Here is a 129,835-nt window from a genome sequence, read left to right as displayed (position 1 = left end):
TTAAGAGTGCTCCAAACATCAAATCATGCTTTAAAACGGGGTTCCCCAAAGGTGTGGGCAGGACGCAAGATTTGACTGAACTATAGCAATTTTACTCTCACTTTCACAGAGAACAGCAATCCCCCCTCCTACTCTAACCAGCTCTCTGCCCCATCGTGCTCCCTCACCCTCCACCTCATCCTGCTCCCTCACCCTCCACCTCATCTTGCTCCCTCACCCTCCACCTCATTCTGCTCCCTCACCCTCCACCTCATCCTGCTCCCTCACCCTCCACCTCATGTGCTCCCTCACCCTCCACCTCATCCTGCTCCCTCACCCTCCTTCTCATCTTGCTTCCTCACCCTCCACCTCATCCTGCTCCCTCACCCTCCACCTCATCGTGCTCCCTCACCCTCCACCTCATCCTGCTTCCTCACCCTTCGCCTCATCCTCCTCTCACACCCTCCACCTCATCGTGCTCCCTCACCCTCCACCTCATCCTGCTTCCTCACCCTTCGCCTCATCCTCCTCTTACACCCTCCACCTCATCGTGCTCTCATGTCCCTCATTGAACGGTCACAAAAATTTCCAGACCTCGAAATGGGATCACAGTGGGAAAGATTTGGGAAGTGCTGCTTCCGAGTCTTAATGAACGTGTTGAATTCCATTACAAAGGACTGCAGCAATTGTACAACATCCCAATGTGTGAGTCTGTTCAAATTCATCATGGTGAATAATTAAAGGTCTTTGTTTCGATATTGTTTTATTTGACAATGTGTGGGTACAAGGTGCTGCTATTTAGTGCAGTATGGTGGCTCAGTGGTTAGCACTGCTGCCTTGCAGCCCCGGGGACCCACGTTCAATTCCAGCCTTGGGTGACTGTGCAAACTCCACACAGATATTCTCCCTGTGTTGGTGTGGGTTTAGCCTAGTTTCCTCCCACAGTCCAAAGATGGACAGGTTAGGACGGATTGGCCAGGCTAAATTGCCCATAGTGTCCAGGGATGTGTAGGCTAGGTGGATGAGCCATGGGAAATGCAGGGTTACAGAGATTGGGTGGGAGGGTCAGTATGAGCCAAAAGGCCTGCTGCCACGCTGCAGGGATTTTATTTGGCTCCTCTTATTTGCTCTTCTAGACAACAACATTATCTCGCATTTATATAGCACCTTTAATTTGATAAGCTGTCCCAAGGCTCTTCAGAGGAGCATTTTCAAACAAAAAATGATGCCAAGCCACATAAAATGATATGAATGCAAATGACCAAAAACTTGGTTCAAAGTGATAGGTTTTGTAGGAGGAAGTGTCTCTGGGTAGGAGAGGGGGGAGGAAGGGAATTTTGGAACCTCGGGCTTAGACAGCTGAAGGCATGATTAAAATCAGATGCTCAAGAGGCCAGAATTAGGTAAGTGTCGATATCACAAAGGGCTTGCAGGAAGGGTTCTTTTGAGAGTGTCCCTACCTCTAAGCCAGGAGGCCTGGGTTAAAGTGACACCTGCTCCAGAGGTGTATAATAACAATAACATCTCTGAACTGGTTGATTAGAAACTGACCAGAGGGTTGTAGCACTGGAGGAGATTACAGAGTTGGTGCTAAGGAGGGATTTAAAAACAAGGATTAAAATTTAAAAATTGGTGAGAGACAAATAGTATGTGTTTGTGATCCAGCCTGAGGAAATTGGCAGCTGGGATCCACTAACTGGTTAAACTCACCTGAGACTGGTCTCACCATTCATGGATTCAAAGTACTATAATGGCCCACAAGGGGATCCGAAATCTCCACAGATCAAATACTTGTATGTTTGTTTTTCTTGGTGAGGGGGATTTTTTCATCATTAACGACAGTGTGGTGAACACTGGGAAAGGGGACTTCCTTTTAGCTATTGCCAGCGTTTTCACTTTCTGTCATTGGGCCCATGGTCACGTCAACAATGCATTTGATTCTCTTTGACTCCATTGCTCCAAGACTTTGAAAATCAGCCTGGTGCAAATATAGAGGTGGACTTTACTGAGAGACTCTTCATTCCAACAAAGTAACACCTTTACACTCAACATGAAATCTGAGAAATCAGGATCATATTATTGAGGCCACAACCATATATTTAATCTCCATTAAAGAAAGGAAATCCTGATATCCAGGGGAATTGAGTGTAACTACAAATTCACTCAAGAAACCCGTCACCATCCAGGACAAAAGCGCCATCTTGATTGGCATTACACCCCTCCCTTCCACATTCACTCCCTCTACCAATGATGCACAATGTGGGCCATGTACAAGATGCACTGCAGCTACTCATTGAGGTCTCTGTAACAACACCCTCCATACCCGTGGTGTCTGCCTCTCGAAAGCCAAGGGCAGCAGTTGCAGGGAAACACCACCACCTGCAAGTTTCCCTCCAAACCACTCACTATCCTGATGTGAAAACAAATCGCCACTCCTTCACTGTCACTGGGTGCACATCCTAGAATTCCCTCTCTAGGAACATTGTAGGCGTCCCTGGCCTCTTACAATAGTTCATGAAGGCAGCTCACTACTGCCTCCTACAGGGCAATTAGAGACCACAAGAAACACCTCCGTCCCTTGAATGAAACTTTTTAAAAACCAGCATGTCGATGTTCCGTATCTAAAGCTAATACTTTACCTTTCATCTACAGTCAGAATTGATCACTGTCGAAGAATGTTTACTTTGTAGATGGAGTTTGAGACGAAAATAGTGTTTCTGGAATCTCATTTCACTTTTCACAATATTTAAAAATGCAGTTCTTCAGTGTCCTTTTTCAAGGCTCCTCACAGATATGTTACAAAAAAAGATGTTGATCTACATAAGGAAATTTTAAGTCAGATGATCAAAAACTTTGTCAAAGTCATCGGTTTTAAGGAGATTCTTAAAGGGGAAAAGTGAGGTAGGAAGGGTTAAGGGGGATCTCTGAACTGTACGCCTAGGCACATCAGGAGTCAGGAGCAGAGTGACCTTTGTGGAACCCAGACCAAGTGTCACTGTGCAGGTTAGTGTTGAGCAAGTGCTGCTGGAATATTTTTTCCACAGTAACACTGGCTGTGACCAGCTAGTTCTGGGTCAGTCCCCTGCACTGTCTCCTGGTTATATTTTATTTTCTCTCCTAAACTAATCTAGTCCCATTTGCCAGCATTTGGCCCATATCCCTCTAAACCCTTCCAATTGATGTACCCATCCAGATGCGTTTTAAATGTTGTAATTGTACCAGCCTCCACGACTTCCTCTGGCAGCTCATTCCATACCTGCACCACCCTCTGTGTGAATAATTGTCTCTTTTAAATCTTTCCCCTCGCACCTCTCGTTTTGGACTCCTCTACCCTAGGGGAAAAGACCTTTGCTATTCACCCATTCCACGCCCCTCATGATTTTATAAACCTCCATAAGGTCACACCTCAGCCTCCGACGCTCCAAGGGCTGAGGGGTAACCTTTTATCGTGGGGCATCTTTGCTGGAGTTCCTCAGGGGAGTGTTCTAGGTTCAACTATCTTCAGCTGCTTCATCAATGACCTTTCTCTAATCATGAGGTCAAAAGTGAAGATGTTCAGTGATGATTACACAATGTTCAGCACTATTAAAGGACACACGGTGGAAGGATTTGATTCTTTCGCCGAACCACAACAACGAGCACCCGAGCTACAAACCTTCTCACAAACTTTGAACACCTACGGGCGAGAGATGCTAAGACAAGCCAGGAAATGGGAATCCTGTGCCAACCGCCTAAGCGCCACATACAAACAACTCCAGTTCCTGCACGAATGCCGAAAGAATCGAATCCTTCCACCATGTGTCAGATACAGACCACCAGTCAACAACCCACAAGCCAAGGACACAGCCAGGCAGAACGGATTCAGGATGATCCAGGTAATGATTACAGACGCTCACACCAGACTACACAAATACAGACAAGAAATTGCGCGCCAAAAATCGTTAATTTCAAAAAACCACCAATCAGGAATGGACCCGAATCTGAGAACAGGCCGTCACCATAGGACAGAACAGGACCACATACCGCAAAAAAAACGGCACTCAAAGAAAAAATGGTCAAACTAACACACAATGAAGAGGACACCACAACACACACCTGGGTTAAAACCTCTCCCACAGACAGCTCACAGACATGGAAAGAACAATACTGACCAAGGGACTCAACTACAACCACAGGGATGCCAAGACAGCAGACTTCCTAGCAGCACTAGAATGCACACTCAGGAACAATGGACTGACAGAAGAGACACGACAAACAGTGAGACAAAGTATCGTACCTCTGATAACAAGGAAAAACAAACACATAACCTCAACACCAAGGAGAGGGATGCACTACAATCACTAAGAAATGATAAGAACATAATCATACTACCAGCAGACAAAGGCAGAATGACGGTCATCCTGGACAAAGCAGAGTACACCCAAAAAGCGCAACAACTACTTGCAGATACCAACACCTACCAAAAGAGAGAGTTTGACCTCACCCCAGAGCTCACCAACTGGATAAACAACACACTGAGGAATCTACAAAAAAATGGACAGATAACCAGGTTTGACCTACAGAGAATGAAACCTGAAAGCAACAACACCCCCAGATTCTATGGACTACCGAAAGTGCACAAACCAGACATCCCACTCAGACCCATAGTATCACTACCAGGGACACCATCACACAAACTGGCCAAAGAACTACAGCAGAAACTGAAACACCTGATCAGCGGATCCAGACACTCTATACAATCAACACAGGAATTCTTGGACATCATCAGAAATATACGCATAGACAAAGAAACCATGGTCTCATTCGATATAACGGCACTGTTCAACTCTATCGACAAAACCCTAGCCAGAGAAACAATAGCCAACCTGCTGGACATACAGAACTGACAACAGGACGTTGAACCTATCAACAAAGACGGCATACTCAAACTACTGGACCTGTGCCTCACAACACACTTCACATTCAACAACCAAATATATGAACAAATCAATGGCACACCCATGGGCTCACCCATCTCTGGACTCATAGCAGAAGCGGTAATGCAAAGGTTAGAACAAACAGTCTTACCACAACTTCAACCCAAACTCTGGGTCAGATATGTGGATGACACCTTTGTAATCATTAAAAACACAGAAATAGAGAACACACACCGGATCATTAACGCCACACTCGCAGGAATCCGATTCACTAGAGAGGAAGAAAAGGACAACCAACTCCCATTCCTAGACGTGACGGTACAGAGAACACCGAACGGAGAATTCACCACAAAGGTATACAGGAAAGGCACACACAGAGACCTAGTCCTGAACTACGAAAGCAACCACCCCAACACACACAAAAGAAGTTGCATCAAGACACTATTCAAAAGAGCCACAACACACTGCAGTACACCAGAACTGCAAAAAGAGGAAGAAGAACAGCTATACAGTGTATTCGCCAAAAATGGATACCCCCGTAATTTCATCAACAGATGCCTAAGGGAAAGACAACGGAACGAGGACATGCCACAACCCAAAGGACTAGCCACACTACCATACATCAAGAGCATTTCCGAACTGACAGCCAGACTACTGCGACCAATAGGACTCATAACAGCACACAAACCAACAGCCACTCTCAGACAACAACTCACCAGAACGAAGGACCCGATACCCAGCATGAGCAAAACCAATGTAGTGTACTAAATCCCATGCAAGGACTGTACAAAACACTACATAGGACAAACAGGAAGACAGCTAACGATCCGCATCCATGAACACCAACTAGCCACGAAACGACACGACCAGCTATCCTTAGTAGCCACACACTCAGATGACAAGCAACATGAACTCGACTGGGACAACACTACTATTATAGGACAAGCCAAACACAGAACAGCCAGGGAATTCCTAGAGGCATGGCACTCATCCACAGATTCAATCAATAAGCACATCGACCTGGACTCAATATACTGACCACTGCAGCGGACACCTGGAACTGACAACCGGAAGCGGCAGATTCAAACCACTACAAATGCCGGAGGAAAGATCACAGAAGCGCTTCACAGGAGGCTCCCAAGCACTGAGGATGTCACCTAGACAGGGGACGAGCGTCTGCAACACAAATTCCCAGCTCGGCGAACAGAACCACAACAACGAGCACCCGAGCTACAAATCTTCTCACAAACTTTGAACTATTAAAGGAAGCATTCAAAAGGGCATTGAGTGATTACTTGGATTTTAAAAAATCATGCAAGAGTACAGAGAGAAAGCAGGAATTTAGCACTAGGTCATGAAGAGCTCATTTGAAGAGCCCATACAGAATTCAATGGGCCGAACGGCCTCCTTCTGTACCATAACAATGGTGTGACTCTATTCATGCGCTCTCAGATATTCTAGTAGTCTGTGTCCATATGCAGCAAGACTTGAACTCTAGCCAGGTTTGGACCAGCAAGAGATGGGTAACATTTGTGCCAGACAAGTGCCAGGCAATTACTATCTCCAACTAAAGACATTGAACCATTGCCCCCTGATTCAGTGGCATCACCATCACTGAATCCCCTACTATCAACATCCTGGGGTTTATCATTGACCAGAAACTGACCTGGGCCTGCCACACCAATACTATTAGACATTCTGTGATGAGTAATTTGCCTCCTGCCCCCAAAGGTTTGCTACCATTTACAAAGAACCAGTCAGGAATGAGATGGAATACTTTCCACTTGCCTGGACGTGCTATGCCATCTCAGAGAGCAGTTAAGGATCTATGATGTGGCTGTGGGTCTGGGGTCACATGAAGGCCTGACTGGGTAAAGGTGGCAGATCTCCTTCACTGCATGAGTGAAGCAGATGGACTTTTACAACAATCACTGGTTACATTGGCACCATTAAGCTCGATTTTCATTTCATCCAGATTTCTAGTGACTTGAAATTTCATCATCTGCCTTAGTTGAATTTGAGCCCATGTTAGCCAAGACCTCTGGATTAACTTCGTCTGATCCCTTGGCTTGGAAGAAATTACATCCGAGCTGACTCCGACTCTCCCCTCAAAGCACAGAAGGTTCACTTTCTGGCAATAGCCACAGGACAACAGTGAGGGTCAGGAACCGTGGCTTAATATTGCCCTCCCTACCCCAGGGAGCAATCACAGCTGTGGAAGCTGCTAATTCAGTGTTGCCAGAAAGATAACATTAACTCAATTGCTCACTCCACAGATGTTGAGTTTATCCAGCACTTTCAGATTTAATCATAGAGGCAAAGTCTACCAGATACTGGAACCTTAAGCAAACACAGACAATGTTGGAGAAACTGAGCAGGTCTGGCAGCATCTGTGCAGAGAGAAGGAGAGTCAATGGTAATTATAACACGACGAGAGAGGTTGAGTATGAACCTGCAACCTTTAGATCCGTGCCAATGGCAGATGGTAAGAGCAGAGGGTATCGCGTAATAGAAAATCAGAATCTTTCCAGTCATTATCCAGAGCTCCAGACTTCAAACGGTGAAATAGTGCTAGTGAGAGAGAGATTGTGGTTTAATCTGAGGGTTACCATCAAGGAGGTGGGACCTTCATGGTCACATCAACCAGTGCAGGAATTGAACTCACACTGTTGGCATTACTAGCCAGCCAACTGAGCTGACTAACCTTCTCCGGATTACAAGATCCAACAGTTACTGGGCTTCCTGAGTGACCTGTAATTCCAGTGGTGTAATGAATTATACCAGGAGGTGGCAGTGTGCCCACATATATGTGAACATGACCAGCCAGTGCTAACGAGTCAAGTCCGTACAACAGCCAGCAACTTTTGTTGGACTGAGCATATTAAATATTCATAGAAATCAAGGATAGAAACAGCATAGAGCAACATTTGCATTATTACTGTTGCCCTATATCTGAAATTGTGATCATCAACTTAGCAAAGTGAATATGAATGTATTTTGTTGAATTTTCTTGGCCGTGAACATGCTAATATTTACTTATGACTTGGAGATGCCGTTGTTGGATTGTGGTGGACAAAGTTAAAAATCACACAACACCAGGTTATGGTCCACCAGGTTTATTTGGAAGCACTAGCTATCGGAGCACCACTCCTTCATCAGGTGATTGTGATGAAGGAGTGGCGCTCCGAAAGCTAGTGTTCCAAATAAACCTGTTGGACTATAACCTGGTGTTATGTGATTTTTAACATTATTTATTTAAATATTACTGTAGTAAATTAAACATAAAACATGTGGGGGAATACAGGTTTAAAACATGAAGCATTTCTGATTCCAAAAAATCGAAATCTGAGCGACTCATACACTTTGGAGAATGATACATCATTATTCCATAGATGCTGGCAAACTGAATAGAAAAGAGAACTATTGGAAATTACAGGTTGCAACTTTGGAGAGAGAAATGAAGTTAATGCTTTAGGTCAAAGGAGGATGAGCAGAGAATATGCACTATTGTCATAGTCAAATAAAATGAAATTATCTGAAAATAAAAGGGAACTGCCAAATCAGTTCAGTGTTTTTAATGTCACTGATAAAGGAAAGTTGAAGAGCAGTGCAAATTAAGTGACAGTTTGAAAGAATAGGCTCATTAAACCAGTCTAGATATATCAATGGGCATTCCTTATTTGTGATTTTTAAAAAGTCATTAACAGGATATGGATGTCACAGGGCAGGTTAGAATTAATTGCCCATCCCTAATTGCTCAGAGGGTAGTTGAGAGTCAGCCACATTACTGTGGGTCTGGAGTCACATGTAGGCCAGACTGGGTAAGGATGGCAGTTTCCTTCCCTGAAGGGCATTGGTGAACTAGGTGGGTTTTTTCAATAATCGCCAACAGTTTTGCAGTCATCATTAGACTCTTAATCCCAGATTCATTTTTTAATTGACTTCAAACAGCAGGATTTGACCCCAGGTCATTACCAGGGTCCCTGGGTTAATAGTCTAGTGATAATACCACTAGACCATCACAACCCTGCACTATGAGCATTGCCAATGAGTTCTCTACAAATAAAAAACAAAATATTGATATATAAATTTGTTTAATACATCTAAGAGCATCAATCATTAAGAAATGAAACACACTGATGGTTTAACAAATATCATGATTTGAAAACCTCATTAAGTAATGCTTGAACACAACAGAAATCACCCGAAGAAGATGGTTGCAGATAAAACATTAACTTCATTGTTGTTATATCCATAACTGTCAATACTGCATTGGTTTTAATAATTGCTAATATGAAGTTGATATACTGTCGCTACTGGCCATGAAACAATTCTTTAAATTACAGCCATATTAACACAAGGGAAAATTAATGGTCGGAACTGGTTTTGAATTTAACCTAGTGAGTAACCTTGTATTGTACAGAACTTACAAGGTGTAAGTTACCCATTCAGACAATGTCAATGCCCACTATTCAATGATGAGCTGTTTGATCTAGTCCCATCTTCCTGTTGTTTCTCCATACAGCTACCTGTTAATGGGCTTCCAAGTTCAAATGTCTGGTTCCAGTGCTCTGTGCCTGTGACCTTGCTGGAAGTAGATCAATAATAATTTGCAATTGAGAACTGGATAAATACTCATAAGAGAAAATTTTCTGGGACCAATTAGTTAGCTCTTTCAAGGTCCAGTAGAGGCCTGATGGTCTGGATGGCCTTAATGTGCTGCGTCATTCTATGATTTAGTGTTAAATGATATTAAATGTCTGTCTCAATCACTCTTTATGGTCTTCCACCCAGTACTATTCTGAGATTGTGAGCTCAACCAAAGAGCCTGCTTCATTAGAACACTCCTCCCAAACTTTTTCCCAGTCTGACCCCATTTTGAGGTTTGAAAATTATCATGACTTCTCAGTGTTTGAATGATTTGAAGATGCCAGTGTTGGACTGGGGTGCACAAAGTTACAAATCACACAACACCAGGTTATAGTCCAACAGGTTTAATTGGAAGCACTAGCTTTCGGAGCGCCGGTCCTTCATCAGGTGATGAAAGAGCAGTGCTCCGAAAGCTAGTGCTTCCAATTAAACCTGTTGGACTATAACTTGGTATTGTGTGATTTGTAACTCAATATTTAAATGAGGGACTGTTACAATGTGCGCAGGGCTGCAGTAACTTGGTTCAAGCTCCAGGGGGCAGTCACTGCTGCCTTTAGCTTCCAACTCCAACTGGTGTCCTGACCCTCATTTTAGGAAGCCCTGGATTAAAGCACTAATGAGGCATCAAGGTCATCATGTGCTGTGACAGTGCCTGTACGTCCCTGTGAATGGAACGTTGGGCTCTATTTCAAAGGGAAATGGTGTATAAAAGTACAGTGGGTTTTGCTAAAACAATCCAAGGCATTGGCCTGACCACAGCAGGAATACCGTGAACAGTTTTGGGCCCTGTAGCTAGGGAAATGTAGATTGGCAATAAGTAGCAGTTCACACTGATATAAGGTAGAGAGGGACCGTCTAATGGGGAGAGGTTGAGTAGATTGGCCTGTTATGTGAATTGAGAAGAATGTGGTGATCATTTTGAAATGTACAAGATAGGGACTTGATGGGGTTCTTTCCCCTTGTGGGAGAGTCTACCACCAGAAGGTGTAATCTCAGAATAAGCGTCACTCACTTAAGGCAGAGCTGAGGAGGAATTCTGTTCCTCAGAGGGTAGTAAATCTGTGGAATTCTTTATCACAAAGGACTGTCGAGGCTGGGTCTTTTATTTTTAATCGATAAGGGAATCGGGGGGGTACACGATAAAGGCAGGAAAGTGGAGTTGAGGATGATCAGATCAGCCACAATCTCATTGAATAGTAGAGCAGAATTGATGGGCAGATTGGCCTATTTCTGCTTCTATGTCTTATGGTCTGTGCGTTCCGCATCGGTTAAAAAAAGCAGAACAGTATTGCAACCAGAAAATGTATTTTATATTCTCAAGGTTTGCTTGTCTGTGTTCTGGAAGGGGAGGATTTCTCCCGTGCATGATCTGCAGCAAACCTCATAAACATGTTTATGATTTCAGTGTGAGTGGAAAATCTCAACATGGAAAGCTGAACGGCTGTGAAATCGCTTGGACCAGGGGGTAGCAGTGTGACTTTATTAAACAGCTGCTTGTAGAGAGTGCTTTTCATTCCAGGCAGCATCACTACCATCTTTTTTATTGCATAGAGCCTGTTAAATGATATATATCTATATCTAATGTAACAACCAGGAAACAGCAAAGAGAAATATTTACATAATTATCACCATTCCTTCCATTTCAGGAATTGAGATGAAAATATTTATGCAAATGTCCTCTCATGACTTTAACAGCTGTTACTGTGTTTGCTTGTTATTTAACATTTTGCCATGAGTATATAAATATGAAGCTGCAGGGCAGGTAGATAATTATAAAAATAAGTTTTTACTTAGCAGGACAATAAACACGGGAGAAAATGTGCAACAATGCTGTTTTCAATTTGTGTTCAATGGATCGTGAAGAAGGCTACAATATGGGCCAATGGGCCGAGGATTGGCAGACAGAGTTTAATTTAGATAAATGTAAGGTGCTGCATTTTGGAAAGGCAAATCAGGCCAGGACTTATACACTTAATGGCAGAGTCCTGGATAGTGTTGCCGAGCAAAGATTGCAGGTTCATAGTCCAAGCAGAGTCACAGGTAGATACAATAGTGAAGAAAGTGCTTGGTATGCTTGCCTTTATTAGTCAGTGCATTGAGTACAGGAGTTGGCAGGTCATGTTATGGATGTACAGGACATTTGGTTTGAACAATTCTGGGAAAACTCTGTTCATTTCTGGTCTCCCTGCTCTAGGAAGGGTGTTCTGAAAGGATTTACAAGGATATTGCCAGGGTTGGAGGGTTTGAGCTATAGGGAGAGGCTGAACAGGCTGAGGTTATTTTTGCAGGAGCGTTAAAAGCTGAATGGTGACCGTACAGAGGTTTATAAAATCGTGAGGGACATGGATGGGTGAGTAGCCAAAGTCTTTTCCCTGGGGTGGGGAAGCCCATAACTAGAGGTTTAGGGTGAGAGGGGAAAGATTTAAAAATGACCTGGGGGTAACTTTTTCACACAGCTGGTGGTGTATGTGTATGGAATGAGCTACCAGAGGAGGTGGTGGAGGCTGGTACAATTACAACATTTAAAAGGCATCTAGATGGGTATATGGATAGGAAGGTTAAAAGAGATATGGGCCAAATGCTGGCAAATGGGTCTAGATAATTCCTAATGAAAGGCTTATGCCCAAAAAGTTGACTCTCCTCTCCTCAGATGCTGTCTGACCTGCTGTGCTTTTCAAGTGCCACACTTTTCAACTCTGACTGTCCAACATCTGCAGTTCTCACTTTCTCCTAGATCAGTTCAGAAAACTTGGTTGGCATGGAGGCATTGGGCTGAAAGGCCTGTTTCCACACTATATACTTCTATGACTCTAATCTAGTTCAAACCCAAATCAGTTCTGATTTGATTTTGATTTAAGCTTTATTGTCACCTTTATTCAAGTACAGAATTACAGGAGTACAGTGAAAAATGTACAATGTCACCACACATGGCACCTAGCTATGAAGGTACCTCAGCACAAAACTGGGTATATTATTACTGAGTCTGGAATTTACTGTATCAGAGGAAAAATAAGAAGAAAATTGAGGAGTTGATGTTCTTGCAAGATGTAACAAGGTTTGTGCAATCCAATGAAGGAAAAATAGAAATATCTGGGCAATGGTTTTAATATTTAATTGTTTTGAAGAAAGAAGTAAGGACAAGTCTGAAGCTGACGGCATGGTGGCACAGTGGTTAGCACTGCTGCCTCACAGACCTGGGTTCAATTCCCGCCTCAGGCAACTGCCTGTGTGGAGTTTGCACATTCTCCCCGTGGCTGCGTGGGTTTCCTCCGGGTGCTCCGGTTTCCTCCCACAGTCCAAAAGTGTGCAGGTTAAGTGAATTGGCCATGCTAAGTTACCCATAGTGTTAGGTGTAGGTGAATGGGTCTGGGTGGGTTGCTCTTCGGAGGGTTGGTGTGGACTTATTGGGCCGAAAGGCCTGTTTCCACACTGTAAGTGATCTAATCTAATCTGACTGTGTATTAAATGTTAATCATTGTTTGTTTCATCTAAATGAACAATGTTTAGAATTGAACAGTGACTGATTGGAACATGCCAGAAAAGCTCAGCAGGTCAGGCAACATCCCCGGAGAGAAATAGTTTGTTGTTCAGGTCAACGATGCTTTCTCAGTTACTGGTAGGAGTTTGCTCGCTAGTGAATGCTGTCCTTGCCTGGGCTGGCTAGCCCTTAGTGAGGTTGATAGGCAGGTTGTAGCACAGGTGGATGGAGTGTCACATTCCAAGCAGGACCCTGTGTTTATTGTAATACTAATCAGATGCCCAGAACAGAATAACGCGGGCGTTTGGTGTGAAATTACGACCCGTTTAAAGAACAAGAATCTGGACACCATTCTGCTGTGGTTAAAGCACCTAAGGAGTATTTTATCTGCCTGATTATTGGAGACTTTTATTTACTGTTCTGTTGTGCTTAGTCCATGTTTGCCATGCTGAGCACCTTCATTCGGGGCAGTATGGTGCCTCAGTGGTTAGCACTGCTGCCTCATAGCACCAGGGACCCAGGTTCGATTCCAGCCTCAGACAACTGTCTGTGTGGAGTTTGCACTCAGACAACTGTCTGTGTGGAGTTTGCACATTCTCCCTGTGTCTACATGGGTTTCCTCCCACAATCCAAAGATGTGCAGTTTGGTTGAATTGGCCATGCTAAGTTACCCATACTGTCACAGAGATGTGTTAGGTGCATTAGTCGGGGGTAAATGTAGAGTAATAGGATAGGGGAATGGGTCTGGGTGGGATACTGTTTGGGGGATCGGTGTGAACTTGTTGGACCAAATGGCCTGTTTCCACACTGTAGGGATTCTATTGTTCTAACTCGTTCCCCAGCTTTCTTAAAAATGGTGGCCATTGTAACACAGAGAGAGGAATCCCTTTCCTCAATGCTGGTCTGCCCTCAGACTCAAGCAGTGAATAACAACATTGACTTTCATTTGTATGTCAGTGTTGGGATTCTGACAACCCTGTGTCAAACTGTTTAATGATCAAGAACCTCCTGCTTTCAAGTTCATCAAATTCTCCACGAGCTGGCCTGAAAATGATCCACTTCCTCCTTTTCATCTTTCACGTTGCTCCCACAGCCAGCATCTGCTGGCCATCACTTGTCCTTGGGATGGGCTAAGAATCGAGCTGAAAATGTGTTGCTGGAGAAGCGCAGCAGGTCAGACAGCATCCAAGGAGCAGGAGTTTCGGGCATAAGCCCTTCTTCAGGAACCTTCATTTCTCTGTGGGTCTTCAGTCTCACAACGGCCAGAGCAGATAAGGATGGCAGATTACCTTCCCCTATAGGACATTGGTGCACTAAATGGCGTTTTATGATCATTGTAGCAATGGCTTGTGACCAGATTATTAATCCAGAGACCCGGGTTATGTTCTGGGGACCCAGGTTTGAATCTGTTATGGCAGTTGGGGAAATTTGAAATCAATAAAAGGCTGGAATTAAAATTTTAATGATGATCATGGAACCATTGTCAGTTGTCCCTTAGGCAAGGTAACTACTGTCCTTACCTTGTCTGGCCTACACGTGACTCCTGGCTGACAGCAATGTGGATGACTCTTGCCTCTGGGAAAATGGAAATGGGTCATAAATGCTGGTGTAGCCAGTAATGCCCACATCCCGTGAATGAATAAAAAAGAACTGAGATCAACTTTATACTAATTGGATCCTAATGATGGCCACAGTCAGATTAAAACCATGTTTCATGTTTCTTTTTTTCAAAAAAAACTGACAGGCTTCTACACACATAAATCTATTACCCTAGAAACACCTTCCATAGACTGGGCCTACATTTCCATCACAAGAACACATAGCTGAATGATTTTAACCAGGCCATTATTATCTTTTTCAATGCATCTTAGAGGATGATCTCCAGATTTAAATGTCACATTTTATATGGTATTCTTCACAAAATAGAATCTGTTACATATTCCCTCACATAGAAACCCCTGCAGGTTTGTATGCTGAGGTCAGAGATTCCATATTCATTTGTAAGGAATTCCATACCTTAGTGATTTCAGGTTTTCTTGGCTCCTCGTTAGCCAAACATTCCTTTGTTGACAGGTTTAAAACTGTTCCTTCAATTTTGCAGCTGAAAATGTGTTGCTGGAAAAGCACAGCCGGTCAGGCAGCATCCAAGGAGCAGGAGAATCGACATTTCGGGCATGAGCCCCTCCTCTTCAATTTTGCAGTCTTGTACCTCCCCCTTTCAGCCATCCTTCCTCCTTACCTTGCTGCCTCCCCTCTTTCTCTTCCAACCACTATCCCTATAACTTCTGTTCCTCTCTCTCTCTTGCCATTCCATTTCCTGATCCCTGTGGCCTGCAGCACCCATCTCACTTCCCACCAACTCACATTACAGTCAGGATGAGTGGGCTGTTCTGCTTGGTGTGTTGCACTATGGATTAAAGAGGGTTATTCACATTGTATTACGGAAGAATTTTAAGAATGTGTTATTCTCAGTGCTTCACAGTAGGAACTGGTTCTTGGAATATTATTAAGGATTGAGGAAAGATATTGTGCTCAGTATGTTACGGTAGAAATCAAGGGGGTGTTGTGCTGGGTATAATACAGTATGGATTGTGTGGAGTGCTGTGCTCAGTACAGTATGGTAGGGATTGGGGATGTGTTTGTGATATTAAAGTAGAGATGGAGTTGGTGCCAGCTCAGTACATTGCAATATAGACTGTGGTGGGAATTATTCTTAGTCTGTTACAATATGAATTGTGGAGGGTGTACTGCTCAGTGTATTATGGAAGGAATTTAGTTGGGTGTTAGGTTTGGTATACTGTAATGTGGATTGTGGGGTGTGTATTACATTGTGGCCTGTGGATGTTATGCCCTGTGAATTACTGTAGGCATTGATGGGGTATTTCTCTTTAGAAGGATTTGAATTGCGTGTTTTATGTGGTGTATTATATAGAGTTTGATTGAGTGTTATTCTCAGTGTTCATCAACTGTCTAACAGAGTTAGAAGTATTACGGTGGGGATTGAGGGGGGTGTTGTACTCAGAGTGGTATGGTAGGGTACTCTAGTTGAGAGGCGCTGCCTGGCAGCGTTAGATGTATTATAGTAGGGATTGAGGGGGGTATTGTACTTGGGGCAAGACAATAGGAGTACTCTGGCTGGGAGGCGCTGCCTGGTGGGGTTAGATGTATTATGGTAAGGATTGAAGGGGGTCTTGTATTCGGGGTAGTACGGTAGGGGTACTCTAACTGGGAGGTGCTGCCTGGTGGAGTTAGATGTATTACGGTAGGGATTGAGGGGGGTGTTGTACTCGGGGTGGTACGGTAGGGGTACTCTGGCTGGGAGGCGCTGCCTGGCGGAGTTAGATGTATTACGGTAGGGATTGAGGGGGGTGTTGTACTCGGGTGGTACGGTAGGGGTACTCTGGCTGGGAGGCGCTGCCTGGCGGAGTTAGATGTATTACGGTAGGGATTGAGGGGGGTGTTGTACTCGGGGTGGTACGGTAGGGGTACTCTGGCTGGGAGGCGCTGCCTGGCGGAGTTAGATGTATTACGGTAGGGATTGAGGGGGGTGTTGTACTCGGGGTGGTACGGTAGGGGTACTCTGGCTGGGAGGCGCTGCCTGGCGGAGTTAGATGTATTACGGTAGGGATTGAGGGGGGTGTTGTACTCGGGGTGGTACGGTAGGGGTACTCTGGCTGGGAGGCGCTGCCTGGCGGAGTTAGATGTATTACGGTAGGGATTGAGGGGGGTGTTGTACTCGGGGTGGTACGGTAGGGGTACTCTGGCTGGGAGGCGCTGCCTGGCGGAGTTAGATGTATTACGGTAGGGATTGAGGGGGGTGTTGTACTCGGGGTGGTACGGTAGGGGTACTCTGGCTGGGAGGCGCTGCCTGGCGGAGTTAGATGTATTACGGTAGGGATTGAGGGGGGTGTTGTACTCGGGGTGGTACGGTAGGGGTACTCTGGCTGGGAGGCGCTGCCTGGCGGAGTTAGATGTATTACGGTAGGGATTGAGGGGGGTGTTGTACTCGGGGTGGTACGGTAGGGGTACTCTGGCTGGGAGGCGCTGCCTGGCGGAGTTAGATGTATTACGGTAGGGATTGAGGGGGGTGTTGTACTCGGGGTGGTACGGTAGGGGTACTCTGGCTGGGAGGCGCTGCCTGGCGGAGTTAGATGTATTACGGTAGGGATTGAGGGGGGTGTTGTACTCGGGGTGGTACGGTAGGGGTACTCTGGCTGGGAGGCGCTGCCTGGCGGAGTTAGATGTATTACGGTAGGGATTGAGGGGGGTGTTGTACTCGGGGTGGTACGGTAGGGGTACTCTGGCTGGGAGGCGCTGCCTGGCGGAGTTAGATGTATTACGGTAGGGATTGAGGGGGGTGTTGTACTCGGGGTGGTACGGTAGGGGTACTCTGGCTGGGAGGCGCTGCCTGGCGGAGTTAGATGTATTACGGTAGGGATTGAGGGGGGTGTTGTACTCGGGGTGGTACGGTAGGGGTACTCTGGCTGGGAGGCGCTGCCTGGCGGAGTTAGATGTATTACGGTAGGGATTGAGGGGGGTGTTGTACTCGGGGTGGTACGGTAGGGGTACTCTGGCTGGGAGGCGCTGCCTGGCGGAGTTAGATGAAGGCGGATAAAAGCTGGAGAGAGAGGGACTGAGGGAAAGAGAGAGAGAGCGAGAGGGTGATAGTTTACCGCCATAACTGTTAGTTACCATCGGGGCTTTGCTACCGAAAGGGATACTTTGAAGAATAAACCGGGGAAGAAGTTGAGGAAGTTGCACATCTGCCGAGGTAACCATTTCTGGTAATGTATCTCTTCAGGCTGCAACATTGTAACCTTTCAGTCGCGGCGTCAGTGGATACAAAATGTTCAGCTCCCGAGCTCTCCCTTCTCAGGAGCAATAATAATTCTCTTGAAAATGCTGTTTGAAAATATTCTTTTGATGGTGGCGAGCTTATTTTTTTTCTCTGTAATAGATTTTCAACTGTGGAGGCGTTCAGTTCCCTCAGTTTTTTTTTCGTAGTCTTCCATTAGACTTGTATTCAGTTTCTTTTATGTTTAAATGTTTGACTATGAATGCGAGCCAACTTCAGTGTAAAGATAGCTGAACTTGTGACCCGGAATATCGGAGCTGGGTTGTCCTCTTGCTTTTTATGGGGGGGGGAGCTGAGCAAATGCATCGAGGCTTGTTTTGTTTTTGTTGTGTATGTCTGTGTGAGAGAGTTCTGTGGTGGTTTATTTTAGTCACCTGGCAACCGCCTGCCCGCCCAGTGGGGAAGCACTTTTTCTTTCGAAACTGTCTCTCTCTTGTTTTGCGATGGCTTCTGGTGCCCGTTTGGCTGTGAGACTCCCGTCAGGTCTTGCCTAGCCATCTAACTCCTTCAAATTCGGTACCTCCCCAACTCTTGCCCCATTTGAGTCACATCTCTCCGCTGAAATCGTCCTTTGCTGCAGTTGTATTGTTTTTGCAGCTGTTTTATCTTCTAAACATGTAAATCTATCTCCCTGCTGCATCTGAGGCGTGTGTATTTTATTTTTTTTCTTTTGCTATGCAGTTGATCTGTATTTTTGGCAAATATTCCAGAGCTTGGATCTCCTTAAGTGCTTCTAAAAATAGTACAACTGCCGAGGACCATGGGGAGAGCGAAAAGAATGTGGGAAGGCCTTTAAGAGTTGATAGTTCTTACTCTGTTGATGAATGTTCAGGGATGCAAAAATATTTCAGTCTGCGCTATCTAAACACTTGATTTGGCTCAAGTACATGTTCTGTGTGAATTTTTTAGATTGCTTAACTCTGCAGGAGTCAAATGTGTTGAGGATGAGTGAATTATGTTGTTGCTTTCAGGCATATTTTAGGATGGCTGGTTGTGGTAAAAATGCTGCTTGCTAACGTTGTGTTGGATTAGCTCTTGGGTGAATGAATGCATGCGATGCTGGCATTGACATTACAGATCTATTGTACTTTTTATTAACAGCAGATTTGTCATGCTTGAATCCTTGGCACTGGCTCGCTTAGTTTATAACATTGCTAAGCAACTTGCACGACATGCACAAGAGGGAATAATTTGTTACATTGAAACACAACTTGTTGCATTTGTTCTAGTACTTCACAATCTTTTTTTTTATAAATAGTATGTTTCACAAGATTGAGAATCCCCAGTGCTGGTATTAGCTTAATTGGGTGGTAAATCTTCATTGTTACAGCTGCAGTATGATGTAGTTTATGATAATGCCAGAATTGCAGCAATTCTTAAACTGCTGTGTTAACCAGCAGGAATGTTACACTTTTTTTTTACATGATGCATTCCTTGGAAGCTCAAAGTTCCTACAGGAAGTTTCTGATTTTAGGCTGTTGGGATTTTTTTTCATGCAGTATGGTCATTTGCAGGCACCAGCTTCTGAGTTATCAGAAATAATTCACTTTTTTTTTGTTCATGGGATGTGGGTGCTACTGATAGGTTAAGGGATGGGCAACAAACACTAACTGAGTGGTTTCCCAATTCACTTGAGGGCAGCTGAGTTTACAGCCTTACCTTGGGTTGGGGCTCACATCTGTCAGCTAAGGCTGGCAGATTTCCTTCCCTGAAATACCAACTGCCTTTTTAAGATGATCCATTATAGTTTCATGGTCACCATCCCCAAATGTAGCTGTTCAGTTCCAAATTGATGTTGAAACTCCAGCTGCTGTGCCCTTGTCTGCTACTGCACTGGTCAGCTTGGTTTGGAGGTGGGGGAAAAAAGCATTACAGGGTATGAAACTTGTGTATAAGTGAACCTCCAACACCAAGGAATATTGACACCTTCCTTCAGTTTTTAAATATGGAGGATTCAGAGTTCTTTAGTTCTAATCTGTGCATGACTTCTTTTTTTAAAAGACCTTGATTTTGTTCATAGGATGTAGGGTTGCTGGCTATCAATTGCCCAGCAGGTGGTTAAGAGCCAACCACATTGCTGTAGCTCTCAAGGTTTATGTAGACCAGAGCAGCTAAGATGGCAGATTTCTTCATAAAGGATGATAGTTTTCCACATGGGGTTTTGCTACAACTAACAGCGGTTACCTGTTTGGAGCAGAGAGCTTACCTAATGGCAGGTATTGATTTTTGAATTTCACTGTCCGTTTATGGCAGGATTCAAGCTGTTGTCCCCAGAACATTGGCCTGATGTTCTGAATTACTATTCCAGTGACGTAACCACTAAACCTCTGCCTTCCCACTGTCTAAACTCACTAGATATGATGTATGTACGTCATGCAAATCCTCATTTATGTACAGCATTTGGATTCCTTTCTGTGAGCGAATCGTTGGCTTTTTGTCCTTGTGTCTTTTAAGATGAGAATTGTCTATTATTTAGTGACATTAGTTCTTTGGGGCCAAACTGCTTTGGAAATTGAAGACTGTGCTAGCTGAAACCAGGCACAGTCACTTCTTTTCTTTTGACAGTGAATCGCAAAATTGGCTTCAAAGTTGGACACCAGTAGGAAACATCTGCCTGAAATAGGCTTTCTTTTCTATATCTGAAAGTTACTTGGCGGCTGGAACAGTTTGGTTTGAAGAGGATGTGCCGATTTGTCGCGCAGTGAAACAGACAGGGGATTTGGAGGAAACCGTAAACATTAGACTTGTCCCTTTTGCAGATGTTCAGGATTCCTTGCTTCCTTGCAGCACTGGATCTCTTAACCTGTTTTAGTATCACAAACTGGGTAAATAACAATAATCCATGGCAGAAATCACCACTCCAGTTATTGCTTCATCTTTTAGTTCTGGCAGAAGGTACAAATCATGTGCAGAAATGAAGATTTGCATGATCTACATACATTGCATCTCGGTTGGGGGGGGAGGTTTACCAAGGGATATTACACTGATCCATAAAACTTGTGGGTTATCATGCTTAAGTTCAAAGTCTGGGAACTGATGCTTTTTAAAATTAATGCCACATCTTTAAATTGTGGCTCTTCAACCTCTAACATACTGCTTCCTGAGTTCTTTTTTGTGTTATGCCATCTCGGGTTTTAAAAATAGTGATCCCTCTCAGTAGGCAGTGGGGGTCATGTTAGAGGAAGCATACTGTTATAACTCCGGGAGTTCCTTGACTGACATGTCTCAAATTTGAGCTGTTAAGTTGCTTTGGGATGCCAATCCAACTCTGGGAAGCCATTCTGTGTAATATATCAGACAATTACAGTTGGCCCTATTTTAATGTGTAGCAGTTTCTGTTGGGCCACATGTAAACAATGCACTGAGCTGATTGATATTATTCTAATGTATTTTGTTGGAATTATTTGAAATATAGACAAACACTTTTTCCTTGTCAAATATGGAGTTTGGCACTTGCCCTGAAGTGAGTAATTGTGTGTCTGGAAATGCAGTCTGCTGCATTGGATTAGTGAATAAAAAATGAGTGGATGCTATTGTTGGGAATGTGACCTTAATGCTCGTGCGCAGTATTGGTGTTTGGATAAATGATAACTTAAATGAGTTATGATCATTCCTACGCACAAAGCCTAATCAGTCCTTTCCTTTCAAAATACATGTAAATCCTGTCTCTCAGGATTCCCTCTAACAATTTGCCCACCACCAATGTCAGGCTCACTGGTCTGTAGTTGCCTGGCTCTTCCTTACCTCTTTTTATTTCTTACATAGTGATACTACTTTAGCCAACCTTCAGTCTTCCGACACCTCACCTGTGACTATCAATGATACAGATATCTCAGGGGTTCCAGCAATCTCACCCCTAGTTTCCCACAGAGTTCAGGGTACACCTGATCAGGTCCTGGGGGTTTATCCATCTTTATGCATTTCAAGACATCTAGCACCACCTCCCCTGTAATGTGGGCATTTTTCAAGATGTCAGCAACTTGTAGAGGTTTATAAAATCATGAGGGGCGTAGATAGGATAAATAGACAAAGTCTTTTCCCTGGGATGGAGGAGTCCAGAACTAGAGAACATAGGTTTAGGGTGAGAGGGGAAAGATAAGAGATCTAAAGGGCACTTTTTTCAGAGGGTGGTACATGTATGGACTGAGCTGCCAGAGAAAATGGTGGAGGTTAGTAAAATAGCAACATTTAAAAGGCATCTGAATGGGTATATGAATAGGAAGTGTTTGGAGGGATATGGGCCAGATGCTGGCAGGAGGGACTAGATTGGGTTGGGATATCTGGTCTGCATTGATGCATTGGATCAAAGGCTCTGTTTCTGTGCTGTACATCTCTAGGATTTCTACAACTCTGACACTATTTCTCCACATTCTGTCTTCCATGTCTTCTCCTCAGTAAGCGTGGATGCAAAATACTCATCTCTTGTGGCTCCACACAGGCTGACTTTCTGATCTTTGAGGGGCCCTATTCCTTCCCTAGTTGTTCTTTTGTCCTTAATTTGTGTGTAAAAACCCTTAACTCTATTTGCCAAAGCTATCTCACGTCCCCTTTTGTGCTCTCCTGATTTCCCTCTTAAGTATACCCCTACTGCCTTATACTTTTTCTCAGGATTCACTCGATCTATCCTGTCTATACCTGACATATGCTTCCTTCTTTTTCTTAACTAAACCCTCAATTTCTCTAGTCATCCAGCATTCCCGACATCTTCCAGCCTTTCCTTTCACCTGAACAGGAATATACTTTCTCTGGGCTCCTGTTATCTCCTTTGTGAAGGCTTCCCATTTTCCAGCTCTCCCTTTATCTGCAAACATTTGGCCCTAATCAGCTTTTGAAAGTTCTTTCCTAATACCATTAAAATTAGCTTTCCTCCAGTTTAGAACTTCAACTTTTCGATCTGGTCTATCCTTTTCCATCAGTATTTTAAATCTAACAGAATTATGGTCGCTGGCCCCAAAGTGCTCCCCCACTGACACCTCAGTCACCTGCCCTGCCTTATTTCCAAGAGTAGGTCATGGTTTGCACCTTCTCTAGTAGGTACATCCACATGCGGAATCGAATGTTCTTGTATACACTTAACAAATTCCTCTCCATCTAAACCCTTTAAAACAATGGCAGCCCCAGTCTGTTTTGGAAAGTTAAAATCCCCCACCATAAAAACTGTATTATTCTTCCGGATAACTGAAATCCCCATCTCCCATTTCCTGCTGACTATTAAGGATCTATAATATAATCCAGTAAGATGGTTGTCCCTTTCTTATTTCTCAGTTTCACCCAAATAGCTTCCCTGGATGTATTGCCAGGAATATCTTCCCTCAGTACAGCAGTAATGTTATTCTTTATAAAATACCACTTTCCCCCTCCTCTCGCCCCTCTTTCTATCCTTCCTACAGTATTTGTATCCTGAAATATTAAGCTGCCAGTCCTATCCATCCCTGAGCCATGTTTCCATAATTGCTATGATATCCCAGTCCCATGTTCCTAAGCATGCCCTGAGTTAATCTTCCTTCCCTGTTAGGCCTCTTGCATTGAGGTAAATGCAGTTTAATTTCAGTCCTACCTCATTCTCTGCTTTGGTCCTGTCTGCCTTGACTATTTGATTTGCTCCCTTTGTCAGGGTTGGAGGGTTTGAGCTATAGGGAGAGGCTAAATAGGCTGGGGCTGTTTTCCCTGGAGTGTTAGAAAATGAGGGGTGACCTTATAAACCTCTCTAATCATGAAGGTCATGGATAGGATGAATAGCTAAGTCTATTCCCTGGGCTGGGGGAGTCCAGATCTAGAGGGCATAGGTTTAGGGTGAGAGGGGAAAGACAGATATAAAAGGGGCAACTCTTCCACACAAGGTTGTGCATGTATGGAATGAGCTGCCAGAGGAAGTAGTGGAGGATGGTACAATTGCAACAGTTTAAAGGCATCTGGATGTGTATATATGACTAGAAAGGGTTTATGGGCCAAATCCTGGCAAATAGGATGAGATTAGGTTGGGATATCTAGTTGGCATGGAGGAGTTTGACTGAAGGGTCTGTTTCTGTGCTGTATATCTGACTTGGACTAATTTGCTTTTATTTCCTTGGTTACTGATTGGTGTTGAATGTGTACATATTTAACTAATATTCAGTGTAACCCCAATCCTCCTCTTTGGTATTGGCACATGCAGCTGTAACTTTGCCTGTTCCATATATCCAGCCTGTATGACCTTGGGGATATCCCCAAATGCTAAAGTAAAAGGTGCTGCACAATGTTCAGCATAATTTTCAAATCTTCATATACCGAAGCAGTCCATGTGCAGATCTTGTTCCATTTGGAACAATATCCAGGATTGAGCTGACACGTGTCAGGCTATGACCATCTCCAGTAAGAGGCAATCCAACCACTACCTCTTGACATTCAATGGTGTTACCATCACTGAAATTCCACCCCCACTGTCAACATCCTGGGGGTTACCATTGACCTGAAATACAACTGGACTCGTCATATAAATACAGCTTTAAGAGCACTCTGGCTAGGAATACGCCACCTGACTCTCCAAAGCCTGACCACCATTTTCAAGGCGCGCATCAAGGGTGTGATGGAATGCTTACCACTTGCCTGGATGGGTGCAGCTCCAACAACGCTCCAGAAGCTTGACACCATCTGGGACAAAGTAGCTGTTTGGCACTCTGTCCACTGCCAATGCTTGGTAGCTGTACTGCTTGTATTACAAAACAAAACACCAAAGATTCTTGAATAGTGCTGAGTAGAGAAGGCATGTGGAGCAGTCTGCTGGAAGGGAGGAACAGGATGCAAAATGGCAGGTCACTTTCAATTGAATAAATATGGCATCTGCTTGGAACTGAGGAGGAATGGGGGAAAAAATCCAGAAATCAGCCTTCCTCTTTTAGGTATAAAGTTGTTTTTCTTTTTTCAGTATTTCTGGATCCACTTTATACTGTAACAACTTTGAATGAGAAAATGTATTTGAGTACTACATTTTATCTGAAATGCATTTGATGTACTGTGTGCAGCCACTGTGGAAAACATTGTGAAGGGGCACCACCACCAACTGCGAGTTCCCTTAATCACCACCTACCATCCTGACTTGGAAATATATTCCTGTCCTTTTTTTTTTCTCTTTCAGTGTTGCTGGATGGGAATACTGAAACTCTTCCTCTGTCTCTAACAGCATTGTAGGACTGCTGACATCAGATGGACTGTGGTGGGTCAATAAGGCTGCTCCCTATCATCCACTCTGCCCAAGGCAGCAAGGGATGGACCACCAAATGACACCCACGTCACATGAATTGGAGAAAGTTTGTTTTTATTTTTGGAGGGGGAGTTTGGAAGAAATGACTATTGCAAATCATCAATATGCTTTTAAAAGCCATTCTGGCCTTACAGCATTTTTTTTTTCTGCAGGTTATATTTAAACTGAAGCTGCTGGAAACCTTTTGCGTTTTATTTGGCACCAACTAGTTGTACAGAACAGGTTCAAATGAAAGCCAGCCTGTGGATCACATCATATATTCTGGTGCATGTTTGGTAATTAAACGTGCAGGTGACCAGGTCAGTTGAGGCAGTGGCTGGTTAGATCGGAGTGATGCAGCTGTGAATTCCCTGCTTTTGGTGCTTACAGCTTCAAGTTGCTGTCTTTTGGGAGCATGAGGAATTTTTTTGAGTGGGCATCTCCAAGTGTACTGTGACCATGTTCATATGGAGAGCTATCACTGAGAATTGGGCTGCTGTTGGAAGCAAGGCAAATGTCTTTTCACAGTGCGTTCGAACATCTGTGCTGTCTCGAGGCTTGACTCCAAAATGTTATGCCTGAATATTTGGATGAGGCAAGTAACTTTATTACTATGGAAACAAAATAACAACGTTCAAGCATTGTGTCTGTCACACATCTGACGTTTCAGTATTCTTTAAACTACAGCATAGTAACCATGTGTACACAATCTGTGAAAGTTTAAGCTGCTTAACCTCTTACACATCACTTAGACATGAAGTTCAAAGATGGGAAATAATTGCTTTTTTTTGTGTGGGAAAGGCTAAATAGTAGAACTCATCTGGAATAGCATTGAAAATGACCCTTCAACAGGATGGTTGGTAAAATCTTAGTGTTGCAGATTTCTTCTGTTCACCTGCACGAATATTGAAAACTTAAGGAACACTAGAGTAAAGGTAAGAGATTAGCTTAAATTCCATACAGTATAGAAATGCACTCCTTCCACCCAGACCCATTCCTCTACCTCTTTTATATTTACCCCTGACTAATACACCTAACTGTAGGCAATTGAGCACGGCCAATCCGTCCTAACCTGCACATCTTTGGACTGTGGGAGAAAACCAGAGAACCTGAAGGAAATCCGCACAGACACGGAGAATGTGTCGAGTTTGCACAGTCACCCGAGGCAGGAATTGAACCCAGATCCCTGGTGCTGTGAGGCAGCAGAGCTAACAAAGCAGCTGGAATTCTAATTAGCACTTGCAATTTTATGCTGGGAGTTGGTAGCTTTTATAATTTTAAAAACACCTCAAAGACTGGGTGAGCTGGTTGCTTGCGTAACCATTGTAAATGAAATGATGTATCAATTCCACACCTGAGTAACAAGTCTGTACGATCAACTTGACAGCCATCATTATAATGCCTGGCAATGCTAGCTTAAAGGTCAGATCAAGTGGGGTGTCTCTGTGTGCAAGCAAGCTATTGAATTTTTGGTTTCGTTCCCTTCAGCTAAAAGCATACATCATGACATCTGTGGTTTAGATGCCAGCAAATGACTAGCATCATATTTGATCACATACTGGTGAAGCAGGGTCTGAGGAAAGCACTTTCTCATGAAATGTGGTTTCTGTTTAGAACTAGTAATATACTGATGCAGAGTACATTACTAGGGTGTAGTTTTGCAAGGGTGTCTGTCTTCCTTGACTGTGTAAAGCTATTGGGCAATTATGTGAATGTAATTGACTCCACGGGGCTCCAGTATAATGGTTTATGGTATTACTCATGCAGTTGATGTAAATCTTCTTAGCTGTTTGAGTACAGCAGTAAATATTCCTTTTGCCAAAAGGGAATTCTTTTATAAAATCATTTAGTTTTCCTGAATTATTATTAAAACTGTATTTTTCATTCCAGCATTGAATAAATGTTAGTTGTCTTGTGTATTAATCTTGATCTGGTTTATTGATTGTGCTTATGAAAATGATCTTACCTGGGACTTTCTGCATTGGCAAAAATTTCAGTGGACCAGATGTTCTTCTGTGTTCCCACCCATACTCTGTGATGACTCTATCCTATATAAATTGAACTGTGCTGTACATGTGGATTTATTGTGATGATATGTAAATCATGGAAATGTCGTCATCTGATTCCACTGTCAGCAAGGGTCAGAGGGTTTAAAGTTTTTTTTTTTTCGCAAGCTTTACAATGGCAAAAGTGCCAGCAGAGATTATCCATAAAATTCCTCAATGTTTTCTCCAGCCGCTCCCTCTTGAGGGTGCATTTGCAAAGTGCTGTCCCTCCAAATCGTGCCCAATACAAATGGCTGCTTGTCTGAAAAGTTCACTGACTATGCTTTTTTTCATTGATCTCTGTCCGTGAATCTAGCGGCATGATAAATGGCTACAAGTTGTTTCATGCACGTTGTGGGACCAAGTTTTTCTCTTGTATTAGGGTGTGTAGCAGATTTGAGCCCCATCAGCATTCCCAGAACATTTCATGTGAACAGAACATAAAAAGGCAGAAGCTAATTCTTGTGGAGTGCAAAAAGTAGCAAGTCTGATCATAGCTTACAGTCTGGAACAGGAAAGAAGCAGTGTTACAGAGCTGGAGTAACAGGGCTCAAGCCAACGTGGTCATGCTGCTGTCGAGTCATTGATTTTGGTGCCTTGAGACTGATCAGAGACTGGCTGGCTGGCCGAGTGGGTGGTGAGAATATTGTCTTCAGAAGCTTCCCTAACCACAGGCCTTCTGGGAATCTGGCATGTGGTGGTGCATAGTTTATAGCACATGGATGACATCTTTAAAATGTTTTGGCTGTTCTCCTCCTGTGTTTGTTTACCAGTTCATTTCTGTCTTCAGTCTTGCAAGGTTTGGTTGATTGTTTATCGTAGCAGTTGCTGTTTTAGTGTAGGTTGAGATATTGGATAAGTCAGATACTTTATTTTGAAGGCGCTGACCTTCTGTGATTTTTACAAAACATTAGTAAAAATAATTTCGGTGGCCAAAGCTGTTGAAAGCCGATGTAAGCTGGTATTAATGGTTTAAGGCTAACTGGAGGAAGGAAGGCATTGAATTGGGCATCAACTTGGGACAGGTCAAAGGTATGATTTTTGATTCTTGCAGAAATGTGCTAATGCAAGGAGCAGTTTTTAGTAGTTCCTGATAACTATGTTAAAATGTACAAGAGGTTCATCTTCCCAACAGAATGGGACATGGTGCTGTGTGAGATTGAAATGTGTCGATGCTGTTAAAATGGTATGTTAAATTTTGTGAGCCATGCCATGGATTTATGTATTCTGGCCTGTATAAAAGACTAATGTTTGCCTTTCCTTTGGTAAAAGGAAGCAGTACTGTTTCTTTGAAAGGTGCTATAGTCGATCCTGTAAAATACAGGATTCAATTCTACTCCCCTTAGCTGGTGAGGACAGCCTGGCCTGAACTAATTGAATAGCAGTGTTTGTGAACTGTTACAGAAATGTTTAGGATAACTTATTAATTGCCTCACTGTTGCTCCCCACCTCTTTTGGCATGTGGTCCATTACGTTGAGTGAACAATTGGAAAGATATTGTCAGCGTTCCTAGGGATCTGGAGGAGGGTGAGGCCCAGACTGGGGTAATGCAGTAAAGTAAATTCTTTCAAGCCTGGTACCTGAAAGGGTTAACTGACATCATAAGATAAGGTCCACCCCATCAAGAGAACTCCTCCAGAAGGAGCTAACGTGTGTGTTTGAGTATTCTGTGTTTAAATGCAGCTAAAGGAGTTTAATTTGAGCCTGTTTCCTCCTGAGACCATGTATCCTGGCTGTAATGTGACTAGTCATTGAGCAGAAATCTGTGTTACTTAACTAAGACCAAGCCTTGTGTCTGACTAATAATGTGTCAGGGGGTGAGACTAATTCCATCAAGGGTAGGGGTAGTGATTTGACATTCTGTTTTTCCAGAACGAATCAAATGGGGGGTGGAGCACTAAAAGATTCAATCTCCGTGATTATTGAACCACCACTGCTGTTAAATAGTATGAATTGAATGTTTAAAGTTCCTCCCCAGCTGCTGCAGCACTTGAACCCATACGCCTGAATAATAGCTGGGGCCTCTGAACATTTTGTTTGTCTAGATCCCTGTGCAGACCCATGTTTATTTCTGGATGGCTTGTGTGCCCTGCTGTAGTAAATGAGAGAGGTACTTCATCCAACTCATTTTGATCATTTAGGGAGCTTTCAAAAAATTAAAACTGAAATGGTTCTAGTTTTAGTATGAGTGAATGGCAACAACTTGATTTTAGATTCCCTACAGTGTGGGAAACAGGCCCTTCGGCCCAACAAGTCCACACCCACCCAGACCCACTCCCCTCTGACCAATGCACCTAACACAATTGGCAATTTTTCACATGGCCAGTTCACCCTTTTGGACTATGTGGGAGGAAACCAGGAACATGGAAGAAATTTGTGCACTGGGAGAATGTGCAAACTCAACGCAATTGCCCAAGGCTGGAATCAAACCTGGGTCCCTGGCACTGAGGCAGCAGTGCTAACCACTGTGTACCAACCCTTTTGCATCTTCTATTTTCAGTAGCATGCTGAGGGTCCTAGTTTCTTTAGCAAATCAGTTTTTAAAATTGTGGAGTGTACTTTCCTAGTGCAGCTGTTCATTAAAGATAACCATATCCACTGAGAACAAATACTCTACCATTAAATATGCAGAACTATGATGTGATGCTTTAAATCAGGCATTGTTAAATCCCTACCACAAAGATAGGAAAGTCCCACAGCTAACACAACTCCATTTCATGTTACTTCCCTAAATTTGTTGGTGACTGATCAAAAGATGCTGGTATTGGGGGGGGGGGGGGGTGTAACTTGACTACCTTTTTTTTTGAAGCAAATGTGCTTTCTATGTGTGTAGTGATCAAAGCATAATTTTAAATGAGTAACCACATCCTCCTGGAGCAGACATGTTTAAGATAGAATTCTTGCAAGAATAACATGGCAAATTCTATTTGTTTCCTATTCTTGTGTATGAAGCTTTTTTAAAACAAGTTGTCCCTACTTAAGCCATGACTTAAGGTTTGAAGAAAACATGACTCGAGTTTGTTGGCATGTTTAAACTGTTTTTAAAATTTTCATGATCCTTTTTCAGCAGTCTTGTTTGGTAATATTGATTCTGAAAATGGTACTTTTTAATGCTACAGTTTGGTAAGATCTAGCAGTCACTAGCTGGGTCAGTGTTTATTGCCTATTTTGCAGTGAACTGCTGGTTCAGTGAATTTGGTGTTGTACCCTCCAGCACTGCTATTGAGAAGGGTTTTATCAATGAACAGTCACTAAAATGATTGTTACCACTTGCTCTTTGGTTCAAGCTAAAGCTAAAAAAATTGACATTTTAATGGCTTTTGACAGTTTTTTTATGTTAGATACATTGAAATATCTCAAATCAAATTTGAAACTGTTCACAAAATAACATTTTTTTTTAAACAAAGGAACATTGCACAGCCCAATCTGCATTCAGGTCTGAAACCACCCCTGTCTACCCCTGTGTTGGAATTGCCACTCCAGAAGATATGCTGGTTCTTGGCATGTTTCCTCTTTGCTTAGCTTCTCCAGGTAAACCTGCTTTCAGGTGGCTTGCATGCCAGACGTTGCCAGCAGGAGTCAGTGACCACCAGAAGTAGGAATCTTTTCCTTTTTAAAAAAAATAAAATGTTGTCACGCTACTGAAGGCATGTGGTGTGCCTGAATAGTACAGCTGACTTTACCGTGCACCGTGTACTTGGCTGTGAGTCATCAGACAGGAGGAAATGAATATTTCTTCAATATTGGCTGATGCAATTTCCTCATCTGACTCTGCTTTTTTTTGACTGCCTTTTGGGGGAAAAAAATGCAATTCTGGCTGTTTTTCATCTATTTTTGAAGTAGAACTATAAGCTGGCTACAAACTCCAGTATTGATCGTCTGTAATATCCACTATTTAGCCACTATTCTATCTAACATGTATTGGCTTTTTCCAAGCTGAGCAATGAGCATGGGTCAGCTTTCATGCCTGTATAGAAAGTGATGAAATCGAACCTGTAGGTTAATTTTTAGAATGGCTTTCATTGCTTGGTCATTACATTTCAGAATAAAGACTCGTCACTTTCCTGTATGTCTCAATTATGCAACTAAACATGAGTGAGTTGGTACGTCTGTCTGCCTATCTTGCACAAGAGTTAGCTCTCACTCCTTTTTTCTTTTCCCTCTGTTTTAATCCACTTTACTGAAAATTGTGTAAAACACTTTGCATAACTTGCCGTCACAGATTTTGGAAATAGTGGTATGGGGATGAATTAGCATTCCTCTCAAAGGTTTCATGTGTTTTTTTTAGACCTAGACTGACTTTATGGAATGGCTGTATAATCATAATCATTTTGGTTGGTTGAAGCACCAAGAATAAAGCCCACTCGATGCTCATTTGTTTGACCGACCAGTTCAGTGGTGGTTGGTTTTTGATTTTATCTCAAACAGGTTAAACTAAGAACTGTCTCATTGTAAAACTTTTTTTTTACAGTCCATAGATTTTAAGGCATTTTAATGAGGAACTTTTTTAAAAAAAGCAAGAATTCGCCATGACTGCTGCATAATTTTTAATCCAGACATCCACAAGATGAGGGTGTTGCTGGTTAGGCCAGTGTTTTTATTGTCCAAAGACCAGTAGAATCGGGAAGATGTTGTGAAACTTGAAAGGGTTCAGAAAAGATTTGAGGATGTTGCCAGGGTTGGGGGATTTGAGCTATAGGGAGAGGCTGAACAGGCTGGGGCTGTTTTCTCTGGAGCGTCAGAGGCTGAGGGGTGACCTTATAGAGGTTTATAAAATCATGAGGGGCATGGATAGGATAAATAGGCAAAGTCTTTTCCCTGGGGTCAGGGAGTCCAGAACCAGAGGGCATAGGTTTAGGGTGAGAGGGGAAAGATATAAAAGAGACCTAAGGGGCAACTTTTTCATGCAGAGGGTGGTATATGTATGGAATGAGGTGCCAGGGGATGTGGTGGAGGCTGGTACAATTGCAACATTTAACAGGCATTTGGATGGGTGTATGAATAGGAAGGGTTTGGAGGGATATGGGTCGGGTGCTGGCAGGTGGGACTAGATTGGGTTGGGCTAGCTGGTTGGCATGGATGAGTTGGACTGAGGGGTCTGTTTCTGTGCTGTACATCTGACTCTAGGAGTCAATCACACTTGTTCTGGGTCTGGAATCACAGGTAGGCCTGACAAGTAAGGATGGCACATTCCTTCCCTTAAGGGCATTAGTGAATCAGAAGCCGTATGGTCCACTTCTGGCTCCAATTCTGCTGTACTCCCCTCCGATTTCCATTTGAATTCAGAGTGTAGAATTGTTTTCCTGGGTTCTGTTTCCCTTTACTTTGTTCAAATTGGGTTCAAACTTTTTTTTTATTTTCATCTACACTTCTCTTCTCTTTTTTTTTTTGTTCATCTTTTTTGTTAACTGTTCGCATTCTTGTACCCTGACGCTTGTTTTCTAGATCTTCCTCCTTCTGTCCCTACCTGTGTCTCCATCGCAGACCTGTTTCATTTTCTCTTTCCCTCCCCCTTTTTCCCCCACCCCCACCCCCATCTTTCACTCACTGGCTGAATAACTGCTCCCATTTCAATGCTGATCTGTTCTGACGGAGGGCCGTGAACCTGACACACAAACTCTCTCTTTCTCACCACCCACTGCTTGACCTGTGGTTCATTTTAATTTTAGATTTGACTAAAGTATTCTGCTTTTGAAAACCTCGTGCTGTAGTGAAACTCTCTGGGCAATGTTGTCAAAACGATATCTTAAGTGGGCCAATGAATGTGTGTTTACACACATTATTTTAAAAAGTGCTTTTAAGTGTTCTGACTTTTTCCCTTTCTGCCTAACTTTAAATTCAGTGGTGTATCATATGTTTTGAGATGTGTGGAGTTTGGTGCTAAGGGGAAGTAGGATCAAAGATGACAAGCAAGTAGTGTACAAACTGAGTTTGAAAGTTTGAAGGTTTGAACACCGCACTTTGGCATGAAGGGGAGGTTTGTGCTGATGTTTCTCTGCTCATCTGCTGCAGAAATTAACGAAGGATGGGGTTTGGTAAAAAGGCAAAACATGACCTGGATCAGATTAATTGCCCTAGAATTAACAGCACAAGGTTTTTTTAAACCCAACTTGTAATCCAAAACTTTGAGAGTTCTGTAATAATCTCTTTTAATCTAATTGATGTGATTTTTAACATTTATGGATGGAATTTTTAAAAGATTAATTATAACTCAACTCAAGGTAGAATGACTGACTAAATGACATGCTACACATGTTGTTGAGCTGATTTTTAGCTTTAAAGCTAATCTGAACCTGTTTCTTTCAAATCCACCTATCAATAAACTGGCTGACTTTGTTTTGTTTTTCCAGTCTCTGCTTAATGGGGCCCAGACTTCCAGAAAAAGTTGTCATGGAAGCAGGCCATTCAGCTCCAGTCTGCACTGACCCTTCAAGCATCCCATCCCATCCCATCCCATCTTATCCCTGTAACCCTGCATTTCCCATGGCTAACCCACCTAGCCTGGACACTATGGACAATTTTAAGGTGGCACAGTGGCTCAGTGGTTTGCACTACTGTCTCTCAGCACCAGGGTCCTGGGTTCAATTCCTGCCTGTCTGTGTGGAGTTTGCACATTCTCCTTGTGTCTGCATGGGTTTCCTCCCACAATCCAAAGATGTGCAGGTCAGGTGAATTGGCCATGCTAACTGCCCACAGTGTTAGTCAGGGGTAAATATAGGGTAGAGGAATGGGCTTGGGTGGGTTTCTGTTTGGAGGGGCGGCATGGACTTGTTGGGCCGAAGGGCCTGTTTCCACAGTGTAGAGAATCTAATCTAACATGGCCAATCGGTCAAATCTGCACGTCTTTTTGGACTGTGTTTGAGGAAACCGGAGCACCCAGAGGAAACCTGCACAGATACAGGGAGAACTCCACATAGGAATCAAACCCCCTGGATCTCTAGCTCTGTGGTAGCAGTGGTGACCACTGAGCCATTGTCTCCCTCTACTTTAAGACCATAGCAATACTGAAACCAGTAAATGGGTTATTCTCTCTGGGGTCTGTTGGTAAAGGAAGAAATACTTAATATTGATATGCTTGCAAACATACTCCAATTTGAATTGGAATGGATAGGAATTATTTGACTAGCAGCCGCTTTAAAATAAATCAAAGGTTTATAACTCTCGGATGGAGTCCAACACTAGTTTAGTTTCTAATTTCTTTTTGTGAGAGTGGTTTCCTAGCCAGCTAGTTAGAGTTGTAGACAGTTTATTCAGTTTTCATGAATCTCTTCAAAGGTTTCTGGAGGATTTTATGCTGAATGTAACTTCTGATCCATGGTTTTTATTTGCAGAGAGTACAAATACAATATATTGGTGGCTTTTTACTTTGTTTTAATAAGGCAGAAGTCACAGTTGGATCATCAGTACTGTTGGCTGGAGCAGTGTTGAACCACCTTCCCCCCACCAACAATCTTTATCTTTAAAAGTACTTGAGTTCAGCCTTTTGGAAGTCCTGAGACCTAGATAAAGAAAGGGGAAACTATTAGCATTGAAACAGTGGCTTTAGTAGCAGAAAATCAATTTCCTAAAGGCCCATCTCAAAGGTTAAGTCCTTAACACTTCCTATAGGATAGGACTAATTTAGAAATTGTTTTCTTGGAAACTGCTTTATCTCTGGCATGTAACACGAGATGCTGTCAGTGCAGAAAGGTCCCCAGACAACTTGATGAATGAACAGACAGACATTTTAACGTGAGTAGCCTGAAATTGATAGTCTGTTTTCAACTTTTAAAAATATATCAAAGTTAATATATCACCAATTAGAACAAATTCGCTGACTAGTATGTGGGCAATTAGTTTGAAACCCTTGGATTTCTATAAGTTTTTTTTTAGTCTTTTTGAAACCACCTCGGAGGGGGACAGGAGATCTAAAACACCAACACCACATTGCTGGTGTTTGGGTGTGCCATCAGCACAGCAAATGTGGTGCTTTTAACGTGAAAATGAATGTGCATTTTGTATGCAACTGATAAAAGGAAAATTTAAGGTTTGGTTTTGCAAGCTTTGAGTCATAAAGACGTACAGCACAGAAACAGACCCTTTGATTGGCATGGATGAGTAGGACCAGATATCCAAACATAATCTAAGCCCATTGTCAGCACCTGGCCCATATCCCTCCAGACCCTTCCTGTCATATACCCATCCAAATGCCTTTTTAAGTGCTGTAATTGTACCAGCCTCCTCCACTTCCATTGACAGCTCATTCCATATACATATACCACCCTCTGTGAAAAAGTTGCCCCTTAGGTCTCTTTTTTATATCTTCCCCTCTTACCCTAAAACCTATGCCCTTTCATTCTGGACTCTCCCAACACAGGGCGAAGATGTTGTCTATCTACCCTATCCATGCCCCTCATGACTTTATAAACCTCCATAAGGTCACCCCTCAACCTCTGCTCCAGGGAAAACAGCCCTAGCATATTCAGCCTCTCCCTAGAGATCAAATCCTCCAACCCTGGCATTGTCCTTTTAAATCTTTTTCTGAACCCTTTCAGGTTTCACAACATCCTCCTGATAGGTTTTTGTTTAGTGGTGGGTGACTGTGTGGCAGTTGAACTTTCTCAGAACTTGTGTATCTGTACACGTACACTCCCAACACACTCGTATTTTTGAAGCAAAATATTGGCGTGTAGCAGAGTCTGAAGGAGGGGAAATGAGGAAACTGGAGAAATCTGCGTTCATCCCTTGTGATTGGAGGGTTCCTAGGTGGAAGATGAGGCACTCTTCCTCCAACTGTCATGTCGCTATGGTCTGGCAATGGAGGAGTCAAAGGGCCTGCATGTCCTTGGGGGAGGGGGAGTTGCAGTGTTGAGCCACGGGGGGGGGTTGGGTTGGTTGGTCCAGGTGTCCCAGAGGTGTTCTCTGAAACGTTCCGCAAGTAGGCGGCCTGTCTCTCCAATATAGAGGAGGCCACATCAGGTGCAGCGGATGCAGTAAATGGTGTGTGTGGAAGTGCAGGTGAATTTGTGGTGGATATGGAAGGATCCCTTGGGGCCTTGGAGGGAAGTAAGGGGGGAGGTGTGGGCGCAAGTTTTGCATTTCTTGCAGTTTCAGGGGAAGGTGCTGGGAGTGGAGGTTGGGTTGGTGGAGGGTATGGACCTGACAAGGGAATCACGGAGGGAGTGGTCTTTTCGGAACGCTGATAGGGGAGGGAAATACATCATATCATCCGTCGTCATTTCTGCCACCTCCAAATGGACACCACCACCAGGATTTATATTTCCCTCCCCTCTCCTATCAGTGTTCCGAGTGGAGGTTGGGTTGGACCTGACAAGGGAGTCATGGAGGGAGTGGTCTTTTTGGAACACTCCCTCTGTGACTCCCTCGTCAGATCCATACCTCCCCTAACCTGCAATCTTCTTCCTGATCTCTCTGCCCCTGCCCCACTCCGGCCTATCACCCTCACCTTAACCTCCTTCCACCTATCTCATTTCCAACAGCCCTCCTCCTACCTTTTATCTTAGTCTGCTGGACACACTTTCCTCATTCCTGAAGGACTCATGCCTGAAACGTCGATTCTCCTGCTCCTTGGATGCTGCCTGACCTGCTGCACTTTTCCAGCAACACATTTTCAGCTCTGATCTCCAGCATCTGCAGTCCTCACTTTCTCCTCTTCAGTGTCCACTGCACCTCAATTTTGGTGTCATCTGCAAACTTACTAACTGTACCTCTTTTATGTAAATGATTTGGATGCGAGCATAAATGACAAAGTAGAGGGCCCAACACCGATCCTATCATTGATAGTCACAGGTGAGAAGGCCAGAGGACCGGAGGTTGGCAAATGTGGTGCCACTGTTTAAGAAGGGCAGTAAAGACAAGCCAGGGAACTATTGACCGGTGAGCCTGACCTCTGTGGTGGGCAAGTTGTTGGAGAGAATCCTGAGGGACAGGATATATGTGCCTGATTGTTCAGCCCTTTGTTCCATTAACACTTCCACAGTGTGTTAAGGTCAAGAAACTTGCAGTCTGAAATGAAAGGTACCACAAGTAACAATTACAAAAAGGAGACTGGATTAATGTTTACTGATTCACAACCTGATTGTAGATGGTCAGAGGGGTTTTTAAAAACGTTGGAAGAGAACAAAAGCTTCAATAAAAAAAATCAATATTTTAAAAAAATGATAAAGGCAGGTTAAAAATGGGCAACATAGCAGATTGAAGTTTGTGGGAGCATTTGGCTATTCACTTCAGTAAACTAAAACAAAAAAAAACACGCAAGTGATGTTCAGACGGACTTGGGTAGGCTTGTTAAAAAGACAAAAACCACATTTGCATGTACTCACTTGGGAAGGCAAATAGCATTGCAGCCTTGAGGGCCATATCAGGAATACTGTTTGTAATTTTGATCTTCATCGTTTTAGGAAAAGAAAGATACATTTGCCTTAGAGACCAGTGAAAGGTTCACTCGAAACTGGCTCTTGGGATCCAAGAGTTGGCACATGATTGAGAACCCAAATAAGCTGGCTCTTCCGAAAAAACACTTGGGGTTTAGAAGAGTGAGATGTTCTCATTGTCAGGTCCCTTCAGAATGTCTAAGGTAAACAAGAGAAGTGTTCCCTTTTGATGCAGAATCTGGAGCATGTGGTCAGCCATTCAAGACTGGGAAGAAATTTCTACAGTTGGGGAACAGAGTTTTTTTTCTAGACTCCACACCAGACTATTCCAGAAGGTCCAACATGGAGAACGCTCAAGGTTGGCCCAGACTGTGGGATCTCGGAATACAAAGCAAAAGTGGTGTTTGCAGGGTCACGTTGAAAGAGAAAATCAGCCTATCAATCTATTGAGTGGCAGCACAGGTTTGAAGGTGCCATGAGATATACATCAGCACTGCTTAAAAATGGGGCACTTGCATTCTCCACTCCCAAGAGACTTCATACACATTTTAAAAACACTAGACCTAACCACATTCTCAAAAAAAAACAACTACAAACAAGTCTTTAATGGTGGTCGTTTTTTTTATATAAAAATCCGTGCTCTTGTTCAATTACTGACAAGCTTCCAATTAGTCCTGAGCTCGTACAGACATGCATCACCTTGATCTCTGCTGTGTTGAGAGGTCAGGCTTGAAGTTCTGGTTTGTTGCTTTGCCCCTCCTGCTTGTAAAAAATCAAAGAACAAAAGGCAGGGATGTGGAAAATTATGCACCTAGGAGATTGTCACTCTGAAACCAGAGCATAATTAGAAAGATTCCAATACTTGATCTCCATTACTTTGATTAGTTGCTAATTGGAAATGTCAGATGTACAGCAGTGAAACAGACCCTTCGGTCCAACTCATCCACGCTGACCAGATATCTCAACCCAATCTCGTCCCATTTGTCAGCATCTGGCCCATATCTCTTCAAAACCTTCCTATTCATATACCCATTTCAAAAAGGAAATAGAGCTGGATCTTAATTTTCATTCTTTATATCACTTAATAAAAGCAACTTTTATTAACATCTACACTATTTAATACAAGAAAAGTGAAAACACAGCACATGGTGTGGAGGGAGAATAAAAATGCTGGATGTTTCAGTTAGCAATTATTCAGAATGGGAACAAAATGTTACATAAAAGACACGTGCAACAGGTTTCAAATAATTGGGCCAGAAAGAGAAAAGGACAGAAGAGGAAAATCTGGGACAGCATGCAAAGCAGGAAGGATGGTGGAGATGGTAATGGGATTGTTAAAAAGAGGAGAAAAAAAAGGAGTGGTCCACACAAGGAACATTCCGAACACCTGTCTGAAAAAGTGGGAGCTGTGAACTCTGACTCTGAAAACGTTTAAGTCCAAACGATAAAATAAGGTGGAGGTACAAAGCCATGCCGGAACAGTGTAAGTAACCGCTTGTGGGGAAAAAAAAGTCAAAGTGGGAGCAAGCTAGGAAAATTACAAGGATAAAAGGTAAGAAGTTTTCGCTCCATGTGTGTGGCCTCAAATGAAAAACAAGTGTTCAGCAAAGCAATCACTTGTTCCTATAGTGAGTCACAAGCAGAAAATTGAAAGCTGAAAGTTAAAAGCTAAATAGTTGTTTCTTGTGGGTGGAGTGTAAAATCAATCCTGGATAGTGTGGAGAGAGGAGGGTGAAGACTGGACTGTAGTGTCGTGTATACATTTAAATGTAGCAGAACACTGAAAGGTAGAGGTGAGGAGCTTAGCAAGAGTACCACAAATGAAAGGTTAAGGGGTCCCTATCAAACTCTGGGTGAAGGAAGGGCAAGGGGACATGCAAGACTGGTGCTAAATGGTGGTATTGTCCAAAAACCAGAAACAAGAGACAGAAACTGGGGGGGAATGCAATTTTAAAAAAAAAATGTTGAGGCATCAAGCTAGGATCAGGAAAATCCGCTTGTGGTAATGGTTAACATCGCGACAAATGGAGGCCAGGGAAAAGCCAAGGATTTAAAAAGCTATCATCTGAACATAACAGGTAAGGAGTTCTCCATTTTAGAAGCAAGAAAGAAAAACCATTTGTACAAACAAAAATTAGAAGAGATTAGGGGTGGGAATGGAGAGTTTTGTTCCACATCAAAAAAGGTGGGAACCAAATGGGTCCAAGAAGGAACACTTCAACACTTGAGAGGCACACAGAGACAATGCGGTGTACCTGAAAGGAAACTAGCAGAAATAGGAGTCAAACTGGCTTGGTCTGCCTTTCTTGTGGGAAAAGGTGAAACGTTTGTTCCAGTTCAATACAGGTCTCCTCCCTCACTTATTTTTCTGTTATATTGTTCATAAACATAACCCAGTCATGAAGGGTCTCTGGCCTGTAAACATTAACTCTAACTCTACTTCAGCTGCACAGATGCTGCCAGACCAGCCGAGTTTCTCCAGACTGCACTTTTTGGTCAGACCCAGTTGGCGCAAAACAAAATCTTGGCAACTTTGCTGCACATTTCCCCATTTCCTGACAAAATGTCATGGATTAAAAGCTGGAAATGTTTCTCTGCACAGATGCAGAGTATTTCCAGTGTTTTTCTGTCTGCATTTCTAATTTCCAACTTATGGAATATTTTGCCTCAATTATTCAATAGACTTGGACTGAGTCACTCAGTTGACTTGAGCATAAACCTTATTAGCCTTTCTTCCTCACTCCTGTACAAGAAGGAGTCAGAGGAAGACAAGTGTTTTGATTTTTGAGTTGTGACCAAAAAAGTTTATTACAGCACTAACCAATACCAAATAGAACATTTTGAATTTAGAAATGAGAATTAAAAACTAACATACTGTAAATAAACATGTTCCTGGACACTGCTTACCCAAACTCACTTCTGAGACACTGAACATAAAAACAAGAATGAGGCCACCCATGATGGCACTGAAAATTCTTTACAATTCAAGCAAACATACCACCAACCACAACTACTTCTGCTTCACCTTGCCAACTTCCTTCTCCACTCCAAATCATTCTCTTTAAAAACAACTGTTTAGGGTGTTCTGCTCATGGGGGGGGGGGGAAAAACAAATTTGTCACAAGGCAAGCCACACATGCAATTAAACCACACCCAAAACAACAGAGATTACAAATCAGTTTAATCCAACTCCTGAAAAGTTTTTCACTTTGACAGGATGTCACTACACAGGAGAAGGGGAGACAAACTCTCCAGTATCTTCTCCACATCACCAATCTTCACACCATGATTGATCGTTGCTGTATAGGATTTGTTAAAAAAAACTTACAGGGAGTCAGACTCCCAAAACTGGGTCAGCATGCAAGTCACTGCTTCACACAAGACAAACTTTAAATCAGTGAAGGTTTCATATTCCTCTGAAAGGAAACTGGCATCTCAAATCTGATCTGCAGACGTCCAGACTTCCTCCGTGAAACCCACAAGTAGAGATCAAACGCCACAACTGCACAGCTGGCAGTCGGTCCCATGCAGATTCCTGTACGGTTGACTACTCAATTACTTACTGCCCATCCCAAGTTATTTTTGTAGCAGGTTCTGCATTAAAAACCTGTCGAGCCACTCTAGGGCATGAAAAGCTAATCACGGGTTAAGGCAGGTGACAGTCTAAAGATCAGTGAGCAAATTGTCTTTAACAAAGGCATTTTTACAACTTGCAGCACATCCAAGATTTAAGCTATCAACTACTGAAATCCTACCTTGTCTCATTACTGACTCAAATTGGGGGTGCATTGAAATAAAAAAAATATGGAATTAAAATCCCGTAAATTGGAAAATTCATGAATTGCTAGATTCTCCAAAGTCTTAAAATCAATAAGGATGAAAGGCAATATTGTTTTGATTTGATTTATTGTAGTATAGTGAAAAACTTTGTTTTGCAAGCAGAACAGGCAACTACAGGTTAGGCAGCTCACCATCTGTCATTGGAAAAATGTTGGAGTTTTATTACAAAAAAAAGGATACAATAGACTAGTTAGGAACACATGAACTTCAAATCAAGCAGAGCGAGATTGACTTCATGAAGTGAAAATTATGCCGGATATGATTAGCACCAGGATAGATAAAAGGAAATTTTTTAAAAAATCAGTACATGTAAATATTTTGAAAATGAAATTGATAAAAAGGTGGCACACAGCTGTTTAGTTGGAAAGAAAAAGCCCATGTCAGAGGGGTAATGTTTTTTTAAAATAAAGCAAGCAAGGATAAGTGGACTGGCTAATGAACAAAGTTGAGGAAGAGATTAATTGCATTTTCAGAATAGCAATCTGTAATGGTGGAGTGTCACAATACAGGGGACAGTGTTATTTTTATAACTAACTTAACTCTCATGAGTGAAATGAATGTGTGTAGGCAAGTGTGCAGACGACTAAGAGGCAAGTACATGTCTGTATCTTGCTGCAGACCATCATACATGTTAAAGTAAGTGGACAAAAACCTCATTAAATCGGGTGGAATTATCAGAGGGAGATTACACATTTTGGCTGGAAGACGACAGAGCTGATGATTCAAAACAGAGGAAGCTGATGCACCCAGATCGCTAAAAGCTGTTGGTGTTAGTGGGGAGGTCATATGGCATGCTATCCTTTTGAATTAAATGAAATGGAGTATTTAACATATTTATGTAAGTGTGAAATCCTGCTGAAACTATACAAGGCACTAGGTCAGATGAGCATGAATGGCTTTCAGCTCCTTATCTAAAAAAAATAATTGGAGGAAGTCCAGGAGGTGGACGATGTTAATCCTGGGTATGGAGGATTTGTCTTTAACAAGGAGAGGTGGAGAAGGGTGCACCTGTACTTATTGAAGTTTAGAACAATATGGGACAACAATTCTTGAAAGCAAACATTCACCTGCAAGGGGAAATAATTCTCACCTACCCAGTCAAACCCTCAATAGGACCAGAAGGCATATCTCAAAAAGGCAGTTAAAGACAGGAGGAGCAGTTTCTGCTGAGGGTAGATAATCTACAAAAATTCTTTACTGCAGAAAGCTATCAAGGCTTGTTCAAGCCCAAAAGGCAGATTTGTAAAATCAGTAAGAGAATCAGGGATTAGTATGGATCTGGCAAAGGGGAGTTGAGAATCCAGATCAGCCATGATCTCACTGAAACATAGTGGAGCAGACTCCAAGAGCTAAGTGGTTTACTTCTGGTCTTATGCTGAAGTTGACTGGAAAGCATAGATACGTCCATAAACCCATTCTTTTGGCTGATGGTAATGTGGTACTTCATTTGTCCCACCAGGTCATACTTAGCTCCAAGTCCTTTCAATCTTTACAATTGTCATGCTGAAATCTCAGCTCTCCAGTGATTGATCCCTGCCCCTGTATTCACTGTTGCAACTATCCACTTCCTGGGGATCCCAAACCAAAAAACAATTTTGGCAAAATAAAAGAATATGGAACATTTGAGGTGTTGCTGGCAAGATCACCCCATTTGCATAAAATAATGTAATCCACGTGCAAAAGTACTCCCACAAATGTGGTTTTGACAAAAGGAACAGAATACCATTTGACTCAGGTGATGCTGCCGTGCACGGCTACCCTGGTTATTCCTGGTGAAGATACCAGTTTCTGGAGGGTTGCAGCAAAACATCTTGTAGATGACACAGCTGAGAGGAGTCACCCAAGATACTAAATTTTAGAATACTGACTGAACGCATCTTGAACTTTGTGTAAGGAACACCATCTGCAGCAATAAATGTTGCGTCTTTTCCTAAGAACACCAGCTGCTTGACTGGAGACAGTCCTTAATATCGGAGGTCAAAGCTGGAGTTGGGAAACAGGTGTAAAAAATCTGACAAAGATATTGGTGAATCAAGTAATTTTTTTTTTAAAAAAGGGTCTGAAATTTACTCCAGGTTTTAAAAAAAAAATCAGCCAGCCATATTTGATGCAGGAAGAAATCCTAGTGCCAGCTTACTCATGCAAAAGGTGACTTTAGGCAGTGAGAAAATTTTTTCCCCTCTTCTGATTGACTGCTACTCGGCCAAAATGCACTCAAGATAACGTTTTGCAGGCTATTTTTTGCAGATCTTGGGAGGTTATTTTTCCTTTAAGGTAACTGCTTGTTGTTGTTTAAAAACGTGCAGTTTAACTTTTTTGCTTGAAGACATTTTGATTACAAGATATTAGTTCTTCCCAGGTGACTTAAGGAACCGGAGAGTCTTAAATAACTGGCCTGCCCATAATGAATCAGCAAGATCAGTGCACGTTTTAAAATTCCAGTTTTGTGGAATCTAGCAAGATGGTTGGTGGGAAGGAATCAGTCCACTCCCTTTAACCCCAGTCTACATCCACAGAAGTCACGTGGGAGGAGATGCTGATCAAGCAAGTTGCTCTGATTCAAAGGAAAACTGGCTTTTGCCAGAAACGTCAAATTTTTCCTGCTCCTCGGAAACTGCCCAACCTGTTGTGCTTTTCCTTCATCAGGACTTGTCCATTCTACATCAGGACGGTGTCAATTCTCACACGTTCACATTGATGGCAACCTCCTCAAAGCATTCCACTGCTTCCTTCCTTTCACTGTTGGTGTCTCAGTCCCAACCCTCAAACTCAGCACCACCTTTTCTAACCTGCAATCTTCTTCCTGACCTCTCCGGCCTATCACCCTCACCTTAACCACCTTCCACCTATCTCCTTTCCAATACCCCTCCCCCAAGTCCCCCCTCCTACCTTTTTTTAATCTTAGCCTGCTGGGCACACTTCCTCATTCCTGAAGAAGGGCTCATGCCCGAAACGTTGATTCTCCTGCTGCTTGGATGCTGTGCAGTGAAGAGAGTTACCTCCGATTACAACAGGATCTGGACCAGATGGGCCAATGGGCTGAGAAGTGGCAGATGGAGTTTAATTCAGATAAATGTGAGGTGCTGCATTTTGGGAAAGCCAATCTTAGCAGGACTCATACACCTTTTAATGGTAAGGTCCGAGGGAGTGTTGCTGAACAAAGAGACCTTGGAGTGCAGGTTCATAGCTCCTTTGAAAGTGGAGTCGCAGGTAGATAGGATAGTGAAGAAGGCGTTTGGTATGCTTTCCTTTATTGGTCAGAGTATTGAGTACAGAAGTTAGGAGGTCATGTTGCAGCTGTACAGGACATTGGTTAGGCCACTGTTGGAATATTGCGTGCAGTTCTGGTCTCCTTTCTGTTGGAAAGATGTTGTGAAACTTTGGAAGGATTCAGAAAAGATTTACAAGGATGTTGCCAGGGTTGAAGGATCTGAGCTATAGGGAGAGGCTGAACAGGCTGGGGCTGTTTTCCCTGGAGTGTTGGAGGCTGACAGGTGACCTTAGAGGTTTACAAAATTGAGGGGCATGGATAGGGTAAACGGACCAAGTCTTTTCCCTGGGGTGGGGGAGTCCAGAACTAGAGGGCATAGATTTAGGGTGAGAGGGGAAAGATATAAAAGAGACTTAAGGGGCAACTTTTTCACGCAGAGGGTGGTACGTGTATGGAATGAGCTGCCAGAGGAAGTGGTGGAGGCTGGTACAATTGCAACATTTAAGAGGCATCTGGATGGGTATATGAATAGGAAGGGTTTGGAGGGATATGGGCCGGGTACTGGCAGGTGGGACTAGATTGGGTTGGGATATCTGGCCGGCATGGACTGGTTGGACCGAAGGGTCTGTTTCCATGCTGTACATCACTGACACTATATGGTTAGTGAGTGAGAGATTGTTCTAGGATTGCAGGATGCCTAATGTGATGAAGGATATGCAGCAACTCCTGTCTAAGGATGGGGAAGCTTCATATAGCACTGAGCTCAAGAAACTGAACAGCTACTGGCAAGTAAAGGATGTGCAATCGGTGGGTGGCAAACTGCAGCCCCTGCTGACCGTTTAGTGATGCATGCCAGACCATGAGTCACATGACCATACTCCATCTCCACCTTCAACCTCTTGTCCAGGTTTAATAAGAAGTCTTATTTGGACACCACCTTTTTTCATGGAACATTTTACGTTTTATATTGTTCTTCTAACATGGCTTGGCTTGGGTTCTGACTTTGTGTTATTAATTTGATGCCCAGGTTTCATGTCCCTTGCTTCCACAGATTAACTTCAGCAGCCTTTGGGGAGCATGTGTTTTGATCATTCTGGCCCCAATTGAAGCTTGGAAAATGAATTTTGGAACTTTTGTGTTCAGTCTGTCTCTCGCATGAGATGTTGTACGTGCAACACCTACCCTTCGTCAATTCCCACCTTGCATTGCAACATGCAAGCCGAGATGTTCTGAGTGGGATAGGCAATTTAAAATATTTGGAGCACTTTTATTCTGAATTTGAACTTTGGCTTGTTTCATGGTTGAGTTTCAGCAGTAACTGGACAGACTAATTGGAGCAAAACATTTCCTGGATAATATCTTTTTTTGGGATTAGGAGCAGTGGTGTGGTCCTGATGTTATAAGATTACCTGTTCTTGCCTCCAAATGATAGTAAACATTTTTTTCCCATGGGTTATGGAATTTTAAATTAATGTTTAGCTCCTACAAAATTCCTGAATTTTTTTTTTTGAGTAGAGGATTGTGGAAAGCTGCCCAAGTTGTCATGCCTTGTGATGGAATTCCAACTCCAGTATGTTCCAGGAATTGTTGTTCTGTCATACATGTGTAAGCTTTATTTTAAGAGTTCATTTTCTTTTTGAAAGCGTTCTGAAGTTAACTATTTCAAGTCTTTATAGCAATTGCATTAATTAGAAGTTAGTTTTTTTTCACAAAAAATCTCCAGCTACAGCGATGGATCATAGGACTCTGTCATTGTACCATGAATTACCCACAGTGGAAAAACTTCTTTCTTTGCATCCTTGTGAATTTTTGTGCTGTGGCTGCTCTGCATTCATACTTGAATATTTCACAGTTAACTCAAATTTTTCAATATTTACATTTAGTTTGCTGTTGAGCATGCTGAGGACAGACTAATATAGGTCACCACCACCACCACCTGTTTTATTGAGTTTTACCATTATCATTCTTATTCTGAAGTTTGTTCTAACTTGTTTTTTAGGTGTGTTGGCATGGGAGATGTTCTGTTTTGCACCATCTTTAACCCTTCAAGAAATGATATGATAGAGGTGCTGGTGTTGGACTGGAGTGGATGGTCAGTAGTCAACTGACACCAGGTTGTAGTCCAACAGCTTGCTTGAAAGCAAGGTGTCAAAGGGACTATATAACTTGGTGCTGTGTGACTTCAAACTCTGTTCAAGACCAGTAACTCTATCTATTTCCAGGTTTCATCCCATCCCTTTGCGTCCCCCCCCATCAAAATTACATCTTTACACCAAATTCCAAAGTCCAACACTATAAGATCATGTTGTGAATTTTGAGAACACTTCGAGTATAGGAGACAGGTTTTAATTTATGCTGAAAAATTTATAGCTGAACCAAAACCTGCACCTAATTCAACTTCAATTTCTGTTGCTATTTCTGCACACCACGTTGCAGTCCATGTGCAATTTGTGGAATCAGCATTGTTCAGAATTCAACCTTGTTTTGAACAATCAAATTTGCAAGTGAATGCAAATGTAGCTGAACTTGACTGGCAACTGTGTTAAGTAATTGGGGTGGTATAAAACTAAATGCATAGTCACACATATCCAGCAATCTGTTTGGACTGGGTTACTGCAGATGAAGTGTAGGTTTGTTTTGGTCTGTACGTTGTGGGGTGTTATGAACGTGGTATTTCCTTTTGTTCTAATGGAGTTATTTTGGTTTTGTTTTAGGAACAGTAATTCGACGGGAAATTTTAGTATAATTGAACTTCAACTCGAACACGTCAACACCACCAGTTTCTAAAGGGGTTTCAAGAAGACACCTGTAGATACTTTTTAAAAAAAGTAAAACCTGGTCAGAATTGATATTTGAGCCAGTGGGAGTCTAACGTGGAGCTTCTGGCCCCAAGGTAAGGGTGCTATCATGGCACAAAACTTTGATTTGATTTATTGTGGTCCCATCTACCTAAGTACAGTGAAAAGCTTTGTTTTGCAAGCAGTACAGGAAGATCATCAAGTGAGGCATTCAAGCTTATGACTGCACAAAAGCAAAACTAACATTAGAAATGTGCTGTTCAAGAGGAGACCTCAAATACTGGCCAGTAATGGCCTCTGCTACAGTGTACAGGCAAAATGTTTCAAAATTTGTGGATGATCCATATGTTGAGGAAGATAATGTAGAACTTGATAAGGTGTAAACATAAACTGATGGAATGATCAAGAAATGGCAGATTAAAATTTTATTGCAGAGAAGTGATTCACTTTGGGAAGAATTTTTCAATGATCTCTTCAAAGGATTGACCTGTTCAGTGATGCCCTTGCACAGGTAGGACTTGAACCCAGGCCACTTGGCTCAGTTGGGGGCTCTGCCACTGCATCATTAAGAGATACTCTAGAATGAGAGTTTTTAAAAGTGAAATTATTCTAGTGGGTGCAGGAATAGAGATTCCTCTATACACAACTAGGAATTGTGACTGGGCAGGCTGAGGTAATTAATGTAGGGATTAATGTTCTGGCACAATGGCCAGAATGTCAGAGTCAAGTCCCACCTTCCCTGAATGTGTATCATATTAACTTGTCCAAGTATCTGTCTGTCTCTCAACTAAGGAATTCATCATCGTGCAAAAAAAAACTTTCATTTGTTCTCACCTGGAATATTGCATAGTTCTGTGTTCTGCAGATTGGGGAGGATGTGGAAGCATTAGAGTGCAGAAAAGATTGGCTGTGCTGAAGAGAAATTTTAGATTGGATAAGCAGGGGCTGTACTTCCTCTATTTTGACACAAATCATGTGGGGCCTTAACCTGAGGTGGAATGAGACTCTCCGGTCCCCTGGGTGGAAGGGTTGAGAACCACCCACCGTTACTCCAGAAGAAGCAATAGTGATTTTGAGGATTTGTAGTGCTTGCATATCTTGACCTTTTTTTTTGGTCTGGTGGAAGTGGGTTCAACTAAGGCTTTCCACAGGAATTGGATAACCTGAAATGAATTTCAAGTCAAAAGGCAGGGGAGTGGCACAAGTTGAAATGCTCCTTCAGAGGGCTATCATTGACAGTGAGGGACTTATCTATAGATAGAAGGAGGCCACTATTATAACCTTTCACGCATTGATCATGACACTAATGGGACACCCATTCTTTGACTGAGACTTTCTTTGTATTCACCCCAAAAGGGTAGACGAGGCCTTTGGTTTATCATCTAATCTCTCAACAATGTCTCTCCAATAGGGCAACAGTACTCTGGAATCGTATCAAAGTCCGCATCAGTGAATTGTGTTGAGGTCTTTGGATTGGAATTCTCACTTAGCTGAAGTTGCTACTTTTTGTAAAGCCTCTCACGTATACTTGTGGCACACCACTCACCACATCCTCAGTCTGAGAGACTTCCTTTTTTTTTTGGACCCTGTCTATGAATATGATAACATTCTCTTCATTTTTAAAAAAATTTTAATCAGCCCTTTTCTGTGGTATCTTTTATCAGATGCTTCCTAAAGTGTACACAAACCCATACCCACTGTACTTGCTATCTAGCTCTGTAGGTTCAGGTTGTAAGTTTGCTCGCTGAGCTGGAAGGTTTGTTTTCAGACACTTTGTCACCATGCATAACATCATTGAGCCTCTGAAGAGTTGGTGTTCTGTCCCGTTTTCTATTTGTCTTGGTCTGCTAAGGTGAGTGATATCACTTCGGTTCTCTTTTTTTGTTTTTCTTTTCCACAATCTGAACCTCAACATTAGCTACGAATCTTTTTCAAATTGCATCCTGCTCTGTTTCTCATTCTTTCATGGAATGGGCCTCATTAACCAAGACCAGTATATGTTACCCACCCGTAATTCTCCTTTTGAGTTGTGGCTTGCTGGAGCATTTTGAGGGCAGTGAAGAGTGAACCATGTCCCACATCGGTCAGTCTGGGCAAAGTTGGCAAATGTCTTTTCCTAAAGACATGGGTGACCCAAACGGGTTGTTACAAAATGTCACCAGACTGAGACCTGTTCTTGTATTCCCAGATTTACTGATTGCTGTGGTTATTAGCTTGAACTTCTTAAACTGATGGTCGAGTAACTCTTCAAACCTGGCCGGGATTGTGGAGAAATATTTGTTGCTCTGAGGAATACTTTGCCCCAAAAATGTTGTAGTGTTAAATAATTCTATTCTCTACAATCTCATGTGTACTAGTAACACTTTTTTTTTTTTTTTTGTTACTTTTGTGTTTGCTTACTGTTCTGATCCCTGCTGATGTTGTTATCACTGGACAATTCTGATCTCAGGCTGAAATGATTTATCAAGCCAAATGTTTGTTTCTTAAGTTGCTGCTGTTTCACTGAAACAATCAATCAATGCTGCGGTTCTGGTTGTTTATACATAAGAAGTGAAGATCAGATAAACTAAATATTTACATAAGCACAATCTGAAAGATTTTTAAATTCACAAAGTAATGCAATCCCATCTACCCCAACGTATTAGTGTTCAGTGAGCATCAGCATGTTTGATCATATCTATAGGTATGACTTAAATGGAAAGAACGAGCTTGGAAATCTCTTGACTATTCACACAACTGAGCTTTTGAAGCTGGAAAGCTAACCCTTCATGGTTCTAAACTAAACACTTCTGGTTTGGAACTTCAAAACAAAAGCCCTTGCACGGAGTTAACCTATTTCTTTCCCCTCTGTTCACTAACTGATTCTTTTCCATAAGATATGTTTCATGCATCAAACTCCAACTACAAACAAATTTTTCCAAGTTATGGGTTTTTCTCTCGGAAATTCTGACTCTTCTAAACAAATGCAAGCTAATACACATTCCTTAATGTTTCTCTCTAAGTAAGACTCCTCCTTCAATGCAAATCAGAGTATCATCCTCTGGACTGGCATACCAGTTTATATAAAATCATGGCTTCAGAAATGCTGACAAATTAATCATTTTAAACCTTGTACACTGACCCAAAACCCACGTCACTGGTTCAGAGTCCAAAGTCTCAAATGATATTTAACAAAAAGTTATACCTTTTTTTTGTATTGCAGAGCCATGGTATGGGATAGGAGGGAGAAACACATGCCTTTATCACATTAATTTATATTTATATTTATATTTTTCAGCATCTTGTCTGATTTTTATTTTTTTCTTGTTTTCCCCCTGGATCCTTGGATATGAACTGGCAGGCCACAGTGGTGGTTTTTTCCCCTAAAGCTAGTCATTTAAACATTTTAACATCTGATTTTTTGGTTTGGCACTTTTATTGTCAAATGTTGGCTAGCCTTAAGATTTGTATTTTTTTTTAATCCAGGTTTACAAAAATTCAAGTTTCTCCCTGCACAATACTAAATATATTTTAGCTTTATTTTCTTTAACCTTATGGTCCCCAAGGAAGGTGTTCAGTTTAGAAAAACTTGCACTCTGAAATTATGTATTATTTTACCAACAAGCCCACAAACCTTTTTTATTTCAATGCTATTTGAAGAGTTGGGTGTGTAGATGTGTCGTAAGACATTAAAAATAAATTAAAAATACCGCTTCAGTTTATTCAATTTACCAGCTGAGATGTTCTTACTTACCTCTGAGTCATGATGCCTAGGTTCTACAATCACCTGCTGTAGAGGTAGGGACACTACCACTGCACCACAAGCCTAATGAAACAGTGGACCCTAGTAAATGAAATTAACCATGGAGGGGAGTCCCTAATTTTGAGGACAATCCTATTCATGGTTGAATTGAATTTATTGTCCCATGTACTAAGGCACAGTGAAAAGCTTTGTCCTGTGAGCAATACAGGCAGATCAGAGTTAAGTAGCATAGATATTTTAAATAATAGATAAACAGTAGCAAAAACAAAAACCCAGGTATAGGCGAATGTTAAGAGTTTGAGTTCAATCAGTATTCTCATCGTAGGGTGGAAACAATTGGAAACCAGCTGGTGCGTGTTGAGGCTTCTGTACCTTCTCCCTGATGGTAGAGGTTGTAGAAAAACATTACCAGGGTGGGATGGATCTTTGAGAATGCTGGCGGCCTTTCCTTGACAGCGGGCCTGGTAGATGGATTCTGTAGATGGATGATTTGGCCTTTGATTGTCCGGGCTGAGTTCATCTCTCTCTCTCTCTCTCTCTCTCTCTCTCTCTCTCTCTCTCTCTCTCTCTCTCTCTCTCTCTCTCTCTCTCTCTCTCTCTCTCTCTCTCTCTCTCTCTCTCTCTCTCTCTCTCACCATCTCCGATATCATATCGGGTAGTTATATACATCCAGACAGAATGCTCTCGATGGTGCACCTATAAAAGTTAGCAAGGGTCTTCACTGTCATGCCCAATTTCCTCAGCTGCTTGAGGAAGAAGAGACGTTGAGCTTTTGTAACCAGTGCGTCCACATGAGTCCAGGAAAGCTTGTTGTGGATGACCACTCCCCAGGAGCCTGACCCCCTCCACTCTTTCCACCTCTGTGCTGTTAATGTGTAGGGGGGCATGAGTAACATCCTGCGGAAAGTCAATAATGAGTTCCTTTGGTTTTGCTGGCATTGAGAGCTGGGTTGTTCTCAGTGCACCATTTTTTTTCCCCAGGTCTTCTACCTACCATCTATAGTCTGTTTCACTGCCATCTGAGATTTGACTGACTATGATGTTGTCATCATTGAACTTGTAAATGGCCTTAGTCTGGTAGTTGACACCAGTCATGGGTATACAGTGAGTACAGTAGGGGACTGAGTACACACCCCTGGGGGGGGGCTCCAGTGTTGAGTGTTCGTGAGGATGAAATATTGGCCCCGATCTTCACTGATTGTAGCCTGTGGGTCAGGAAACTGAGGATCCAGTTGCAGAGAGTGGGGCTTAGTCCAAGATCGCTAAATTTTTAGTAATCCAGTCTCGAGGGGATAATAGTGTTGACTACAGTTCAGCCTTCAATGAGTAGGATTCTTACATAGCTGTTTTTCTATCCATCATTTGGACTGTACAGTGTCTTCAGGTAAAACAAAGGGTGGAAAGGTTTGCTTTTCAATCAAGAACTTGTGCGTGGACATTGCAACCATGGGCAGCCATTGCTCCCTAAACCTTGAAGTCCTCACCATCAAATGCTGCCCTTTCTATCTACCATGGGAAGTTACCACTGCTAAACTAGCTGGTGTACAAATCCCAAGCAAAGGTTGAGGAAGCTCTGGATGTGCTGTACTCCACCACCAACACCCTGGAGATGGAACACCCCTGAGGCCCTGTTTATTGTAACTGGTGACTTCAACCAAGCCAAGCTAAAGGTGGTGCTGCCCAAATACCACCAGAACATTTACCTGCCCAACCAGGGGCCCGAACACTTTAGACCACTGCTACCCCACTGTGAAAGATGCCTACCTCTCCATCCCCCACCCTCCTTTTCGGGAACTCCGACCACAATGTCCTGTTTCTTCTCCCAGCTTACAGGCAATAGCTCAAGCAGGGGACCCCCTCGCAGATACAGGTCCAGTGCTGGTCTGAGGAGGCAGAGGATCAACTCCAGTGCTGTCTGGTATCAGCTGATTGGGTTGTTTTCAAACAGGCCACCGGTACCTTGGACAAGTACACCACCACCGTCACAGACTTTATCAGCAAGTGTGAGGAGGACTGCATACCAAGGAAGGCAATCTGGGTGTTCCCCAACAGGAAATCCTGAATGCATCAGGACATTGGAGAACCTGCTAGAAACCAGGTGTGAGGCCTTCAGATCAGGAGACCCACTCAAATATTAGGAATCCAAGTATGACCTTCACAGAGCCATTAAGACAGCCAAGGACCAATACCGGTCCAAACTAGAGACCCAGACAGACACCCAGTGATTATGGCAAGGACTGAATGATATCACAGATTTTAAAAAAGAGACGATGACCCATCCCTCCCAGATCTTCTCATTGCCTTCTATGCTCACTTTGAACAGCATTTCGGAGGAGAGGTTAAAGCCTATTTTGATAGGTCCTGATGAACCTATCCCAACAGTCACTGCATCAGCGGTCAAATCAGTTTTCCTTCATGAATCCAAGGAAATCTTATTGGACCAGACTGAGTACCAGGCTGTGCACTCGGGGCATGCGCAGAAAAACTGGCAGAGGTCTTCTCAGACATCTTCAACCTCTCCCTGCAGCTGGCCACTGTCCCTGCCTGTTTCAAAAGGGTCAACATCAACATCCCTGTGCCTAACAATGCCCATGCAGCATGTCTCAATGACTACCACCCAGTGGCCCTAACTTCGGTGGTCATGAAGTTCCACTAGTTGTTCTAGTTCTTAAAATAAAACTCTAACTAGGTTTTCCTGTACTTGGTAATGTCTCTTTGTTTTGCCAATTTGGGACTAATTGACTGGTGAACAGAACCTGGGGTTGCCTCTATCTGGATTTCCAATTTGCCGCAACTTGTATCCTATGTCTTTTTAATAGTCGAATCTTTGAATAGGAGAAAATTCCCAATTATTTCTCCGGTGAGTATAGTTATCCAATGTCTATTGGACAGTCCTGTCTGACCGCCAATAATTACATGCCAAGTTTTAGATTATTCCTATCCGCACCGAACCTGCAAATGGTGACTCATGAGAAGAACTGTTCCTGTTGCAAAATGACTTGTAGATGCTGATTGGTCAGTGAAATTTCACTAATTTTCTGAATGTTAAGAATTATGACCAATTTCTGGCAATCTTCTAGTTAAATGACAGGTTGGGGGAAGGATTCTGTCCAAAGCAATGGCAGCAGATTTAAGGGGTTTTTCAAAAATGATGCAGTAATTTTCAACTGAGTACCAGTCTGGACTTGGCAAACGAATAGCCAATCCTCATCAGATTAGCAGTTGGTGGTCTACTCCCATTGTAGGAGAAAGTGAGGACTGCAGATGCTGGAGATAGAGCTGAAAATGTGTTGCTGGAAAAGCGCGGCAGGTCAGGCAGCATCCAAGGAGCAGGAGAATCGACGTTTCGGCCCTGCTTATGCCCAAAACGTTGATTTCTCATGCTACTCCCATTGTAACTCAATGTGCTTTATTTGAACCTTCCTGCATGTCACTGAGTGGAGTATTGCTTTTGGAGAGTCTAGTTTTATGTACTGTAACTATCTAATTTCTCAGTGGCAACTTGGTCAGTCGGACTGGTTTATTTTCTGTTTTATTCCTGAAACCTTTTTTTTCTTCTTCTGCCTCATTTACGTCTTGGCATTCTCTTCTGGAATGTAATTAACACTAACACTATCTATCACAAAATGCTCTAATTAGCATCAATGCTATAATAGCTTCCTTGTAAGTGATACATGGTCACATGACAAACTTAACTCAAAACATCAATTAAAATTTAAGTATGTGTAAAATGATCAGACTAATTGCCTATCGAGCAAGAATTATAAACCAATGTCTGGCTGCTTTTGCAGACCTTCAAAAGGCCTTTTGTTGTTTTCAAACTGTAAAGATGAATAAAATGAGTTTTTGTTGAAATAGTTGATACAAGTCAACGTCAGAGCTCTGATCCGCCCTTGTGCCAGCTGTGTGACCTTCAGATGCTCAAGGTGATTTTTTTTTTTCCCCGGATGCAATCAGCAAAGTATTTGGAGCAATGCAGTTTACATACATAAACTGCAGTTCGTTGACTTGCACTCTGAGTCATGCAGTGTGTGTGCGCTTTTGCTTTATAATCAAAGTGAAGACTTTGATATTGAAGATGATGACCGATTTATTGCAATGGAAAGAACTATATTTGCATCCCATCCTAGTGAAACCAATAAAAATAAGAGCATGATCTTGTATTTTGGGTTTGAGTAATAATTGACAGAGTGCAACGTAAATAATTTAATGTGCAAATAATCCTCCTCTTTGGAGATTTTTAAACCATTTTTGTATGAAAGGGAATTCGAACTGTGGCCTATCTGTCTCCTAGGAGTTGATTTCAGGATTTCCATAAATAACACCTATCCAGTGCAGCCATAAGTCTGTCTCTCCGTGCTGAGTTGTATTCTTTTTGGTAGTGCTTTTTCACATAACTACTGAGGTTGCAGTTGCATCACAACATACCTTTTGGGCTAATTTTTACACCCTGTTTTTTTTAAAAAGCCCTATCTCCGCGAACATGGAAGGTATCGAGCAAATAGATTGATAAAACATTAGAGAAGTAATAAACAGTGTTTTGTGATTTGAGGTAAATATTTTTCTTCTACATTTTTCTAGCTTACACAGGGTGATTTGGCAATTTTAATGTTATGTAATCTGGAAGTGATTTGGCCCCAACCTTTTCTGGACTGAAGAGGTTGCAGTATATTAACGTGGCTGCCAGTGATTTCTGGGGTAATCCTTTTTGAAATCTTTTATAATATAGTCCTTTACCAGAGTTGTGCAATCAACCATGGCCTTGCATCAAAGTCTTGTTGTGACAGTGTCTCTTTCTCAACTTTCCTAGTTTGACTGGTTTTGGCAAGCTAGTGCCATTCTAGTGATTTTTACCTGGTAGTTTTGGCATGGACTAGTTAAGTATAAGGTCTCAATTACTTGGCTTAGTACAGAATGTGCTTCCCACAGAAGATACTTTGAAATATTCTCTGTCACAAAGTGTTCAGTGGGTCTACAGAAGACACCTACCAGACAAGCGAAGTGTTCCTGGCTTATTTTTTTTGCTTTAAAATGCTCCTGATGAAGTGCACTGCACTTTTAAACATCAAACTTCACTGGCTCTCACTATTCTACACATTAGACTACAATCTTCAGATAGCAAACTCTCAAATGATGTGGTAATGACTTGTCTGGTTTTTTTTCGCAAACAGATTAAGAAGATAAACTAATCTGTTTTTCTATGAAGTGCCTGCTCAATTTTGAGGGCAGACGAGTATTTTATTTTATCCAAATACTGGCAAATGGGACTAGGTCAGATTGGAATGTCAGGTTGGTGTGGATGCGTTGTGATTCCACAAATGGGTGATAACTTGCCGCAGCTTAGTGTGATTCTGCGCTGAAGTGTAAAGTTGTTTGGGAATTAGAGTGAAACCCACTTTGTCCTTTTTTATTGGATACGACTGCCACCTGTAGCAGCATTCAAACTTCAAGATGCGTTAAAAAGAATTGTCATTGAGTAATTTTTAATGGGCACTTGAAAGCCATTCTTCAAATGTCACTAATTCAGAGGGCGGTGGTGGGAGGTTGGATGAGTAGGAGACAAAATATCTGTAGTCACGTTGTATGTGACAATGTTGTACACTCCTCCAGAGATGATGACGACACTGCCTGACTCCTGAGATCTGCCTGACAAGAGACTTGTGCACCTGATCGTCCATGGTATTTCGTTAGGAGTAATCATCATGATTATGCAGAATGTGCTTCAACAAAGTAGATACTGAGGAACTCCTATTTGTTGTTAGCTACTTTGGTATTGCCCAGTCTGCACACTTACCTTTTTTTAAAAAAATTTTCATTAACTTTTGGCACCTCCCAGTAAGATGTGTGATTACAATGGTTGTAATCTTGTGGTTCTTGAGAATTTAAAGAGTATCACTAAATCTATTAACTACCCCAAAATTTAAAACTCTCCTTACACCATGTCCTTTTTTGTACTTGACATACTTTGAAAAGTACATGGTTTCAATTTTCTCTTGACTTCAGTGTTTTTTTTCCTCCTGATTCAGTTGTATTTTGTCTCAAATTTCAGTTACAGATTTTTGACTTTTTTTCAAAAAAAGTGGTGAAAATTTACACAAACATATTTGTACATATGTTTCTATTGTAATCCAGTACTTAGGTACACCACATATTGCATCCTGTCCAATTCATAGAATTCCTACAGTGTCAAGACAGGCCATTTGTAGCCCATCAAGTCCTCATCAACCCTTTTTTTTTTAGAGCATGCTACCCAAACCCAATCTCCTATTGCCATAACCCCACTTCTTGTGGCCAATCCATCTGAACCTGCAGATCTTTAGACTGTGTGGGAGGAAACCCGTGAGATGTGGGTTCACACAGACAGTTGTCTAAGGGTGGAATCGAACCCAGGTCCCTGACGCTGTGAAACAGCAATGCTACCAACGGAGCCACTGTGTTGCCCAACATTCAACTTTTCAGAAAGCTTTTCTTTTGGGGGAAACTATTTCAAGTAGGCCCAAGCAACTAGCAGCACCTGTTCCTGTATTACATCATAATTAGGGGGTTCTTCATACAAACTCAGACCAGATCACTCTCTGGTTTCTTTTGGACAGTGTTTATTTGTTTGTTTATTCCCAGTAACTATATAAAGCAGTAGCTAGCACGCTGAGCTGCATTCCTTTTGGAAGACTCCTATCTCGTGGCAACTGCTGAGGTCACAGTTACATCACAACATACCTTGGGCTCATTTTATGAATTCATTTAAACCATATCTCCATTTCAGGAATGGGTGGTACTGTTCAGATGATGAAATTTTTTATTACTGTTTTTTGCTACAGGTAAATATTTATCTGCTACATTTTCTAGTTCAAATATGTGGCTTGGCATTCTAACCTGACTGTATAATCCAGAAGTGACTTGGCCATAAGCATTCTGGACTTTAGAGGAAGCGGTGTAATAACATGGTCATCCAGGAGGTTTTTAGACCGTCCTCTTAAAACAAGTTCAAGTTCTTGAAATTTAGTTGCAAGAAGGTAATTTTTTTTCTTATTTGGGAGGTTTTTGGCAAATTCTTTTTTGCTAAAGATTGCTTTCTGTGCATATTATTTGTTATGGTTTTTATTTGCTAACATCCCAGTTGCTAGTGGAAAGTTTTTTTTTGTTTTAACACTTTTTAAAAAAAAAACCAAGGGAATTTCCAATCTCTGTCTAGGCAGGGAATCTCCAGAGCCAGATTTCTTTTTTTCCTTTTTTTGACCTGTAATTGGAAGTTCAGGTGCAGTATTATAGCTGATTTCAAAATGTCACGGACTGATTGTTGTAATAATAGCATTGTGCTAGTTAGTTGGGGTGAAACACAATGGTTTTTTTTTGTTGTTTGGAATATTTCTTCCCTCATCTACACCCTTTTTTTGTATTCGGGGGTCTTTTGTTTTCAGTTGAGTTATTTTGTCAGGGTGTCGATCTTGTGCATCTGCCTGTCCCCCATCTTGGATATTGCCTCATTAAATTTTTTTTGTTTTTTATTTCAGATTTCCAATATCTGCACTATTGAACAATATTTTTGGATTTTGTATCTGTTTGTTTACTTGGGTTGTTTCCTTGCTTCCAAAAGCCAGGCTGGAACTTTGTTTTTCTTTTTTCTTTTGAATGTTGCCAAGCTGCACTTTTTTTTTATTAAAGTGAGTCTCCGGGTGCATGTCAGAATTACAGTTGATGCCCATAACTGACTCAGTTGGTTTCTTCTCTTTATCTTTTCTCGCCTATTTCACCCCAAGCATCACCTTTTTTTTCCCTTTCCCTTTCCCTAATTTCCCTTTTTTTTTTTTTTTAACCCTTTTCCCGACAAATTTTAAGGCATTCTTGCAGTGTGGAAGCAGACCATTTTGGCCCATCAAGTCCACGTGGACCCTTCTGAAGTGGATCCCACCCAGAGATGAGGAGAAACTACTTCACCCAGAGAGTGGTGGCTGTGTGGAATGCTCTGCCCCAGAGGGCAGTGGAGGCCCAGTTTCTGGATTCATTTAAGAAAGAATTGGATAGAGCTCTTAAAGATAGTGGAGTCAAGGGTTATGGAGATAAGGCTGGAACAGGATACTGATTGGGAATGATCAGCCATGATCATATTGAATGGTGGTGCAGGCTCGAAGGGCTGAATGGCCTACTCCTGCATCTATTGTCTATTGTCTGTTGACCTCCACTCTACCTGTAACCCTGCATTTCCCATGCTGTATCCACCTACTCTGCACATCCTGGACATTATGGGCAATTTTAGCATGGCCAATCTATCCTAACCTGCACATCTTTTGGACTGTGGGAGGAAGCCCTTGCAGACACAGAATGTGGAGTTTGCACAGTCCCCAGAGGGTGGAATCGATTCCCAGGTTCCTGGTGCTGTTAATCTCTATGCCACAACCTCTGCCCCCAAATCTAGACTGACACTGGGGTGTGGTACTGATGGAGTAATGCACTGCTGGCAGTGCTATCTTTTTTTGAGTGTGATGTTAGTTTGAAACCACACCAGCCTGTTTGGCTGGCAGAATGGGTGTTTAACGTCCCATTGTTTCCGTTTTGATGCTTATGGTGGATATATGTATTTTCACAAAAACTCTCTAGGTGGTACTAGTTGCATCCTGTGTGTTTTTGTTTTGCTGTATGTTACAAGACTAACTTTTTTTAAACAAAATAATATTTCTTGAGCTTTGAGACACCCAGTGATGGCAAAAAACTCCATATAAATGCAAAGCTTTTAAGAAACTTGGAATGTGTTTGCATGACTATGGTTCACTTTCAACTTGATTCCTGCTTTCTGTTGGCATTGTATCTGTTTATAGTTCGTGTCAAGACTCGTTTGAATTAGTGATACAGAAAGATAGCTTGGTGTAGCAGGAAGGGGTTCTGTGCAGAGCATGGTGCAAAGCTTTACTGGCAGAAGTGTTACCTCCTTAGTGAATTGTGTAATTAAAGGTGACAGATCTTTATATGGACGGTTTTTTAATGTGTGGACATATTATTTATACTGGAAAATGTCAAAGACATGTTTTTATGTATGGTTTAACCTTTATAAACTTTAATCTTTTTGAAATAAGCTGATTACATATAAATAGCCCTAGTTACATGAAGAGGAATTTTCACTTTTTTGGTTTAAGCCAGCATTGATATAATTATGGATAGACCCTGAAACCTGAACTTAAGGGAATTTTATATTTGCCAGGAATTGGTGTTGGAGAGTCTGTTAGGTCTGAAAGTTGATAAGTCCCCGGGGCCTGATGGTCTACATCCCAGGGTACTGAAGGAGGTGGCTTGAGAAATTGTGGATGCGTTGGTGATTATTTTTCAGAGTTTGATAGATTTGGGATCAGTTCCTGCGGATTGGTGGGTGGCTAATGTTGTACCACTTTAAGAAAGCAGGAAATTATAGACCAGTTAGTCTGACCTCCGTGATGGGCAAGATGCTGGAGTCTATTATAAAGGATGAAATTATGACACATCTGGATAGTAGTAACAGGATAGGTCAGAGTCAGCATGGATTTATGAAGGGGAAATCATGCTTGACTAATCTTCTTCTGGAATGTTTTGAGGATATAACTCTGAAGATGGATGAGGGAGATCCAGTAGATGTAGTGTACCTGGACTTTCAGAAAGTTTTTGATAAAGTCCCACATAGGAGGTTAGGGAGCAAAATTAGGGCGCATGGTATTGGGGGCAAAATACTAACTTGGATTGAAAGTTGGTTGGCTGACAGGAAACAGAGTAGTGATAAACCGCTCCATTTCGGAATGGCAGTGGGGTACCGCAGGGATTAGTGCTGGGACTGCAGCTTTTTACTATATTAATGATACAGAAGATGGTATTAGTGATAACTAGCAAATTTGTTGTTGATACTAAGCTGGATGGCAGGGTGAAATGTGATGAGGATGTTAGGAGATTAGAGTGACCTGGACAGGTTAGGTGAGTGGTCAGATGCATGGCAGATGTAGTTTAATGTGGATAAATGTATGGTTATCCACTTTGGCAAGAACAGGAAGGCAGATTACTACCTAAATGGAATCAATTTAGGTAAAGGGGCAGTACAGAGAGATCTGGGTGTTCTTGTACACCAGTCAATGAAGGTAAGCATGCAGGTTCAGCAGGTAGTGAAGGCTAATAGCATGTTGGCCTACATAACAAAAGGGATTGAGTATAGAAGCAAAGAGCTGTGCAGGGTCTTGGTGAGACCACACCTGGAGTATTGTGTGCAGTTCTGGTCTCCAAATTTGAGGAAAGACATTCTGACTATTGAGGGAGTGTAGCGTAGGTTCACTAGGTCAATTCCTGGAATGGCGGGATTACCTTGCCCTGAAAGACTGGAGCGACTGGGCTTGTATACCCTTGAGTTTAGAAGACTGAGAGAGGGGATCTGATTGAGACATATAAGATTATGAAAGGATTGGACACTCTGGCAGCAGGAAACATGTTTCCGCTGATGGGGGAGTGCCGAACCAGAGGACACAGCTTAAAAATACGGGGTAGACCATTTAGGACAGAGATGAGGAGAAACTACTTCACCCAGAGAGTGGTGGCTGTGTGGAATGCTCTGCTCCAGAGGGCAGTGGAGGCCTAGTCTCTGGATTCATTTAAGAAAGAGAATTGGATAGAGCTCTCCAGGATAGTGGAGTCAAGGGTTATGGAGATAAGGCAGGAACAGGATACTGATTTAAGGATGATCAGCCATGATCATATTGAATGGTGGTGCAGGCTCGAAGGGCAGAATGGCCTACTCCTGCACCTATTGTCTAACCTTCATGATAAGGTAACAATATTATTGCTGTACTGGCAGGGTTAATAGATCTAATTTGCTGTAAAACCAAATCTGCACGAACTATTAATATCCTTTCTAAATGCATCTGAAATTTGTTATTAAAGAATAAACTTGGTATATCCGTTACATTGTCTATTGGGTCACCTATGCCTGTGTGGAAAGTGTTCCACTGTTTTTTAAAAAAAACACTCTTGTATCCTGTCCTCACGTTGACCTCTGTGTTTTCACTGTGGGAATTGTCCTGAAGTAAAGCTGTCATTCTCATTGTGAAATCTAAGAACATCTGTATAAGTACTCTGCAATTTGCAATGTGTTCTGTTACTCAAATGATGTTGCCAAATTCTGCCTAACCCCTGTCTTGTGCCTCACTGGGGTAATGTGTTGGAAATCAAGTCCCACTTTCTACAGTCACCTTTTTTAAAGTTTGAGTATGCAGAATCTCCCAATTTACCTGGGTTGACCAAAGCAAGGACTAGTGATCTGTACTTAGCAAAACTCCGTCTTTATTACAACACAATAGATTCCAGCAACAGCTAAACAACTATGCACCATTGGCAGATAGCACTGTTTGTTAAAACTACCCACCCTCTTAAATGTCGTCGTTTTGGGGGACAAACAAGGAGATATAAGGTGTGGATGAAGGAGAGGACTGGACTGGGCTGACTGACTTTTTTTTCTGAGCTGATTCTTGACACTTTCCCTTGTTTGCATAAGGCTCTTGGTTCATGCTTTTAAGTGTCAGATGTTTTTTAAATTTTTATAAACTTCATAGCTTACAGCAACTGCTGAAGGAAACCTTTTTTCCTTCAGCTTAAGGAGCTCTTGCTCATTGCAGAGAGGAGAGGCTGCTCCTGTTCTTGTGGAGATCCTGATGGCTTCTGTTTCTCCTGTTCACAACCCAAGCTGTGCGGTTACCTGGGAGCCAATCACATACTGGCAACAGACCAATCAGCTGCTTGTTGCTGGCTGAATCTCCGTCTGTTCATCTCATTATTTTAATAACCCACTCGCCTGCAAAATACCTTTCAGCTGAGTAGTTGAATAAACAACTGTGTAAATAACACTTGTAATGAATGTCAGGTTTATTTATTTTCCAAAAAGTTTGGCAATCCCTCCATGATTTTGGTTTTCAAAACTTTTTTTTTCGTGTAAACCATAATTAAAAGTGAAGAAGAATAACGACTTGGTCTTTCCAGCTGCAAGAGTTGGAGAGTTTTGAAGTTGTGAATCATTTGATTAGTCAAACTGATTTTCAATAGTAATTATAGGAGTTGGCATGACAGCAAATAGATTTCACTTTGAATAGAATGGTTGACTTAGGGCAGGTCTGAAGACCTCCTCCTCGTGGGTCTGCTCCTGCGCCTGGCCAAACCAGCCATAAACAGGTCCAGGCAATGGGCCGTGGGGGGGGCGGGGTCATTTGGGCCATGGGGGGGGGATCATTAGGGTCGACCGCCTGCCCCTTTTCAGCAGTTACGCTAGAGCCCGGGTGTCCTTGGAGAAGGAGCACGCGGTGTCCACCAACACCCTGGAGTTGTTCAGGGAGAGGTGGGTGCCGCAGGGAGTGGAGTACATTATTTCCCCCCCTCCAACTCTATTTTGATTTAATCCCTGCCCTCCCTTTCACTGTTTGATCACACGGCATTGCCCTTTGTGAAGGGCCCTGCTTGTCACTGGGCACTCGGGTGTTTCCTTTCTTCCTGGTGGTGGAAACTGAATAGAGATTTGTCCACCTTGTGTCTTTCACTGTCTCACACCTGCACACGCACAACATGGGCCCTGGGGGGGGGGGGAGAAAAAGCACTACCGCAGTTAGGTGGGAGTGTGGGGGTAAGGAAAAAAAATGTCAGACAGTAAAGAACAGAAGGGTCAGGGGTTCTGTTCACTTAAAAAAAATTTTAAAAATAGAATGGTTGACTTGAGCTCATATATAAAGATTTCTACACCTTCTCTTTCTCTGGTGCTGACCCCAGTCTAATAGGTTAAAGTTTTGTCTCTAATGTATGGTGTAGCATTTGGAAATACTGAATACCGGAATGTGTCATCTATGTATCAGGGCTTAAACTGTTTTATTTCTAAGCATATGCTGTGTTCCACATGTAAGATGTTCTGCTCCAGTCTTCATTTGTCACATCTTTGTTATTGATGGTTTTATGTTCCTGATGAATAAACACTTGCAAAATGATCTCCTAAACAAATTGAAATGTCTGAAAGTGATGGTGTAACATCTTAAGAGAAGATTGACACTGTTCCAGGAGTGATTTGTTGTCTTTTGTTTTCTGCACTGTAATGTCTGTTCTGTTTATGTCAAACCACCATTTTTCTTGTAGCTTTCCCTATCTCTTTATTCCTTTTTTTTTGTTATCTGGATTTGGATATTTTGGTAGTGAACCAGAAACCAAAATAACCAGATTTGCTCAGTGGCTATTTCTTTTTGGAGGGCCAACAAAGTTTTGACGTTTTGATTTATTTCAACGTGAATCTGAAGTAAGGTGCATTAACGAGCAATGATGCTACAAATGGAGTTCAACCCTGCCAAGTGTGAGGTTGTCCATTTTGGAAGAACAAATAAGAATGCGGAATACAGGGTTAATGGTAGGGTTCTTGGTCAGGTGGAGGAACAGAGGGATCTTGGGGTCTATGTACATAGATCTTTGAAGGTTGCCACTCAGGTGGATAGAGTTTGTAAGAAGGCCTATGGAGTATTATCGTTCATTAGCAGAGGGATTGAATTCAAGAGTCGTGAGGTGATGTTGCAGCTGTACAGGACTTTGGTTAGGCCACATTTGGAGTACTGTGTGCAGTTCTGGTCGCCTCACTTTAGGAAAGATGTGGAAGCTTTGGAGAGGGTGCAGAGAAGATTTACCAGGATGTTGCCTGGAATGGAGAATAGGTCGTACGAGGATAGGTTGAGAGTTCTCGGCCTTTTCTCGTTGGAACAGCGAAGGATGAGGGGTGACTTGATAGGGGTTTATAAGATGATCAGAGGAATAGATAGAGTAGACAGTCAGAAACTTTTTCCCCGGGTACAACAGAGTGTTACAAGGGGACATAAATTTAAGGTGAAGGGTGGAAGGTATAGGGGAGATGTCAGGGGTGGGTTCTTTACCCAGAGAGTGGTGGGGGCATGGAATGCGCTGCCCGAGGTAGAGTCAGATTCATTGGCGACCTTTAAGCGGCATTTGGATAGGTACATGGATGGGTGCTTAATCTAGGATAGAAGTTCGGCACAACATCGTGGGCCGAAGGGCCTGTTCTGTGCTGTATTGTTCTATGTTCTATGTTCTAAATGTACACTTTAAATACTTTGGAACCCCATCTGTATCCACCTTCCCAAATTGGGGAGGTAGTTAGCTTTCAGCCCCATTCCCCTTCCACATTCCTGATTTAAGGTCTTGTGTTTGGTATTTATCTTCTCCAGGGTAATGGAGATTGGCAATGATGCTGAGCTGACCTCTTGAACCACTGCAGTCCCCATGTTGTAGGTAGACCTTTTAGGGAGGGACTTCTGGATTTTTGACCCAGTGACATTGAAGGAACGGCGATTATATTTGGTGAGTGGCTTGAGGGAAACTTGCAGGTGATGGTGTTCCTGTGTATCCACTGCTCTTGTTTTTCTAGATGAATGTGGCTGACTAAGGATCTTTTGGTGAATTTCTGCAGTTCATCTTGTATGCAATACACAGTACTGCTATCTGGTGGTGGAGTGAATGGATGTGGTGCCAGATCAAGCAGGATGCCTTTGTCAAGGATGGTGTTGAGCTGCACCAATGCAGGCAAGTAGGAAGTATTCTGTTGCACATCTGTACCTTTGTAGATGGTAGGCAGGCTTTGGGGAATCGGGAGGTGAGTTACTTTCCACTGCATTCCTAGGTCCTGATCTGCTCATAGACATTTTGTTTGTTGAGTTGAGTTTCTGGCCAATGTTAACCCCAAAGATGCTGATAGTGAGGGATTAAGTGATGGTAATCCTGTTGTCAAGGGATGGTGGTTAGACTCCTTCTTATTGGAGGTGGTATTACCTGGCATTGGTGTGGAGCAAATGTTGCTTGTCAGCCCAAGCTTGGATACTGTCCAAATCTTGTTGCATTTAAACATGACTGCTTCAGTATGTGAGGAGTCATGAATGGTGCTGAATGGGGAGAAAGCCCGAATGTGGCATTGAGACATTAATCAGACGACGTAGTGAAGCAGGAACGAGTGACCTATAGCTGGGCCTAGTTTCAGTTCCCTTGCTTACTGTGGGTCAAAGTATAAAATCTCATGGGGCAGAGTTATTTTGAGGACTTGGGTGTAGAGAATGGAAGATTTTGGTGGGGTTATCAAGGTTGGTTTGGGGGCAGGAAGGTGACTAAAAAGTGATCTTTGCCTCTGGGATATATTCCTTTTTAGAAGTAGGAGGCTGGAAGAATACAGTAAGCCAGGCAGCTTCAGGAAGTGGGGAAGTGCAATGGCTCTTCGAATCTCCTGCTTGTCTGCTTTGGATTCCAGCATCTGCAGTTTTTTTTGACGGAGTGGTAATTTTGAAGTGAAGAAGCTTCTGCTCCTTGTCCAACCTTGCAGAAGGCTGTGCTGTATGGCTTTGGATAACTGAGGCTGATTTTGTGTGAAATAACAAATGAAGGAGCAAATTACTTTAGATGCTGGAATTTGAACTGGAAACACTAAAATGCTAACTATCACAGCGGGTCAGGCAGCATTTGTGGAGAGAGTGCACACGAACTTTTTAAAGTCTAGATGCCCCCTTTCTTCAGTTGAGGTGAAGTGTGGAGGGGCAGCAGCATTTGTGCAACATTCTTTCACCCCTGCACTCCTCCATCACTTCCTCCACTGTGTAGCATAAATCTCCACAATAGTCCCCTCCACAGTCTTCTCTTCAGCTCCTGGAGAGTCATCTAGGCTTGAAATGTTAGCTTGCTCTCCCTCTATGGATGCTGCCTGAGCTGCTGTGATCTCCAGCATTTGTTTTGAGTTGTGAATAAACTAGCCAAGAATGCAATTGTACTGTAGCCCAAAGCCCTTGCTGCAGCGCAGAGCACTGTACCAAGGAAATGCTTGACTAGGAAGGTGGTCAATAGTATAGAAGGCCAAAATAAGGAAGCTATGGTTGTGTTGAAATGATGGCTAGCAACCTGCTATCAGGAAGGAAGTTCAAGTGGGTTTTAGCCTGTTTTAGACAGAACAATGACCGCTAATGCTTTTATCTGTTGTATAAATCTTAGTCCTTCCCAAGGAGACCCAGGAAAGCAAGAACTAGAATGGTTAATTCTCCCATTGATTCAAAGGTCAAGAGCTACAAATTTAACTCTTAGCCACCAAGTTTGGTACTTAACCTTGGTGCACTAACATAAAAGTAGAACTAGTTAAACCTCCCAATTCATGTCTTTATGCATGTGTGTTTTCAAAAATCAAGCTGTCTGACTTTTTTTTTTTGGCTTATGCCTGGACATTACTTACAATCTAAACTCTCTAGTCATAGCCATAGAGATGTACAGCATGGAAACAGAGACCCTTCAGTCCAACCTGTCCATGCCAAACAGATATCCCAACCCAATCTAGTCCCACCTGCCAGCACCCAGCCCATATCCCTCCAAACCCTTCCTATTCATATACCCATCCAAATGCCTCTTAAATGTTGCAATTGTATCAGCCTCCTCCACTTCCTCTGGCAGCTCATTCCATACACATACCACCCTCTGTGTGGAAAGAGTAGATCTTTAGGTCTCTTTCATATCTTTTTCCCTCACACCCTAAAACCTGTGCCCTCTAGTTCTGGGCTCCCTGACCACAAGGACTTTGTCTGTTTATCCTATCCAGGCCCCTCAATTTTGTAAACCTCTATCAGGTCACTCCTCAGCCTCTGATGCTCCCAGGGAAAACAGCCCCAGCCTGTTCAACCTCTCCCTGTATCTCAAATCCTCCAACCCTGGCAACATCCTTAAATCTTTCCTGAACCCTTTCAAGTTTCACAACATCTTTCCAATAGGAAGGAGACCAAAATTTCACATAATATACCAACAGTGGCCTAAGCAATGTCCTGTACAGCCGCAACATGACCTCCCAACCCCTGTACTCAATACTCTGGCCAATAAAGGAAAGCATACCAAACGTTGCCTTCACTATCCTATCCACCTGCAACTCAATTTTCAAGGAGCTACAAATTTGCACTCCAAGGCCTTTGTTCAGCAGCATTCCCGAGGACCTTACTATTAAGTGTATAAGACCTGCTAAGATTTGCTTTCCCAAAATGAAACCCCTCTCATTTATCTGAATTAAACTCCATCTGCCCATTTGGTCCAGATCCTGTTGTAACCTGAGGTAACCCTCTTCACTGTCCACTACACCTCCAATTTTAGTGTCATCTGCAAACTTACTAGCTGTACCTCCTTAGGCTCACAGCCAAATCATTTATGTAAATGACAAAAAGTAGAGGACCCAGCACCGATCTTTGTAGCACTCCACTGGTCACAGGCCTCCAGTCTGAAAAACAACCCTCCTCCACCACCCTCCCTCTCCTACCTTTTTGACAGTTCTATATCCAAATGGCTAGTTCTCCCTATATTCCATGAGATCTAACCTTGCTAATCAGTCTCCCACGGGGAACCTTGTCAAACGCCTGACTGGAGTCCATATAGATCACATCTACTGCTCTGCCCTCATCAATCTTCTTTGTTACTACTTCAAAAAACTCAATCAAGTTTGTGAGACATGATTTCACACAAACAAAGCCATGTTGACTATCACTAATCAGTCCTTGCCTTTCCAAATACATGTACATCCTGTCCCTCAGGGTTCCCTCCAACAACTAGCCCACCACTGAGGTCAGGCTCACTGGTCTATAGTTCCCTGGCTTGTCCTTACCACCTTAAACAGTCAAGTGTGCGCCTCGAATATTAGAAATTTTGAGAAGTGTTTTGTGCTTGACTTGTTGTTTTTTCACCCTCCATCCTTCCACTGTAGCTTTTGATCTGGGATGGTTAGGTCTTTCCTAGAAATTTAGAAATAGCAACCGCAAACTTTATCTTTATGTTACAGTCTTCTCGTCCCTGTCATGTCTTTCTTCTCCCCCCCCCATTGGTCCACCTTAAGTAAAAGAATTTCAATGTTTCATTGTATTCTAACCTACAGAGATAAGAGGTACTAATTGCCAATCTTCTCTTCAGAAGCTTGCTGAAAGGCTTCTCTCATTTCATCCATTCAACACCAGCTGCAAGTTAACATGGATTAGTAAGACTTTTTTTTTGAATAACTGAATCACTCAAAATAGACTGCTAGCACAATAATAGTTTTGGCAACACTATCAAATGATTGTAGTGGCTAGAGTTGGCTAATCATCTAGAGCTTTGTTCTAGAATCCCTCCACTGCAGAAAGAGGCCACTCAGCCCATTAGAGTCTGACATTCCTAAGAGTTCTGCACCCAGAAATCTCAACAGGTATTTAGGATAGAATTAACAGCTAATTGGTAATAGAGGCAATTAGAGCCAGTGTGTATTTGAGGGGAAAATTGTTTACCTAATTTGCTGGACTTTTTTTTTGAAGAGGGTCCAAAGGTGCAGCGCTGGAAAAGCGCAGCCGGTCAGGCAGCATCTGAGGAGCACGAGAGTCAATGTTTCGAGCATAAGCTCTTCATCCAGAATGCAGCCACACTTTTTTTGACTGACTCTGACTCTGATCTCCAGCATCTGAAGAAGTCAGAGTTAATACTGCTGATGTGATGTGGTTGGACTTTATAAAAGGGACTCACTACAATGCCACACAACTGAATGAGAATCCCCTGCTATAAACGGGATGGTAGCACCATGGATACAAACCGGAGTAGAAAGCTATAACAATTATTGTACTTCAGAGAAGTATGATGGAAAGTTTCTTGTAGTAGAACTTCCCCAGGGTTCAGTTTTGTGACTGACTTCAGAAAAGAGAGAATGTCATCTGTGATGTAATTTTGACATACTGGGAGCAATGAGGACCTTGGGAAAGATCCAGAACTTTGGGAACACTAAACTGAGCATGGTGCAAAACTGCACCAGGATGTTAACAAGTGGTGGCATATGTTCATTCATTAGCAGTCCCTCCCAGACGAAGATTATTCTCTTCCACGCTCTGTCCATAAATAGCCCCACATCAGTCTGTACAGTTGCCACAGACTGTTACACCTGGGGTAGAAGGTGATGGTGGGCTGTTGGTGTAGCAGCACACTCTCTGCACTTTTTTTTTGTCTGGCTTCTGCTTTTTCATGAGAGCACGTTGCTGTACTCCCTGCCTTCCTGGATACTGCTCCTCCACTTTGAACTGCACCGCGAAACCTTTTTAGAACATGGAGAGAGAGTAGAAAAAGGCCTAATCCTGAAGGAGCAGAGAGACCTAGTGCATAAACCAGAAAAGGTAGACTGAACTGCTTTTAAAATTCTTAACTGTATGTTTCCTTGAGTAATAGAGGTGGAAACATACAGGAGCATAAATGCTGTGCTGAACTTGTATAAGATACTAGTTCGATCTTTCACTGTTTGAGTAGGACCTTTTTTCTTCAAACAAAATTTTTATGGAGCTTGACAAGGTCTTGGTCAAAATGCTCCTTCAGAGAGCCAGGCCAAACTGTATAGGCTGAATGGCAGCCCTCTGCAGTATTGGAACAGATCTGTGATTCTTGGGACACTTCAGGATCTGAGATGTGGGGTCTTATCATGAAACAGTAACTTTTTATAAAATGTTTCTCCAAGAGTTTGAATTGTTGCTTCAATTGAATTAAGAATTCTCCTATTTTAGCTTAAAATGTTAGTTTGCACTGAAAAATGTTTTTAATCTGTGTCTGCATCTCTCCCACCTTCCCCACCCCTCAAAGTTGGTTCCACTTGCGCGTGCGCACACACCCCAATTTGCTTGTAAATGTTTGCTGAATTTGCATGTTAATGATTACTTGGCATTAGGACACTTAATCATAGGTGTGATCAAAAATCCTCAGACCATGGAGTATTATGTAAGATGCAAACATTTACAAGTACCTATCTAATTTATATGTACTGCAAGTTGTACAAGAATTTAGCCCAGCAGCTGTCAGCTGGTGCCCGATTTTGTTCAAATTGGCAACAGACTGTGTAATTAGCACATGACATCGCAATATTTAAAAACAATGACTGCAGATGCTGGAAACCAGATTCTGGATTAGTGGTGCTGGAAGAGCACAGCAGTTCAGGCAGCATCCAAGGAGCAGCGAAGTCGACGTTTCGGGCAAAAGCCCTTCATCAGGAATAAAAGCAGAGAGCCTGAAGCGTGGAGATAAGCTAGAGGAGGGTGGGGGTGGGGAGAGAGTAGCATGAAGTACAATATGTGAGTGGGGGAGGGGATGAAGGTGATAGGTCTGGGAGGAGAGAGTGGAGTGGATAGGTGGAAAAGGAGATAGGCAGGTAGGACAAGTTATGGGGACAGTGCTGAGCTGGAAGTTTAGAACTAGGGTGAGGTGGGGGAAGGGGGAATGACGAAACTGTTACAGTCCATATTGATGCCCTGGAATTGAAGTCTTCCGAGGTGGAAGATGAGGTGTTCTTCCTCCCAAGCGTCTGGTGGTGAGGGAGCGGCAGTGAAGGAGGCCCAGGACCTCCATGTCCTCAGCAGAGTGGGAGGGGGGAGTTGAAATGTTGGGCCACGGGACTGTGTGGTTGATTGGTGCGGGTGTCCCGGAGATGTTCCCTAAAGCGCTCTGCTAGGAGGCGCCCAGACTCCCCAATGTAGAGGAGACCGCATCGGGAGCAACGGATACAATAAATGATATTGGTGGATGTGCAAGTAAAACTTTGATGGATGTGGAAGGTTCCTTTAGGGCCTTGGATAGAGGTGAGGGAGGTGGTGTGGGCACAGGTTTTACAGTTCCTGCGGTGGCAGGGGAAGGTGCCAGTATGGGAGGGTGGGTTGTAGGGGAGCGTGGACCTGACCAGGTAGTCACGGAGGGAACGGTCTTTGCGGAAAGCAGAAAGGGGTGGGGAGGGAAATATATCCCTGGTGGTGGGGTCTTTTTGGAGGTGGTGGAAATGTCGGCGGATAATTTGGTTTATGCCAAGGTTGGTAGGGTGGAAGGTGAGCACCAGGGGTGTTCTGTCCTTGTTACGGTTGGATGGGTGGGGTCTGAGGGTGGAGGTGTGGGATGTGGACGAGATGCGTTGGAGGGCATCTTTAACCACGTGGAAAGGGAAATTGCAGTCTCTAAAGGAGGCCATCTGGTGTGTTCTGTGGTGGAACTGGTCCTCCTGGGAGCAGATACGGTGGAGGCGGAGGAATTGGGAATACAGGACATTAAATATTGCTGCCATTGATAATTGTGCAACATTAACAGATTCTGTGCAGCATTTTACATGTCATCTGGCAAAACTTTAATCTTTAGTAACCGATTGGCATAGTTGATTTATAATCTGACATCCAGAGTGTAATCTAACAATTTTTTGTTATAGTTATAAGAGCAGGCAACTAAATGAATTGGGTAGGACTATACATTTTTTTTAATCTACAATCCTCTGGGAAGTTATTCTGTTTAAATAGAACTGATATGCAATCGGTATTTGCATTTCCATAATAGGCCTATGTCTCCCAACCTGTGTGTGCAAGATATAAAAATGATTAGCCTCATCACTGGGTGCACACAATCACTTTTTAAAAAAAAAATTGTTTGTTTTAATTGGCACCTTATTTCAATGAAGTAGATTTACAGAGTAGTTGGTTCCTGTGACTTTTCAAATTTTTGTTTGAAGTGTATGATAGTCCAACTATATTTTAAGTAATTGTTTTGAAAACTAGTGAGATTGCTAATGAAAAAGGGTAACCTTTTTGGAACACTGGTAATATTCAGAGTTCTGAGACTTGTCCAGCGTTCATCTGAGAACTGACTATTGAGTTTAGTGTGTGTGTGTGTGTGTTGAACTGAGACGTCCTGATGAGACTGAAAACAAGAAATGTTGGAAATCTCAATGGGTCAGGTAGTGTCCATGGAAACCGAACAAGCTAATGTTGCAAGTCTAGATGAAGAGTCCTCTAGACAAGCGACGTTAGCTTGCTGTCTCTCCATGGATGCCGTCTGACCCACTGACCTTCAGCATCTTTGTTTTCCGTACAGACTCCAGCATCTGCAGTAATCTGGTCCTAATAAGATTACTTGGAATGTTAACCTTGACTTCTCGCTAAGAATATTACAGACTGGTGGAAATATGAAATTTACACCTGGTTAAACATCAGCAGTTTTGAAACGCAAAACCTCTTGATCCAATTTGGGTAGCTTGCTGGTTGTATCAGGTCTTTAATGTCATGTATGGATTTTGTTTGCATTGTTAAATGGTCTGAGTTTGTTTCAGCAAAGTCTCTACTGTTTTGCCTTTCTGATAAAAGGGAGTGCAATTTCAAATGGTTACATGGAAACCAATGTTTTGTGTGGCATCTATAACATTCCAGGCTTTCCCCCGAACTGTGCAATATTGAAGTGTACAGTCTACAGGTCAAATTCAATGGGGAGGTAATGGGATAATGTAGCAATCCTGAACACCAGCAGACTCTCCCTCCCACAGCAGTAGGTGATAAAGATTTGAATCCAATAACCGTATGGAATTGAAAAAGCTATTAACCTGTAACCACTCACTGACATTAATGAACCAGCTGAGGTTTTTTTAATACCTTTAAAACAAATGAAATTTGTCACTCTCTTACCTGGTCTGACATAAAATGTGACTCCAGACGTGCAGTAATGCATTCTGGGCAATTGGGGATGGGCAGTAAAACATTTTGTTTTAAATGATACTAATAGGTGGCTTGACCTTCTTTTAATAGCAAATTTGAGCAATAAGGCAAGCTTTTTTTAAAAAAAAATTGTGACCTAAGGTGTTTGGTAAAGCAGAGGAGTCTTGCCCTCGACTACCTTTTTTGCTTTTGAATTTTGCCGATTGCTGCCTAATCAGGTTCTCGGGGGTTAACGGTCAAAAGCTAGATCTGCCAGTCTTCCAGGCAGTTCTCCATCTCCTTTTTAAAAGATCAATTTTGTTTGGTGGTTCTGACTGTTGACTATCTTTTGTGGAGGCCGGTGAATAGCTGATCAGGTTTTTGTAGCTGCTATCACCTGATTGGGCGACTCGTGCACACCAGCCAAGCTGTCAGTAATGCAGCAATGAGACCCACCTTGCAAATGGGTTTTATAACTGTTACCCACATTTTAAATACAGAAGTTTTTGGCTGTTAGCTCGTCCTCCCATCTGTGTTGCATTTTAAGCAGTTCATCAAATCCAAGGCATGCTGTGCCTGGCTTAATTGTGCAACTGTAATGGTATTCCATTTTCCAGTAGCTTTTGGAACACGTGAATTTGTGACGTATTTCTAGTGGTGCCTACTTCTGCTTTTATGGCATATGACTCTGACATGGATTGACCCACATTGTTGAGTGAGGCAAGCCTGATTCTATTATTGCCAAGTGTGTGACTTGGGTTGACACTGCACTGTCAAGTGAGTGTTTGAAATATGAGATGCTGTCCTTTCTTTTCTAAAATAAGATTAAATAAGTTATGTAGCTCCTCACAACCCTCCAAGTGGTCAGTGGTGAAGTTAATGTTTTACTGTTTACAGTGCAGATCTGTCTACCTGTCACTTTTTATTTTGGTTAACCTCCCTGGGTTGCAGACTGCACAAGGTCCAAATGACAACTAAACCCTGCACATTGTAAATATCTAAATTAATTGACACTACAGCCTTCCTTTATTCCACTCATTCCTCCATGACCATATTCTCAGCCGTCCTCCAAACCACTTAGTTTCTTTCTTGGTCTGATGAAGTAGATAGACTTTCGGACCTTCCTTTTTTTTTTAAAGTTTACTGAATGCTTTTAAACTACTTTTTTGCTCAATTTGCAAGTCAAAATAAAAAAATCTATCTCTCTGCACTCATTGCAATAATCAGTCCAGAGGTCATTTGGGCTAAAGACCACCTGCTATTATAATCTTTCCATCTATTGAGTTGATTTTAAACAAATATGTAGACTTGTTGAGCCTTTGGATTTTGTGGCAATCACTGAAGCCCAGTACCTTTTTTTTTAAAAATTGCTTTCACAAATAATCCCAAAGCTAAACATTCATTATTAACATGAACTGTGAACTAGCTCTTCAATATACTGCTTCCAACTCCCTAATAAAGTCCATAATAGCTCCCTTGTTTTGCAGTCATAAGCTTTGAATGGCCTGCCAAATGTGCATTCATTCATGCAATTAACAGAAATCGCATTTTGTCATTGAATCAACACTAAAAATAAACTTAATGCGATGACTCCCCTGACTTACTTTCACCTTTTTCCCCACTGGTAATTTTTCTTAAAGTATGGTGCTTTCAAAGTTCTGAATTCATCTAAGCTTCCCATCACTTTTTATTGCTCCCCAGATTAACTGACCTGTGGAAGTGAGTGGATTCACATTTTCAATAAGCCCAACTTCACCCAATTGATCTAAACGCAGTCATGCTTCATTACTTTGTTTTCCAGGCAAAAATGGAAAACCCAGTGTTAAATTGGAAATGTGAAGTGATGCCACTTTGGAGTATTGCTGTTTTTAACCACATGTTCCATTGCCGAGATATCCTAACTGTACTGCAGACAAAAAACTCTGCTGTGCTTGTGATTCTTGTCCATTTACTGATGTTGAAACCTTTTGAATCACTGCATGTCCATCACCAGAATACAGGTCATTCATCTAACTTTTGGGAGTGCTCTCCTTTCCTTCTATTCTGTCCTTTTTCCTCCTTTTTTTTTTCTTTGCAGAAAGATGTTTAGATGCCTTTTGCTACAAATGAATTTCCCTGCCTTTCTTATTTTAAACTAAAGGTAACCAATGAGACTGATCTTGATGCCAGACCTGATCAGCAACAATCAATCTGCCTACTTCAGTTTCTAGACTCGAGCCTGGTCTGACAAACCGCTGTTAGTTGTCTGAGATTCTTTGCAAATGCATAAAATGCAGGTTGCTCCAGATTGGAGCATCTGTCATCCTTGCATCCACTTGTTGCCCACCAGCGCTGCCAATCCTAACCTGTTCCCAGGTACTAGTTAGAACAAGTCGTCATTGTGGTAATGGTCTTATCCTAGCAAAACATATATTTTAAAAAAATGTTTTTAAAGTTGGCTGGAATCTGTTTTGGTTTTTCCAATTTGCAGCCTACCCTTGACCACCCATGCTGGTGGCTTATCCCACACCCATTTCTGCACCCCCACACCCCTTTTTTGTTTCCTCTGCTGCAGTTTAAAGGGGAGGATATGGCAACTTTAAAATAAGCTGAAACTTCTCTGTATTCATCAGATAGCAACCCCATTCAAGTGAATCAAGAAATGCAAGCTGTTAATGTGTTCTTTTTTGTGTGTCCCTATTTCTTAACTTGTACCCTCCATCCTGTTCCTGCCTGCATGTCTCCGATTGGTGTGCAGTTTTCTTGATGCCAGTTGGTGTCTGTTTCATTTTGTGGTTGCACTTCATATCTCCTGAAGTTGGCAATTTGTGGGTTCAACTCTCCCTATGGGACTTGAAAACAGAAATATTGCTGATTTGCTGTATGTAACCTTCCCACAAGCACGTCAGGGCTGCTCACCTTTTCAGCTGAGTCCATGTTTTGGGCATCCTCCTCTAGTTGCCCTTTTTTAAGCTAATGGTGAACTATTTTCTTGAACCACACTGCAGCCCATTTTGTGTTGGTGCACCCACAGTGCTTTTGCGAAAGGGGTGTGAGGATTTTGACTGACTCTGAAGCAGTGGTGGCTTTTATTCTGAGCTGGGATGGTGAATGGCTTGTAGGTGGTGCTGTTCCCACGTAACAGCTGCCCTTTACCTTCTAGATGGTGGTTGTAGGTTGTGATGGTGCTGTCCATGGAGTCTCTGTGAATTTCTGTAATGCGTACCTTTTTGTACAATGGTATTGGAGGCAGTGGATGTAGCATCAGTCATCAGACAAGCCAGTTTCTTCACACTAGAAGATGCCAAGTTGCTTTTGATTATTGGAGTTGAAATCGTCCAGTCACTATTGGATCGCAAGTTACTGCAATCTGAATGTGACTGTATTCCATCCTGTTCATGACTTGTCCCTTTTGATGATGGACAGGCTTTCAGAAATCTGAAAGTGGGTTATTTCAAAATAATTAACCTCTGATCTGCTGTTGTAGCTTTTAATATTTGTATAGCTATTCTAGCTCAGTTTTTTTAGTCATTGGTTACCCCTGGGAATGTTGATGGATGACTGCCCTTTAAGGCAGTTTCATCTCATTTGAACTGTACAATGTAAAAGACCTAATGTAAGGGAGGCACTTGTTCTGACTTGCATTTATTGCTTGAACAGAGCACTGCTAAAACTGACTTTTGAATAGCTTTCCTCTGTGTAAATTGACTACTCTGTATCTTTCCGTTTAGTCATAAGACTGCCACTCAGAAATAATTCTGATTTCAATGGAATCTTAAATCTAAGATGTCATTTGCATAGATGCCTTTTGTTTCTCCACTTTTTTTTCTTCTCCTTTTTCATATAATAAGATCATGCTGCCCTAGTTTAATACTATCGAACACCCTTTAGTATAGAAGTGGAAAATCCCTTGTTAATGTCAGAATCTATTTTGCAGGAGTCACATCCAAAAGCTACACTTTTTTTTCTAAATACCAAGATGATTAAAAAGCTGCCTTTTAAACTCTGGCAACATTATTTCTCCTAATTTTTCAAAAACTCTTAGTTGGTTGAATCTGGGTTTTGATTTTAGCCAGCTTCTGATTTTCGCCCAAAAAAGCAGCAGTTTCTAAACTCTCCACCCATGTGTTTTTTCACATTCTCTTCCTGTGAAATGGTACTTTATGGTGACATGCACTCTCTCAAATCTGAATAAAGATATATTACATAAACCACATTTTTGTTTAAGTTTGCAGTAGCTTGCACTCCAATGTTTTGAATTCTCTGCAGTTTAGTGTAACTGAAAATGAATGTTAATTATCTGGATATCAGCTGCAATAAAAATTATCCACGTGCATTTTAAGTTTGCTGAAGCGAACTTGCGCTGAATGAAGTGCTTTGATTGCTGCTAAACACCTGCCATTTAATCTATCTTTTAGATTTATGCCTTTATTCTAAAGAAATGCAATGATAGTTGTGACTCAATTGTTGGTATTTTAAGTACTCACGTTCTTGCAGGTGGGCAAAGTTGCTATATAAATGCAGTTTATTTTTCACACACTAATGTCACTGGTGTTGCATCCCTCCCATCAGTGTGAACTTGGTCGAGAGTAGGAAATCCTGCTAGCAGCCCTTTATTGTGCATGGAAATGAATTACATTAATCTCAAAGAAATCTTGTTCTGCAAGCGCCTTGGTCGTTTTTCCTTCCAGAGGTTTGCTTAATTTGGAGGCCAGGTTTCATCCCAAGTTGGCTGGGCATGTTCATCAGTCTGAGCAATGAAGCTCTGTTCTGTGCAGATATTTTGAACTGACTTGGTCAGACGTTATGACACAGGCTTTGGTATAGGTGGAACTTGAACCTGGGTTTTCTGTCTCTTCAGAAATGGGGATGTTGACACTGCCTCACAAGAGCCCACTTCAGTCATTCTCATCCAGCAGGGAAACTGAGCCTTTGGTCCAACCAATCCACGCTGGCCATAATCTCCTATCCTTTAGCCCATATTTGTTTGGCCCATATCCTTCAAAACCTTTCTTACTCATGTACTTGCCTAAATGTCTTTCAAATGTTGTAACTGTACCTGCATCCACCATTTCCTCTGGAACTTCATTTCACAAATTAACCACTGTTTTTGAAAAGAAATTGCCCCCATGTCATTTTTAAAAAATTTTTCTTCTCCCCTTTTGAAAATTTGTCTCCTTGTCTCGATCCCCCACCTTGGGGGGGAAAAGACATTGACCATTTAATGCTATGTATATCCCTCCGATTTTATAAACCTCTTATATGGTCACCCCTTAACCTCCTATACTCAGGTGAAAACAGTCCTGCGTATCCAGCCTCTCGTTATAACGCCAATCCTTGGGAGCATTTCCCAAACAGGTTTTTCTTTTTACTGAATTGTTGTGCACACAAAGCCAGACTGAATTCCTACGTGTGAGTTTAATTCCTGAACCCTGATTAGCTGTTGCTCTGAAATTAGTTGTAAAATAATTTCTACTGAACCAAGAGTAGTTGTGATTGGACACTCGTGTATTTGCATCCCAAGATATCTTGTGCATCCTGACTGCTTCAGCAGGATATGATTATGGCAGAAAGCAAGGTGAATGAAGTGTGGATGAAACTTAGCAGGTCTGGCAGTCTCTCTGGAAAGAGAAACAGTTGCTGTTTCAGGTCCAGTATGACTCCCCTTCAGAACCGAGACTAGCAACAGTTACTTCATCTCAATAAACTTCCTACTTGACTTCTGTTCCCACTGGGATGAGAGCTACCACTGCAGTCACCATCTCTGCTAGCACGACACGTGGTTCAACCCAGAGATGTGCAGGTTGTAGTGGGTTGGCCAGGGGAAATGCAGGGTGACTGGGATAGGGTAAGGGGTGGGAGAGATGCTCCGACCAAAGGTTTCTGAGCTCTAAATGTTAGTGCTGCTTCTCTCTACTGATGCTGCCAGTTCTGCTGAGTTTCTCCAGCACTTTTTGTATTTGCTACAGAGTTCCAACATCCACAGTTCTGTTTTTTATTTCCCTATTGTATTAAGAATAGTTTGTTCAAAGTTTGTGAAAAGATTTGTAGCTCAGGTGCTCATTGTTGTGGTTCTGTTCACCGAGCTGGGAATTTGTGTTGCAGACATTTCATCCCCTGTCTAGGTGACACCCTCAGTGCTTGGGAGCCTCCTGTGAAACGCTTCTGTGCTGTTTCCTCCGGCATTTGTAGTGGTTTGTACCTGCTGCTTCCGGTTGTCAGTTCCAGCTGTCCGCTGCGGTGGTCGGTATATTGGGTCCAGGTTGATGTGCTTATTGGTTGAATCTGTGGATGAGTGCCATGCCTCTAGGAATTCCCTGGCTGTTCTCTGTTTGGCTTGACCTACAATAGTAGTGTTGTCCCAGTCGAACCCGGTTGTTTGTCCTCTGCGTGTGTGGCTACTAAGGATAGCTGGTCGTGTCGTTTCGTGGCGAGTTGGTGTTCATGGATGCGGATCATTAGTTGTCTTCCTGTTTGTTCTATGTAGTGTTTTGTGCAGTCCTTGCATGGGATTTTGTACACTACATTGGTTTTGCTCATGCTGGGTAATGTAGTGCACTAAATCCCATGCAAGGACTGTACAAAACACTACATAGGACAAACAGGAAGACCGCTAACGATCCGCATCCATGAACACCAACTAGCCACGAAACGACACGACCAGCTATCCTTAGTAGCCACACACGCAGAGGACAAGCAACATGAACTCGACTGGGACAACACTACTATTATAGGCCAAGCCAAACCGGGAACATCCAGGGAATTCCTCAAGGCATGGCACTCATCCACAGATTCAATCAATAAGCACATTGACCTGGACCCAATATACCGACCACCGCAGCGGACAGCTGGAACTGACAACCGGAAGCGGCAGGTACAAATCACTAAATGCCGGAGGAATGATCACAGAAGCGCTTCACAGGAAGCTCCCAAGCACTGAGGATGTCACCTAGACAGGGGACAAAACATCTGCAACACAAATTCCCAGCTCGGCGAACAGAACCACAACAAGAATTGTTTGTGTTGACATCCTCCGTATAGCTGCATAATTTCCATGGAACCTGTAGCAAGAAGGAAGCGTGTTCTTCCCTGAAGCTTGCACACTGACTTCGACCTGGGGAAACCATTAAATCTGACTTCTGAATGATCTTGATTTATGTACTGAATGTGAAATTTGATTTCCGACTGGAGCCATACTGCACTGAATAGGAGACGCCAAGGCTGCAGACCGGTATCGAGATGGTATTGTGTGGAGCTGGAGTATGATGTGATGCAATATGTGAATTTCCTCTCTCAATTTCTAGAATAGAAAAGCAGGATTTTCTTCAAACTACTTCTAAGTACTGATGTTCAGAGTTGTGTACCTTTATAGAAACATACCCGAAGTTAGATGGAAGGGCAGCAAGCAATTATGCCAACAAATTGTATGTTGGTATCTAATGGAAAGGATTGGAGTACATGAATAATGTGGCTTAGCCACAGTGTTACAAGACTTTGGTGCAACCATACTTGGGGAAAACTCCCTGCACAGAATCTCCCTAGATTCTGAAGGGGCTTGATGACAAGTAGATGCTGAGTGACTGAGAACAGGGGAGCACTGTTTCTGGATAAGGAGCTGATCATTTGGCATAAAGATGAGGTGAGATGCTTTCACTTCAAGGGATCCCAATACTCTACTCCCAGAAGGATGAGAGTGCTTCATTGTTGAATGTATTCAAGGCTATGGTAGGCAGATGCCTGGCCTTCCAGGGAATTTAAGGATATGGGGGTGGGCAGATTTCATGTAAATTCAACTTTCTAAGGGATGCATCTTAAACTACTACCCATCCCATCCACCACAAGGCAGGATGTGATATATAAGCCTGTGTACTGTGTAGATGCTGGAGTACTCTGTCCATAGGTTAGATGTGTTTATGTAGCCTCTCCATTCTCCTTGTCTGTATTTAGTCTTCACAGAAAAAAATCCATATTGTTTTACCAACCCTTGCTACATGATTGATACACTAAAATAAACAGCAGGCAGGAAAGTGCAGTTGAATCCCAACATCTGTCATCATCTGTATGAAATGGGAACAGAAGTGAACTGTCTAGTCTGCTCCATCATTTTAAGATGTCTTCAATGCCTGTGACTTGTACATCTCACTTTATCCTTCTATACTATTGGTAAACCAAAAATGTACCAAAGTCTACAATAAACCTACTCAGACTGAGCTTTGGGCTGGAGGATTCCAAAGATTCACCGTGCTCTGAGTAAAATTTATTTTTATCTTGGACATAAGTAGTGATGTCCTTTTTTTATTTGAAAGGAAAAGCTGTGCCCCGGTTCTAGATGCCCCAACAATGCCACTAATGTGTGGTGTTTTACAGAATTCAATCATCTGCCTTTTAAGCTGTTGCATGTAGCAGTGCCGTTACGTACCAGTTCAACTTGGAGAAATGGTCAAGCATTCGTGCTGGAGAGTGAAATCTGTGCATTTTGATAGTTAGTGACTTCTTTGAGGCAAAATTACAAAACACCTTTTGTTTTTCCTGTATCTACTCATTCTGGATTCCTTCTGTCCTCCTTACCTAAATCCTTTTTAAATTCTGGTTATCCATTTTAGATTGTGATTGTTGTGGTGACTTCTTCATGGTGCCAGAAGAGGAGCTATGGGTGACCCTGTCTACACTTACTATTTGAAAAAATGCACTGTGACTTCTGCCCTTTCCCAATAACTGTGCACATCCAATGATTTTTAATTTGTTTGATATTGAAATATTTGTTTTTATATGGGGAAGAAAGTCAGCGATAATATGCTATTTTAAATGCTGTGGTTGAAGTGAGTTTAAGTATCTTTTTTTGGTAGTTTAATTGAACTTGAGTGTTTTTGTTCTGGACACTTTTTTTTTTTTTACATTTTAAATGCTAGATTTATTTAGTACAGTCCTGGCTAAGCAGCTGCCTCAACTTTGCTTACCCATTCATCTCTTGCATCTCTCACTACCGTGAAACCCCATCTTTTAGCTTTGAATATATTTAAGATGGATAATCCTCCATCTTCTGAACAACCCATTGCAAGTGAAGAAATTTCTTCTCCTGTCCTAAATGCTCAACTCTTTTTTTTTTTTTTTCAAAATCCTAAAACTGCCCCCCTTGTGTCTAATTCGGAGTCCCAAATATTTTGAAGCAATATTTCTCATTATTCCAGGCTCCTTCCTGGGAGTATGGGGAAGGTGAATTCAGTCAAGAGAAGCTGATAATTATCTGAAGCAAATTTGAATGGCTTCAGGGAATGTTTGAGTGAGTGGGACTTGGTGGATTTCAGCAGCAGCATTACTGTGAGCAAAACTGGCCGCCTCTTGTGCAGTGATTCTCTCACCTAAAAAGGCTCAAATTGCTTAGGCTGTGTTCATTGGACAACCCTCTAATCCTAGGGACCAATCCAATGAATCTTTGTGATGCCTACCAGTCAGCTATGTCTGTCCTTTTGGACATGGAGCACATAATGCTCACTGTTATTGGTGTAGATTTGGTTATTGGGTGGTTATTGGTGTATCTGGCATGAGCAGGCAAGGAAAGAGTTACATTTTGAATTTTGTGAAACAAGGTTCAGCTGAGCATGACTCAGATCAGAACTTGCCTCCAGCACCCCATTGTTAACCCATCTCCCTTGCAGTTAACAAGGTGGAAAAGCAATCATTTGTGTGCAACCATTTAACAATATTGGAAGCATTCAGTATGCAAGGTCAGCTAACGATGGTGTGGCGGGGGGGGATAATATTGACTGTATGAATCCAGTTAACAAGGTTAAGAAGATTCATTGTATAACAGTAAAGGGCTTGATCTCTGCCATTGATTTACTTGTTGTTTGATTGTAGCAGTCACCCAATTAATATGTATGTTGCCTTATCTGGACGCTCCTCCCTGTAAAATGACTATATAGTCCACTGTAAAACTGTTCTCGGAGAGACCACCAGGAACCCATGTCCCTGTGCACATGGGCGATCATTCTGTGTCTCAGGACACTAAGCAGTTTCATCAACTCTTCCTTTGTTCTGTTTTCAGTCAGTTTATTCAGAGAATGTTACGACTTGCCTCTGGGACTGCTTTCCCTGGAGCATCAGAGGCTGAGGGGTGATCTTCTAGAGGTTTATACAATCGTGAGGGGCATGGATAGGATAAATAGACAAGGTCTTTCCCCAGGGTGGGGAGTCCAGAACTGGAGGGCATAGGTTTAGGATCAGAGGGGAAAGATTTAAAAGGGATGAGGGGCAACTTCAGACTGGTGTCATGTATGGAATGAGCTGTCAGAGGAAGTGGTGGAGGCTGGTACAATTAAGCATTTAAAAGGCATCTTGATGGGAATATGAATAGGAAGGGTTTAGAGGGATATGGGCCGAGTGCTGGCAAATGGGACTAGATGAGGTTAAGATATCTGGTCAGCGTGGATGAGTTGGACTGAAGGGTCTGTTTCTGTGCTGTGCATCTGACTGAGACTTGGACCCTGACCACCTGGCTCAGAGGTGGGGGCACTGCTGCATCATAAGAGCTGACCCTTTTATTTTTGTTTGTATTCCAAACCCTTTTTAATTGCAAAAGGCCAATGTGCTCTTTGCCTTCATACCTGCTTGTGGCAGATGTATGCATAAATTATTACAACGCTTTAGATTAGCAATCAAGTAATTTAATCCACTTGGAATTTTGTAATGGTAGACACTGATTTGTGAGATTGTTCTGGATTTGTTGTATAGTTATGAATGAGAAATGAAGTGTGTATCTATGTATGATCAATGTATTTGATCTATTAAAACTTGAATTGCTTGTCTGTACAACATTCCAACAAAGACTACTCCACAATTTGGCAGTAAATGCCAGAAGTCAATCTTTCAGTATCTGTCAAAAATATTACCTCCCAGGATGTTCACTACTTTGGGGGGAAAAAATTGAACAAATCAGTCCACTAGGCCTGTAACCAATTTAAATATTTAATTAGTGATTTTAGTTTCTGCTAGTGTTGCATGTTTTCCGTCTTTGACATCTATTGGTTTAAGAACCTTCCTTCTCAATCCTGTGAGATCAATCATTTCGTGGATGGGAGTGGCTGTGAAGTATTGGTGTTTTAAGTGGAATTTGTATAACCTGGTGTATTTGCACAGTCATGCATTTTTGGTTAAAAATCAAACTGGTACATGCTCCCCTACAAGGAATACTTCTCCTGACACAGACAGGAGGAGCCAGTCTCCTTGCTGCCATGTCTGTAATTGTCTCTGTCTCTGAAGCTAATCATCTTGACATCTTTTTGGTCTGAATTGCTATTTTAATTTTGAACCTATTTAACAACATTGGACAACTGCCCAAATCTACCTCTAAGTGCATCTTCAATGTTTTAATTTTGAAAATGGTTGAAACTCTTCTGGATAAGTTATGAATTATGGGCTAAATGTTTTTCTGTCTGTAATAATTTCATGGCATTTTGTCTAATGTTACCTCGATTGTGATCACTAAATGGTTTGTGACCAACAATTTAGTTTTCTCACCTAGTGCGCACTCTCTCTCTTGCAGACTCCTGGAAGAATGTGCTTCACTGAAGGTTAACCTGCAAGAATAAAAGCAATGTGAGGTATGTACAAAACTGCTTTTTGAAGGAGTGTGTTTTCGTAGGAGGTCTAAACAACATAGCCCCACTTGGGAATAAATGGAAAATCTTTTTTGGTTCTTGTTATTTGCTACCATGAAGTTTTGGATTGTTGCTTTAATATTCCCTTTTGAGTGAGTTGGTTTTTTCATTAAATGCTATTTTAGGCTTCAAATTGCTACCGGAGAAGTTAATGTACCAAAGCAAATGAGTAGATCTGGCCACATCTGCGGAGAGAAGTTTATTTTTCACATTTTATTTGACCACCAACCTGTTCTCATTTTAAAATGTACAGCCCATTGTATCCCTGAAAGCAAAAGTAATAGAATTTAAAATTTTCCCAAATCTGACCCAAAACTTTAATCAGCAATTAGGTGGAATCAGAACAGAAACCTGGCATAACTTTGATACTACTATCACTTGTTATGTCATTGTACCAAGCCCATGTTATACCAGTTCAGCAGTAGTCCCACTGGAAAATATCTTCCCACTTTCAGCTTTAGAGGTGGTAAGGGGAGCTATTTTCTAATCGGTGTTCAGAGATGTCCTTACAGACCTGGAGCAGATAGGACTTTAACTTGGAAATGTGTCACATGAAGCTGAAGTCTAACTGTAGAGGGGGAGTTGAGGAAGAGATTGCATCACCTTTATTCCTTAATTCAACCATGAATTGTTGACTGTGGCAATCACCTGAGCAGGATTGGAATCTTATAATGGTGTTCAATTAATGTTGTTGAATTCTTTTGTGTTGTTAATATTGGGTGCTACCAACCTTTTTTTGTTTCTTTTTTAGTCCTACCTGAGTGGGAATGACTCATTCTTGACACTTCCTTTTTCAGAAAATGTGTCGCTTTATAGTCATTCCCACTTAGTAAATGCTGTCCTGTGCACTATTGTGATCTCTGCTCTTGATGAAAATGTCAGCTAGTTCCCATCACCTTGAAGCCCGTCCCTACTGCTAGTAACAATTGAATTTGACCTCATATGCTACTGCAGTTTAGCATAAACTTTCATTGACTGTCACTCCTTTTACAGTGGGACACCTAACAGCAGCTGGCAACAGTGAATGAGGGAAATCAAGCAAGGCAGCTTGACTGGTCAAATGGACCCTCCTTGAAGGGTGTATTTGGCCAAAGGGGAGAAGGATCCACCAAGGAAATTATTTCCTCCACTAAATATAAACCACAAGCATAATTCAACATAACTACTTCTGGATTTAATCCTTTTCTTCCCTCCCCACCCTTGTGTTTGCCATGACCTGTTGCCAGGGGAATAAAACATCTATCCCTCCATGATTTTTGGGTTATCTATGTACTCCCAGCTGATGTTTCTGAATTTGTAGGAACAAGCATGTTCATAGTTTTCTTTATAACCTTTAGCTATCCCTCCACCCAACTGAAGGCCCTGTAATAACAAGCCCAAACCATAATTATTAATATTTTAGCCTTTCGAATATAGGTACAAGGTTTAAATTTGCTTAATTCAATGACACCACCCAGACTTTTTTTTCTTTAATATGTATCTTGAGGCAAGAGTAGAACTGTGTACCACCTCACCCCTTTAATGTGTTCCACCCTCCTCCTCCCTTCTCAAAAACAACAGCAGTACCTCTGTTCCTACATCTGAAGGTAATTGGGAACAAATGACTGTAATGGTGCTATTAGGCATATTCTGTGCAGCTGGGGGCAACAGTTCTCTTTTCTGTTGCCATAGAATCAAAGATGTTTGGGTTTTTTTTTTGTCTAAAGTGGTTGGTGTAACTTTGGTTGGTGGGGGGGGGGGCATCTCCTTGAAGGAACTCCCTACAAAGTGGTGGAGGCAGAGGAGCAAGAATGCCATTGTGTTCATTTGTTGGATTTCAAAGTTAAATTCATTGACACATTTCAACTTATTAATATAACAACACCTCTAATGTAATAAAACATTGCAATGTACTGGGTAGAAGCATTATGACCAGAGTCTTGGACAGATTCACTGCTTTTTGTAAGGAGGCATCAAACCAACAGGCAAAAATAGTCTCTACAGTGTGGAAGCAGGCTATTCGGCCCATTGAGACCACACTGACCCTCCCAAAGAGCATCCTACTCAGACCCACTACTCTACCCTATCTCTGTAACCCTGCACTTTCCATGGTCCATTCACCTAACCTGCATATCTTTGGAGCACCTGGAGGAACCCCCCACAGACACGAGGAGAACATGCAGACTCCACACAGTTGCCTGAGGTTAGAATCGAACCCATCTCCCTGGTACTTGTGAGGCAGCAGAGCGAGCTACTGCCGTTCCAAAATAGTTGGTTAGAAATTCTTGAATCCATTTTATGCAAATCAAAATGAATTCTTGGTGACTTTGAGAAACTGTTTTCAGTAGGGAGTGGTAACCTGTCTTTATTCCTTTTGATTGGAATATGGAGCACTGCATGAGCATTTCTTTTTAGCCTACTGAGAAAATGGGACTAGTCATTTTGGTCTTCTGCTTTTTACTTAGTATGTGGGAGTGGTGTAATTTATATATCACATGTCACTGAAGACCTAAAAGTAATTTTGTATTTTTTTTAAACTGAACTAGGTGTATGCTGTGGGGCGTTGATCTCCTTTTCTATTTTGGCCACCCGTTACTGGTATCCAACACCCTCCTTGATCAGCTCTACCTGCTGTACCTCTGTCTCCTTCATCTGGCTCAGGGCTGAACAGTAGACCATTTAAGGCATTATCTGTGTGACCATGACAAGAAACTGAGACTGGCAGGCTGGTTAATTAGCACTGCTCTATGTAGAGTTTCCGCTGCGTACAAAACTGTTTTTTCCATTCTATTTAGGTTTTTCTTTTAACAATTACACTGTTTAGACATTTAGTTTAGAATCATGTTTATAAATAAATTTTAGATTCTTGGAGTCTGGAAGGCTGTTCCTACTGAAGGTTGGACAAGCTTTCAAACTCCCAGCAGCATCAGCATCTCCTTGGTATCAGTGTCCACCTCGGTCACCATCTCCTGGTCTTAGAGTAGAGACCTCAGGGACACCGTTACCCATCTCACCTGCTCTTCTACCTGCAGTTTGATAAAGATGCCTCTGATAGGTTCATGCTGGATACACTTCATTTAAGTGTGTCATATACCCTGCACGTCTGGAGAAGTTGGGATTTGAACCTAGATCTCATCAAATGCTTCTTATTTCATTCTCCCTTGTGCACTTGGCTTATTTCCTCAACAGCCCCTATTCTATATTCTAACCTGATGGCCCACTCCTGTTACTATGTTACCCATTCAGCCTGACCATGCTATTGAATAAGATCACCAGTGATTCTGTACTCCAGTTCCACTTACCCTTTCTCTCCACTTTGTTTCCCTCCATACCCTTGGCTAGCAAAAGTGACAGTTGGAGGGGTATTTGCCATAAATTCCTTATTAGATTTATGACTGACACTCCCCTGTTATGACCTTTTTTTAATTTGGGTGTTTCTCTTTTATTCTACCACAGTACCTGGGCATCACAGGCAAAGGCTAGCATTTGTTGCCCATCCCTAATCACTTTTTGAATGGAGTTACTTTGCTAAAAGTTGATTTCAGAGGGTAGTTAAAGATCCAACATGTGCTTGGAGGCCAGACCAAATAAGGATGGCAGATTTCTCCTGCTAAAGAGTGGTAATGATCCAGTTGGATTTTTTAAAAAGGAATCTGATAGCTGCTGCCATTGAGACTATGAAATTAGCTTTTGGTTCCAGGTTTATTGCTTACACTCAAATTTCAGAAAATACAGAGGTGGGGTTTGAACTGGGATTTTTCTTTTCCTCAAAAAAAACTCCAGGTTAACGTTTTGAGCTATTAGACCATTGACATTACCAGTAGGAACAAAATGTGTGTTGGTTCACTCTAAAGCCCCTTCTTAAAGACCTATTTGGTGACCTGTCAACCTGAAAGAAAAGAGCCTCCATTTGATTTATTATAATCCCCCAGTTCTGTATTTTGTTTCCTGTTGATAATTTTTGAAGACTAATTCTGTGAAGCTGAATGCAATTGGCTTATTTGACCTGTTTCTTTTGAATAATTGCTCTTGTGTTTCAGAAAATACAGCTAAACCTTCCATCACCTAGTGGCATTTCCCAATCTGAACACATTGGGACAAGCAAATTTGGAAGACGGCATTGAGGAGAGGTGGGGGGGGGAGATTGGATTGTTTACGTATTATCCTGGACGTTTAAATATGGGCCAGAGAGTTACTGTTGGACTGAAGACTGTGGACGTGAGAGATCCTTCTTACAGGTCTCTACGTCATGCACAGCAAGGGCTTGATTATTGTAAACCTGCTCGTCTGGACATGCTCCTGGACATGCCACCTGCTACCTGTGAGGTCCAGCTATTGCACTCTTGGAACAACGACGATCGATCGCTAAATGTGTTTGTGAAAGAAGACGACAAATTAATATTTCATCGCCATCCAGTAGCTCAGAGTACTGATGCCATTAGGGGCAAAGTGGGATATACCAGAGGACTACATGTCTGGGAAATTACTTGGGCAATGAGACAACGGGGAACACATGCAGTGGTTGGTGTCGCAACAATAGATGCTCCTTTGCACTCTGTAGGTTACACGGCACTTGTTGGTAGTAACTGTGAATCCTGGGGCTGGGACCTCGGGCGAAACAAACTTTATTTTGACGGCAAGAATCAACCAAGCCAGACTTATCCAGCTTTCTTGGAGCCCCATGAAACCTTTATAGTACCAGATGTATTCCTGGTGGTTTTGGACATGGACGAAGGAACGCTAAGCTATATTGTGGATGGACATTATCTGGGCATTGCATGTAGAGGACTTAAAGGGAAAAAACTTTATCCAGTTGTAAGTGCTGTTTGGGGTCACTGTGAGATCCGAATGCGCTACATTAATGGACTGGACCGTAAGTAACCAAGATTCTTTCTTTTTTTTTAAATCTAAAGTTTACTTAGCACTGAATGTTCCCCCTCTGTTCTTTTGGCGATGAGAGCTTTTGACCATTAGCAAGTTGACATTTATTATTGGGCTTGCTGCCGCATGGCATGTACAGTCAAAATGCTGATCAGATTCTTCTTGCACCTGCAAAATTAACACTGTCAATGATTGAAATTTTGGTGAAAGGCCTTTAGTGAGTAGGCACCCTGCCTCTGAACCTGAAGGTCTGCCATGAAGTGCCACTCCAGGGCTGTTTGGTTGTGAAGGTGCATATTTAACATGGCCAAATTGTTAGGTTTCTATCTTTTTTTTAAAGCATGCTTCCAGTGCACCCTAGAGTCCAAGGGTCCCTGGGTCAGCCACTCCTCCTCCTTTTGCCCCCTTGAGCTAGAATCTCTTGGGACAGGCAGGTTTTTAAAATTTGTTCATGGGATGGGGGTGTTGCTGGCTAGGCCAGCATTAATTGTTCGGAGGGCTGTGAACAGTTCACTGTAGGCCTAGAGTCACGTGTTAGATCAGGTAAGGATGGCTGTTTTCTTTCCCCAATGGACCAGACCATGGTTTTTCTTTTGACCATGGAGCCATTGGCAATGTTAGACACAATTCCAGATTTTTATTGAATTCCAGTTCTTCCAATTGCCATGGTGGGATTTGGACCTAGGTGTCTCAACATTATCTGGATCTCAGGATTAATAGTTTGGTGACTTAATACAGGTGAGGCCATCCCAGCCCCCTCAGGAGCTAGGGCCAAGAAATATTTATTGGACCAGCTAGGGATCTGCCTGTAGAAATCCCTATCTGTAGAAATGGTTATAAGCAGAAGGTATTTGTTGTACCTCTTGTGTTTCTAGATATGCCAAAAAATTCACTTTTGGTGGCGGGCTTTGAAAAGTCTTTTTTACAACAAATAAAATTGGTGAGTTTGTGAAAATTCTGTAAAATAATGGCCAATATTGCTGCTGAAACAACAATATTTAGCTGTATGTTTACCACACGAGTGAATACAGAGCTGGTTTTACTTGATTATTCCACTGTTGTCTTAAAAACTGCTTCACAAATCTGCTGAATAAGCTTTTTTCATTTTAATGTTCACTGATCAGTCATTGTCAAGAGGGTCACACCCATGCTGTTGAGACATTTCTCCCTTAAGTCAAAAGTGTGTTTAAGTTCTTTTTTCTAGAGAGTTGTAAATGCTAAGCATTACAAAAAGAATTTGCTACCATATACATTAGAGAAAAAGACTTTATATTTGGGAGGTTCACTTTTCATAGGTGAATTTCTGGAGTTCTTTTATCCTCCTACTTGTTTTTCCACTGTTGGGTGTTGGCATGTTCTTGATTTTGAACCACGCATGAGGCTGGTGGTGATTGTATGTATAAAAGCCAAATACCATAGCTGCTTCAAATTTGAGACCAAAACTTAAATGCCAGAAGCATTCGTGGGTTGTATAGAACGAGAGAGCTGATGCTTTAAGTGTGAATCTTTTCATCTGAAAAATGTTTGTTTTGATTTAAACATCTTGTAGAAAGGACAGACATAAGAGACTGCCTCCCCCGAATTCAGCAACATACCTGGGGCTTAAACCAATCTGTAAGATGGACTGGCTGCTTGAAATCACTTTTATTTATGTCTGCAAATATCTACCATTTGCTGTGCTCCTACCACCCTAATCAGAGGAACTAACCCAGAATCAACTTTGTAGTCTTTATATTTACCCCTCATTCCAGTGCCTGCTGACTCTTTCATTTTAGCTTGCAGAGCAATCTCCATCCTCCACTTGAAAATCCTCTGTTAGGATCCACACTCTCTCCTGCTCTTTCACAATGTTCGCTTGTTATCCTACCCTCACCCCTATCTCTAGCTTCTCAATCTCACATGCTCCCCTAGTTTTGATCTTTTTTTTATTTTGGATGGCCCTAGTTTTTTCACCAGTGGTAATGCTATCAAGTCCTCAAGCTCAGGACTTTACTGTAAGTCTGTATCTGTCTCTCCATGTCCCTTTTTAAAACCTTTTTGGCACAATTATATTAAAAAAAATCAAAGGTGTTGTGTGAATGCAGGTTGTTGCATTGCAACCTTTTTGTTTATTTTTTAAAAGGCTTGGTAAAACTCCTCCTTTAAAAAGAATGTGTCATCTAGCCTCTAATCCTGGAGCTGTTATCAGATACTGGACTGCTGTGGATGAATTCAGAACTTAGTGCAGAAAGAATATCCAAAGTTGAGTTTAACAACCACAAAGATGTTTTCTCTCGTTTCTCGCTGACTTCAGTTCAATTAAACTCTAAGTAGGAACCAGCTTAAAATACATTTTTAATCTTTTGTCCGTCTAATGCTTTGAAGTTACTGTGAGCAGTCCATCACCTCCCACCTCTCTCCCCCACAGTGTCAAAGTGCCTACTTAGATTCCTCTGCTTTGTCTTGAACAGGGACTGGGTATTTATCTCGGTTGGAATGCTTCTAATTTTGGTATTAATCAGAAACCACCTGAATTGTAGCATTCTCCTAACTAAATACTGCAGATGCTGAAAGCATAAAATAAGTCGTTCTCAAAATGCTGTTTGGGAAGAGGGGAAAGTAAATTTAATGGTTTTTAGTGTGTGTGTGTGTGTGTCTCTGAACATATTTCCCTTTTTTAAAGTCCTTGTCTCACCCTGTCTCTGTCTCATTCAGTAGATGTCGGAAGCTTGTCGAAACTATCAGATTTTACAAAGACCGCCTCCCTTCCTTGTCTGTGGGAACAGTTGGCCCCTGACGTACCATGTTGCTTAAATAGAATGAACTCTTGGGCTTCCAAACATTTTAAACTTGTTTAAATATGCTAAATACAGTGGGGTTTTTAAATCAGGAGAGTTATGCTATCAGTCTCCTTTTGTTTAAAAAAAACTTGTTTTTTTTTACAAACCGGGGTCTTTCAGTCATTTTCATTGTCTTTTATGTAATAAAATGTAGAAAGTTGGCTTGTATAACCTGGCTCATTTTGAATGAACAAAATATCCAATGCCCACACTTTGCAGATATTATTTGGTATATTTTTTCCTTTTTTTGCTTTCATCCATTAGGGACTATTAAAGGACAGTTTTTCCAAAAAAAGTTTTATATCTAAATTGGAGCAAGCTGTGGGACTACAAGACTGGAAGAAAGCCAGAGTTGTTTTACAATCTACGAGACAAGCAGCCACACACTGCTCAAGCAGTTTGAGAATTGCTCAATGTTTTGGCAGAGGAGGCAGTGAGGGAAGAGAAAGCGATAGAATATATGATCTTGGGTTTCCCCAAATTTTTCTTATGTTGTGATTAATCCTTCCCCAAAACAGGGGAAATGTTTTTTTGCCAACCATCCCTTTTTGTGTTTGAAATTCCAGTTAATTCTCCACATCTGCAGAGTTATGGATAAAATTCCTACTCTGATTTAAATGTATAACGGCTGGGAATGTTTCTTTTTGGCTCTTAAACCGCAGACACTGGTAAATCTGCATCTTGGGCAATGTTTTGTAATGATGACAGAATTGAAGACTTTAGTGTAGGCTGTCTGTCTTCATTGACTTCCTTCACAGCTCCTTTAGTCCTTCCTTTAAAAAGGACTTGGAAAAGAACTTCTATAAAGGGTTTGCCTCCCCCACCCACCCCACTTCACCACCTGACAATGGTTTCCAAAGGACTTCTGACGTTGTCCACCCCATTCCAACACCGGCCCCGTCACTTCAAAAAGTTGATGCCGAAATGTGCATTTTTGATCTTTGAGTGGTCAGTGAACAGCTTGTAGACCGAATATGGCTGTTTTTCCCTTTTGGGATCATTTTTAAATGTACCTAGTTTAACTAACTAGTACTGTTATTTACGTTTTTTGCTTACTCTAAGCTACTTTATAATTTGTCCACGTTTTTAAAAAAAAACGTAGTGTTTGGCTTTTATTCCAGGATTGGTACTCCATAATTTTACCCACGAAGAACCATGTGCATTTTGCTATTCCATGTCCTTTTTGTTGTTTGCTTTAATGGCTGGCTGGAGTGCCCTGACCACAAGCAGATGAAAAGGTTTTAAATGCTGGATGAGTAGTTGTCTTTCATTGATCCAAAGCCATGGGTTTCTTGTTAATAATTGTGCATAAGTAGAATGTGATTGCACCAAGTGACTTTTTTCACTTGCCTACCTGTTTGTGTGTGGACTTCTGGAAGACCTTTCACCAGGTTCCTCAAAAGGGAGGAAGTAAATGTACTATAAATCTGCAGATGCCTGAATAGGTGGGAAGGCAAGTTGTGAGGGGGATACAAACTGATAGATTAAATGTTGATACATGGCACAAAATGTAGAAATGAAGTTTTTCATTTTGGAAAGGAAAGCAAAAGGAACAGCATTTAACTGGAGGAAAGCTGCAATACAAAGGGACTTGGTGATACTTCTGCATGAAACACAAAGCTAGTGCACGGTGCAGCAAGGTTAGTGAAGTGTTGGCCCTTGTTTCATTGGGCTTGGAATATGGGGAGGGAAGTCTTACTGAAGCTGTACACCATATTGGTGAGACCACATCTGGGATACTGGGGGCAGTGTTGCTCTGCTTCCTTAAGGGAAGTAGAGGCAGCTCAGAGGGTTCACCAGGATGGAGGGATGACCGTATTAACCAAGGCTAAACAGGTTGGAGCTCTAATCACTGAAGTTTGGAAGAATGCGGGATGATGTCGCTGAAATATATAGGATCTGTAAATGGTGAGAGGATGTCTCCCCAAATGGGAGAATCTTAAAGCAGAGGGCGTAGCCTCAGAATGAAGGTGTACTAATTGAGGATAGATGAGAAGGAATTTCTTCTGATGTTTGAGTCTTTGGAGCTCCTTTTCCACAGTAGCTGGGGCAGGCTCATTGTGAATATTGAGGCTGAGATAGATTCTTCAGTTGGGGAATCTGGGAATGGTTGATCAGCCATGATCCTATTGAATGGCCAAGCAGGCTCAAAGGGCCAAGCAGACTAGTCCTGTTCCTATTTCTTAAGATCTCACTGTGTAATGAACCTGCTTTTGAAACTCTCTCCAACAGCCAGCCACCAGTGTTTGATAGATTTGAGGCCGTGCACAAGAATCCAACACCATCCAAATCACAAAATAGTCTTGTGGTTAAACCTTTACGATAACAAATAGCGGTGTTAGTGTTGGCTGCTGCTGTTTTTAATCAAGTCAACCATATACTTCAGGTAACAATTGGTGTTTGAATCCAAGCTCAGGCTTGATGCAAATGAATTTGCAGCAATGCTGTACCTTTTTTTTTGGGCTCATATGGTCAGAAGTCACGCAACGTCAGGTTTAATTAAAATAGCAAGGTTTTTGCTCAGTTTGTCAGGTGAAGTCATTAAGCATCCAGCACTCCTGATGAACAAGCAGGGTTCCAAAAGCTTGTGAATTTAAATAAAACTGGTGTCATGTGACTTCTGACTTTGTCCACCCCAGTCCAACACTGGCATCTCCACATCATGGGTTCACATGGAAGTTGGAGAGAATTGGACTTCAGTTACCTTTTTTAAAACTGACTTCGACAACCATTGATTTAAAATGGGCAAACATTTGGAAACCTTGTAAATGGGATTCTCTGCAACCAGAGTGTGGTGTCTTGGAGGGAGTGTATTTTTAAATGGAAATGCCGTTGGCAATAACGGAAAGCATTCCAGACTACTGGCTTTGTCCTGTTGATAATGTCACATTTATTTTCTTCCATGGATCTGAAATTGTTTAAGGTTTGCACTGAATAGATTGAGATATCTATCTTCCCAAGAAAGCTTTTGAACACTTAATTAGCTTTACCAAAAAATTGACAATTCGTTTAGTTCAGCAAATTTCGTATCAACAATGACTATACCTATTTTAACTAACTTTTATCTGTTGCCCAGGAATATCTCTATCGCTAAACCCTGGGCACAACTGTATATCTGCCTGATGCAGTCTTGGCATTCGGAATGTAGACTCCTTGTTGAAACTGAAAGCAAACTAATTCATTTGGTTCAGTGCTTGATTCCCTGAAATTTTCACACTTAATGCAAAATGCCCACAAACGGATGGTGCACTGAATGGGGACACTAATCTCGAACTGTTTTGACAACACTTTGTTTTAGTTTAAAAATAGAATCCCCAGTCGATGGTAGCTGTTTAGATTTTTCTCCCAGCTTGCATTCCTTGGCATGTGCAGTTGGGTTGTGTTGTGGGAGGATACCTGATCTCTGTTGCTGACCTTGACTTGGCTCGCCAGGAAGGAGACAGTACTCCCACCTTTTTTTTATTAATGGTGTCGGCTTGAATGACTCTGGAAGGGGTTTGGGAGTAGGTCTCCACTGCTTCCTGGCAGCTGGGCATTGACTCACTCTGATATTGGGATAAGGTGGGGACGTGGCGGGAGGGCAGTGAATATAGGATCTAGCTGCTGATCTAATATCTAAAAGCAGCATCTGGACTTTGAGTACTGTTTAATCACTGGTTTGCAATCCTAAGAGGTAGCTTTTAATTTGCTCCTGAATGTGGTTTAATGTTATATGTTGGAATGCTATTTGATGAGCACTGCACATGTCATCAACCATCCCAGTTTGGTACATGTTACTTAATGAGGTGATAGTCAGACTCTCATGTACAGACTTTGTTTCATGATTCATGTTAAGTAGAATTGGCTGAACGTCTAGCGATGGTTTGGTGGATACAGTTGATCAGATACCTAGTGATGGAGCAGGGCTGAGCTCCAGGATGAGTAGGAAAAGAGGTTTGCATCTATATAACTGTTTCTGTGATCCCTAGGTCTCTTGCTGCTTTGCTGTAAGTAATGTATAGTTACTGCTGTTGAACAGGACAGACAACTGACTTACAATAAATGCAGAGCACTGTAGGTGCTGGAAACGACACTGAAGAAACTCAGTAGGTCTGGCAACATCTGTAGAGTCTTTAAAATCCTCATTCAGAAGAGGAGTGTTTCTGGCTTCACCAGCATTTTTAATGCTCATCTTTTAGCTACCCAGATGGCAGTTAGGAGCCAACCATATTACTATTCGTCTGGAGCTGCATGTCGGTCACATCAGCTAAGGATGTCAGTTTCTGTTCTTAAACAACACTGGTTCTTTAATATCTTTTAAATGACAATCAAGAATGGTCTCACGGCCATTGAACTCCAGATTTTTGAATTCCGACTCCACCATCTGCCTTGGGTTTCAAACCTGGGTCTCGTTAAATAGTCTAGTGATGATAATATCAGTCAGCTCCTTACTAACACTTCGAGGTTGGTATGACTGTTCAGACCTGGAAGCCAATTCCCAAACTCCTAGAAACAACAATGTCCCTGAAATAAGGTGTTAATTTTCTGAATTCCCTTGTGTAAATACCCGAGTACATCTGCTTTTAAGCATGTATCTCTGTGCTATTTGGTTACTTTGCAACTTTTTAACAGAAAAATGCTCCCAAAGGTTAATGGCTCATCCAGCAGTCAGTTACTGATATCTTGAATTTGCTTTTGGCCTTGTCAGCTTAGAGTCCCTAAAGGGTGTCTCTGTTGATTTCCTTCATGTCTTGGTACCATACCTCACCAGAAAGAAGGAAGAGTTGTTATTTTCTGTACCTCCATTCACTCATCAACCAGCTCCTCCTTTGGGCATTGCCCCCAGACTGAGGGTTCCTTTTCTTCCTACAGTTGTGTGACTGCTGAATGGGCTAGATGGGTCCACAGACACTGTCTCATGGGTGGTGTCCACACCGTGGTAAAGGGTTCTGTACTCTCCTTCCACAGTTTGTCCCTTCACCTCCACTGGGCCCAGATAAGTGCCAAACATTGTGGATTATTTTTGGTATGTATTTTTCATTTTTGCCTTTTGACTTGTGGGAATCTCCAGCTCATTGTGGATATTGCATCTCTCAGGAAATCTTTGAGAGCATTCTAGAAGTATGTCCTCTGCTGTCCTGGTAACCATTGCCATGACTTAGTTTGAGGCAGACAGCTTGTTTTGGAAGTTTTGTCAGGCATTGGGCATTCCTTTTTACACTCTTTAAACTAAAAGTAAATGGAAGTAGAGTTCCCTTGATGCTTTCCCCATCTCACTCCCAGGACATGGACAACAAAGGGTTAAACAAAGCACTGTTTATCTTAAACTGAAAGTAATGTTCCCTTGATACTATCCCCATCTAATACGAATTGTTGTCTGTGCTGGGGATGTTGATCTGAGAGGACACTGGTATTGGGCTGTGTATCCTGCCAGGGAATTTGCATGATTCTTGTGGAGGCGTTCCTGGGGAAATTTTGAGGGGATTTTAGGTGGCTGTTGTACATTGTCTATGTCTCCAACCTGGACAGGAGGCCCAATAACACTGTGGCTTTGTGGTCCATGAGCTTTGCTGTTGAGTTCAAAGTCTTGTTGTTCTGACTCCAGTTGCTGTCTCAGCATTTGGAAGGACAATGTCAATCTTGTACCTCAGCCAACTGTTGCTGAGAGGAGGGTCCCAACGTATTGGAATTGATCCATGTAACCCAGGAGATCACTGTGGATCTGGGTCTGGGGGGGTGTGTGGTGTGAGCTGGCTGTAGAGGACTTTTTGTCTTATGGATGTTAACCCAAGGCCCATTCACTTGTATGTTTTTATGAATGTATTGCTGGTCAATTTTGGAGCTTTACCAGTTGCCTGTGCACAGAGGGGCATCGATATTATATTGCATGGTGGCCAAAGGCTGAGATGGTCTTGATTCTGGACTGCAGGTCACGTAGGTTACAGTTTCCTACTAGTCTTGTGGATTAGCTTCATCTACCAGCAAGCTTTACCTTTTGGCAGGGACAACAAAAGAACATTTGTCATTGAAATTGGGGGGGGGAGAACTGCAGGAAGTTGCAACACAAGGACTCTGGATTTGGAGGAGGGGGGGGGGGGGTGTTACTCGTATGAAACACCAAAAACTGAGCACACCGGTTGTGTAAGTCTTGCATAAGTAAATCTATTCAGCACTAACCGGTCATGCTGAAAAAACTGAATTGATGTTTCCGTGACAGCAATGACATCATAGCTCCATGCTTCAGCATGCCCTCAATTCATTGCCTTGTCAGATCCCCAGCATTAAAATAAAATAAATGCCATCCAACCTTGTGCCTTAAATATAGTCTATAACTTCTCATATCATCTTGGCTCACTTGTACAATGAAAGCTAACACTTGAAGACAAGCAGGAAACATACAACTGTTGACTGTTCAAACTTTTTTTATTGCTAGAATCTTAAAAGGTTCAAGGTTAATGTTAGTATTAACAGTCCTTTTTTTTAAATGTTGGCAAATAGAGAGCTGGAATCTGGTTGTCATCTGTATTCATCAATTCTGTGTAGTCTACCTGCTAGAATCTGACTCAAGACCTGCTTTCTATGGCTTTTTAGCCATGAATGAGTTATGCAGAGAACAGTTCTATATTTTCTGCTTGTTTTCAGGAGTTAGCTTTCATTGTAAAAGTGAGTCAAGAAGACATTAGAAGTTATAGCCTATATTTTAAGGCACAAGGCAGTTTGTCAAGGTAAGATGGTATTTATTTTAAAGCTGGGGGAATCTGACAAGGCAATGAATTGAGGGCACACTGAAGCATGGGGCTATGATATTATTGCTGTCACTGAAACATGTTAGAGAGAGAGGCAGGATTATTAGCTCAGTATTCCAGGATACAGGGTCTTCAGGTGAAACAGGAAGAAGGTAAGAGGGATTGTTGCAGTATTGATCAGGAATCCATTACAGCAGTCAAGAGCAATCACATTTTGGAAATCTCCTCAAATGAAACTATATGGTAGAACGTGAAAACTAAAAAGGAACGATCAGAGTGCTGGGAGCATAATAAAGACCCCCTAACAGTGCAAGAGAAATAGTCAATATGTAGGCAAGTTTTTAGAAGTTTGAAAGTCATGGAGTTACAACTTCTCCAACGTCAACAAGAGAAATTTGGCTACTCTGATGCAGAATTGGCTGAGCCACAAGAAGCAGAAGGTGATGCTTTTGAAGGGTGTTTTTGTGACCAGACATCTATGCCCATTGGACTTCTGCAGGGATGCATGTTGGGGGTTTATAGAAGTGATTTTAGACTTGAATTTAGAAGGGTTGATTAGCAAGTTTGTGGATGATACAAAAAATGGTGGGGTGGTAAATACTGATAGCCAACAGGAAGGTGTGGGGTGGCTGATCCGATGGACTGATCAGTGGCAAATGGCAATCAGTCTGAATAAAGCAGTGATGCACTTAAGCAGAACAAACAAGGAAAAAAATGCAAGCATAGTGCAGAAGTGCCATTCCCAAAATTTGTTGTTGGAACTTTGTCTGTCTGTTTGTCTGCCTGGTCCTAAAAAATAAATTCTGATCATTTCAAACATCTTGCCTATTATTTAAAGGCTGAGCAGTACCAGTACCAGAATCCCTTCCAGACTCCTACTGTGGCAGTTTTTCATTTTGATTATGGTTGACTCTCCCTATATTGCTGGCAGTGATTCAATTTTTAATGAAGATTACATGGCACAAAAGATCAACACTAATTCTAGTGTGCAGACGATAGAAAGTGGTAGGGGGTGGTGGGGGGGGGGGGGAGCAGTGGTGCGCAGGGTGGCGGAGAAGAATTCTGGGTGGAGAGATGAGCTAATTCTGGCAAGTTGTTCAAAATTGTTTCATTAGCTGCAACATCCAAACCACCAAACACAATAGTTTTGAGGCGTTACTGCTATTTACTATCAAATGTTTTTCTGGAAGATGTAAGGACTAGCCCACTGTCTAGACTCCAAGCTTTTGCAAATTATTCCGAACTTCCCAAAACTCAGATGTTTTTCTTGACAGTATTTGTGGGTGGTTTCATCAAAAGCCTGCATTATGTTGAAGCTTGTGAATTCATTTGCTTTACAAGAACTGTTCTGTGTAGGTGGTTTTAAATCTGATTTGATTGGAGTAAATTGGCGGGGGGGGGGGGGGGGGTGAAATTTCCTGTCATGACCTCTCTGCATTTGTTAAACTCCAGTTTGTTGTGGAAGTATGCTTTTTTTCTTTGTGGTAGCATTTGGTTTCACTGATATTGGTTAGAGATTCTAGTCTCCTGGGTATAAGGAGGAAAGAAACACTCATTTAATTATCCGTTTCAATTCTTCTGGTACACCTAGTTAGGAGTCTTCCAAAGATGAGTCTGTGCGTGAGTTTATCCAGCTGGCCATGGGTTACCACGTTGGTGGCTGTCTACACGTAACAACAAGATACAACAGTGTGTTGCCTGGGCTGGTATGAATGCTGTGGTGATGCCAAGTCACCCTGGTTTGTGCTGCAAAGACATCTGTGGATAACCATTTTAAAGTACTTTGCTCCTTGTTGCCTTTCGAGGCTCATTAGCCTATCTCTGAAATCAGCTGTAAAGTTGCAATGGGAACTAATGTTTTTTTGTAATGCTGTCTAACTTAAAATGGGTGGATTTACACCACTTTCTGGTCAAACTCCTGTGGGATTAATTTGTTTCATTGGGAGGAATAACTGACTGACTGCAATTCCCTATTTCACATCATGGTATTGCATAAGCCAGTTGTCCAGGGGAATCTGACTGCAGATGTACATTTTGACAGCATTTGGGGTGGCATGGTGGCTCAGTGGTTAGCACTGCTGCCTCACAGTGCCAGGGTCCTAGGTTCGATTCCAGCCTCTGGCGACTGTGTGCAAACTCCACACAGACATTCTCCCTGTGTCTGCGTGGGTTTCCTCCCACAGACCAAAGATGTGCAGGTCAGGTGAATTGGCCATACTAAATTGCCCATTGTGATAAGTCGGTGTGGACTGGTTGGGCCTGTTTCCGCACTATAAGGAATCTAATCTAATCATCTTTTACAGCCGCCTTGAAGATGTCCCCAACAAATTGTCAAAGCACAAGCGACTTGTTTTGAAAATGGTTGGTCAGATCAGTGAGTGAGCTGCTCCTCAGAGGACATGGCCTCTAGTGTGTTCTTCATTGCAAGTCTCTCTGTCTCTTTTCTCCCCACCTTTTTCTCCCCCCCCCCCCCCCCCCCCCCCCCCCCCAAAACCTTGCTGTCTGTCTTGTTGTCTCTCTCTTCAATTGTCCTCTAAAAGATCTTGAAGCAGCAATAGATTCTTGCGTTATTCATTTGTATTGCCCCTGTGTTTAGGGCTGATTTTGTTTATAATGCGCAATTTCAAGATTTGACAAGCTATGCAATGGTATTGTGTGCAGCAATGCAGAGTCATTCCTGAAAGTGCAACTTAATCTCATTTGGCACTTATTGATGTCATCTGTTCATGCATGAGGGACCAATACAATGATTTGCCCTTTTCAAATCACCAGGTTGGCTACTCCACAGCTAGAAGCTTAACAACTGAGCACTACAAATACAGTTGGAAACTCTGGACTTTCTTGCACTTGATTTGGTACATTTCCTGAATGCTCTGTATGGATCTCAATAGGAATTTGAACAGTATCTGTTATGGACAAGATCAATTTGTAGAATGTTACTACATGTTTTTAATCATTCATGTGCTGCTGGCTTCTATTGCCCATCCTTAAGTCCCTTGGAGGGCACATCAGCCAACCACATTGTGGCGGTCTGGAGTCACGTCTAGACCAGACTAGATAAAGATTTCCTCTCCTAAAACACATCAGTAAGTCGCATGGGTTGTTTCTCCTCCTTCCAATCGACAGTTTTCATGGTCATCCATTAGACTCCAGACTTGAATCAGACTGCACCATCAGCCATGGCAGGATTTGAACCATGTCCACAGAACATTGTCTGGATCAATAACCTTGAGAGGCAAACTTGGGAGGTGATGGTGTACTAATAGCAGCAGTAATTGAAGGATTAACGATAGCACTGCAGGTTTGTGACAAATACTCATGGGATTGTAGCAGTCTGCAGTTGTGTATAGCTGCATGGTTTTTATCTCCTGATGAAAGAAAATAACTTTATGAAAGCAGTTTTATAAGATGTTCATGTTTTTGCACAGGAGAGAACTGCAAGTCCCTTTCCAGCAGAGCCAGAAACGCCCCTTGCGGTTTTACTCTTCGTTTTGTGGGATATGGATATTCCAAACTGGGCCCTGCATTTATTGCCCATCGCTAGTTGCCCTGGAGAGGGTAGAGTTGAGCTCAGAACCCCTACAGTGTGAAACAGACCCTTCAGCCCAGCAAGTCCACACTGACACTCTGAACAGCATCCCACCCAGACCCATTACTCTATATTTCCTCTGACTAATTCCTCTAACCTACACATCCCTGAACACTATATGGGCAATTTAGCATGGCCAATTCGCTCTAATCTGCACATCTTTTGGACAGTGGGAGGAAACCAGAGCACCTGCAGGAAACCCTCACCGACACTGGGAAAATGTGCAAACTCCTCAGACAGTTGCCCAGGGCTGGAATTGAACCTGGGTCCCTAGTGCTGTGAAGTAGCAGTGCTAACCACTGAGTCACTGTGCCACCCTCAGCTGTTGTATTACACTTCATGCCATGAGGGAGGTAGTTCTGATTTTGACCCAGTAACCATGAAGGAATGGTGATGTTCCCATGTCAGGTTGGTGTGCGCATTGCAGGGGGACTTCATAATGGTATTCCCATCTACCTGTTGCCCTTGTTCTTCTGGGTTGCTTGCTTGCAGGTTCTTCGGAACCTGGTGAGGTCTTGTTGAGTATCTTTTTGGGATGTGTTGCTATTACACTCCGAATTACAGGATCCCTACAGTGTGGTTATCAGGCCCCTCCCCTCTGAGAGCATCCCACCCAGACCTCCAGTCCCTATAATCCTGCATTTCTCATGGTTCATGGGGAATGTTGGTAACTTAGCGCGGGCAATTCCCCTGCACATTTTGGGACTGTGGGAGGGAACTAGAGCATCTGGAGGAAACCCACACATACTCTTGTAAAATGTACAAACTCCACACAGTTGCCTCTGGGATGAATCGAACCCGGGTCTCTGGCATCAGGCGGCAGCAGTGCTACCTGCTGAACCACTGCTGCCCTTGTATTGATGGCAGTGGGAGAGAACGTTCAATCATTTTTTAGATTGGATGCTAGACAAAGAACCCCACTTGACATGGATTGTGTAGAGTTGTTGGCACTGTACTTAATCTAGGTAAAATAGGAGTACTCCATCACACTCCTAATTTCTTCCTTTTTATAGGTGGAGGACAGGCTTTGGAGAGTCATAGAGATAGATGTACAGCATAGAAACAGACCCTTCGGTCCAACCCATCCTAACTCAATCTAATTCCACCTGCCAGAATCCGGCCCATATGCCTCCAAACCCATCCTATTCATATACCCATCCAAATGCCTCTTTTTTTTTTAATGTTGCAATTGTACCAGCCTCCACCACTTCCTCTGGCAGCTCATTCCATACACATACCACCCTATGCATGAAAAAGTTGCCCCTTTAGGTCTCTCCTTTTTATCTTTCCCCTCTCACCCTAAACCTATGCCCTTCTAGTTCTGGACTCCCCAACCCCAGGGAAAAGACTTTGCCTATTTATTCTACCCATGCCCCTCATAATTTTGTAACCCTCTATAAGGTCACCCCTCAGCCTCTGACACTCCATGGAAAACAGCCCCAGCCTGTTCAGCCTCTCCCTATAGCTCAAATCCTCCAACCTTAGCAACATTCTTGTAAATCTATTCTGAACCCTTTTCCAGTTTCACAACATCTTTCCGATAGGAAGGAGACCAGAATTGCATGCAATATTCCAACAGTGGCCTAACCGATGTCCTGTACAGCCGCAACATGACCTCCCAACTCCTGTACTCAATACTCTGACCAATAAAGGAAAGCATACCAAATGCTGCCTTCACTAACCTATCTATCTGTGACTCCAGTTTCAAGGAGTTATGAACCCGCACTCCAAGGTCTTTGTTCAGCAACACTCCCTTGGACCTTACCATTAAGTGTATAAATCCCGCTAAGATTTGCTTTTCCAAAATGCAGCACCTCGCATTTATCTGTCCCTTCTCAGCCCATTGGCCCATCTGGTCCAGATCCTGTTGTATTCTGAGGTAACCCTCTTCACTGTCCACTACACCTCCAATTTTGGTGTCATTTGCAAACTTCCTAACTGTACCTCTTATGCTCACATCCAAATTATTTATGTAAATGACAAAAAGTAGAGTCAGGAGGTGAGCTGCTCATTGCAGGTTTCCTAACTTCTGATCTGATTTTGCAGTAGCATTTTATTTGGCCAACCCAGCTCGTGGTTATTGATCTGACAAAGGATCACTGGGCTTGCCCAATATTTAACTCTGTGGCTCTTTCTGCCTGACCTGCTGAGTTTCTCTAGTGCTTTCGTCTTGTGCTTCAGGTTTCCAGCATCAGCAACTCTATTTTAAAGACCCGAAATAAAATAAAATGTATACTTACTCTTGCAAACCACCTCTGCTATTCAAACCTTCAGTGCAGGGTTTGAATGCACGCAACCTGATACAGCGGCAGAAACACTTCATTCATTGGGAGTGGATGGCAAGGAGTTCTGCTTACTCTTTAAGGTAACTTCTTAAATGTTCTGTGGGTTGACTGGCTTTGTTGAACCCCCATAGAGCGTGTAATGTGTTCTATGATCAGGAAAAGTCTCCAGTTCCTGTCTGAGGTGGCTGTATCCAATTGAGAAATGAAGATGGCTCTGTGCAAATCTGTCTGAGGATATACTGTTGAGAAAAAGGACATTCAGCCCATTTTCTTTTGTCAGCACTAGTCAAAACCAACTATCCAGCTATTTTATTCCAGCACTTGGCCTGTAGCCTTGTTTGGTTTGGTGTCACAAGTGTATGCCCAATACTGCTTAAATCTTTTCTGCCTCTGCTGGCCCAAAAGGCAGTAGATTTCAGATATTCCCCCTAGGCTGTTGGTGAAAAGTTGTTTTTACTCTTTTTTTTTTCACCTTTTTTCATTTCCTCAACCTCCTGCCTCTACCTTTAAATCCATGCCCTCTAGTCATTGAGGTCAGGCAGCATCCGAGGAGCAGAAGAATCAACATTTTGGGTATAAGCCCTTCATCAGGTAGGGTCGATTCTCCTGCTCCTCGGATACTGCCTGACCTGCTGTGCTTTTCCAGCAGCTCTCGCTCTCTTACTCACATTCCCCCGGTCATTGATTTAGGATATTAAATTAATTGCAACTTTGTTCATCATCTTCCCTGTTGGCTGACTACCCTCTTAGATTTCCTGCCGTCACTTTCAAAAAAAATCTTTTTGACGGACTTTATCATGGCCTTTGTTTAACAGCCTGGAGGTCTTACCTGGTTTGCACTTTTTGAGTTTGTTTCTCCTGGCTTATTGTTTTTACTTTACACCTATCGTTAGCTTATCCTTTTGGGACAAATTATAGGATTCTGAAGGATGGGCTGAAGGGCTTTGTGTTTGCATTTATGAAAAGGCCAAAAGTGTAGGGCTTTGATTCATTGCTATTGACCCCCCACACTTTCCCCAGTCACAGTTCAGGCTGTTAAGATATCATGTCACTGGACTGGTCATTCAACAGGCCGAGGATAATGGTTTAGTCTTCCCAAAGCATCACCGAATACTTCTTAGAATCCCTACAGTGTGGAAATGGGTCCTTCAGCCCAACTAGTCCGCACTGACCCTCTGAAGAGTAACCCAGCCAGACCCATTTCCCCCTACCCTATATTTACCCTGACTAATGCGCCTAACCTACACACCCGTGGACATTATGAGCAATCATGGCCAATTCATCTAACCTGCACATCTTTCGATTATGGGAAGAAACCGGAGCATCCAGAGGAAATCCACGTGGACACAGAAAATGTGCAAATTCCATGCAGACAGTTTGCCTGAGGGCTGGATTCCAGCCCAGGTCCCTGGCACGGTGGTTAGCATTGCTGTTTCAATCATCAATTGTGTGAAACTACATTTGGTTCATAAATTTACTTTTTTGGAAAGTGTGAGCTGTCAATACCTGGTCTGATCTCCATGTGACTCCAGATCCATAGCAATGGTACCCTCAAAAGGCCCAACATATCACTCTGTTCACAGGCAATTAGTGATGGGCAAGAGGCAAGGCATGAGCAGCAGTGCCCATATCCCATGAGAATTCTATTTTTAAATACAGAGCAAGAAGTCATCTGTTTCTTTAATGGCCCTTTTCATTGAAGAGGATCGGCTCTCTAATGTTTCCGGTGTAATTTGTGGTGTTTTTAAATAAACTGCAGCATGCTGGGAGGAGTTGATCAAGTGCATTTCAAACATTGGACTTCTGAAGACTTAACTACCTGAGTAAAGTTACATCTAATTACTTCTTCATATTTGCTGCAGATTGAGTTGCAGTTAGTGGAATGCTCATTTATTTTGGAGTTTCTCTGTTTATGGCTTGAATACAGTCAACGCAGATGTCCTGGATGGAGACTGTGTGCATGTGTATTGACAGAACTGTTTTCATCAATGAGTTTGACTGTTGTACTTTCGTCTGGAGAGGTCAGTTTACTTTTCTTTGGCAGTGTCCCATATATTTGTCAGAAGAATGACCAAATTTAAGCAGCCACAGACCAGCCCACTTCTCCAGGGAGGTGCATGGTGGGATCTGCCACTGCTCCAAATCCAGTAACTTAATCCTTTTTTTGAGGGCAGCAGTAGCATTTTTTTTGTGCCAGCAATGAAAGCACAAATGGTATACGGTATATTCAGAGAAACCGCTGTCAATGCTCACTTTTTAGGCTGAGTTTGCAAAGTTCTACTTGCATGTTTTTGGCCCAAGAACATTAAAGAACATGTTGTACAGATGTACTTATGAAAAATTTCAGTGGGGTAAGCAGAGCAGTCATCTGGCGTTTGTCAGGTAGTTTAAGCTGTTTGTGTGTATGATAGCAGACGCACTTTTGAAGCAATCAGACATCCAGTCCCTGGGTCATGTGGGTTAGCATCAAGTTTCCACAGCTGATCAGGAAGATTAGAATTGCACAGCAGCTGCTGGTCAGGTTGCTCAAGTTTGCTTAAGGCCCTTTTTTTGTTTCACACACTAAATTGTTGCACTTTTTTTTTCTTCTGTTGTGGAATTTTAAAGAAATCAGTGGAAATGTCTTTTAAGACCATTTTTGTGCTCACTTTTTTTTGTTCCCTCCCCAATAACGAGGTGTGGAACTGAGCTGGGAGGATCTGTTTGGTGCCAAACTGGTGCTGTCTCTGCAACATCTTGCTCAGTGAGGACTCAATGGGCTGAATGGCCTCTGCTCTGTAATGATTCCATAACCTAACCTGATAGGCCACCACCTTTTGGCATTTTAAATGGCAGTAATGACCCTTGTTTTTGTTTTAGGCTAATGTTTTTTCTTTCTAAATTCTATTAGTATTTGGCCTGAACTCTGCAGACCATGTTACACCAGTGTACTTTTCAAAAGCTTCAGACGGATAAATAGAACCTCGCGGTTGACTGAATCAGATTCTGCATTCCCCTGGTGAAGACGTTCAGAGACTGTATTGGTTATGTCTGTCATAGCATCTCTGGTTATCTCGCTCTTGACTGAGTCAGCAAGCTGCTGAGATGCACCACTGCGATACTGATTCCACTGAGTAGTGCTTGCATTCTTTAAATGAGATGGTTATTGAAGCAGCAGCAAACCATTTATATCTTTCTAATATTCAGCAACTGTTGAAATTTAGAACACTTCAAAATTAGCATGCAAATCTAGAAATGTCAGCAAGAACTAAACTTTAACTTCATCCAAAATTCTGTAGAGAAATATTCATGTGGGAAAGCAAATGATTTATCAAGCCAAAACTCAACTTTATTTGCAGATGGGAAATCTCTGGCTTTTAGTATTGGAATGGTTCTAGATTTATTCCCTGTTCTTACTGCCTGATTTGAGCTGAAGACATGGGATCCTGTCTGTCTCTGTCTCTGTCTCTGTCTCTGTCTCTGTCTCTGTCTCTGTCTCTGTCTCTGTCTCTGTCTCTGTCTCTGTCTCTGTCTCTGTCTCTGTCTCTGTCTCTGTCTCTGTCTCTGTCTCTGTCTCTGTCTCTGTCTCTGTCTCTGTCTCTGTCTCTACCCCATCCCTGACTGCTTTATAACAAAGAAAATATCACGAAGTACCAAAGGACTGAGAATACCTCTGACCTTGGGCTGCCTAAACTACTTTGACTAATTTGCAGCAGTGTAGAAGCCAAACTTAAAACAGTTAACTTAGTTGGTTAAATGGCTGATTTCCGGTACTGAGTGACACCAACAGTGTAGGCTGCATTCCTGCACAGATTAAGGTTACCATAGAGTCCTAGAGATGTACCACACGGAAACAGACCCTTCAGTACAACTTGTCCACGCCATCCAGATATAATCTAGTCCCTTTTGACAGCACCTGGCCCATATCCCCCCAAACTCTTCCTGTCTGTATACTCCTCCAGATACCTTTTTTTAAATGTTGCAATTGTACCAGCCTCCACCACTTCCTCTGGCAGCCCATTCCATACATGTACCACTCTGTGTGAAAAAAGATGCTACTGAGATCCCTTTTATATATTTTCCCACTCGCCCTAAACCTATGCCCTCTAGTTCTGGTTTCCCCCACCCCATGGAAAACACCTTAGTTACTTACCCTATCCATGCCCCTCATGATTTTGTAAACCTCTATAAGGTCACCCCTCACCCTCGACATTCCAGGGAAAACAGCCCCAGCCTATTCAACCTCTCCGTATAACTCAAATCCTCCAACCCTGGCAACATCCTTGTAAATCTTTTCTGAATGGTTTCAAGTTTCACAATATCTTTCCGATAGGAAGGAGACCAGAATGCACATAATATTCAAAAAGTGGCCTAACCAATATCCTGCACAGCCACAACATGACCTCCCAACTACTGTTCCCAATATTCTCCACAAGGGGGCATAGCTTTAAATTAAGGGGGGGGTAGATATAGGACTGATGTTAGGGGTAGGTTCTTCACTCAGCGAGTCGTAAGTTCATGGAATGCCCTGCCAGTAGCAGTAGTGGACTCTCCCTCTTTATGGGTATTTAAGCGGGCATTGGATAGGTATATGGAGGATAGTGGGTTAGTGTAGGTTAGGTGGGCTTTGATCGGCGCAACATCGAGGGCTGAAGGGCCTGTACTGCGCTGTATTCTTCTATGTTCTATGTTCTATTCTGACTAATAAAGGAAATGCATACCAAACACTACCTTCACTATCCTATCTACCTGTGACTTCACTTTCAAGGAGCTATGAACATGCACTCCAAGGTCTCGTTGTTCAGCAACACTCCCTAGGACCTTACCATTAAGTGTATAAGTCCTGCCAAGGTTTGCTTTCCCAAAATTAAGCTCCATCTACCATTTCCCAGCCCTTTAGCCCATTTGATCAAGATTCTGTTGTAATTGGAGGTAACCTTGTACGCTGTCCACTACACCTCCAATTTGGGTGCCATCTACAAACTTACTAACTATATCTCCTATGGTCACATCCAAATTGTTTTATATAAATGATATTTCTTAGTATATCCATGATCTCTGCTTCTTGGGAAAAGATATTTTCCCAGTTGTTCGTGAAGCAGTTCCACTGTTTTTTTTTAATTTTTGAGAAATGTTTGAACTTTAAGTTAAAACTTGTCTAACATGCAGAAACCATTATTGCCTTAACTAAACCCTTCTTCTCTGATGCTTGGCATTCATTTTAATAGCAACACACTGTCAAACTTTGGATATTGCAGGAAGCTTCTTCCAACAGATTTGAGTGAACCCTATTTTTTTTTTAAAATTGCTAAATGCTCCATTTTGTTTTAGTTCCTTTTATCAAGAGCTGCCACTAATAATAGGACTTAACTGTAATCTGAAGACAGGTCACATTTCAACAGCATTGCTTTTCCTGTAACAAGACTATTCATGCAGCATGTTGAGGGTGACTAATGTGACGTTGGCTCCATGCGTTGCAAAATGCCCAGAATAATTGGCTTAATTAAGATGGTGATGACTGTTAGACAGACACGTAATGTCCTGGAGTTATCCAGGTATTGTTCCAGCTAATCACCGGTGAAACAGTGAGAAGGGAAAACAAAATAGCACAGTCTAAATTGAAACATCTGTCTAATCCCATGAACTAAGCTATTGTATACAAATACTTAGTGTGTCAATGCAGCTCTATGGTTGACTGTGAAAGCTGGTCCAGTGAAGAAAATGGTTAAATCACTTGCATTCATATTTCATATGGTCATTTGGCTTTTTTGCATTTTTGACTGAAATAATCTTTAAAGTGTTATGCAGTCAATATTTTGTTTGAAAGGTCGCTGAAATTTGATGTTTTAATGGATTGGTTCTATATCAGCATTGAGTGATCGGTGAGAAATTTGAAAATACAGTACTGTTGGGTGAGCGGGTTCAACTTTGGGGTCTTTGTTTTGAACGTCTGTTTTCAGATGTTCATGCCTTTACTTGTTAAGACTTCCTTTAGAATTTTATGATCTTTACTGCTTACAAACAGTAATGTGCTGATGTTTCTTGACTTTCCTTTTCAGCTGAACCACTGCCATTGATGGATCTCTGTCGGCGTTCAGTACGGGTTGCTTTAGGCAAGGATCGCTTACATGAAATCCACTCGCTACCACTACCAGCCTCCCTGAAGAATTACCTTCTGTACCAGTGATGGACGAAACAATGGACTTGAACCCTAACAGACACTGTACATGGGCAATTATTTCAGCTTAACCTTCATCCACTGTGTGGTGGGCATTATTTTCAAACTCTGATCATTTTTCCCCAAAGCTCAGCAGCTCCACAAACATTTGATTTATTTTTTACAGTATGGAGTTCTTACATATTGGGGATGTGAATATTTTAAGTGTACATCAATACAGATATTTCCATTAATCCTTTCTGCAATCAAAATACATATCTAACTCCTCTGATTTGGGAACTTGCTTGTTTGATTTCAAAGGCAATTTTCTTTTTCTTTTTAGAAATTCCATTTTTTTTCCCCCTGTTTCCCCGTTCCCTTTTTTTTTATTTTTGCAACATCTTGCTACTTCCATTTGCAAATAGTGCTGAGCATGCAATATAATCTTTAATAGCTGCTATGATGGCCTTAGGTGGGAAACGGGATCAGGAATGGAGGAGAGCAGGGATTGATAAAATTTGCATCAAGTGATTTGAGTACTGGGAATGTTTTGAAGATCTAATGTGATTTCCAGTTCAGTCCTGGAAAGATCCAAAGGAGTTTCATTATCAGCGATGATTTTCTTGCCTCCACGGTTTGTTTTTTTTCTAGTAGAAAACTAAACCAAACTTTATTTTTAAAATTAACCTCACCTTCACTTTTGTTGGTCCAATCTCATTGAGGTTTTTTAATTGACTTGTGCTCTCTCTTTGGTGACTAAAATGCACGATGATGCCTTCATTGTGAATGAAAGGATGGCTGTCTCTCTCAAGCCAAACACACTTTTTTTTTGTTTTTTGGTAAAGGAATGCAGACTCTTACTAGCAGGTCTGGTAGAAAACTCCTATCATGACTTCAAAAGTAACTGTATAAGTGACTTAGTTTTGAGGACTTCACCTAGCATGTCCTAATGTGATGCAGCACCTATTGGTTTCAATGTGCAATATGTGAATGGAATGGTTGTTTTAAAGCTATCTTGAAATAAAATGTAACTTTTCAGTTTGGGTTTTGTTTACTTTTCCTGGTTGTGATAATTTTAGTTGGACTCTGACAGTTGTGTGCAATAGGGTATTAATAGAACACTGCCAAAGTGTGCTACTTTCTGAATTCCCTGCTAGTTGTCCTGTACTTGCTGTGCTTTTTCTATACCCAAAACAGTCTAGTCTGTTGACTAGTGCACATGGTTACTCACTTGCTATCTTCCAAATACCTAAATTTCCTGTAAAGGCACTACTGATGCAAGTCTGTAGAAATACCTTTTTCTAATCTGCTAAACTCAAAACAGTGGGGTATTAATTTGAGAAAACTAAGGTGATTTAAAATGTATCCTGTTTGGATGATCTGTGTAAAGAATATGTTTATTGAAAGCTTCTGGAGGATCCCTCTTTATAAAGCCTTAAGTCTTTTACTTTCTAATGCTTTTGGGAGGTCTACAACCCTAGGTAGGGATTGTTTTTAAAGGGCAAATTTTGAACTGAAGACTTCAAGTGATGTCTACAGTTAACACTCTCAGCATTAAATCCATGTCAAGATCAAAGAGGCTGACCAGCCTGATATTCGTCAATGTGAGAACATACCTCATGGACTGTGACAGGTTTGACTTTAGTCCTGTTTATTTTTGTTGGTTTAAAGCTCCATTACTGAATAGTTAGGGTCTGGCGTATCTTGATTTGGATGTGTTATGTATTCAATTTTCATGCTCACGATCCCTTGTTAGAATTCCATATAAACTGTTTCAACTTGCACCAAATGTTACTTGTATATACTTGTTAACGTCACCCTTTTGTTTTAATTGCAAACAATCAAAAGGGGAAGGCCTCAGTGAAGGTCTTTCATTATTTGACTGATCTGGTCCAGGGAACTTGAAGGACTGTCATCTTCCATTAGAAATCTTCTCCTTCTGTGCACGCAAGAAGCTGCCTATCAGATGCTTTTGTGAGGAGTTCTCCTTGCTTTTGTTTCCTCTTGGAATGAAGGTTTTTTTGAAAGGAGCTGTGTCTTGGGCCACGAAGCCAAGAGTTTCAGAACATTGGCTGCAGCAGTAATTGCTGGGTGAACTTGGAGCTCTTTGATTTAAACCTGAAAGGGAATCTCGTCAAACAATGGAGAAAAGAAAAACAACTTTATACAAATTGAATGTATTGCACCTTAAACCCTGGTAATTGCCCAATAAGAGAACCCTGCTGTTACTTGGGAGTGCTCTATGATTGCAATCCTTTCCTAACTCCTGGAATATCCTGTTTGTAGTGGGAGGGGAAGTTGGTTTACACCAATTACATTGTTATAAAGTCTGTTTTAATTTATTACAACACTCTGTGGTTGCCTTTCCAAAGTTCTTTTTGCAACATACACAAACTGAAGGAATGCATCTGTTCTTGATTTCCATCATCAAGATGCTCTTCGTCTGTTTTCGAAAAAAGAACTTGCTTAAAACTAGTCTGAAGAATCCAAATCTATTTGCTGTCTTCTGCAATATTCTATCATCACAGTCCATTAACTCTTTATCCACTATGCTGTAGATATTGTATACAACAACCTAATAAAGTCTACGAAGAGTGAAATAAATTTTGTGGCACTCTTCCTTATAAATGTCTGTCTGGTAGATTTGCTTTTTAAAGGTTTGTTTTTCTTTGAAGTAAAAAGTGAGTCTGTTCTCCAGTTTTAATTGGAAGGATCATAACTGTACTGGGTAAATGGGGGAAGAGGGTGTTGTAGCTGGTGGGTTTCTGGTAATAAACCTGTTGCAAGACCACCTTTCTCACTCCTAAAATTGGTACCCTATGAATAATTGGTCTGATGGTTAAATATCCAACATTGCTAACACTAGTCTTTATTTTTATTATTCTGCCACCATACACATTGTGTGTGTGTGTGTGTGTGTGTGTGTGTGTGTATACTCTTCCACAATATCCCAGAGACATTCCATTTATTTCCCTGACTGGGAAGCTGGACTGGCTTTCTTTTGGTTCTTCAATCCTGGAGAGTGAGCATTGTTTACTTGGCCAGCAATTATTGTCCATTCTGATTAGCCATGGGCACATGATAGTGAGCAGTCACCTTGATCTGGTGCACATGCCACAGTTTGGCTAGGACTTCCACAATTTTGACTCTGATAGTGGAGAGCAGTGATGTAATTCCGACTTGGGATGGTGTAGCTTGGAGGGGTAATGGCACATCAATCTTTCCAGACGACTTCCTCTTCAATCTTCCAGGTAGTAGAGGGCCCAGATTTGGAAGGAGCTGTTGAAGGAGTCTTGGTGAGTTGCTGCAGTGCAAAATGGTAGCAGCTTCTACCTTGAGGTGCTGATGGATAGGGTGAGTGAAGAAAAGGCATGAAGGAAATGTTTATGCTGGTTCATGGGATGGTGAGCAGTTTTGTCCTTTTGACCTGGTGTTTTGAGCAGTGCTGTGTTGGGTAAATGGAGAATATTCTGTCACACTCCTGACCTGTGCACCATCTGCAAGGAACATGCTTTGGAAAGTCAGAAGATGGAAATTTTGTCATAAAATTCCCAATTGTATCCACAAATTTACATGGCTAGTCCAGTTTAAGGTTTTGGTCAATGGTAAATCAATGTGGTGGTGGAGGATTTGATATTGGCAATGTTAGTGAAGAGCAAGGGGAGAAAGTTTTAGTTTCTCCTTTTTTTTTTGAAATGGTTACTGTGGAGTGTGGATATTCATAGCCAGTTATTAGTCCAAGCCAAAAGTGTTGTCCAGTTCTTACTGCATGCAAACATTGACTGTGCCAGTGTTTGAGAGGTCGTGTCTGGTACTGGAGAGTGTGCAATCGTCAGCAAATATCTCCGCATGACTCTTCTGGTGGATGGGGGCGGGGGCGTTTGTGGGAAAGATCACAGAAGCATTTGAAGATGTTTCAGCAAAGGACACGACTCTGAAGAGCTCCTGTATTGTCCTTTTGTGGAGATGATTAGCCTACAACTACAATCATCCTCCTTTTTTGAGCCAAATACACCTCCAACCAGCAGAGTTTTCCCCAACAATTTCTGTTCAGTTTTGGTGGGGTTCCTAATGCCTTGATCTTGAGAGCAGTCTCCCTTGCTTTGCCTCGTGGAGATCAGCCCTTCCATTCCTCAATTCAGATCAAAGATGTAATGAGTTTTTAATGAATGACCTTGGGACAGAACTCTAATGTTTTGTCTGTGATGGTGAGTTGCATTTTGATGACTAACTGTTAAAGTTAGCCCTGATGTTGACTGTTGGGACACGACCAATGGTTTGAATAGATTAAGAGCTTCCTTGCAGGAAGTTTTTCTACCATCTGAATTTCGGGCAGTTTCCAGCCATTCTTAGTTTGATGTCACTTCAGATATTGGAGAGACAAAGCCAATGCAAAATTAGGATTGTGAATGGCTATCTCCCCTGGGGGGAAACTAGCCCCTATTAATTTCCATTTAAACAATCTGACCAGAACATCAGTCAGGAGATGGCTCCCTCATATGGAAAATTGTGCTAGAGTTCAGCATTCACCAAAAGATCATTTTCTAAGTTGCTATTGTCCTTTAGTAATTCTTCTACCTTTGAAAACGTACTGGTTTGCGCATAGCCCAGGACTCTTGCTGGGGAGACATTTATCAGCATTTCCTTGGTCACCGAGCAAAACTCCAGTCAAACCTCTTGCATATTGTTGACAGACTTCATTGTCTTCAGGTGATATCATGATCAGGCCAGTTCTAACACACATGGAGGTTAAAGGAAGAATTCAGCAGAAATCTGAGATGGTTGGTTTTCAAGTGCTGTAGTTTCACTTCCTGTGATGTGGCCTTTAGCATAAAGGAACTCTTACCCTGCTTGTAAGGGTGCTAGGATTACATTCAAAATACATGCTCAACTTGGTTTACTCAAATGTTACTATTTACGTACGCACACAAAATTCCTTGTGTGAAAAGTTTCCAATTATCAAACCTGATGTTGACGAGTAAGATGAGTTAATTACAGGATTTGGTTTCTTCTGAATGCTCAGACAGCATTTGTATTGTGTGCACATAGCTATCCTAACCAGTTGATTTAACAGAGCCACAGAACAGAGGCCCCTTCACTGAGTTGAGTCTGTGCTGACATGTCTACATTAATCCCACTTTCCAGCACTTGAACTGTCATAACATTCAAGGCTATGGGTCAAGAGCTTGCCTATGTAACTGTTCTGTAGAAAGATTGAAATTTACTGCCTTTTTGAGGCCGTATATTCCAGATTCCCACCGAGTGAAAAATGCTTGCTCCAATCCCCTCTGAACCTCATGCTTTTTCAGCTTAAAATTATGCTCCCTCGTTCTTGCTGAAGAAGGGAGAGCAGTTGTTTCCTATCCACCCTGTCCACGCCCCACAATCCGATCACAGAGGGCCTGCCCTCCGTCCCACCCCCCCCCCCACCCCTTTTCCTCCGAGTACTGTTCCAAAGAAAACAGCCTGATCCTCTCCAGCCTCTCTCCTTAACTAACCTTGGCAATGTTCTGGTACAACTCCTCTGCGTCCCCTCCAGTGTAGTCACCTCCTTCCTATGCTGTGGTGACCAGATTACACACAGGAGGCTAATGAAGCCTAAAGTAAGCTTTAGGCTCCATGCTGTTGTAATCGATGCCAGTGCTGATTTAAGATAGTATACACAACATTTCGCATTGCTATTCAATTTGCTGGAATTGTATAATCTTTTTGAATGTTCAATTTGGAAATTAACTTGTGCTGGGTTAGTGTTTAGCAGTGGTTCTGTTGGAGGTGACGCAAGTGAACTGTAAATTTAAGCTTCACAAGCTATTTTGAGTACCTAATGACTTGAGCCACTGTTACTGGATATATTTATTTTATCAAACACTTTAAACCACCAATTGTGTGCATGTGTGTGTTGCCCTGAACATTGGTACAAAGCACATCACAAGAATGCAAATTTAAACAAAATATGTTGACACGAAGCCAAAGAGGGAGATGCTCAAACAGATGAGTGTTTGATCATGGAGGAAGATTTATCAAGTGCCTTGAGGCTGAGGGGTCAATATCTGTTGGAGAATATCTGTTGGGAGAGCTGTCCCCCTGACCAGTCCTGCAGCAAGCTGACGCAGTCATACTCCTGGAGTCATACCTTCCCGCCTCAGGCGACTGACTGCCTGTGTGGAATTTGCACGTTCTCCCTGTGTCTGTGTGGGTTTCCTCCGGGTGCTCAGGTTTCCTCCCACAGTCCAAAGATGTGCAGGTTAGGTGAATTGGCTATGCTAAATTGCCTGTAGTGTTAGGTAAGGGGTAGATGTAGTGGTAGGGGTATGGGTGGGTTACGCTTCGGCGGGGCGGTGTGGACTTGTTGGGCCGAAGGGCCTGTTTCCACACTGTAAGTAATCTAATATTACAGGTAATGTCCCAGACGGTGCCGGTGCCATTACCATCCCTGGCCATGTCACAGCAGCAGAGCTTGCACCATCATGGTATGCTGGCATGAGGGAGGTGCCCTGTGAGTTCTCAACACTGACTGCAGGCACCATGAAGTCTGGCTTCAGGTCAACAGAGGCAAGGAAACCACCTGCTGATTACCACGTAGTATCTTTTCTTGACTGGTAACTCTGTGCTCCTCCATCTTGAATAGTACTTCAAGGAAACACTGAAGGTAGCAAGGTGACAAAGTGTACTCTGCATATTTTTAAGGTCTTCCACCAAGAGTGGCTTGGTAGCAGCACTCTTGATTGAACTGGTCAGGTCCTAAAGACCATACCTGCTAAACTGGTCAGGTGGTGAGGGAATCAACAAGAGAACATACGTGGAGAAAGTGAGGACTGGAGATCAGAGCTGAAAAATGTGTTGCTGGAAAAGCGCAGCAGGTCAGGCAGCATCCAAGGAGCAGGAGAATCGACGTTTCAGGCATAAGTCCTCCTTCAGGAATGAGAAGGGTGTGCCAAGCAGGCTAAGATAAAAGGTAGGGAGGAGGGACTTGGGGGAGGGGTGTTGGAAATGTGATAGGTGGAAGGAAGCTAAGGTGAGGGTGATAGGCCAGAGAGGGGATGGGGGCGGAGAGGTCGGGAAGAAGATTGTAGGTCAAGAAGGCGGTGCTGAGTCTGAGGGTTGGGACTGAGATAAGGTGGGGGGGGGAGGGGAAATGAGGAAGCTGGAGAAATCTGCATTCATCCCTTGTGGTTGGAGGGTTCCTAGGTGGATGATGAGGCACTCTTCCTCCAGGTGTCGTGTTGCCTTGGTGTGGTGATGGAGGAGGCCAAGGACCTGCATGTCCTTGGTGGAGTGGGGGGGGGGGGGGGGAGAGAGTTAGTGTTCAGCCACAGAGTAGTTGGGTTGGTTGGTCCGGGTGTCCCAGAGGTGTTCTCTGAAACGTGCTTCAAATAGGCGGCCTGCCTGCCTCCCTAATGTAGAGGAGGCCACATCGCGTGCAGCGGATGCAGTAAATGTGTGTGGAGGTGCAGGTGAATTTGTGGCGGATATGGAAGTATCCCTTGGGGCCTTGGAGGGAAGTAAGGGGGGAGGTGTGGGTGCAAGTTTTGCATTTCTTGCAGTTGTAGGGGAAGGTGCTGGGAGTGGAGGTTGGGATGGTGGGGGGTGTGGACCTGATGCGGGAGTCGCAGATGGAGTGGTCTTTCCGGAACGCTGATAGGGGAGGGAAATATATCCTTTGGTGGTGAGGTCTGTTTGGAGGTGGCGGAAATGACGACAGATGATACGATGTATATGGAGGTTGGTGGGGTGGTAGGTGAGGACCAGTGAGGTTCTGTCCTGGTGGCGATTGGAGGGGTAGGGTTCAAGGGCAGAGGAGCGGGAAGCGGAGGAGATGCGGTGGAGGGCATAGTCAACCAAGTTGGAGGGGAAATTGCGGTCTTTGAAGAAGGAGGCCATCTGGGTTGTTCGGTATTGGAATTGGTCCTTCTGGGAGCAGATGCGGCGAAGGAATTGGGAATATTGGATGGCGTTTTTACAGGGGACAGGGTGGGAAGAGGTGTAATCTAGATCGCTGTGGGAGTCAGTCGGTTTATAGTAGATGTCCATGTTGAGTTGGTTGCCCGAGATAGAAATGGAGAGGTCTAGGAAGAGGAGGAAGGAGTCTGAGACGGTCCAGGTAAATTTGAGGTCTGGGTGGAAGGTGTTAGTAAAGTGGATGAAGTGTTCAACCTCCTTGTGGGAGCACGAGGCAGTGCTGATAGTCATTGATTTAGTGGAGGAAAAGGTGGGGGGTGGTGCCAGTGTAGCTGCGGAAGATGGACTGTTCCACATATCCGACGAAGAGGCAGGCATAGCTGGGGCCCATGTGGGTGCCCATGGCTACTCCTTTGGTTTGGAAGAAGTGGGAGGATTGGAAGGAGGAGTTGTTCAATCAGTCGAAGGAGGGTGTCAGTGGAAGGGTACTGGTTGGTACGGGGGGAAAGGAAGAAGCGGAGAGCTTTGAGGCCTTTGTGAGGGGGGATGGAGGTGTGCAGGGACTGGATGTCCATGGTGAAGACAAGGCATTGGGGGCTGGGGAAGCGAAAATCATGGAGGAGGTGGAGGGCGTGGGTGGTGTCCCGAACGTGGGTGGGGAGTTCTTGGACTAAGGGGGACAGGACTATATCGAGGTATGCAGAGATGAGTTCGGTGGGGCAGGAGCAGGCTGAGACAATGGGTCGGCCGGGGCAGTCAGGTTTGTGGATTTTGGGCAGGAGGTAGAAACAGGCGGTGTGGGATTATGGGACTATGAGGTTGGAGGCGGTGGGTGGGAGATCCCCTGAGGTGATGAACAGTCTGAGAGATGATGGTTTGATGGTGGGAGGTGGGGTCATGGTCAAGGGGGCAGTAGGAGGTAGTGTCCGCTAGCTGGTGTTTAGCCTCATCGGTGTAAAGATCAATGCGCCAAACTATCACCGCGCCTCTCTTTTCCGCCGGTTCCATAGTGAGGTTGGGGTTGGAATGGAGGGAGTGGAGGGCTGCATATTGCGAAGGTGAGAGGTTGGAGTGGGTGAGGGGGTGGACAGGTTGAGGCGGTTAATGTCGCAGTGGCAGTTGGCTATGAAGAGATCGAGGACAAGTAAGAGGCCAGCACGGGGTGTCTAGGTGGATGGGGTGTGTTGGAGGTGGGAGAAGGGGTCGTCAGAGGGTGGGTGTGAATCGGTAAGAGTGATTACCATACACTGCTCATGGAGAGGAAAGACTCCGGTTGTATTGAGAGTATTCTCTATCATGTTACATGACATGATCACCGTGCTCAATGGGACTGACTCTGAACAGATTTCACAACTTGACTGAGCATCCATAAGGTGCTGTGGGCCATCAGCAGCAGAATTGTACTCCAGCATAATCTGTAAACCTCGTGGCCCAGGAGCATTCACAACAATCTTCAGCCAGAAGTGTCAAGTGAATGATCTATTCACATGGAATGACTGAAGACATTCAATACTGCAAAGGCTATGGGCCCTGACAACATTCTAGCAACAGTACTGAGGACTTTGCTGTAGAACATATTGCTCCCCAGCCAAGCTGTTCCAGTACAGTTACAACGCTGGCATCTTCCCAACAATGTAGAAAATTGCCCAGGTTTGTCCTATACAGGGGGGAAAATAAAGAACAAATCCAACTGGCCAATATCACCCCATTAATCTAATCTCAATCATTGGAATGGTGATGGAATTGATCATAAACAGTGCTATCAAACAGCACCTGCTCAGCAATAGCCTACTCACTGACACTCTGTTTGGTTCCACCAGGGCAACCCAGCTCCTGACCTCATGACAGCATTGGTTCGAACACAGACAAAAGAGTTGGCTTCCAAACATAGACATCTTGGCCATGTTTGACCAAATGCGACATCAAAGAGCCCCAGCAAGGCTGGAGTCAATGGGAATCGAGGCCTGCCATATAGAAGAAGGGTTGGATTATTGGAAGTCAGTCATCTCAACTCTTGGATATCTCTGCAGAAGTTTCTCAGTGTAAATATTTTTGAACATCCATTTCAGAGATGTTATTACAAACCTGGAGCAGGTGGGACTTGAACCTGGCTCTCTAGGCTCAGAGATAGGGATACCACCATGGTATCCCATGAGCCTTTTCCTCACAGTAGTATCCCATGCCTAACCATCTTCAGCCACTTCATCACTGACCTTCCCTCCATTATAAGGTCAGATTGGGGATGTTCGCCAGTGATTGCATAACATTCAGTAAAATTTATGACTCCTCAGATCCTGAAGCAAGTCATGTTCAGATGCAACAAGATCTGGGCAGTATCCAGGCTTGGGCTGAAAAGTAGCAAGTAACACCATGTCAGGCTAATGACTATCTCCAATAAGAGACAATCTAACCACCACCCTTGACAATCACCAAATCCTCCACTATCAACATCGTGGGGGTTACCATGAACCAGAAACAACTGGACTTGGTCCATAAATATAGTGGCTAGGAATACTGCAGTGATCAATTCACCTCCTGAATCCTCAAAGCCTGTCACAGCTTTCAGGCACAAGTCAGAAGTGTAATGGAATACTCCGCACTAATCTGGATGGGTGCAGTTCTGACACTCAGAGAAAAAGCACCCACTTGATTGGCACCACATCCACAAATACCCACTCCCTCCATCACTGATGTTCAATAATAGCAGAGTGTACTATCTACAAGATGCACAGTAGAAAGTTGCCAAAAATCCTAAGTCAGCACCTTTCAAACCCACAACCACTTGCATGCAGAAGGACAAGAGCAACAGATACGTGGGAACACTGCAAGTTTCCCTCAAGTCGCTCATCACCCTGATTTGGAAATATATCACAGTTCTTTCAGTGTTCCTAGGTCAAAATCCTGGAATCCCCTCCCGGATAATATTGCAGGTCTATCTACAGCACAGGAACTGCAGTGGTTCACGAGGGTAACTCACCCCTACCTTCTCAATGACAACCAGGAGCTGGCAATATATGCTGGCCCAGCCAGTGACATACACATCACACGTGTGAATAAAAAAACACTCTGGACATCTCAGGACCTGGCTTCCAACTGGGGCAATGGCGATACACAAGTGAGAAATACTGAGAATTCTTGGATTGTTGTCGAGCTTGAGGAGGTTAACGAGATTGGGAAGAGTTAGGATGTGAGGGTGAGAATTTTAAATTTGAAATGTTAGTGGACCAGTGAGTGCAGATAATGAGTACATAAAGTTAGAATAAGGGCAGCAAAATGTTCTTGATTAATTCCATTTAATGGATGGTAGAAGTTGGAGGTCATGTTGCAGCTGTACAGGTCATTGGTTAGAAAAGCACAGCAGTTCAGGCAGCATCCAAGAAGCAGGAAAATCGTCAGTTCGGGCAAAAGCCCATTATCAGGAATAGAGATGAAGGGCTTTAGCCCAAAACGTCGATTTTCCTGCTCCTCGGATGCTGCCTGAACTGATGTGCTTTTCCAGCACCACTCTAATCTAGAATCTGGTTTCCAGCATCTGCAGTCATTGCTTTTACCCAGGACATTGGTTAGGCCACTGTTGGAATATTGCGTGCAATTCCGATCTCCTTCCTATCGGAAAGATGTTGTGAAACTTGAAAGGGTTCAGAAAAGACTTAGAAGGCCGCTGCCAGGATTGGAGGGTTTGAGCTATAAGGAGAGGCATGAACAGGCTGGGGCTGTTTTCCCTGGAGTGTCAGAGGCTGAGGGGTGACCTGATAGAGGTTTATAAAATCATGAGGGGCATGGATAGGATAAATAGACAAAGTCTTTTCCCTGGGGTCAGGGAGTCCAGAACTAGAAGGCATAGGTTTAGGGTGAGAGGGGGAAAAATATAAAAGTGACCTAAGGGGTACGTGTCTGGAATGAGCTGCCAGAGGAAGTGGTGGAGGCTGGTACAATTGCAGCATTTAAGAGGCATTTGGATGGGTACATGAATAGAAAGGGTTTGGAGAGATATGGACCGGGTGCTGGCAGGTGGGACTAGATTGGGTTGGGATATCTGGTCAGCATGGACAGGTTGGACCAAAGGGTCTATTTCCGTGCTGTACATCTCTATGACTCTAAGTCAGATGTGAGTCAGAAGAGTGTTGGGATTTCAGTCGATCAGTCTTGAGATAGTGAAAGTATGGACGATGAGTTTGACAGCAGGTGAATGAGGACAGGGCTGGAAATGAGTAATACTATTGAGGTGCGTAGGCAGTCTTGTTGGAGAGGAGTTGGCTCAGAATTCACTTCAGGGGCAGCCAACTTTGTGAACCGTCTGAGACCATGGTGAGGGAGATTTTTAGAGATAGTGGAGACAGAATGGAGGCTAAAGAACAATAGCTTCTGTCTTCCTAATGTTTAATTGGCAGATATAACAAACAGAATGGAGCTGTGTTAACAGAGTGTAACTTATCCTTTATGAAATCTACCCATCTGCTCAAAACCTGTCAGTTGTTTTATGTGGAAACTTTCCAAAATAAAGCAAGCACAGGGTCACAGGAAAAGAGCAGGAGAGTGGAACTGATTGGATAGAGTTCCCAAAGAGCTGGTACAACCAAAAAGAGCTGAATGAATTGAATTGAAATGAATTAATTGTTATGTGTACCAAGACACAGTGAAAAGCTTTGTCTTGCGATCAATACAGGCATATAACAGAGTTAAGTGGCACAGCTAAGTAAATAATAGGTAAACAGCAGCAACAACAAAACCACAGGTACAGGCGAATATTCAGAGTTTGAGTCCATTCAGTATTCTAACAACAGTGGGGTAGAAACTGTTGTGAAACCGGCTGGTGCGTATGTTCAGGCCTCTGTACCTTCTCCCCGAGGGTCAAGGTTGTAAAAAAACATTGCCAGGGTGGGATGGATCTTTGAGAATGCTACAGCCTTTCCTTGACAGCGGGAATGGTAGATGGATTCTATAGATGGGAGGTTGGTCTTTGTGATTGTCCGGGCCGAGTTCACCACTCTCTGTAACCGTCTCCAATCTTGAATGGTACAGTTGCCATACCAGGTAGTGATGCTTCTAGACAGAATGTTCTCGATGGCGCACCTATAAGAATTGGCAAGGGTATTTGCTGTCATGCCCAATTTCCTCAGCTGCCTGAGGAAGAAGAGACATTATTGGGCCTTTGTAACCAGTGCGTCCACATGAAGAGTCCAGGAAAGCTTGTGGATGACCAGTTCCAGGAGGTTGACCCCCTCCACTCTTTCCCCCTCTGTGCTGTTAACTTGTAGGGGGGCATGAGTAACATCCTGCGGAAAGTCAATAATGAGTTCCTTTGGTTTTGCTGGCATTGAGAGCTGGGTTGTTCTCAGTGCACCATTTTTTCCAGGTCTTCCACTTCCCATCTGTAGTCTGTTTCATTGCCATCTGAGATTCAACCGACTATGGTGGTGTCATCAGTGAAGTTGAAAATGGCATTAGTCTGGTATTTGGTGACACAGTCATTGGTATACAGTGAGTACAGTAGAGGGCTGAGTACATACCCTGGAAGGCTCCAGTATTGAGTGTTAGGATGAAATATTGTCCCTCAATGATTGTTGCCTGTGGATCAGGAAACTGAGGATCTAGTTGCAGAGAGTGGGGCTTAGTCCGAGATCACTAAGTTTATTAATCAGTCTTGAGAGGATAATAGTGTTGAAAGCTGAACTGTAGGCAATGAGTAGGATTCTAACATAGCTGTTCTTGGTGTCAAGATGTTCAAGGGAGGAGTGAAGGGCAAGTGATATGGCATCTGACATGGATCTGATGGTCTGATAGGCAAATTGGAGTGGGTCAAGTGTAGTGGGGAGGCTGGAGTTGATTACTGCCATGACCAGCCTTTCAAAGCACTTCATGACCACCAAAGTTAGGGCCACTGGGCGGTAGTCATTGGGACATGCTGCATGAGCCTTCTTATGCACAGGGATGATGTTGGCCCTCTTGAAACAGGCAGGACAGTGGCCTGCTACAGGGAGAGGTTGAAGATGTCTGAGAAGACCTCTGTCTGTGATCTGCACATGCTCTGAGTGCACGGCCTGGTACTCCATCTAATCCCATCACTTTCCTTGGATTCACGTGAAGGAAAACTAACCTGATCTCTGATGCAGTGATTGCTGGGATAGGTTCGTAAGGTCCTGTTGGAATAGGTGTTACCTCTCTGCCGAAATTCTGCTCAAAGTGAGCAGAGAAGGTGTTGAGATGATCTGGGAGAGATGTGTCATCATCTGCTATCTTGCACTGTCTCTTTTTAGAACCTGTGATGTCATTCAGTCCTTGCCATACTTGCTGGGTTTCTGTCTGGGTCTCTAGTTTGGCTCAGTATTGTTCCTTGGCTGTCTTAATGGCTCTGCAAAGGTCATAGTTTTAGACTTACCAACCCATGAGAATGAATGCCTTCTGTGCTGTCAATTCTATGAGAACAGAACTTAGATGCCCTTTTAAAGAATAAATTCCTCTTTACATTTTGAAAACGTGATTATGTTCAATTCTGGATTTTGAAACACCCCTCCATTCGAATTGCTCTCCCATTGGTCTAGCTGAGGCCCTATGTTTGGAAATTCCCTCCCAAAACCATTCAGTCTGTCTTCTTCATTTTGTTCCCTTAAGGTTTATCCCTTTGGCACTTCAGTCTTTGATTATCTGTGTGAATATTGCCCTGTATGGCTCAGTGTTTGATAACATTCCTGCCAAATGCCTCGAGATGCTTTATGCAATGTGCTATACAAATGTAGGTTGTTGGTTTTTGGATAATTCTCTATTGGTTGTAGGTGGCTGTCTGGATCACAGTTAAATTGTGCTCCTACTTTATTTTGAAGTAAGTGATTTACTTTGTGCTCTGCTATAGGAAGGATGTTGTTAAACTTGAAAGGATGCAAAAACGATTTACAAGGCTGTTGCCAGGGTTGGAGAGTTTGAGCTATAGGGAGAGGCTTAATAGATTGGAGGCTGGGGGGTGACCTTATGGAGGTTTATAAAATCATGAGGGGCATGGAGAGGCTGAATAACCAGGGTCGTTTTTGAGTCCAAAACTAAAGGGCATAGGTTTAAGGTGAAAGGGGCAACTTTTTCACACAGGAGGTGGTGCGTGTATGGAATGAGCTGCCAGAGGAAGTGGTGGAGGCTGGTACAATTGCAACATTTAAGAGCATTTGGATGGGTATATGAATAGGAAGGACTTGGAGGGATATGGGCCGGGTGCCGTCAAATGGGACTAGATTACTTTAGGATATCTGGACAGCATGCATAGGTTGAATCGAAAAGCCTATTTCCCTACTACATGACTGTGTGACTAAGTGCGTCTTTGGGATAATCTTAAGGCTGAAAATGTAAGTTCTCATCTTGTAAGTTTGAGAGGAATCACAGCTGATCTGCTTTGTAATTCGTTCTCTACCCAATAGGTTGATGTTTATGTGATTCTTCAGATACATTATTTATTGTTTAAGGGTGACGCTGCATGTCATTTGGCTATTACTCCTGGATCTGCTCAGCCCTTTAGCTTTACTGGTACTATGACCTTGGATTTATAACAAGAGATGAAATAAACATGTGGAAAATTCTGAAGTGAATGCTAGTCGGTAGGTTTCGAGCTGGTGGGGTATATGCCCTTGTTTATATAGTCAAGCTGCTGTGAGTGTCTTTCCAAGCTCCATATTGGATCTGTACGATGGATGAAATCTGACCTGTTTTCTTTATATTTTGGAAACACTGCCTGAATTTAGTTTCATGTAAAGGTCATGTTATTTTCATGCTGGAATGATGAATCCATCTGGAGCAAATGACTGTTCAGTGGTTACTTGTCAAACAGGACAGAGATGACTTTGCTGTTTTACTTTGGTGTGTATTTGTTAACTGCAATTGCAAAACTGAACTCAGTCAGAGATTGCTGGAAAAATGGGAATGGTTCTGAGGAAGGGTCACCTGACCTATAACGGTAACTTTGATTTCTGTTACAGATACTGCCAGACCTGCTGAGTTTTTCCACCAACTTCTGTTTATGTCCCTGATTTACAGAATCCAAGTTCTTTTGGTTTTTAAACTGAAATCAATGTTCGGTTTTAAATGTCATACAGTCATAGAGATGTACAGCACGGAAACAGACCCTTCAGTCCAACTCGTCCATGCTAACCAGTTATCCTAACCTAATCTAGTCCCATTTGCCAGCACTTGGCCCATATCCCTCAAAACCTTTTCTATTCATATACCCATCCAAATGCCTTTTAAATTTTGCAATTGTACCAGCCTCCACCATTTCCCCTGGCAGCTCATTCCATACACGCACCACCCTCTGCGTGAAAAAGTTGCCTCTTTTATATCTTTCCTCTATCACCCTAAACCTATGCCCTCTAGTTCTGGACTCCCCGACCCCAGGGAAAAGACTTTGTCTATTTATCCTATCCATATCCCTCATGATTTTATAAACCTTTATAAGGTCACCCCCTCAGCCTCTGATGCTCCAGGGAAAACAGACCCAGCTTGTTCAGTCTCTCCCTACAGTACCAACTACTGTACCTGGTGGAACTTCTGGTGAATCTTTTAAAGTGGACACTGAAATCAGCAACTTAAATTGGATTTTGAGGCTTGGTTTTTTAAAAATCTGGCTTGATTCTGCAAAACATCTCCCCAGTCTGAATGAAACAACGGTCACTATTGTCGCCACTACAAACAGCTGGATGACCAACGCAAGCCTTTGTGTGGAGTTTGATTCATTTAGCTCAAAGTGTTTACCACAGAATCTCCACAGTCTCTTTTTACATTCATTCACGGATGAGGTTGCTGTCAGCTAATCCACCAAAGATTGCCCGTCCCTGATTGCCCAGAGTTCCAAAGGAGGCCATTCGGCCTGTCATGCCTATACCATCTTGATAAATAAGTGCCATCACCAACTGTCAATCCCCTGCCTATTCCCCATACCGCTGCCTGTCATTTTTGTCCAATTAATCATCCAATGCCTCTCTTGAATGCTTCAGTTGAACAGCCCTTCACCTCTTTTCCAGCCAGTGCATTACCTTAACTACTCGCTGAGTGGTCTGGGTCGGTTGCTTTTGGAGCGTCAGTGTGGGTTCAATGGGCTGAATGGCCTGCTTCCATACTGTAGAGATTCTATGATTCCATCTGCTCTGTCCAACCCGCTCATATCTTGAAGTGAAATCTGAGGGAACTGCGGATGCTGTAAATCAGAGACAAAAATCAAAATTGCTGGAAAAGCTCAGCAGGTCTGTGGAGAGAGATCAGAGTTAATGTTCCAGGTCAATTTCTGAGGAAGGGTGTTTTCACACTGCCAGACCTGCTGAGCTTTTCCAGCAATTTCAATTTTTGTCTCAGGATTTTGAAGACTTCACTGAGATCTCGTTTCTCCCTGAGGAGAGTCTCCAATCTATCCTCGTCAGTGAAGTTTGGCCCAGCAAGTTAACCCTGGGAAGCTTGTGGTGCCAGGGAGGGAAGAGGTGTAGCTATCTGTGAAAAGGAAGCTGCAGTCAGAATTAAAATCTAACTGGTTCATTGCTTGTGAACAAAGCAAAGTAATGTCTCGAGCGTTCATTATGCAGCAAAATCACAAATTAATCCTGTTGAGTCGGTAGTTTAGTTCCCAATTCACCATATGTGGTAAACTAATAAGGTTGTAACTGTCTTTCTCTTCCTAACATACTTTCACTGGAATGTCTGTCTGTTTTAAAATTCGAAAACTTTCTTAGAACAGAAAAAATGACAGTATCGAGTCCAGACACCCAAACAGGATTTGGTTCCAGCTACACTGAGTATTTGAGATGAATGACCCTTCTCAGTGCTTGACATGTTCACTGTTCAAACAGGACAACGTCGCAAGTAAGAATGCTGTTGTTGGTTGTTCTCAGACATTTTAATTGGCAACTGCTGCTGAAGTCTGTCTATAAACAGTTTTTAAAGGAATCACATGAGCTTATCTGTAATGCTGATACATTACACAAGGGTAATTAACCTCTGGCAGACACTGCTGACTGACTGTCTCTCAGCTCAGTTTGAACTGGTGAAGAAAGTGAAGACTGCAGATGCTGGAGATTATGAGAGTGTGGTGCTGGAAAAGCACAGCAGGTCAGGCAGCATCCGAGGAGCAGGAGAATCGATGTTGCGGGCAAAAGCCCTGATGAAGGATTTCCTGAGGAAGGGCTTTTGCCCGAAACATCAATTTTCCTGCTCCTCGGATGCTGCCTGACCTGCTGTGCTTTTCCAGCACCACACTCTACTCAGTTTGAACTGATGTTGAGCATCAATGTGAATGTGTACCTTGATTAGCGGGAGTATTAGATGAGTACAGCACACGAACAG

The 129,835-nt window shown here is 42.6% G+C and overlaps 1 protein-coding gene across 2 annotated transcripts; it reads left to right on the top strand.

Annotated features, from left to right (window-relative positions):
- Positions 1-17,604: 17,604 nt before the first annotated feature.
- Positions 17,605-112,666, top strand: spsb1 (splA/ryanodine receptor domain and SOCS box containing 1). Of its 2 annotated transcripts, none has more exons than XM_072586138.1 (5): positions 17,605-17,794; positions 47,281-47,459; positions 85,100-85,157; positions 89,234-90,066; positions 111,531-112,666. In XM_072586138.1, the coding sequence occupies exons 4-5, from the start codon at positions 89,373-89,375 to the stop codon at positions 111,656-111,658; spliced, it is 822 nt and encodes a 273-aa protein (XP_072442239.1). In that variant the 5' UTR covers positions 17,605-17,794; positions 47,281-47,459; positions 85,100-85,157; positions 89,234-89,372; the 3' UTR covers positions 111,659-112,666. The 2 variants fall into 2 exon arrangements, with proteins under 2 accessions (XP_072442239.1, XP_072442240.1); XM_072586139.1 differs by having other exon boundaries at positions 17,605-17,807.
- Positions 112,667-129,835: the final 17,169 nt, after the last annotated feature.

The sequence above is a fragment of the Chiloscyllium punctatum genome, chromosome 16 (assembly GCF_047496795.1).
Source record: "Chiloscyllium punctatum isolate Juve2018m chromosome 16, sChiPun1.3, whole genome shotgun sequence".
Classification (NCBI taxonomy): Eukaryota; Metazoa; Chordata; class Chondrichthyes; order Orectolobiformes; family Hemiscylliidae; genus Chiloscyllium; species Chiloscyllium punctatum.
The sequence above is the reverse complement of the archived record's forward strand: the minus strand, read 5'-3'. Positions and strand labels throughout refer to the sequence as shown.

What these genes read in the sequence shown, in the direction of transcription:
- spsb1 (XM_072586138.1), top strand. Translation starts at nt 89,373, where the DNA reads ATGGGCCAGAGAGTTACTGTTGGACTGAAGACTGTGGACGTGAGAGAT. An exon ending in CTACATTAATGGACTGGACC is followed by an intron (nt 90,067 to 111,530) that starts GTAAGTAACCAA and finishes TTTCCTTTTCAG; the next exon opens with CTGAACCACTGCCATTGATG.